General features: G+C 43.9%; 4 protein-coding genes across 27 annotated transcripts in view; 3 read left to right on the forward strand and 1 right to left on the reverse strand.

Annotated features, from left to right (window-relative positions):
* The window catches only part of LOC118286067 (G patch domain-containing protein 2-like), a 20,570-nt gene extending 2,509 nt beyond the window's left edge, over positions 1-18,061 (forward strand). For 2 of the 6 annotated variants that reach the window (XM_047327264.1, XM_047327265.1), the window contains exons 3-10: positions 5,009-5,070; positions 5,708-5,866; positions 6,288-6,367; positions 6,470-6,534; positions 6,635-6,674; positions 6,780-6,871; positions 11,320-11,408; positions 16,584-18,061. In XM_047327264.1, the coding sequence (XP_047183220.1) occupies positions 5,009-5,070; positions 5,708-5,866; positions 6,288-6,367; positions 6,470-6,534; positions 6,635-6,674; positions 6,780-6,871; positions 11,320-11,408; positions 16,584-16,693 (697 nt within the window). In that variant the 3' untranslated portion in view covers positions 16,694-18,061. Of the gene's footprint in view, positions 1-5,008; positions 5,071-5,707; positions 5,867-6,287; positions 6,368-6,469; positions 6,535-6,634; positions 6,675-6,779; positions 6,872-11,319; positions 11,409-14,083; positions 14,165-16,583 lie in introns of all 6 variants that reach the window. The other 4 variants (XM_035610179.2, XM_035610180.2, XR_007029778.1 and 1 more) reach the window with 4 other exon arrangements.
* A 29,583-nt stretch (positions 18,062-47,644) lies between these two features.
* esrrb (estrogen-related receptor beta) lies at positions 47,645-96,234 on the forward strand. Of its 15 annotated transcripts, none has more exons than XM_035610737.2 (8): positions 47,645-50,456; positions 57,982-58,050; positions 67,476-67,885; positions 73,533-73,658; positions 79,810-79,920; positions 80,441-80,602; positions 89,543-89,812; positions 93,033-96,234. In XM_035610737.2, exons 3-8 carry the CDS (start codon positions 67,489-67,491, stop codon positions 93,275-93,277), a joined length of 1,311 nt encoding a protein of 436 aa, XP_035466630.1. In that variant the 5' UTR covers positions 47,645-50,456; positions 57,982-58,050; positions 67,476-67,488; the 3' UTR covers positions 93,278-96,234. The 15 variants fall into 15 exon arrangements, with proteins under 15 accessions (XP_035466630.1, XP_035466631.1, XP_035466627.1 ...); XM_035610738.2 differs by having other exon boundaries at positions 47,645-50,451; XM_035610724.2 differs by lacking the exon at positions 47,645-50,456 and adding an exon at positions 51,746-52,663.
* Positions 96,235-130,880: 34,646 nt separating this feature from the next.
* Positions 130,881-141,579, reverse strand: prox2 (prospero homeobox 2). Of its 5 annotated transcripts, XM_035610247.2 has the most exons (7): positions 141,490-141,575; positions 139,976-140,021; positions 138,510-138,563; positions 136,959-138,408; positions 134,926-135,033; positions 133,340-133,534; positions 130,881-131,690 (listed from the first exon to the last, which is right to left on the reverse strand). In XM_035610247.2, the coding sequence occupies exons 4-7, from the start codon at positions 138,402-138,404 to the stop codon at positions 131,523-131,525; spliced, it is 1,917 nt and encodes a 638-aa protein (XP_035466140.1). In that variant the 5' UTR covers positions 138,405-138,408; positions 138,510-138,563; positions 139,976-140,021; positions 141,490-141,575; the 3' UTR covers positions 130,881-131,522. The 5 variants fall into 5 exon arrangements, with proteins under 5 accessions (XP_035466140.1, XP_035466135.1, XP_035466136.1 ...); XM_035610242.2 differs by having other exon boundaries at positions 136,959-138,563; positions 139,976-140,314; positions 141,490-141,579; XM_035610243.2 differs by having other exon boundaries at positions 136,959-138,563.
* A 38-nt stretch (positions 141,580-141,617) lies between these two features.
* The window catches only part of dlst (dihydrolipoamide S-succinyltransferase), a 6,825-nt gene continuing 4,263 nt past the window's right edge, over positions 141,618-144,179 (forward strand). The window contains exons 1-6 of the mRNA XM_035610248.2: positions 141,618-141,766; positions 142,786-142,819; positions 142,915-142,954; positions 143,303-143,364; positions 143,460-143,534; positions 143,662-143,717. Of these exons, the coding sequence (XP_035466141.2) occupies positions 141,704-141,766; positions 142,786-142,819; positions 142,915-142,954; positions 143,303-143,364; positions 143,460-143,534; positions 143,662-143,717 (330 nt within the window). The 5' untranslated portion in view covers positions 141,618-141,703. The remainder of the gene's footprint in view (positions 141,767-142,785; positions 142,820-142,914; positions 142,955-143,302; positions 143,365-143,459; positions 143,535-143,661; positions 143,718-144,179) is intronic.

A 144,179-nucleotide genomic window follows, 5' to 3' on the forward strand; every position in this document is an offset into this window, starting at 1 on the left:
TGGGCATAACTACTATCAGACAGAAGCAATTAAACAAGGCGACATTTAAGATGATCTACACTGCCTGTCTTCATCGAGCCAGTTGTCAATATTCAGCATGTCCTCAACTTAACCAAAAAAATGTATCGCAATCATGCCACTCCACTTTAAAGTATCGAGTTGACATTAAAAATGAATGATAGAGTCTCTTCATCCTCATCTCCTATAGCTGAAATGATCACCAGGGAGGGATCTTTGATAGTTATGCCTCCGGGCATCTGCCATCTCATTATTTCCTTTCGAGAAATATTGTCACAAATAAATAAGTGACTTGGCTAGGTATTGATTTGCTTTGAAATGAATTCCTGTCCTGGGCCGGCTAATTAAAGCTGTGCCTGTCCCAGTGTCCCAGAGTGCACCCTCCTGTGTCCATTTTATTTAGCTAAACTAAATGTGGCTGCAACTGGCAGCAGAGAGTGTATTATATTATTACAGTGAAGTGGAACGTTACAGTATGCTGTGGAATCAAAATAATTAAATTGTGATAATGAACTGCTGTCACCTCAGCACCCATATTCACTCGCTCACTACTTCCTATATAAAAAAAGACTCATTAATAGTAGTGTACAGAGATTTCAGAAACCTCCTCATTATTGGCCATCACTGACAAATCAAGTTTTCAATCTATAATAACCAACACATTGCATTGTGGGACAGAATATAGCAGTGGTGTAACATTACATCATGCATTTACTTGTGCTCAAAGTGTCAGTTTGTAGAATTCAGAGGCATCTAGCAGTGACGTTGCATATTGTAACCAACTGAAAACCGTGAAGCATGTAGGGGAACCTACGGTGGCCTTCATGTAATTCAGTTAAAAAAATGCAAAAGGCAAAATGTGTTTGGTTTGTATCTTCTGGACTACAGGAACATAGGGGTGCAACATGGCAGAACCTGTGAAAGATAACCTGCCCCTGAGATATGAAGGATACATTTCAGGGTAACGAAAACACAACTCGACGATATAATTATAAATATTATTTTCAATTTCTACTGATAGATCCCTCAAAATCCATGTGACATGTGGCCAGCCAGTAAGAATGATCTCAATGTTACTGAGTGTTACCTTAATGAGTAATTTCACTTTTGATACTTAAAGTACTCTTTGCTGCAAATGTCACAAAGTTATGAATGCAAGACTTGCAATGCAGCATTTTTACTTTTACATTTTGCTTCCACCGTGGGGATATTTTTAGGGCACTATTAGTTTAACGCTCAAAAGATATAACAGATATAATGCTCTTAAATAGGGACATAGATCCTTGATTTTGTGAGAGTCAGTTTCACCAAGAAGTTCCTCTGATGGGAAAAAGGGAGGAAGATTTTTTAATTATTTAGTTGCTCCCGCACAGCATATTTCCATGGAGATCTGATTATCAGTTGATCGTATAAAAAAATGTGAGAAGAAGATGTTTGAGGTAACCAGCAATGGGACAGACAGAGGGCTTTACATCTTCAGGTTTCATTTGTGCTGACCTCCCTAGCCCCTAAACGGTGCTTGTTTTCTTACTTTATGGAAAAATCAATAGCCGTTCTGACAGAAAACAGCTCCGGAGAAGAAATAAATGGGAACACCCCGGCATGCTGTCAATCATTTCTCACTTAAACAACGCCAACGCTCTTGATTGCTGCTCAGTAGACTGCCACACCGTACTCCGGGCTCAACAATCTAATGGCTGAGTCCTGGCGGAGGCAAAGGATATGAAGAAATGGCCGCAGTGATGAGGGGCTGACAGTAGTACAACAGCGATATTTATACTCACCGAGCGTACGGCCCATTTGATGTCAGACACACATGCCATTGTGGAAATGTATTTTGAAGCACTCTGATTTCTCTGGTCTCCATTCATTCCATTAACCTTTTTCACATGGAGAGTCTGCTCTCTTAAAACACGCCTCTCCTCAAGGTCACTCCTCTTATGTGCGTACCGAGCAGAGCTTCGCCTTCAGCCACTCAAGTGCAAGCAGAGCAGATGTTGGTCGCTCCAGTTGGGCTCCACATCCTTGATTAGACCTGGCCCAGCCTGCTGGCAGTGAGGCCACCTGGCACCCAGGCTGGCCCCGGCAAGCAGGCCTCACCTGTGGGTAGACGCTGTCCGGGCTCAGCCTCCGTCTCCAGCTGTGTGTTCGCCGCTGCTATCGGTGCTGTTGACTTCGACCCCACGCCACCAGGAAAAAAAAACAAAGCCACTGCGTGTGCGTTCACTTCGCTTTAATCACGCTGGAATTTATATTTTGAAAACTGTACGAGTAGTTTTTTGGGAAAGCAGTGCGGCATTTGCTCTAAGTTAATTTTCATAAATCTCTGAGACTAATCCAATTACTGCAGCTCAGGGAGGGTGGGATAACCTTATAATCAGGCGCCCATGGAAGAGAGCATGGATTTGGGTTGGGGGCGCTTGTTTGAAGAGCCCACAGATCAATTGTTATCAGAGCTTTGCTCCCCTTCGTCTCTGCCTCTTCTTTATTCCTCTGCGAAAGAGCCCAGGCTCAATAAATGGCAGCTAGCCTGTAATCTCTGTGCAAACTGGTCTGCCTCTCTCAGGAGCTGAGGATTATATCCTAATGATTAGTGCTCATCTGGATACTGTGTTTTGCTTCACCTCTTTTGCTTATGTAGAGACAATAGGGTCATGCGAGGAGTTAAGTTCAGCACTAAAACACAAGAATGCAGTTTTTTGTATTCGCCCTTGGTTTTGTTTCACCATGGAAATATAGTATTATTTCTATTATTAAGACTATTGGGACTTGGGTCTTGAGAAGTGATACTTCCGCTCTCATCAAAAACTGCAATGATCCGCAATCCTTTTGACTTCTATGTCCATATAAGACAAAGACCAAGTTAGCCCAAAATGTTTGTCCACTTCTTCTTATCAAAGGTCAATGTTGAAGAGAGGAGATGTGTTTCTTTTGGTCCCAAGAAAAATGGGGGGCCTCAATTATTCATGTCATTAATTAGGTGGTACTTAATGGAAACGCTTTCGCATCGGCCCGGTGCTGCTCCAAGCGACATCACATTACGTCTTTAATACAGATAAATACTTAATGGGCGTCTCTAATTAATTGTTTATACCTGTGATTCTTTTTCAAACTTTGCATCGGAGTCCCCTCAGTAAGAGGAAAACACATTTTTGTACTTAGAAAATGGCGGAAGACGGCATGCTGCCGGTCGTTAATCGTCACTGGTTCCTAATTTCAAAAGAATGGCTGTGGAATGAAGCAGGAAAACAAAATTGTATATCTTGTGGCTGTGTCCTCTACGGACGTCGGAGTGCTGTGCGCTCCAGATGCCAGCCAGTGTGTCCAGAGGTGGGACGCGGCAGAGGAGAGGCCTGGGGAATCAGTCTGGAGAGAGGGCCGAGAGGGCGGGACGGGGGGTGGAGGGGACAGTCCAGGATTTCTCGACTAGGCCAGACATCTTCCAGATTCCCCGGAGAGGCCTACTCCCTCTCACATCTGCTTCTCGTGGATGTGAGAGGGAGATGATGCAGGACCATCTGGCCAGGAAGATGCACAGGCTGGACGGACATTTCTCTGATCCTGTCATAACTGACAGGCTGCTGCAATATGGCAAAGCACATATCAGCGCATATCTGACCCTCCAGCCTTCTCCTATAAGCAAGGTCAGCAGTGATAAACAGGAAGCAAAATGCCTCCCTCTCTCAAAAAAGTAGTTTGAATAATGGTTAGCTTTATTTAAAGGATAGGAGTGTTCACATTGAGTATCTTTCCTATTGTCAACAAATGTCACAGACATACCAAAATCATCAACATTCCAGGATTACAACAATCCTCAACAGTTTTAAATATGTAAATTTAACATTATCTGACTGGCTGACACTTGCAGAAATTTGCATTTTCCTTAAAAAAAAATCTACATTTGAAAAAAGCTTCATACTAGTTTAGCAAATGTTAATCCAACAGGAATGCAGGGGACTATTTTTTGCTTGTGGATTAATGACAAGTCACATTTATGAAATTTGGTCCCGTCATTTGTTTATTGGGAGTCAAATGTATATATGCTATACAGCAACCTTAAACACTTCCAAAGGTGTATTAAAGCTAACTGGCATTTAGTGCTTTAGGAAACAGACAAAATATAATTTTTAGAAAGGAACCAGCTTGTTAATTTTCTTTGAAGTAAGCATTGTCAGCAGTCAGCAGAAATCCTTTTTCGAGCTTTTTTCCCTCTACTTTCATCACCCCCCCCCCCCGTCCGCCCTCTCTTTCTTTCTGTGACCTTGGAGTGTCTGGAGGATCCAGTCCAAGGTGGCCGAGGTGTGAGAACGGCAAAGAAACCCAGGGTGGCCTGGGTGAGTGGAGGGCGCACAGAGGCTGTGGAGGGGAGTGTAGCTGGGGTTGCCCTCGGGGTGTTGAGAGGAGCGGCGACGGGGCAGGCTCGGCAATAAGAGGTGGCAGCCCACGCAGCAGATGTTGGCCAGTTGTTGTGTGGAAGCGGCACGTCTGTGGGTCGCTCTGCGTGCAGGGCACACCCAGAGGGAGGGGCGGGCAGCGGAATGTGTTTCGCTCTCCTGTCATCCTCCACAACGCAGGACAGATTAGATTGGAGCTGACAGCGGAGGATATTCAATTAGATTGTGCATGTCACTCAGTGGCTTCGATCAGAGTCCCTCCTCGTGCCTTTGTGTTTGCTATCGCGACAAGGGAGAACACAGCATGCTCTGTCTTTTTGTGTCATTTCCATTTATGTCGACCTCTAGCTCCAGACTTCTTCATTATTTCCATTAGTGGATGCTACATGTTAAATATTGACATTACAGGGGCATGTAAATCCTTGATTTCCATTGTTCACTTTTCAGATGCTATAACATCGTCCGACTTATAGAAACCATCAGGTTTAAGAGGACATATCAAAAACAGACTTCTCGTCCTCAAATGTCATTGATATTGAAGGAAGAAGTCAGCTCCAGTCATTCACATGTGATGTTTTTCCTTTTTTTCTCTGCAGGGAAACCAGCAGCACGTGCAGCAGTGACCCTGGTCTTTTTACCAATGACGAAGGAAGACAAGGTATATATATAAAAGAAAAAAACTTATAACAAACAGTGAAGCAACTTCATCACTTATCATAATTAAAACTAGGAAGTAAAGAGCTGATTGAATTTTTGGTATTTGGAGCTGACAGACAAATATTTCTTCGTTGAGTAAAGAAAGATGAGAACATCTCAGATTTGGACAGTACCCTCCTCGACTCTGAGGGAATGCTGGGGCTAGAGAGGGAGGTTTTGATACAATGGGCTGGTTGCTGGGCGCCCAGGCGACTCTAATAAGACGTTGTCATGTCGTGTTAATGAGCGCTGAAGCCTTTGCTAATCTCATTAGCCGTGGCGGGGCCAGGCGGCCTCTGATTTAACAGTTGTCACTACACCTTGACTGTGAGAGGCACGGTTCCTGCGTGTGCTTTGCTGACTGACAGGTCTGAGGAGAGCTGGCTGTCCCCGAACAGTGATGTGGTTAAATGTGCAACCGCTGTTACAACATTTAAACAGCTTAGAGTGAGTTAGAGGGAGGGAGTACTACTATAACACAATTTAAAATTTGGAAATTCTGATATTGGAAATGTTCCACAATTATTGTGGATGGAAACATGCAAGTTGCCGCATTGACATGCACGCTCATGCAACATCTTGTCTGTCCCCGTGTGAAGGAGATGACGAGCAGAGCGACTGGTTCTTCGAAGGCGAGTGTGGAGCTGGGGCAGGTGTTACCAGCTTGTTGTCCAACTGGGACTCAGAGCACCAGCTTTCCCTGGAGGATAACCTCCCATCACCAACCTTTCTGCAACCTGCACGGCCCTCTCAGAGAGGTAACAGAGGATGAATTGTTTGCTTGTACATAAACCATTCAAATGCTCTGCTCCACACTTTACTGTGTATTATATATTGCTGAAAATTTAAAGAAAAAACTGACCTTAGGGACAGTGGCAAGACCAGTGCCAGTTGACCTGACCAGGTCGGGGTGGTTCATAGCATTTTATTTCAATATCAATTAAATAAATTAAGTTAGCCTTAATTGAAGAAGCCTCTTGATTGAGAGGTGAAATGTCTTCAAGAAACTACGACCAAGTCCAGTCACTCCTGATTCAACACTCTTGTGGATAACTTTGACCTGGATGAATGAGAATCTGCACAGACTTCTCTATTCTGCTCTTTTAAACATGAATGGTAATTTCTGATGATTTTTGCTACACAGGAACATAAATCCGTGCATTTTATTTACTGTTGCAGGGTATCGCTCCCGTCTTAAACAACTGCCTGGCTCTGCTGACTGCTGCATGAGGAGGGACAGGAGGAGGATTCCCAGCAAGGTTAAAGAAAACATGCAGTCTTTCACTCTACCAGATGTGCAACGTCTGAAACCATTTTTTATGTTTGTTTCTCACCGCGTGTGTTGCATATGTGTTGAACAGGGCCACAGAATGCCAGTTTTCGTGGACAGACTGAGACATTTCTCCCAAGATCCTTACCAGAGAGAGTAAGATTGGCTTTTTTAAAACTCTTAGTAAGTCCTGTGGTATTCAGATCATCTGTTTCCATCATTGTTCTTTGTCCATAACTATAACATTTCCTTTCAGCTTTTGGCGGCCTTCTGTTGGAAAACCTGACCGGAGCCAGGTATGTTACATTACACATTTTTTCCAAGCCTTGATTATCTTTCTGACCCAGTTTATTCAGACAAATTTCAAAAACCTAAATGATATTGATACTTTCAATTTCCAGTTGAACCCTTTGTGCCCATTACCCGTGTGTCCTATTGACATGATGTCAGAGAGCTCCCATCTCAGATGTTCCTCCTCAATCTGCAGAAACAGGTAGTTGATGCCATGTTAAATAAAGCAGCCTCTCTAGGGCCTATTGGAGACACAGGTCTTTTCCATCAAAGCTCAATATATTGATAGACAAGTGTGTGGCTCAGTCACTTAAATTAACAGAGCTCAGGTCACTGTTAACAAAAGTAATCTATCTTAAAATTGTGCCTCAGAGACTCATGGGCAGATGCATTCAGTGGGGTTGGTGGTGGACGGCTTCATAATCTTCTTCCTCCCAATCAAAATTAGAGTTGGCCCAAAAGAAGGAGAACACGCACGAACACATGCACACACACACGCGCACACACACACACACACACACACACTGTTTGAAGGACTTTATGGGAGCTAATTGTTAGTTTTCCATGCAAATTTGTGAATTCAAGGCTAAAATATTCATGTTGCAAATACACTAGGGGACGATTTAATCTTTTATTTACATATACTTGATGCATGTCCTTTGCAGTGCAAATGTCCACATTCAACCTAACCCGATTTGTTGACATTGGTTGTACTTCCTTTGTTTTGGGTCGCACACAACCCAATTGTTCATGTAAAAATAATTATGATAACAACATGTGCTGTGCAAAATGTTTTTTTTCCTTACCTGCCAAAAGCCATCCACAGCTAAATAATTGTGCAGTGTGTTATTTGACGTACTGACTTAGGTTTCTCCTGTTTGGCGTCACTTAGACACCTCAAGATTTTTCTATAAGAAACTGTTATAAAACTCCAATAAGAGAAATTTTGATAAACAAATAAACTAACAATAAAATAAAAATGTTGTACAGCACACAACTAAAACATCATTTGTACAGAAGCCCATAGGACCCATTGTTACTGTCAATGGCTCTAAGTCTTGGCTGAGGTGACAAACGACTGCTGCAGTTGGATGCAATATTATTTCGAGAAAATAGTTTTCAAGGTCATTGTTTCCAAATAGAGTAACACTGTGTTGACGGAGTCGTAATGCAGATTCCAATCCCCTCATTTCTGGGACTGCACAAAAACATTTAAGAAAGGATTTATCCAAAAGATATTTGTCAAAGCATCACATTGCTCCCAGTCATCCCTGGAACTGTTGGATCTGGATGGGGGACTATGGGGGACTATAGAGGAGCCTAGCAGCCCCCTTGGCCTCCAGACTGTGGGTCTCCTCATTGTATTGTTTCCACTCTGCCTATTTATGGTGCATTCTTAATTTTGTTTCACACACACACTCTTCTTCCTTCCCTCTCTCTGGGGTTATTTCACAGAGCGCTCCAGCACTCCTTGATGAGGGGCAAAAACACGACTGCTATGAAAAGCCCCCGACTTCTTAGGGCTTTCTTTTTCTAAACTGGCCCTTTCTTCTCCACCTGAAAGGTTCCTTCAGATTCCAGTTCGAGGCATTGTGAATACTAATTTCTCTCTATTAAAAAGCTCTCATATCCCTGCCATGCTCTCATTTGAATGGTGGACTCAGGGGAGACCTCTTAATTCCTTTATAGTGGGATTCAAGACCCTTCACTTCAAAAAGTATAAATCATACTCCCAAATGAATGAGGGAGAGAGGGGGGATTGACGAGGGGGGCTTCTGATGTGTCCCGTTGGAAGGCACAAGCTGAATCTATCTCCCAAAGCTGCTCAAATCCACTCTCCAGTGAGATGGCTGCTCTGTCCTTACGACCCAGCTCCACGCACGCCCCCCGTTTACCTCCTTTAACTTCCTCCAAATTACACACACACACACACAAACACAACAGCAGACAATTAGGAATTTCACTCTGCATGACAATGAGAACTGCTAGAGTTGCCCACGCTTGCCCTTATCAAACTTTCTAATGTCCACTCTTGATTTCACTTCACTACATTTTCATTTCTTTTGAACATATCACCCGTGTGATCGATTTCTAGCGCTGAGCTCCCATACATCTGACTTTTCTTTGTTTCCAAACACCCTTGAGAGTAAAGTGTTTTCTCTGTGGGCAGAGTGTAAACATTAATCTTGCACTGCGGCCAGGTTGAAATGATACTGTATTAATAAAAGCTGTCATCTCGCGTTTGGCGCGGGTTGACGGCGACAATCAGAGATTTGATGTTAAGTGATAAAGGCTGTATGGGGTTGCATGCTGTTTATCCTGGTATCGGCGTGTGAAATGGCGCAATGCTTTGTGGGATTTGGCTGTAATGCTCGGGGACGGTGGCCACGTTAAAATGCATAACTGCCTCCCACCTGAACCAGGCAGCGGCAGCTTTTATCTATTGACTTATTTATTTCTAAATCACACTTGTGCTGGGAGATAAATCATAGTCTTACGCCACTCCCTTCCCAGTTTTCATTTTAATTGTGAGATCTCGGTGTCAGCAGTAAGTATATTGGTGTGAGTGGCCTATTGATTATTGATTTGGAGCTATCGATTATGTTCCCTGGAGACCCTAATCCTTTCTGATTCATTTGAATACCTCTATTAATCTTGAGATCCTCCTCACACCTGAAGCACCATGTACCCTAATGAAAATAGATGGGCATTTTGTAACCGCAGCTCCTCACTCCTCTTTTGATTTATTATTTCTAATTGATATATTTGCTTTTGGATGTGGGTGCCAAAATTACAATTGACCCTGTGTCAGTGCTGTTTTACTTTGTACCCCTAAGGGACGGCACTGCATTTCAAAGTGTCTCATATGACCTGAAGAAAATCCATCTTGTGGGACTTTTTTCCTTTGTGTCCTTGTGTCTTTGTCAGAATTTAGTTGCTGTTTCGCACCATCTTCATTGCACATCACTTGTTTTTTCATTGCTCATGCCTCAGTCAGTCAGACTCTGTTTCCTCATCACAGTTTCTGTGAATTTAGGGACAAAACAACAGGCCAACATCTGTGAAGCTGTTAAACCTGATGAAGTAACAGATGTTAAATAATAAAAACAGGGTTGTGCATTTTTTTAACTGCTTCTCTCAGTTTTACACTGAGCCATGTAACATGCTTATAAAAAGCCTTTAGGTTCTGCTCTGAAATGAATGGTGGTGTTTTGTCTTGGATAATGATCCAGCTGAAGTTATTCTCATGTTTGATTAACATTGTGCTCTGCGTCTCCCATGGGCCCCTGGTGGCCCCGGAGCTCTCGGCGGCAGGGGAGGGCCCTCGTCTCCCTCCCGGCTGCCGGGGCCCCGGAGTAATGAGGGGAGAGATGGAGGGATGGACCTCCACACATTAAGACCAAATGCATCAGGGTATTACTTTTAATACCGCTGGCATGCCTTGTGAAATAATGCGACGTTTAAACGCAGATCGATTTTGGAATTAAAAAGTTAGTTTGCAAAGATTTACTGTGGGGAGTTCAATGCCTGAGCTTTTTATCAGGGGCGCAAATGGCTGGTTATGTGCTATCCGACAGAGGTACGATTGAGGGATCGATAGGCACGTGATTTACTAACTGGAGTACAGCTAATCAATAAGTATAAAAGTAAATGAAATATGCATTACTGGGATTTTATTAGAGAGAGGTAGCAGGGAGAGAATAACGGTCAGGCCATTTATTTTTATATCTATTGATTATACAACATAGAGACTTCGCTCAAAGCGTGGCCCGCACTCGACAGCTCTCGACACCCCGCGCCTGCACACCCGTCATGTGATTTATGGGTGTTGAGGTCATGGAACATGCTGCCTGTTAAAAGGCTGCCCTGACAGGGTCTTATTGTAGCATGTGCCGGTTAGGGTTGGTGAGCTTTATGTCGCGCAGAGAGAGAGACGAGCCATGCTGGTTAACAAGGAGCTTTCTTTCTGTGCAGTTGTTTTGTTGTTTTGCAATATGTCACAAATTTATTTGAACAGGTTTTGTTTGTTAGCTTTCTCAAAAAGCACGTGGTACTCTTCTTTAAATCCTCTCTGAGATGGTCTTTGTTGTTGCAGCATATGCCTGATTTCATCTTAAATCTTTTGTTCTCTCATTGTGTCTCATTGTAGCACGCACACACACACACACACACACACACACACACACACACACACACACACACACGGACCTTGACCTTAACTTTACATCTCTGAAGTCTGTCAGGGCTATTAAGCTGGTAGTGGTGGTGGTGGTGGGGGGGGGGGGCTTTTCCTATTTCAGGGCTCCTGACATATGACACAGGAGGCACAGAGCAGGTGTAATTTGTTTATGTGATCTCTGCAATGACTCAGCCACATGCACTCGGGCACCTCTCCTCATTAAACATTCTCTATGTTGAAAATGGGGATTAATGATGAAAAATTAAGATGTGGAGAAACAAAAGCCACTGTACAGAGGCTAAATGTAAAGATGCAGTGTTTGCATTTATTGACTTCTGTGAAATTACACATTTTTACATGTGTGTTTGTGTTTGTTGGGAGAGAGCTACTTCATCATATCTGTGTGTAATGTTTGCTGTGTGTGTGTGTGTGTGTGTGTGTGCGTCCGCCCGTCCGTCTGCCCACCCCAGGCAGACTAACCTCAGCCCAGGATTGTCACGCCCAGGAGACTTCGGGAGGAGTAGGGAAACGGCAGCATCTTTGCCCGTCGCAACATCAGGTGACACCCTCCACACATACTGATGAAACTTACAGATTTGAAATGTGACACATCTCAGAGAAAGAGCTGCAGGTTTCATTTTTGAAGTGTAAGAAACTTGCAGAATGGCTCTAAGGATATTGGTACACATCTTTGATTCAGGCTGAAAGATCTCAGCAATCTTTGGATGAATTTTTGTGCAGACTGTCAATGGCGTCCCGACATTGAATTTGATGATCCCCTCACTTTTTGTTCATTATTTCAAAAAAACTTTGCAAAACCTCCCATCGGCCTCAGCTGTACTTGGTGTTATTAAGTGCTATAAAAAAGGTTAAATAACATGGTGAACATGTAATCAGTATACCCGCTTAACATTAGCATGCTCGCATTGTTAATGAGCATGTTATCAGAGCTAGCACAGCTGTAGGCTCCCAGTCATGTCAAGTCATTAGCATTGTAATTCCACCAAAAAATAGCCAGTATGAAATATTTGGTCAGTGAACATCAGAGGGAAAATGAACAGTTAGATGGCAGATGTTGTGTTTGGAGCTTGTGTTGAAAGCAGAAGAAGAAATGCGTTGTGGAGTTCACCCGGTTGGTGGTGGCATCAAGCAGCAGCCGATGTGTTTGTTTGGACCAGTGGAGCTGCCTTATTTCATTAGACTGATGGCTCGGGGCCTTGTGTCTTTGCTCGATTGAAATCTGAATTGGTTTGTCCACCTTTTCTTCGGCGTCCCCTCTCCGCGCTTCACTCCTGCTGCTGCCGTTTGTCATTTAAATAACAAATGCTGGTGGTTCCCTGATTTAGTGAGGGGCGCAGGCCTCTGATGTATATTAATATTGCCGCACAGTGTGCCGTACCGGGGTCCATCATTCATTTGGATAAAAGAGGTGGAATTTAAAAACAGCCAATGCTTTACTTGGATACAGATTGCATCCATTTATTGCACTGAGTGATGGAACAGCCAGCAGTTCTGTCCTTCACCTCCCCAGCGCTGAACCACTTCCCATAAAAGTAAAAAAAGGATTCACCCCTGACCCCTGAGGACCCCTCATATTCAACATGCGGAACGAGGGGCATCCCTCAGTTTGTCGACAGTTAACAGATCCACTGTTGTAGAGGAAGGAAGGAAGGGATCTTTTTTAAATCCTAAACAAACAGATTGTTTTCCACAAATGAAATACATTTAACTTCAAGTACTACGCAGTGATAAATGTCCTATTACAAATATGTATATTCTAATCTTTATCAATTTGATACAGTTGAAAAAGGGTCCCCGATGGACCATTCCCCCCTCGGCCCTGCTCAGAGTGTTTTCCTGCTTCTTGAGTCTAGTGCCCCCTGTCCACCATGATTTATCATGCATTCCATGTCGTCCAATGTCAGTTTCTGCAGCTGCAACTGCTCTATATAAATCTTTACCTTGGCAGCCCGCTGCACCATGTCTCTCCTCAGTAATCTCACCGCCGCCAGGAGATGCACATTCACCCTGACAAGCTTTCACACTCACCGTGTACAAATTTTGGTTTGCTGCCATTCTGACTGTGAATGTTGCCACGCGTGACATAAATGAGACAAAATCAGATTCAATGGTTTGTCGAGGTGGAGTCGCTCTCTGGTAAACATCTTGTTTGCATGGTAAGATTGTTTGCTGCACTTAGTAAGAGAGAACGTCGCGACTCCTGGTGTTGCTCTTAGTGAACACGACAGCCGGGCCTTTGTTTGACTCGGCCAGAGGAAGTGGATTGTTGTATGTGTTAGTGGTTGATTTGAAACTCTGTAATCAGGAGTGAAAATGGTCTGCGTATCGAGGTGTCTTCCAGGGCTCCGGGGGGAATTACTCCACCGGTACCCAGCTGTTGCTCTGTCTTCTTTCTTTACCCTTTTAGCACTTCCACAGCAGTGCTGAAGCTGGTTGTGAAAAAAAATCCAACACACCACAACTTATCAAGCCAGGTTTCTGTTTGGATTAGACGACCACTCCATTCCTCAGCCTTAAATTGGCCATTTTCTACTTTTCTCAGCACTATCAATCCGGAAATCCAACTCAATCCAACAAATCCTTACTTGATATAGAACAAAGCATGTCAACTCTCTTTTTTATGTTGTTAATAATAGAAATTTATATTATTTATGTGTTTAATCACTTAAGGTGGATTTAGTTTGGCTTTGTCCATACCTTGCAGAATGTTAAAAAATACAGATTTTTACTATGGTTCATTATTGAATTATTAGTAATATCACACGATGCCCGGTGATTAAGAAGGAAAATGAATATATTCAGCGCACTTCACAATTTTGGGAGAATTATTTGTTAGGCAGAGATAAATCAGTAAGTGTAAAGATCCTGATGGATTTTAATAGCCTTGGCTGGTCTCACACACAGACTAATTAAATATTGCGATTTTCCCCCTCCCTCTCTGTCTCCTGCGATGCCCTTCATCTTTATCTCTATAGAGGGATGATGGTAATAAACCCAAACTTGAACTTACTCAGTGTTCTACATTTTCGGGAAGAGGTAAGAGTTTGGAGTAAATAAGTCGGGTTCAATTTAATTTGATTAATCATGTCCGACGTGCGTTATCTCTGTGTGATGCTAAGTGCCACATGAGGGTGCCCACGTGGAGGCCAGCCCGCCCCCCAGTCAGCCCTCTCCTCTCCCCTTTGTCTTCATGTGTCTCCTTGCCCGAGCAAGATGGCTGCGTGACAGATCACCTGCGTCGGAGGCCCGCCGTGTTCCTGCCCGGCGGTCCGGCCCCCTCTCATTAATGCCCAGGTTGGTGCGAGGGCCGTATGGCAGCACAAGACAAATAACACTACCAGTCAGCCATCACTTCTGCTGACAGAAATGCAGCCCACCGCACTATTTCGCCCTCTCCGGCTCCACTCCGCATCCTGCCCGCGTCCTTCAAAAAAAAAAAAAAAACCCCATCGCCTCCGTCTCCACCTGCACCTGCCTGCACTGGTCCACCAAACTTTCATGGTGTTTGCTGTTGCTGGAGGCTTAGCTTTGGTTGATGTAGTGTAACCACAAACCTGCTGCTTTTGTAACTCTCTGTAATTGTTTTCTGTTTGGTTTCTTCTGTGTGGAGACAGATTTGTTTTCAGCATCTCAGTCTGTCAGGTGCTCCTTAACTCACTTGTGTGCAAAACCTTCCCACCAGGAGGTCTGATTTGAATGTCGTGTGTGTGTGTGTGTGTGTGAGAGAGAGTGAGTGAAAAGGAGAGAGAGAGAGAGAGAGAAACACAAAGGCTAATCATTAAAGAGCTATTCAGCCCTGTTCATTTAAGTGTGGGAATCAGCAGGGCCATTACTGTCAATGTGTAATTAGCTGATTAATAAACAGGGGGAAGGGGGGCTGCTCCTGGAAGGCCTGTAATGATTGTTTTTAGAGAGCATCACATGAGAGCTTATTAAGATGGTAAGATGGTTCCATTCACCCTCCCATTATCACCCACAACAAACGCATGTACTGTAATTCTGCCATATTCTTCCCTTTTAATTTATCTTCATTATAATATATCTTTTCCTTATCCAAACAGTTTATTATTTGCATTCATCATTTTTATATTGTTATGCTCATATACAAGGATAAGGAAATTTGAATGAACTGTATGTGAATGCCATTATTTACCTACATACAATCAGTGGAGGACACTACACATGTCCTCCTGCACTGTACTTGTATGGAATTTATCCATTTTCTGCTATTGTATATTTTAATTCACTACATTTTCCTGGCAGTATATAGTTATTAGCAGCTTTTCAAATGTTGATCTTGTAAAATGGAATGTGTCGTTAATGATTAAACTCTTTAAGGCACATGACCCCTTTTTTCCCTTTGTGCCCTATTAATAATCTCACGGCCATTGGACTAAGCTGCCCAAATTTTTATAAAGTAGTTTGTGTTAGGTAATAGTAGGAGTACTAACAATCAAATAATGTCATGTGTAATACTATATCAGTCACAGCGGCCAGTTACAGCAGAAAAAAATACTTTAAATGTCAAACTGTGAAGTGGTTGATTATACGTCTTTTCTTTTATTAGAGTTGGATTTTAAATGCAGGACGTTACTTGTTATAGAATTTTTACATAGCTTTATTGGTGCTTTTATGTACAATCATAAGGCCACCAGCAGGAATAATGCTTTCTTCAGTCTTTCTTTCCTAAAATGAACATAAACATCTTATCCTGACTCTGACCTTAGCTCAGGATAGAGGCTGTGCCCCGTGCATGTTGACACACTCCCACACTAAATGTTCCCAGCCGTTTCTTTGTATCTGTCAAATATGAAAACCCCTGAGTTTTGATCAAGGCTTTTGACTATGTTTAACCTGAGTGTTTGGGTTGAACCTCAGCAACGGTTAGTCATCGTTCCCTCAAGAAATATTAATCAATTATCTTGCCCGCCGGATCAGTTTGGGGAAGAAGTCATCTGGAAAGAGGCACAAGCAGATATAATGGGAACGAGCAAAAGCACATGCCAGTGAATGCTGTAATGCGTAATCCTTTGAGACAGCCCAGAGCCACAATGTCACTTCTAGTTCCCTTGTCCTCTGCTCTGGGACTGCCTTGCAAATGTCTTGTGTGACCGCCACTAACTTTTTTGGGGGGATGGGGGGGTCAGACAAGATTTATTTATGAGCGTGGAGTAGGAAAAGCAGGAAAGCATGTTAGGGAGGGCAATTGTTTTAGAGTTCCTCATTGTTCTGCGAAAATTGGCCCGGTTTCTCTTTCAGATATTTCCCTTCACTTGTAGAGACGAAAAGCTTTGAAGGTGAGTGAGATCAAGAGAAAAGAGGATATTTAAAAAGGAAGTGGTCAGTGAGATGTGAACGCGTGATGAATGGAGTTAAAAAAACATACAGCTTCTTACACCATAACTGGGGGGGGGGGGGGTTAAGCCATAGGAGCAGCACAGATTGGCCTTTTAATAACCATGTCCACAAGTTATATGGGGCCAAATTGGATTTGGCTCACTTGACCAAAACCTCATTAATATCTAACCTATTAGAAGAGGATTGCTTTAAAGTTTTATTTCAGTATACCTAAAACAGGGAGAGATCCATGAGTCATGGACCAAATTACATTTTTGTGTCAGAGCGGCATTCCATTTCCTTATCTTTTTTTGTTTGTACTTTATGTCGCGTTTACATGTCCAGAATATGATTCCTGCTTTCTTTTTCTCGGCAGCTAGCAACCCATTTCATAAGGATCACCAGAGAGAAGGGACACCGGGAGCCAGTAACTCTTCTACCCTAGCAGCTGAGACTCTCCTGCAGGGGCAGCGTGAAGACACCTGATCGCTGCACAGAGGCGCCCGAGCGCGGAAGAACGTGACGTGAGGAAATCTGTCGTGACTGAGAATGACAAAGACTTCAACTCCTCTTGCCACACAAAGTGAATGACAAAGAAAGAAAATACCAAGTACGTCATTAGCCTTCAAATCAGCATTTTCCTGCGAGATCCATTTTGTTCCCTCTCTGACAAATGTTAATGCAATCAAGCCTTTTTAAGTCCTCCGTCACCTCCTCAAGCAAGACAGCAGCTTCGAGGGGGCTCCTTGACCCGAGACTCAGTGGCCGCTCCCGTTTCCAAAGCGCCGTCTGCAGGGCATCTGCCGCCACACAATCCAACCATCACGTCGGCTCTCGTAGCGCTGCGTTTCTCAGCAGGAACACTGGGAGCATGGTCAGGTGAGGTTGGGTGGCTGGGGGGGTGTTTAGTCTGCTCTACTTCATGGAAGCCAAAAATGGCTGTGCAGAAGCAGCAGCACGTAGGTAGCTCTGAGACTGGAGAGCATCAGAATGTTTAGTTACCACACGCTGCTACCGGGTTCAGAGAGGCGACCACCGGTAGAGAGCCGCACAAAGTACAGGCCTCCTATTAGCATCGATTTGAAAAGCTACAGTTTGTACAAAGGTGCTCATTAGCACAACACAGAGGGAGTGTAGTCGCGGTCCTCGGAGGGCCGCCTCTGTTCTCTCCAGCTTTACCTTCCATATTCAAATTTCCCCCCCCCCAAACGTATTTAAGTTCAAGGCCGGTTGCAAAGTCTGTTTGAACAGCCTGTTTTTTCAGCGGCGGTGGATACGCTGCTTTCGTGGCCTGTGCAGAGAGTGGATGAGAGAGCCAGCAGAGAGAGGGGTTGGAGGAGCTCGTGGAGACGGGAGAGGAGAGTTGTACACACTATTCTCCCGTACCCTTGGGGTATACATTACCCTGGCTCCTTTGGCATTAGATGCATTAAAAGATCAATGGCAGATCAAACGCAACAGTTCTCGCCAACCTGGTAAACAAGCAGTATTTTCAGAAAAATACATTTGGAGTCAAGTGATGCACATTCTGCATGACATGAACCATATGGGTGATGAATATTTCTAAAACACAAACAAAAAACTCCTGTGTACAACCGAGTCATTGTAGAGTCTTGAAAAGGTAGTTTACACTAAAATGTTAACTGGAAGAGAAACAGAAGATGGATCTTGGCTTGTTTCAACAAAAAAAAAAGAAGCATATTTAAAACCCTCCAGGAAGGGGTATATGCACTTTCTATAATGATTACAAGACATCTTTTTAGTGAAATGAACGGCATAATTTTCAGCCACGTATTGGATGTCTTTTCAGACATTTTAAAGCCGTATTTAAGTGAAGAATCGCATTTAGTAGAATGAGATTTGCCAATTAACGTGAGTTATATGTCTGCAATAATCCGTCTGTGAAGGCTTTATGTGATCATGTTGGCCAGGGATGACATTTATAAATGCTGTGTGTGCACACTCGTCTAAATGGATGCCTCACACAAGACATCCTGCCACAGGAATCAGTCAAAGTGTTGAGGCAGGCGAGCCCCCCCCCCCCCCCAGCTTGAACAGGGAGTCCAGCAGCACCATGCCCCCCCCCCCCCCCCCCCCCCCCCGCCCCCCCCCCCCCCCCAACACCAACAATAAAGACCTGATTAATTGGGATAGCACAGGTTGAGGTTCCCCATTAGAAAAAAAGAAAGAGATAAATATATGGATGGCTTTTTTTTTTCTTTTTTTTTCAAGACATCTGCCCCTGAACACGTTGACAAGTATATTGACTGTGTGGTGTTTTAAGGAGAGCATCTCGCAGTGGCCTTATCCGTCAATCTGTGTTTTGGTGCCAAGGCTTTGACAGGGGAGGTAGGCGCATCAGTTTAGATACATTTCCACTGGTGGCAAGGGGGAACCACCCCGCGTGCCTCACTCTGGTAATTAGCAGTCGCCATAATGACATCTCAGCCCAGACGGCATGGCCCCAAAATGAATTTCCAATGGCCAAGGAAGTGGTGGGAACGGCTTCCGTGCCGCCAGTCAATTGCCCTGTTACAGTTAAGGAATCCAGCAGGCCGGTACCACTCATATTTCATCCCAGGTAAAGATTACCTGTCAGGCCCATGGGAGATGTATTGATCTGTTTTCCTTTTTCCGCCAAGCAATCACCTGACAAAGGCACCTAGGAGGCGAGTGAATGAGTGATGCCGGGTCTGTCTGCTCCAGCATGGCGGCTTCCAGTGTCCACCGATGGGTGGAGAGGTGATGAGGAAGAGGCACAGAGATAATGCAGTCATAAACTCTGTTTGAACCTCCTCTTTATGCATGCAGGGCAGCCCCCCCTGTGCCCCGGGTCACAGGTCACTGGGGAGCGTGCTTTTCTTTTTTGGCCCCTTTCTTGTCAGCCGTGTTTGTTCTTGCTGCGTAGTGTGTAGCCGCGACAGAAAGACATGCAAAAGAGGCTCTCTGGTTCCTGCTGACAAATGCATGTTGCGAGTCACCGGAGTTCAACTCACTTTGGGTTTCAAAAGTGATACGGTTTGATCGGGGCGCTCTCCCTCGATGAGATCCAACCTCGTGCGGTCTTCGAGTTCCCCCGCGCCTGTCAACGTGGCATTGATCAATACATTTGACATTATCTCATGTTTTCGTGGCAGCTGAACGTATTTATAGATTTGCCTTGCGCAACAGAATGTTCGAGTTTATATATTATCCACCAACCCATGCATTTAAAGTGATTGCACTGTATAAAATGTCTAGTATTTATGGTGTGATGCATAATTATAGGTCCATTAATTGAGGATTTAGGTCTGAAGTCATTAAATTCATAAATTCATTTTCACGATAGATAGTACAGTAGATATATCGCAATTTTTTTTACTATCATATTTTTTTAAATTTCATTTACAAGGATTTAAATATATCTCCCTGATATCAGGGCTCTTAGGCAGCTATCCACATTTGATATGTGGTACAAATAGCATCTTATCTCATAGGCTGTTATCTTTATGTTTAATAGCATTGGAGGCATGCCTAATTGCTTTGCAAATGATCTAAAGAGGATTACTCCTCCCGTAGAAAGCACGGTATCACTAGATGAGACATTACAATTGTAAAATTCCGTCAAACCTGCAGTTCCGTGTTTCCCGTGGTAGTAACTCAGTGTAATGTCAAAATAATTGTCATTATGAGGTGGATACTCAAAAAAATGACTCTGGACTATTGTGGATAAGAAGATGTTTTATTAAGAAATTGCACTTCTATTTATGTCATTTATTGTGTATCTCTGTATGAAAGATAATGTAATGCCTTGCCTTCATGTCATTAACTAGGAAGTGTTAATAGCTCCTCTGTGTCATTAGTATGTTAAGAAAACTGCAGTATCTGTTTATTTCAAACATTGAATTTGTGTGCTATAAATGAACTTTGGTGATAATGTAATTGTAAAAATGTCTTTGTTTTTTTGGGGGGGGGGTGAAACAAGCTAACTGAGGATATCAATTTGGCCTTTAGGAACTTTTGTTGAGCATTTTTGTTATTTTATAGACTAAATAACTATTGGTAAATGAAGATAGTTGTTTGCTGCCTGCAGCCCGAGAGTACGTTTCGTGATGGACTAACTCAATCCCCACAGGATGATCCCCTTGAATTCAAATGTTAGTGTGGCTGACAGAGAAAAGACTGCCTCAGCCACTGGAGATTATCAGCAGATCCCTCGCTGTTAATCTTGTGGCTGAATGCCGAAGACGGCGGTATAGTCACTTCGCTACGTGTTGAGAGTCGGAGCAATTCTCCCCCGCTCACCGGTGGTCCACAGTCACAAATCACATCATCAGCTGTCTGAGCACCCACACGGCCACCTCCTCTCCACCAGACTGATGGCGGAAAGGGGGAAAAATCAATGGTTTCCTCTCGTCCGGAGAGAGCCAGCTCTGTTATGTTTGGGAGTTTGGTGTTACCCTCTCTCACACGCTTCCCTCCGCCAAGAGAAATTGAAAGCTGTGGGTTTGAACAAACTGACTGACGTGAACGGACTGGAGTCTCTCGAGTCGATATGACGGATTTCAATCTGCTGCTTTACTCGCGAGGTATCAGAGTTCTGCCTTTTAGAAGAGCTCTTCCAAGCCGCTGGAGAAGATCAAAGAAGCGATCAGGTTGAGTTTGGTCGAGTTTCTGGTAAATGATGGTTAGTCCTCAGACTGACTCCAGGGGCTTCTGTGTAGGTGACCCTGTGAGTTTTCTTACCCATTTCCCCCTCAGGAGCCCCCCTCCCCTCCATCACTCCATCCTTATCACAACGGTGACACACTGGAGCTGTGAAGCAAGGTTTCCATTCACTGCCTATGCTCTGAAATGAGCAAGCACCACTGAGGTTTTTCACTCCGACACATATCCCCCCCCCCCTCCCCTGCCTCTAATGGGAAATTCAAATATCACATATCAGCTGAAAGCAATATTCACTTAGCGAGAGATAACACTGTATGTCTCATGTATCCGGTTCAGAATGGGCAAGGCCAGATGTGACTGTGGTGCTCGGTGTATAAATTCTGTCTAAAGCAGCCTATGTGTGCAGCCTGTTCGTTCACTCTGTGCTTTATTGGTGCACGATGTGCCTCCTGTGTGTTTGAGGGAGAGCAGATTCCGGGGCATCTGTGCTCGTCCCATTGGCTCTCTCCCGGTGTCTCTACACCGGCATCATCCCTTTTCATTTCTGCTGGCATTCTAATCAGAGCATTACGAGCTCCAGCGGGTGAAGTACGCAGAAAGTTGTGTTTCCTGACAGCCAATAAAAACCTTATAATCTCCCTGATTCAAGTGGCCCCATTTAAAAAAAACAAAAAAAAACTAACTAGTGCTATCACTCAGGCCACCCCCATCCCCTTTTTCTTTAATGCCTTTTTTTTTATTTAATATATAGCCCATGAAAAATGAGAGACTCCTGCTTCACCGTGTAGATATTTTGTTGCTGATGATGCGAGACGAATTTCCATCACAGCTTTGTTTCCAGCGGGTGAGCGGATAATCTTTTACAGCGCGGGGAGGGGGAGGGCGCCACTCCCATCAATCTCCAGGGCTTATAGCCGCCGCATGGTTGCCTCACCTGGCCGGGGCCCCGCCTGCACAGCCTTGCACCGGTTGGCCCGCGCGGGGTTCAGAAGCCACCGTGGCCATACTGGAAGCTCACTTATGGAGCTGCCACCTCCCAAACCTTCGGAACACTGCTTCACTTTCTGTTCCATTATTCACGTCATCGTTATTATGTCATTTTTTCTAACAAGTCGGTCATGTCTGAGAGAACAGAATTGCTTTTCCCGCTGACAGCCCCGTGAAACTGTGTTCGCAGCGAGGGGCCTCAGCTGCTCCTTTTGTCGACGCAAAGGTGCTCCAGAGGTTTCGCCCCTCTGTGCACCTCAGCACATGTGCACTATGTATTGAAAAAAGCAAAAGGTTTCAGATTTAGGTGTGGCATCCTGCCCAGGCAACCTTTCGAGGAGGGGCCCCTGGTGGCCCCCCGTGCTGCCTGCTGCTCTTCCCACCCCGCCCGCCCTGGCAATCGCCTGCTGCACCGCTCCTCCCGCAGAGATGATGCCGCTCTGATTGACAAAAATGGGAAGTGGCAGAATCAATGGGAGACAAGAGAGGGCTGCGCGTGAAATTCTCCCGCAGCTTCCAGTCACAGGCCAGGAGCTCTGGCTCCACTCACCTGTCATCCCTCCCCAGCACTGGGATTAGGGGCCCGTGACAGCAGGAGCAGCCTAGAGGGAAAGATGTGGTGGTCATCATCACCGCTGAGGGCCTAGAAATGGTGACTCTCCTACACGCTTAGTCTACATATTCATGTATAAGACATATACGTCTTGTCTGCACCACGCTGCAGACAAGACTGGCTAATATACAGACAAGATAATGTTTTCTTCCCTGAAACCAAGACAAGATAAAGTTATTAAACACAAGAGCATTACATATTGAATAACCTGAAAGGAGTAGATAGCATGTCCTTAATGAGTCATTTCAGTGAGGACTTTTAAAACACATCCAATTTCTAGGATTAAAATCACCATTCACCTTGTCCTTTTGAATGGGATGTGTGTTTTTGTGTGTGTGTGTGTGTGTGTGTGTGTGTGTGTGTGTGTGTGCGTGCGTGTGCGTGCGTGCCGCATGCAGCGGCGGATGGAGGGCAGGTGTCGTGACAGAAGGGGCACTCCATTCTCTAATTGATCGGCAAAAGATGCACATGAAGAAGACGTTAGAGCAAAATGAAGTCATAACAGCGGATTGAGACATTTATTAAGTCAGACGCAGGGCCCTCAGAAACGTTGAGATTGTTTATTGATTTTTTGTGTTTTGGCTGGCTGCGCAGGAGTAATCGCTCGCGCTGCTGCCACGGAGGCTACAGGGCTCGTAGTGCAGGCGAGCGTTCGTGTGGCTTCCCTCCGAAAAAAAGGAGGCAACTTTAACCGGCAGAACACAGTCTTCATTACGACTCCAGTTGTTCCGTCATTTATACAGAGGTCCTGACCTGATATGCTGGCAGTCAGTTAGCTGAGAGTGCCAACTCTGTTGATTTGTAAAAAGCAGTGTATTCTTAGTGACTGATGGAGAGGCACAGTGTTCCTGCATGACATTGCTGTTGTATAGCCTACACAAACTCGTTGGAAATTATTTGTTCATGTGTATGTCTCTTTGTATGAGCATAGAAAATGAGCTGTGTGACTTCTAAATCCTGAAAAATGACATCACACTGGAGTAAATATTGTCTGTATTGGATTATAAATACTTACTGTATGGTAGAGTACCCCTTGGATCAAGGTGTTTAATGCAAAAACTACCTGAGAGGATTTGAAGTGTTTCCCAGATCTGCTCAAAAAAAGAAAATATATATATGTGTGTGTGTACATATATATATATCTATAAGCATAAGCAATTTACCTCTTCTAATAACTGTTAAAGTCATGTATCAAGAAAAAAAAGACAAATATTAGGATTTACATTTTCATGTATGAGAATTTCCTGCCTGTCACTGTTTTATACCACCCAATTTATGACATTTACTAGACTACACAGTTAATAAATTACTGTCAAATAATCTATTCAATAATTGACAGTGAAAATAGTCCTTGGTTGCAGCTCTATATTGTATGTTTAAGCATATTATTTACCGAAAAAACCAAATGCCTTTAATTTTTTCTCTGCCACACTCTCTCTCTCTCTACCTCTCTCTCTCTCTCTGTCTCTCTCTCTCTCTCTCTGTTTATGTGTGTGTGTGTCGGTGTGTGTGTGGGACACTGGTGAGTGTTAGGTAGAGTTCAACCATACTGGTGACATCAATCTGCCTGTTCTTTATTAGATGGAGCAGTGAGGTGTAACTGACTGCATTGTCCACAGATGGACTGGGGCCCATAGCACACGGGACCCTGGTCAGCCACCCTGACAATACAATCAATAACCACACACTCATTACAGGAGCCCTGCCTGCCGTCTCCTGCCTTCCCGCCCCGTGGAATCTCCCTCTGTATGCCTCACTCTGACTGTAACTCCTTTTTGTACTCTGTTTCATCCTATCCACTCAGTCTAGTCTTATACTTTTTCCTCCGTTTATCACTTTTGAGTTTGCGTGCCATGTTGTTTTCTCTCAGTGTTTATCAGCAGCCAACACAGGAAAGGGCGAGGGGATATTTAGCCGTCCCATCTCCTGCTACTCTCTGGATGCTGCGGTATTCGGCAGTCAGGCCGGACAGTGGCGGATGTCAGTGATCCAGCATGGAGCCTGGGGCCTATAAATGGTAATGCCCTCCACTTGCCTTCCTCATAAAGCATAATAAAAGGAGGTTATAAATCCTACCAATTAGCTGCGTCCATCAGTCGCCTTAATTGGAGTGTCGTGACTGGCTAGGGGATGACCTTGTGTGCCAGAGAGCCAAGACAGACGAGGGGGCCAGAGGGGGGAGATATAGGTGGATGTGGAGGACTTGGCTTCTTTTAAATCACCTGTATCTAACAGGCCGTACTGTAGTTAAGGGTTGAACCATGTGGTGGTAAAACGTTTATGCTGACTGGCCATGTTGATGTCATCAGTGCATATGTGCAGGGTTTTTAAATGTATATGAGGCCAATGGTTGGTAATTGCTGAAATTGCATGAAATTACTTTTTAAGTTTCCTTTTAAGCAGCACAATCCAACTGTCTCAGGTTCCACAAAGTCAACATTCAGCTAATTATAACCTATAAGACACATACTGATTTGAAAGACTCAGGTCTGCTGAACGGCACATTAGTATCACATCAACTCATCTGTTTTCTTCCAGTCACCGGTGAAGTGTTGGTCCGCAAGGTCACTGTCTGAGTAAGGTGATCATTTTGAAGATCGAACGACGCAAAAATTACAATGAAAACCATATGTTCAAGAATGAGTTCACTGACAGTGGCAACATGAAATGTCTCTACAACAGCAAACGAGGCCATTTTGAACAAAACTACCAAATAGGTTTACATCAATCAAGTCAAGGATCAAAAATCAATGAAGACAAAATCAGCTTTTTCAACTGTGATCTTTTATGTTTTATGTAAGTTAAGGGACTTATTTACACACTGAAGTTGTTGCCTCTCCCACAGTAATACTTTTTGCACATATAGGTAGGAGTGCTATGTCACTATGACTATGACTTTTAATTTTGTACTGTAATTGCCTTTACTTGAACTATAATGTACACTACTGAGCTCAGACTCTTGTCAGTGACAACAATATGGCTGATATAGTACTGTACACGCATAGACATTGCTTTTGATCAGTGAACACAGGTGCTCTGGCTTCAATAGGCTCCACACATCCTGTAAAGCAGTGCTTGTTCTGCCCCCTGAGCACCACACCTTCCCTCTCAACACCTCAGTCAAGCGCTCTCTGTGGCCACTCAAACCTGAGACCTCAGCTTCCGCTATCTCGTGACACTGCTCCCTCTCCGAGAGGAGACACTGAACCCGTTTGTCTGTGGAGAGCGTCGTCCCATCCCGCCACATTTGGGATTAGGCGGTAAAGGCCGGTTAACCAACCAGCTGTCGGGGAAGAGTTGCTCTCCGGCTGACCGAGAGCTGCCGACAGTCGTTTCCTCTCTCCCTTACCGTCCGGAGATAATTCAGTCAACAGGCTTTGAACTGCAGATAAGGGAGGAAGAGGATGATCCCAGGGAATGGACCAACTGTATATGGAGCAGGGGCAAACGAGTGGAAGGGCAGCACAGGCAGGGGGAAGCAGGGGGCAGGTGTATGGGAACTGGAGAGGGCCAAATAAGATAAGACCGATGTAACTCCCCAATTTACACTGCACTTTTATATGGTTGATATTTATGTGGCCTGTAATGATAACCTCATAACTTTTAGTCTTATTTACATATTACATTATGAACTATTATTAGTGTATGTGGTCTTTCTGACGCTGAACACAATGCATGATCACAATGAAAGCAACCTCTTCCAACCAATGTAAATTTTCAATTGCTCGATTTTGCAGTGTCGGTATAATGATCTGAATTTGAAATTAGGTTTTACATGTTTTTAATTAAATTCACAGCGAATCTTATAATTTCCTTGATGAAGTATTTGCACAGTTCTATGTCCTGTGACTTCCCCGAGATCATCCTGTTTTTTTCCATCCTGTGTTTTATGAATGCAAAAAGAAGGGGGAGAGGAAATTAATTTCCAACAAATGCTTGACAGAGTGGCTTTTGTTTTGGTTTTGCGGGCATGTGGTTTTGCATACCTGCCAGGTTGTGTGGCACGAACCCCCCCCCCCCCCCCATCCAGACCCGGTTGTTCTGTAGCAAGGTGCACGATGAAAGGCCTCGGGTTGCCCATCAAAGGGCCCATTGAGCTGCGGCCACGAGCAGGACAGAGGGCCACAGTGTGGACCGTGGAAATGTGACACCCTCTGACAGAAGCTCCACACAGCCCACTCAGGGCCACGCTGACAGGAGATCAGGCGCTCGCTCATTCACTTCTCGTGACTCACTACCTGCTGACCCCCGGGCCCAGAGGCGGCCTGAGGAAGAGATGTTTACAGTCAGAGGGAGACCGAGCTGCACAAAACATCTTTACATTGATCATCTTCATTCTTAAAATCTGACATAAAACAACTGATGATGCCTTGAATAGATTTTTGTGATGGAAAATCATGTGGTCGATTTTTGCAAATACTTTTTGCATTGCATTGACCTTGACATGCGACATTTCTCTTTTCTCCTTAAATTAATTCAACTTTGCATTGTTTGTGTCACATCAATGGTTTGCTCTTACAGGATGAAGTGATGGTCTGATGATTTATGAAAGATGTATGACTGTTGGTGTTGGTGCACAAGAGAAACGGTGGAACAAAAGTTACATACTGTTCCTTCAAAGTTCATCCCGGTGTCACTCAGTGTGCCAGACATCAGACACCCTTTCCCCTGCAGAACTAAATGTCCCTGATCGAAAATAACTTGCCCAAATTGAAAAGAGTATATCTCTGTAACTACAAGGTCTATATGAATAAATGGGAAAATGGTATCTATATAAAGGTAACGTGAGATTTTTTAAAATTAGTATAGATGTTACTAGGTCAGAGTAGATGAAGATGGAACACAACAGCCAATTGGTCAATCTGAATCTGAATGAAATATCACGACTGTCATATATGGACATACTGGACGTGTACAGTTATCGTGTTTATGCTATATGCTGATTTAATTGCTTGGTGTTTGAAGTGTGATTTGTTTAGGTGAAAATGGTTGATATAATAATGTTAATGAGCATAATTATACGTGGTTTGTTTAACAAAAACTGCCATAGAGGTGCTCTGTAGAAAAGTAAGGAAAATGTAGATTTGGTGTTTGTTTTTTACATTTGCCTAAAATGAATAAGCTTAGAAGTCTTTTCTCAACCCAAGGTTTTCCACCATCACGTGCTACACGCCCACTTGGAAGTTGAGGATCTTTCAGCAGAATGATCTTATTAACCAAGCACCTCCTGAATGTCATTCCTACACAGATAAAAAGAGAAGTGTGCTTTAATGAAGTGCAATATAATTTTAACTGTAAGTCTCTCAAATTAGCAGCGGCTGGGTCGTGACTGGGCAGCTGCTCTCATCGATGGCCTCAAATAAGCCTCACCTGTCGGGCATTAAAAGTGCACACAGGGCCTTCAATCACCAGCGAGCGAGCGAGCAGTGGACACGTCGCTGTTCCCCAGCCAACAACTAGGTTTATACTGCAGGTATATATATACACACACACACACACACACACACACATACATACATATATACATATATACAGTGTATACGGATAGATATATTATATATGTTGATCCATATCAGTTGAATAAAACAACGTTCACCAACCACACAACTCTCGTAAATAATTTGAACAACATTCAAACCCCCAACTTGATCCCAGCTCCCAGGCATTCAAGCTCATCACCTTTAAAAAGACACAGCCTTAAATAATGAGAGTTGTTCGCGTTGACACCCTGGCTGATGTTTGCAGCCCCGTAATATATTGCAGCGGCAGAGCGGCGCAGTTGTCAGTGCTCTGCACCTGCACCAGCCATTCAGTCTCGAGTCCATAAATCCCAGTGCGGGGAGGAATCTCTGTGCTGAAATGTTCCACGGACCTGCCCACTGGACCCTGGGGTTGCCCGTTCTGTCAACTCGCACAATGTGAACCCTCAGGTATGTGGTTTTTTTCTTGTTTGTTAATACCATGTCAGTGCACACTGGAACCTTTGCATGCGGCGGCACTTTGATTAGCTCCCCTTTGCCACGCGAATAAATACCACAAGAGATCTCCTCCCCACCTTTTTTTTCTCTGCCGCCCCCCAACACCCAGTGCCACGTGCCACCAGCCTGTGCATATACAAATCACTATGGCCTTGTTAGCATAGTTTAGTGAAGATGTCAGCTTTACGAGGGCCAGGATGCTTGCTATGCGTGTCAGGGACGGCAGGGGAGGGGTTGACTCACAAGGGGGAGTGCAGCGGGGAAAACAAGCGCTGCACTGTAAATTTAGGTCTGAGGTATGGGAGCTGTGAAATAACAGGCCCGGACCTTTGTGGAACAGTGAGAAGCCACGCCGCACTGTGTAATTTATCAGAGACACAGGCAGGAAGGAAACAGAGAGTGGGATTCTGATAAATCCTAAATTTGGATCATATAGGTCTTTAACTGAAGATGCCTTTTGCAGTGTTCACAATCAAACCACCATAACTGCAAATGTCATTTGTATTATATTGTTTTTAATATTCATGTGTGTTTGAATGTGTGTGTGTGTGTGTGTGTGAGATCGGGGGGGGGGGGGGGGGGGCTTCCATCATTAGATTGTTAATCTCATTTCCTTTCTGATGATTGAAAATGGAGAGATGCTCTGAGTTTATCAGGCAGATAAATGGACGGCCCATCCTCTGAGAAGATCTAATCTGTCATGCGTCAAGGCTGGGGTTCACCTGCCGCCGGATAATAACCATGTCGAAGGGCACCGATGATTTAGGAGAGCTCAGCTCTTTGTTTGCCTTCGCAAACACATGACGGTTCCATTAATTAACTGGCCACAATTAGCAGGCCCACGTCACGCCGGGTAGACTCCTCCAAGAGAAATATGAGATATTAAAAAGCAGGGAGGAACTCCATTAGAGCTGACCTTTTCTGTGAAATTACTGATATTTGAGGTTTAATTCAGAATTCAATGAAAACTTCATTTTTATTCTTACGACTGAGGCCCCTTCTGTCTTCAACCTGAAATGGGGTCTCCTGCAGCCCGCAGGTCGTTAATTATGATCTTTATAAATTAAATTAAGAGGATGTCACTGCTTGGAGTTTTTTTTATCTGCATGTCCTACAGGTTAAAGACTGAGATATTTATCACCTCTTGAAAGACAGGAAAAATATGGCCTCATGGGTATTAATTAAAACACACGCAAAATTCCAAACTTGCTCCGTTTTATCATACTTTTTGCATTAAATATCAGGTAAACACTTATTACCAGAATGCATAGTAAACAGTCTCACCTGGTGGTTGGGTAAAATTTTCAGAGCAGCCTGTGACGTGTGACAGATATAGGCACTGCGACAGAAAAGACAGTGTAATTCCGAATGTATCCGTCCTGATAAAAACGCCTTTAGCAGGATGAAGCGCAGGGTATTGTTACACAGAAACGTTTTAAGATGGGTAATACCGCGCATGATGTTATACTCGCTGAAGGGAGGCACTGTCCTTTCTCTCTATTCTCTGTTGATCAGCATCACAATGTTTTACTCTCTTTTCTCGCTCGGCCTTACTCTTACTTTCAAACACACACACACACACACACACACACACACACACACACACACACAAATACTTTAGCACAGACAACCACCACACTCATCTCTCTAAGTCTCCCATTACCGTCTCCTTCTTTGACTGAGGGCCACTGCAGATGCCTGCTCTCATCTCATCTTATCTCTTCTCTCTCTTTCTCTCTCTCTCTCTCACACACACACACACACATGCACACAAACACACACATCCGCTGCCACCCGCATGCATTTATTTATTCGTTATATTTCCTAATTCAGTTTGACGAATGAGTGACAGCTTGACACTTCATTCGGCAAGATTAATAGAACGACACAATATTTACGTGGCAGAGACAGCCAATTATCCCACCATCTATCATCCAGATTATCTTTCTGATTGAAAACTACTCGTCCATGTAATCGGAATTATTTGGAATTAGAAGAGAATTTATGGCTTCTTGTGTCACTTTTCCTGGACGGTGGTAAATTAGAAATATTAGATACATAAAGAGAGTATAGAAAGTGGGATAAATAGAGGCGGAGAATTGATGTCATACATTTCACATTTTATTCTCTGCTATTGCCCGCGCCGCCGAATGAAGTCTCACTTTGACTGACTATTTTCCATCTCATCTTCACATACAGTATTATGAACACACACTTTTTATATGTTTTTATATGATGATGCGGTTTAAGAGCCGTCGCAACGTTTCTGCTGCATTTGTTTTTGCCAGAGGATTTGATCCAACAAACAGTTGTTTTAATTAGAGACCAAAATTAAGTGTGTTCAACTTTGAAGACAGTAATGGAGAGATCTTATCTGCAGAGATAGCCTTGTGTGTATTGATCTCTGGCTATGTTTTTAAATGTCCATCTCACTCAAGGCAGAACCGACATTAGTTTACTCCTTCAACCTCTGTCCTTCAGCCTCTGTTGATTAATTCACCTGACTCTTTCTATCTCACCCCACAATACTTTGTATTCTGTTTTCATTCATCACCTTTTTGTACCATTCTCTTCCCATAACTTTCACCACTTGATTAATTTACCTAATCTCTCAGCTCTGCTTAATGTCTTTGAATATCTACTTTTCATAGCCAAACCACACTTTCACTCGACTTATAATGAACATCGAAAGAACAGAACAAACGGAGTGTATTCACAGACTGCACAGGTATGTGTGTGTGTGTGTGTGTGTGTGTGTGTGTGTGTGTGTGTGTGTGTGTGTGTGTGTGTGTGTGTCAGGCTGTTTTCAGATCAGCTGTGACGCCACAGATGGACAGGGCTGACAGTAAAGCTCCAGCACGTCTGCATCTCACTGCAGGGATCAATATGCTCCACTTCTGCAGAATTTGAAACTCGTTTTTTCACAGCTATATCGTAAATTAAAATAGACTTATAATGTAATCTGGTGCCAGAGTGGTCAATAGCTGAACCAAAAATAAACGTACCTAATATTTGTTATGGTACATGAATTGACTGAGCATTTTTCACCGTAGGTCTTTAGTAATGCAATTTGGAGAGTGACGTTTCATCCTTTTAGTAAATCCCGGCAGTCTAAAAGCCCAGCACTCAGTCATTCCTTGTTTTAGAAATGGTGAAAATTGCCACATATAACAATGTTGCTGGGGTTTGATTTTATTGGCCAGAGTGCGTTCAGACTTGTAAATGGGATTATGCCATCCCAATATAGTGCCTCAACAACTCGCTTGTTTATTTTTATCCTCTTATTAGGGGAGTTGAATCCTTAAAGGGTGCCAAAATTATCCCGCAAATCGCTGACGGGGAAAAATGAAAGGTCTCTAACGGTTATTATAAGCAATCTGTCTGCATTGAGGCACAATGTGACTGCTGCGCTTGCGATACAAACGAGGTGACCCCAGTGAGATGGGGAGAAGAGACACGTTGAAAGTCAGACACACCGTCTGGATGGGACCACCAGGACTACACACACTCCACGTTCACACCGCGCCCCCCCCCCCCCCCCCCCCCCCCCCCCAAAAGGACACTTGCCACGGACTGTAGTCCAAGTCCACATATGACTGTTTAAACGAATATGTCTGAATATTAAACTTGCGCATTTAACAACTGCAGGTGCAAACGTCCAATGTTTTATAGACAAGCATTACTACAAATATTTATGCAAATGAGGTCAGCATGTTTGTGCCGTATTTAATGATACTAAAATGATATAGTGAAGTAGAAGCAGTGCATGGTGGGAGATGTTTGGTAAAATGTAAAAATCTGATTAATATTGGAGCAATACACAAACAGAGTTCTATCATGCCAGCAAAAGGCTATCATAATTCACCTGAGCAACATTAAGATCAGATAACGCGATTCGTTGGATATACTTGTGGCAGTTAAAAAAGAAAAATACAGTACTGTAGATGATAATCATCAAGTAAAGAATCATCATAACCGAAAGACTGTGTTTTGCTATCGTTTTCACAGCCGTGTACCAGGAGAACCTTCTATTTTGTTGTGTAGAAGAAAATGATCAGTCACTCAATCTACCGTCAATGGAAATATGCTGTTCATGTTCCTGATAATATTTTTTTTATTTTTTTTATATCATTTATCTTGGCTTGTTTTTCTCCCAACATTGTTAGTGAATGAACAATAACAAACAAATTGGTTTATATAAGGATGGTTGGTTCCCCCCCCTACTTCCAAAAGCAATCATGATAGACAAAGTTTGAAACCACCACAATAATACATATTTCAAATTTATTTCAAATTTTAACACAATACATTCCTGTATTGCGTTATCACAAAGAGAAATGGTGTAGGTAATTGGCATCTCCCTCCGCAGTCTGATACAAGTCACAAAGTTGCTCTTTGTCAAACTTCTTTATCATAGATGTCTGCCGACTGCCGCAGGAGTTGGTATTTCGGACATATCTCATGAGTTGGTGGAGCCAGATCACTCTGCCGGTTGACTCGTTTAACCCCAGGGAGCAAATTAACTGTATGGAGCTCTTGGCTTCCCTGTAACCTTTCCCAATCCTGACTGACATTTTGTGTTTTTCTTTGCCTTGGGCCTGGGCGTATGGCTGGCTTGTGAGACGATGCACGGAGAGATGCCGCATATGTTCAACTGCCTGCTTGTGTCGGTGTGAGGGTTTTGTCTGTGTGTGATGTGAGAGTGTGTAAATGTCCCTGTATTGGTGTTTGTGTGTTAGCCAGTCCAGCTGTTGTGTGTGTGTGTGTGTGTGTGTTTGTGTGTGGGAGGAGGGGGCTTCCTCTGCTGTGAAACTGAAACTGTGTGCAGGAGGCTACTTCAGCAAAGGGGTCGCGACCCCAGAACATGGCATGGATTCACAACACTGCCTGGGACGTATGCAGTAGTGAACTGGAGCCTCTAAGGAGAGCGGGTATATTGTTCTTGAGCTGAGAAAACTTGTCACGGTCTTGTCACATTATCGTCACGCTGGTACAGTGCAGCTGATTCTGTGCATCTGGACGGTATGTGATGTCATTCTGAAGCCATCTGTCTTCTCGATTGGCCTTTCATACTGAGAAAGTTGTTTGTTTGAGAGGGATGCGCTCTGTGGTGTTTAATAGCTTGTGCACAATATGGTTGTATGTTTTTAATTCCCTTTAGTTCAATTTTGAGTATAGTTTTCTGCTATGGTGCTATACATGCAACATGGTATTAAATATGTATGTATACTAAAGTAAAGGGTATATAAAATAGTTAAAATTAGCATCACCTCGACCAACCACTACATTAAAATGCTTCTCATATGTTTGTGCATCAGCAAAGAAATCAAATTAAAAAAATAAGATCCCAGGGCAGACAGTGATAAATCATCTTTGTTATGATTTTGATATAGTGCACCATGCATTTAGTTCAATGTAGACATTAGTCAAGTTGCAATTATGATCTCACTCTTTTATTTTACATTTTATATTTCCATTTCTTATATTTGCATTGCTGTTAAATTGTGTAATTTAGACCCTCGTGTGAGAGAAAAAAAATCTTATATCTAAAACTCTTTCTGTAATGCTGTGACTGGATGATAAAGCTGCTCTGAAACAGGTGTAATTGAAGTTTTGCGGAATGAAGGGGACACAGTGGATTTGAGTTCCCACACCAGCTGAAGTGGTTTGGGAGAAGAGGGATGGAAACACAGTCGAGTACAGTATATGAACCTTACAGTGAAGCTGTCATGGTGCTAATGGAGGAAGTGGAGCAGAGGGTCAGAAGTCCTCAGCACCTGTATGGAAGATTAATGACCAGAGAGCCGCAGGAGGGAAAGACAGACAGAAAGACAGGCCGACAGACAGACTCTGAGACAGGTCCTAGCCTATCTGACTAATTCAAAGGTCAGAGCTACCTGACCTCTGCTAGGATTCTATCATACTTAAGTGGAATTAGACAAAGTTTTGGCTTAAACTGATCATTTTGATGTTAAAACGTATTACACAGTGTTGGGGCGATAGAGAAACCACACCATTTACACCTATATTGGGCTGTAAGCCCTGCTTTCACTATGTTATGGCCACCAGGACGCAGATTTCGCAAAAAAAAGAAATTACGCCCGATATATGGCACAAAGGAATTGCGTATCTAGCCCCACGATGGAAATGGCAGATAACGAGATAAAGACTGATGAAACCAGACTGAACCTCGGACGGGCCTTCACTCCGTGGAGAGAGCTCCGCGCTTTGAGAGGCTTCAAAAACGACATGCAGGTTCTTTCTACTAGATTGGTAAGTAACACAACCGGCCTATTTATTAACACTTTTGGAAATCAAACTTGAGGTAATTTGTTGTAATTGGTATTTTTACGTTTTTTTTTCTGCTTTGGACAGTTAGCCATGAAGCTTACGCTGCCGCTAGTTATTGCTAGGAGCCTGAAAATGAAGCAGCGGCTTCATTGTACATACTTCTGTCTTCTCCTCCGTTATCTCCAATGCGGTGTTGGCGACTTCTTCAGGAGCTCTGAGGAAAAGTACCTGCGTCCTTACTGGCGTCTTCACCACAGTGACCGAACAATAATACCACTTGGAACCACTAGGATCATGAGAGTTGTCTATTGCCTCTTTATTGGTGCGGCGTTACCCTTTGACAATTATGTAAACACAGAACATACTGTATATAGAAAATGCTTCGTATTCACCACAAGCCGTTGTCCCTGAACACCATAAAAGGTGCTCTCGGGCTGTGATGACGGTGGAGATCTCCAGGATTACCTCAGTAGCATGTAGGGCCACAGAAAAGAGATATCATCATTATCTCGACACAAAGGCGGCCCTCACATTGTTAAAACAATTTGCTGCCTGCTAATGTGGGCTGTCAGAGCGCCGCACAGGTCTAGTTCCAAGAGTTGAGTTGCAGGGGATTTTTTTCCCCGTTCCCTGCCTGCCTGCCTGGGGAATCACGGCGGGTACGAGGCTCATTTCCTCATCAAACACACGGCGAGTGATTTGGAATATTTATGAGGCTCCCAATTTAAGTTAAACATTTAACAAAAAAGCATCAGATTAAAATGAGACAGCAGAAAGGGTTAAAGTCCCCGTGGGCAGCCAAGGCTAAAAATTAAACATGGAATGCAGGAGATGAATTAAAGTAGCAGGTCTAAGACAGATTTCAGCTCAGTGGCATTACTGTACAGAAGCTGTGGTGATGTGGTATATGTTGAGACAAGCTTTTCATTGACTGTGACTAGAATTCTGATTAGGTATGAAGACATAATGCTTTGATAAAGTGACCGCAAGATAATCGTTGAATAATTTGCATGCTAATGTGAGAATTTCATATAAATGAGACATCTCATAAAATATAAGAAAATCAAATGCTTGAAAGTAAAATTATAAGTTTTTCAACCTGTGAAAAAATAGATCACCCCAGGATATTCATATATAATATTTCATTTTCTAAACAGAAATCAAAGCGTCAGATGATCCTCATGTGACACGGTCCAGTGGTAAGTTAGTTAATAATTCTCAATCACTACGATCAGAACATTACTGAATGGAATAAAACCTGATAAGCACTCGTCCTTTAATTGTTGAACATGGATACATTACGACTGTCTCCTACAATAGTCCCGTGGAATCCCGGCGTGCGGATATCACAGTGAGGATACCAGAGCTAGTAACCCTGCTTAGGTCAGAGGGCACGTGTAACACAATGCCATATTGACTTTATTGATAATCTATGGCTCCCTTTCATTCTTTCCCTCCTCCTCTCTTCCACTCTCTGTGGCAGCAGATCAGTGAGCGGCTGAGAAAAGCAGGGGTCAGCCGGCTCCTGGTCCGCTCGCTGACTCTCCCTACTTCCTGTTTAATCACCGATCCCTCAGGGATATTCTGCCATCTATCACACCCAGAAAAAGTCCAGGTGCTCTATGTCACTGAGAGAGGAAGGACTTAGGTCAGGTGTGTATATGTGCTCCATGTGCGTCTCTGCGGCGTGTGCTCCTACAGCGGTGTGCTGGTTTTACTTATGAATATGGGATTTGGAAAAACTGCTACTTTACTTTAAGTGTCAGATCATGTGAATGTATTATGTTCAGTCCATATGTATGAGTGTCTGTGTGTGCCATGGGATTTCACGACAGGATCCGGTGTAAAACACCCCCATGCGGTGTTACAGCCGTCATCCTGGGATATTCACCCCAGTAAGAAGCCACAGGGTATCAGCTCAGAGCTTCATGGAATAGTTCAACGTTGTGGGCAACATTCTCAGTTGAAACTACATTGGATACTAACTGCTCAGTAGCTTCATCTTATTGCTATAGTCGCCCCTTTATTATTGTAACCATTTTTCTTTTATTGAATAGTGTTTGTGGATGCTCCCTCTGCAGAGGAGACCATCCACAAAGACTAGCTGGCAGCCCTGAGGGAAGTGCCTGCTGCCTGAACCACAGAGTCACCGCCTCAGGCCATTGTATGTTGCCCTCCAAGGTTCCCCCATGCAATCTCCATCCATGTGTGTGTACAGTATACAGCATGTGTATCTATCCATCCATCCAGCCACCGACCGACTGATCCCATCTATCTATCTATCTGTTGGCTTAAAATCTCTACAATCTGCAGTCTCGCTGAGATGATTTACAGTCACAACCACAAAGCAAACAAAATGTAATTTTAGGATTAAGGGCTGTATTTTAGGTTACACTGTTATTTTAATAGTTTTAAGTTTGCATATATTATAAGTATTTGACAAGCTGCCCACATTCCTAGATTGTGTATCTCTGGAGCAGTTGAGATTTGCCGCAAATTTACATTTTTCATAAAAATAAAATAAAACACAGAACCTCTGTAGCCCCTGCCGAATGGCAATAACTGAGAGTCGATTCACACTTGTTAGTGCCGGCCATTAAGATAATTTATCACAGTGTCTGATTTATTATAATCTCCCCTTGGTTGATGCAAATGGTTTTCCGCTATTATCGTGTAGCCTGGAATGAAGGTCTTCCAAAGGCAGCCCCCCTATTGTGGTGGAGTGATCTCATTTTCTCAGCAGAGAGGCAAACCGCGAGCCTCCCTGTGATCCACCTGGCAGGAGGGCCGTTCGGACTGACACAGCCCGGTGACCTCTGGGAAAAAAGCTCCCATGGCGCTGGGCAGGCAGCCGGCGTGGGGCAGCACTGGGGCATGACTGACTGTAGCCATAGGGCTGTGATTAGCTGACACGGCGGCCAGGTTTTGCAAGCTGTCCTATTCTGGGGCGTGGGTGGGCAAAGGGGGCAGAGCAGCTAAAATTGGAATGAACGTATTGATCATACTAGCGTTATGAGAATGAGACCCACATCTATTTTTACAGGCGGGGCGACACTGCTGGCGAAGGCAGTCTGTGTGTGACGTAGATCAACTACTAAAAGGTAGATGGACCGCTATTTGGGTAGAATTGCTGCTGGTCTCCCCAGGATCTAAAAGTCTTTATTATCTTCTCTTAATACGTATAATAATATATTTTATATATCTGTTCATTGTTTCAAAGATAGTTCCACACACTTCAACATAGACACTCAAATCAAACTTTAAAATATTCGGCACATTTGTAAAATTATCAGATTCTGGTATTACGGATCGGTGCATCTCGAACCTCGATGTTCACCCGCACTTTCCACTTTCCAGTGAGACAGCACAGAGGCCACACTTACCTTTTCATTCTTCGTCCAATCGTTGCTCCTATCGGGCTATTTAAGGCGAACCTAGCTCATCATTTTGTGAGTTCATGTCCCCGCCAATGGGTTTTTTCATCCAGGGTTCTCAAGGAGTGTCCCACCGTCGAGTCCTGAGAATAAAATTCCTCTTTAAGTCAATGAAGGTGTATTTTTAAATCTTTATTGTTGGCTGCTGGTTGTAGCTTCATTTTTAATACATAATTATTTAGGTCTGAATTGAGTGTGGAGGGATCACCATTCAGTATGTGCATACTACCAATGAATCAATGTAATTATTTATAGTATACTTTATATATGATGACTGGACGGGCAATGTCACAACAAGGTCTTTGACACAGTGCTACAAAGCTGTCCTTTGCCGTCTCCCCTCCGTCCCCTCTGCCCTTTACTGCCCTGGGGAAGTGCGCCGTACCTATTGGATCGCTGCAGCCTGCCGACGGCCCAGGTTCAGAGGAGACTTATTCTCACTCACACCACTCACTGAACTCCTCCACTCTTTTTGCATAAAGTAATTGCTGTCAGGGAGTGTGCACTGCAGAGAGTTGCTTGGGCTCCACAAGCACAGAGGGCCAGATTAGGGAATAAAAGGGCCAAGTCAGTGCTACTTAGGCACTCGCAGATCCAGCATCTGTCATGGTTGCTGCCATGGATGAGGGTTGACAGTGATGAATATTGGCCAAAAGTTGGTATTCCACATGATGATTTTCCCTAATGAGAATTGATGAATGCGAGAGGGGGGGACTCGGGATTGTGCGATGAGAGGAGGGGCCGCTCATTAAAAGCCATTCATGCTAAGTTGAGCGGTTTTAAGGTGGGCGGGGCTGCTGGGCTGAGCTATGCCACTCCAGCAGTTCTTAGAAATATCAGCTGATATCGCTGATCAATACTGCCTCGCAAAGAAGAGTGTCAAATGAGGTATATCCATAAGGGGGGGGGGGAATCAATAAGGAAACCCCTCCCTGTGCACAAACAGCATTAAGCAATACTGTCCACGGAGCAGTGCGTTTATAAGTTGTGTGTCAGCTACTACGTATGTTATCAGAGATCTATAGCAATCTTAGTATCCATATGCATGAAGCTGTGGCAGCACCTGGGTGTGGGACAGTCACAGGCCTCTGCTGTCCCAGCTGCAGCCACGTCAGCCTGAGAAGAGGGACGGGGCCACTGGTCTAGCAGATGGCAGAGTGGGCTTTGAAAAACCATGGCCCTGAACGAGCCCCAGGCAGCCCCAGAGGCCAGCGCTCAGCCAAAGCTCCACATGAAGCAAGCCAGGAAGGACATTAAGTGGATAATAGTTAATAGTGAACCAGGTCATTTACCATCATGTGCGTACTTTATGGAGCACAACCACCACTCCTGTGTGCAGAGGGGGCTGTGGCTAAGCGCAGGTTTAACTTTTAGATGCAGATAAAACCTCTAAATGATCACGCAGAGCCATTTGCATACTGTCACACTCTTGGATAAACATTGTGCAAGACCGCAGGTGATTTAATGGCTTGTTGTTGGGTTGATGAGAGAGCACATTAGTGGATATGTTGTTCTTTCAGTCATATGACTGACCGCATGATATGGGCTCACTCATTTCAAAATTTTCCATTCTGGATGTTATTGCACCTCTCCTTTACAGGTCCCAGGGCCATGTGATGTGTCACTCCACCATGGTTAAGTATAGATGAAGAGATAGCCTCTTTAATATCCCGGAGCTCATTTCACAGTGGCTGGCAGGTCACAGCATGATGACAGCTAAACAAGCCGGCCTACAGGATGGAACATAAGTCACACAGAGCACAAGGACTGAGGCCTTCACTTTCCTGCAGTGCACACAGGATGCAAAACACTCAGGACAGATTGTTATTAAGCTACACTTAGTGGGGAAAACATACATGCGTTTGTGATTTTCTCTGGTATACATGTTGAAATGAAGATGCATTACATTGGTAAAAACAATAACATACAGGTTTGAAATGCAAATGGCCTTCACCATCCAATACATTTTGTTAAGGACACTCTGAATGCTTTGTCTTCCTCAGCCGCAGTGATAGACTTTGTCAGTGGCAGATGCAAAGCAGGGATATCTGAGGGTACATAATAGGATTCCCTTGTCTGCATTGTATATTCTCTCAAAAGTGAATTAGGATATCTCTTTTCGTCACAAAGTGAAATAATGCATCCGATAGATGCATTTAAAACCCTTAAACCACTTTGTGCTGTTCTCATAATTGGATTTTAACTGCAGGTTCCTTCAAACATCCAGCCATCACCATCTCCAATATTGGATTTTTCAAATACTCCTATTCATGAAGCCCTGTTTTTATTCCCTTGCCGTTGAAATGACATGGTTTTTAATCAGCCGATGCACAAAATGTCTGACTGCACTGGACTCATTAAATCTGCTTGCAACGACGCAGACACATGCACACATCCTACTGAGTAGCCTATTAGAGAGATTGAAGATTATGGCCTAAATGAAGCCATTAGTTACGCAAAACCTAATGATCATCTTATTTGTATGTATAATTCTGTTCCATTTCCCTTGCTCAAGGCAAATATTTTTCCCTTAAATGGTTTCGTAGGAACTGAGTAAAAACAACAGCGGCGTCAACAACAAAAACAACATCAGGCACTCAGGCGAATGCATCCATTACCCCTCTCCACTATATGGACCCCTTCATAGGGATTACCCCTGGTTCCAGGGAGGTTGATTATTAGATGCTCGCAAAGGTTTCGTTTGAATCGCCCCAGTTAAACGAGAAATTGCAGGCTGAGGAGAGAGGCTAATAACAGTTATTAACCCCGTGCGGGCGGCGGTGTAAAAGAGCGCCACAATAACGAGGTGCACCACCAAGGTTTGAGGCGCAGCGCAGCTAGCACACCCCCGAGGAGAAGCTAACTTATTAAAATAATGAATTAGCCGACCAGATTACTGCAGCCTGCGGCAAAGGCAATTATCCCCCTCCAAATCCCCGGACAGGGCTCCCTAGCGCCACCATAAAACAAGTGCTCAGAAAGCAGGAGCCCTCCGCTCCACACAAATGAATAGGCTGTTAATTAGGATCTCTCCCGCTGCGGGTAGCCTTCCCACTGCCATACCAGAAACCACTTCCACAACAGGGAGGAGGGGAGAAAGTGATGGTGGGATATACTAAATTAGTGTATGATTGCGAAAGATATACATCTGCGAAAAATGGGAAGGGTGAGAGTGAGTGAGAAAGAGTGAGACTGCAGATAGTTTGGATATTAGAAAATACCTAGAATGACAATGCAAACGCTGGACGGATTAGTACATACGCGGAGATGTGCGGGAATTGTTTGTGCGCTTCATGTGCGAGCTCTGTGTGAGGCCTCATTGGAAATGAGCAGGGACCATTCAAATCCCAGCACAGTGCTGCACTGCGGCTGCACGTGGTCAGGTCCTGTGAGCCGACGTGGTCGGAGGGTCAGTGCGTTCCTTCAGCAAATAAATCGGCTGCGTTCAGTAAGTTTCGAACTTTAAAAAATTCTAAAATCCTGGGGCCAAATTCAGTATTTCCAAATATTTTTAGTATTGACTAATCAGCCATAGAAGCAATGAATCCCCTTAAAGTAAGAGTTAAACTATCTTCCTCCTATAGGGGTTATCAGTCCCGGCATGAAGGAACAGTTGGTCAAGGATGGAAGTGAAGTAGGCCAATAGCCACCTTCATGACACATATACAGCCCTTACTGGTTATAAATACTCAAAGAAAAAAAATCACATGGTGGACATCATGAACCAAATATGGCCACCTTCTCCTATCACCTTCTAACTCCACATCAGTAGAAATTGCAGAAGTTTTGAAGGCTGGACTCACCTTGCCCTGCATAGCTATACTTACACAGTCAAAGTGGAAACTGTGCCAAAGGGATAACTGCTGCACATATTGTAGTTCAGCCACCCATTTAGTTTTACTCTATCCTGCACTTAAAGTCTGCGTGGAAGAGTCATTTATAGACTCAGGCTTGATCGGAAATCTGTTTTTTTCCCTTTGGATCCAGATTAACATACAGATACATGCAGTCTACATTTCAATGCACCTCCTAGTTCATTGCACTGATGATACTATAGACTCGCTATGGATTTTCTACTTGTTTTCATGTTGTTTAGCAAGAAATAAAATTGGGTTGTCATAGCAATATAATCTTCCATACTGTTAGTTATTCCTGGGCACAAATTTCAATTATAAAAGACTGCTGTATTTACATTACAGTGCAGTGAATTGTATCAGCAACATGTATGTACACAGTCGTTTGAGAAATGAAACATTATGTTTTACCAGTTTTGCAAAGCACACTCTTTAGAGTGTGACTTGCTCCCAAGAGGACGGTTTTATCATCACGCAGATATGCAGGGCACGAAACAAGACATTATGCCAGTGTACTGTATGAATATGCCTGCAAGCATCGACATGAATGCAATTTCATGTAATTTGAATGCCTTTCATGAGGCAAGGACTCTTTTGAACTGTCTTAAAAAGCTCATCCACCACGGTAGCTGCCAGTGGCCCTGGGTACAGAGGAGTCATGTCGACAGGCCCAATTAATGATGGGGCGTCTGAGAGTGAATGAATGAGGAGCTTTGAGAGGATTCCTCCACCTTAAATCCCCCTGTGCTGCTGCTCCCAGACTGCCTGTGAAGAACAATCAAACGGCAGCAACCCCCCTCCTATTTATCACTTTAAGACATTAGCCAGACATGGGCCTGAATATTAACCAGCTCCTTTTCCAGGAGAGTTCCACACCAAAGGCTGCGTGTGGCAACATACATTTTTAATCACAGGGGAAAACGAGGCCTCTCAATCGCTCTCATCTATTACTGTGTGCTTAACGCTCTGCTCTTTTTTTTCTCTGCTTCTTCTCCAGGGCTCTCAAAACAGGAAACAAGCCATCATCGTTGTTGGTCTTTCTTTGCAGTTTTTCCCCCACAAAATGTTTCACGTTTTATTTATTTATTTTTCAGCTGCACTGATCAGAATTGTACACTCTGTTTCATTTGGAGGTTTCTTGATGGATCGCAGTGCGCGCTTATCTACTTCAAATTGTTTGTAAAGCATAATCTGAGTCTGTCAGTGACTATCTCGACCATGTTGACGGTCTTCATCTCCCTGGGTTGACTGTGTGTCTTCCTGTGTAGGACAACTGGGCTGAGGCAGCGGAGCGTGAGCCGGGCCTCCACAGCTTAATTGGAGTCATGTTCTCCAGAGCCTGGAGCTGCTCCTCTCCCTGCACCGGCCTCTCTGGTGCCGGGCCTGTGGTGGGAGCAGGGAGGGGAGGGCACCGGTGCCAGGCATGCGGGGAGATGATCTGTTCACCCCATCCTCTCCCTCTGGGCGCCCCCCCACTGTGACACATGGCACCCTGGTGACAAGGTCACTCCACTGTTGTGGCACCACAGGGGTAGCTGGCCCTATTATCAGGAGATAAGACATTATTAAGAAGAATCTAAAGGAGAATCGGACCTCAAAATCACATTTATTCACACAAGACGACAAGGTTCTCTGTATCCAGGAGCTTTCTTTCTAAGTTTGTTAAGGGTAAAAATCTAGTTTAAGCACATTAGATATGCATATAGATTTTGATAAGAAGAGCTCAAAAAAATTGCAATGGATCATAAAACTATATATGTGTAAGAACAGTGTATTCAGAAAATATTTAGACCAATTATTCTTATTTTGTTATGTTGCAGCCTAATAATCAAATCATTTAAATTATGGTTTTCCCCCTCAACACTCAATACCCCATGACAAAACAAAAACAGAATGTTGGAAATATTCCGACCATGTACTCAGTTGAACCACCTTTGGCAGTAGTTGCAGCCTTGGGTCTTCTGGGGTGTGACGTGAGAAGCTTTGCACACCTGGATCTAGAGATTTTTCTGTCGTTCTTCTCTGCAGATCCTCTCAAGCTCTCTCCGGTTGAATGGGGACCGTCACTGGACAGACATCTTTAGGTCTCTTCAGAGATGTCCGATTGGGTTCAAGTCAGGGTTGTGGCTGGGTCACTTGAGGACATTCACAGATTTGTCCTCAATCAACTCTTGCACTGTCTTGGCTGTGTGCTCAGGGTGTTTGTCCAGTCGTGAGGTGAACCTTTGGCGCAGGCTGAGGTTCTTTGTCCCGTTCAGCTTCCCCTAGTGCTTCACGGTTGAGGTGGTTATGGGGCAGGTGATGAGCGGTGCCGGGCTTCCTCCAGACATGATGCTTACCACTGAGGCCAAACAGTTCAATTTTGGTTTCATCAGAACAGAGATGAGACCGGAGACTCTCTTTTCTCACAGTCTGAGAGTCCTTTAGGTGCGTCCATGTGTCGGTGGAGTGACAGTTGTCCTTCTGGAAGTTTGTCCCATCTCCACACAAGAACTCTGGAGCTCAGCCAGAGTGACCATCTGGTTCCTGGTCAGCTCACATATTGCACAATAATGTAATTTGGATTTTATATGTTTTATGGGGTTTTCCAGAACATCCCATCCTTGTTTAAAGTACCGATGTCTAATATGCTAATTGCTGTAGGACTCTCTTAAAAGCATGAATGCTTATTCTATAAGGGGTGTTTAATGGTTACAAGCCAAGTAATGCATTCACTTTGCCTTGTGGTTAAGAACTCAAAAAGCCTTATTAGCAAAAATTTATTCCATGGTCTATTTTTCATTTGTTTAGGTAACCATTTATTATCCACTGTTTAGTGAGGAAATTACAGGAATCAGTTAAATGAAGTACACCACGCATGGGCTAGCACTGCTCTGCCAGCATTTATCAATCTCAATCTCTCTCACAGTGTAAGAAAGTGAAAACTAAGAAAAGTAATTTTGTGCCCACTGAAAGTTTTCCTTCGGAAATTTTGCATTCCATTAAGAATCAAATTAAGCACTGGACCAGTGCTCTTCAAAATGCCCACCCCCTCGAAACACACACGCACACACACGTCTAATTTGTGATTTATTATGTTCCTGCTGTGGAAGGAACATTGGTGTGCTGTTGAGTGAGAAGTGGTTTATCCACTCCACAGTGGGTACAGTAGTGTGTGTGTGTGTGTGTGTGTGTGTGTGTGTGTGTGTGTATATATAATTTGCCACTGCATGTGTCACAGAGGGGGGGGGGTGAAGCAGCCCATTCAGCCATCATTCACTGCTGCGGGTCAGCCCTGACACGTGACAGCAGGTGACCAGTGTCAGACAGGAAAGGTCACAGTGCTGCAGACTGCACTCTCCTCCTAGTTTACAGTGTTGAAAGAAACCTGCAGACAACCAAGCAAAATTTGATTCTGCAAGAGAGATTATCTTCCTCTCATGCGGTTATGGAACTGCTGTGTGTCCTGTTTACTATATTTACCGTCTAGAGCAAAAGCAGCAAAAAGTGCAAGCTCACAAGGCTGGATGCCCTTTGTGCCTGTTGTGTTTTCACTGTCTCGCTATCCTCACTGTGTTTGACTTTCTTCACAGTCCCTTTTCCTCCAGAACGTAAGAGGCATGCCGCCTCGCGTGTCTGTGTGGACCCCGATGCCAGTGAAGACTGGAGGCAGCGGTTTTGAACATGTTTCACTCCGGCCACTCTCTGTGGGAGTCCTCTGACTTGAAGGTACCACCTTACTTGTCTAATGCGCGGGATGTCAATTTGACATTCACCTGTGAGAGTGTGTGTGTGTGTGTGTGTGTGTGTGTGTACCTTATTTTTGTGTTCACAGGCCCATTAGTTAACTAGATAAAATACACTGTTCCTTCTTCATCTCTTTTTCGCCTCAGGGGTGTTTTTTCCTTGATTGCATTACAATCACACTAAGCATTTCCTCATTAGTGATAACCCCCTTTTAACTTTCTTATTTTAGACTGGCAATTTCACACGTTCACATGCATACATATTTATTCCTTTGTGTGAATCAAATTGTTTTAGGTAAAAATGTTTTTATTTTTTAATGTGGGATAAAATCTGCCTGATGAAGTTTAGCTGTGAAGTTTAACGTGGGAAACCTTTGTACCAGCCCCTCCATTGTGGGGAAAAAAGGGCATTGATAGGAAGGCAGATAGGGCTGATCAATAAGGAGTGCAGTTTTCTCCCCAGGCCTTCTTTCATATCTCTCTCTTGTTTGTGTTTTGAAGGGGTCGGGGGTAGGGTCCGGTAAAGTGGTGGCGTGGGCGGGCTTTTGCCCCTTTATCAATCAGGATTTTAATTACACACGTCTAGGGCGACAGCTAGATTAGAAACCAATCGACGCTATCGGCCACAAAATCTAATTACTGTTTATTGACAGATAAGGGCAGGCCCCCTTCACTTTTCCAAATAAGATAAACCTCCCCCTCGTACACAATGAAGAGCAGCTCATACTGTCCATGAAAGACTCTATGATAAGTAAAACCCCGCCAGAGAATTCCTCCATACTTAGGGAGAGACATTACCTGCATGGACTTCTCTGTTGTCGATGACACAGGATCAGTGTGTGGGAGCCAAATTAGACCCCACTTTTTAAAACTGCATAAGCTCTGTAATAGAAGAAGCTTTCTCTCAATACACTACATCTGCCCTGAGGAATTTTTTGGTTTTTTTGGAGTTTATCTCTGTAACCTTTAACCTCATGTTTCATAAACTGTAGTTACACCCTTTTTGGTTAGTTACTCATAAATAAGCAGGGTTTTAATGATGAGTAATGAGTGACCCTTGACCCCGCAGAGCTCACACAGGTGAAACATCCCATCTCATGTTGACACGTCTCCCCAGAGGACAGTCCATCCTCGCCGTGCTCAATCTCTTTCTCTCTCTCTCAGGCTAAAAACTGCCCCTCCACGCGCGCGCCCTAACCCGCCATCAGCCGCTTGACAACCGCCGTCGCCGTGCAATGCACTTTGCCTTTAAAGCCGAGAATCTGCCTCAGGTAAATATGGAGAAAATGATTGGATTATTGTTCTTTCATTTGGCTGTGTAGTAATGGCTGGATTATAAACATTGCAGAGTATAGATTTCCTGTCAGATCCTATGAATCAGACATCCTTATCTCATTTCCAGACTGCCGCTCCACCCAGCGCTGCCTTCTCCCAGCCAGGGAGTCTGTCAGAGCCTGCGGAAGCCATGGACGTGCGTGTACGTGCACACACACACACACATGCACACGCGCGCACACACACGCACGCAGACATAAACATAAACAGACAGACAGACAACCAGACAAGCACACACAGTTACACACACACACACACACACACACACACACACACACACACACACACTCATAGCTGTAGAGAGAGAGAGAGAGAGAGAGAGGGAGAGACAGAGAGACTGTTGTCACCCAGCATAGCACAGGCACTCCAAAGTCCATTCGAAGATTTCAAAAACCACTTAGGCCCCCTGTCCATATTTGTTAAGCAAGTAAATCTAAGGGCTACGGTGCACTGAATTCAAAGAGAGGGGAGAGACAGCAATGTGGAGAGCATGAGAGAGAGAGGGGGGGGGGGGAGGAAGATGTCTCCTAAATGAAATTTGGGTGAGGGTGCGGTGGAGGGTGGCTGACAGCAGGTGGAGGGACAGGGGCTACAGAGCCTCTGATTTGGTTTGAATCGTGCAAAGAAAAATGTTTGGGTTTGAATTATGCAGCATTTCTGACCAGGACTGGAGATTGATGCCTGATTCCTCTGATGCCAGGACATCATATCAGTGTTTGAAATGTTTTACGTTTCTCTCTCTCTCTCTCTCTGCCTGCCTCTCTGCCTCTTCACTAAATTTCTTTTCACTGGATTACCAACACTGTAATTGGGTTAAGGAGCCGCGTGGACCAGCAACCCGCTGCACAAACATGATTTTGTGGGAATCCATCAGAACTCTCCGCACAAACTGTGGAAAGTCAAGAAAACAACACACGCTAAACTGGCATTACAAAATGACAGGGTGCATGTGTACCCTTATGTAATTTATTCTAAAGTTAAAAACACACACAATTGTGAGTCAGAGTGTGAGCTTTCGTTCTTTCTAAATGAAAAGTGCTTGAGCTTGATGGATCCAGTCCAGTGCACTTGTCATTTGGCCATCAAAGCAGTGGGCAAGAGAAATGTGCTCTTATAGGCCACAGTGATATCTGCCATTATCATAATTCATATGATGGTGACATTCAGAAAACCATAAGATAACCTTGTGAAATGACATTTGATAGGGATCATCAGTCGATTTCAATATTCAAATGTATGAATGTGTGTTTGTGGCTCAGGGACAAGTGAACGTGTCATACACCTGCATCATTTCAGGTCTGTTGGAACTAGAGATGCAACTAAGCAATGATTTTCAATAACAGTTAATCTGCCAACTATTTTCCCGACTAGCCGATTAATCGTTCAATCAATCAAGATGCCATAAAATGGTGAAAAATGTCTCTCAGTTTTCTCAAAACCCAATCTGGCATCTTGAGACTGCTTGTTTCGTCTGACCAACAGTCAGATACTTGGTTTACAATGATATGAAAATCCTAGCATTTGATAAACACAACTCAGGAATGTTCAACTAATTGAATGTTAAACTGATCATTTCAGGTCTAGTTTGAACCGAGTTAAGCAAAAAAAAGTGTAGAACCTGAAAAAAAGTTTCTACAAGTCCATAAAAACCCCTCTCCTGCTCATAAGCAATCATAGTTCCAGGCAATATCTCAGTGACATTACATGTTAGAGTCTCCCATCTCACGGCTCCTACGTTTACGAGAGGATTGTTTATGTTAGCCAATAAAAAAATTCACTGGTGAATTCTTAAACTGGGTGATATTCTCCTCCACGTCACAGTCTGGATAATCTCCCCTGGGCGCGGAGAGCAGCCGCCTCACTGGTAGTTAATACACCTAACAGAGGGAACTGAACAGGGCCGCTGTTGTCATTCCTGAGTGCAGAAGCACGGTGCCATTACATTTATAGATTTTCCCTTTGATGGGATAATTTGGTCTTTATATCTCTCACAAATGAAGTGATCCTCGGTGCTCCTTGCGCCGCTCAGTGTGCAGGTCCCATTTTCAAATACAGTTAATTGCATTCGAAAAGAATCAATGATACTTTCATGGTGACAATATCATTCTTTTAATGTCACTTAATTTCCTCAGCGAAATGATTACATCAATAGCCTGGAACCCATTTCTATCTTTCAGCATGAATTAATCTATTAAGGACAATAATTACACGTTTGTAATGGATAGGTTTTTGTGCTCACGAGCAAATGTAGCCGAGTCTCCATTGTGCGCCCCGGCTGTTGGCACTGTCCTGACTGTCATTCATTCACTTTATGAATTACACTATTGCCCTGGGAAAATAAACAGATAAATAAATAAATAAATAGAAGGTGCCTCTGCCTCGTTGTGAGATCGCCCTCCCTCTAGTGGAGATGATGGGACTGGTCGCTGCCGTCAGCTGGCTTCACGCTCTGCTCCCCAGCTGAGGCAGTCAAGTCAGTGATGGGACGTTTGAAATGTGGGGAGGAAAACCTCTCACGAGACAGGACAGATATGAATATAGAGTCACAAAATTATTTGAGGGGGAGGGGGCGGTCACAATTTCAACATGAGCCAGGCAGCACATGATTTAAGTGTCAGCTTTACTTCTGGGGAAATGTGTTTTTTAAAAATGATTTTCACATGTTGATGTGGATTTGTGACGTTTGGCCATAACACTGAGAGTGGATCAGGAAAAGAAAGGTCAGAATCATGTCCAGGGGTCACGAGGAGGGGAACCATGTGGTCCACAAACAAGTATTGAATCTCACTATTATTATTTCATTCATGCATTGTTTACTCTTAACGTGCATTCAAAAGTGTATTCACCGTGACGAGCAAATCAGATGGAAGTTTGAGAAGTTTGCAGTGAACACCTGGGTTACGTGATACAGTGACCTCAGACGCGACGCCGCTATTCTCCTCTTATTTTATTCATCAACAGTGGAAAAACCAGTGGCTTCCTCTTTCAGTTTGTGCAGCATCCTGAAATAAAAATGATAAAAGTCATAATATAAAAAAAAACAATATACAAAAAAAGGAAAATATAGGACAAACTTTTAAAAAAAAAATGATGCTCGTAACAGTTTTTCTTTTCTTCCTTTGAATGTCGCTTGACCCCGCTCACCCGGGTGCCGGCGGGGGGGCGTTTGGTTTAGGCACAGGGCGCGTGCCGGAGGAGGAGTTGACGGTGTGGCTGCGGTGTGTGACAGTTGAGCGGCGCGCTCAGACGCACAGAGCCACGACACCAGCACCTCCACCTCCAGCAGCAGCAGCAGCAGCAGCAGCAGCACCGGCACCACCTGGAGACACCGCGTCCACAGGGCGCTGTGCTCGGCCGGGGACGTGACATGACTTGTCCGAGTAAGGTACACGACACATTCGTCACCAGTTCATCTTCCCGTGACACACTCGTCCACACTTCTCGTCCTTTGTTTTCTTCCTGCTCCGTCTTCTCCTTCCTTTATTTTTTTTTTTTAATTTAAAGACATTTTTATTCTGTTTTTTTTAAAAAACAATTCGCTTCGACGCACCTGTAGCTGTGCTTCAAATTACCACCCACGCGCACGCGGATTAGCTCCAATCGAGGCGCAGGTGCGCGCGGAGCCGCGGCACAGTGCGCGCTCCTCGGGGAGCGGTGACTGAATTACCTTATCGATTTGACCACTGCTGAATGCATGAAAAGGTTAAATATAGCCTCAGGACTTTAAGGCCTATATGTTGTCTCGTTTATTGCGAGAGGAATTCTCGGGTAAAAAAAACCCTGTTGAACGCAGTTCCACTAAGCAGGCAGAGACTTTAAATATATAAAACAAGTACATGTAAGGATCTTGTGTGTGTGTGTATAAGGATCTGTCTCTCATCAGGCCCAAACTATATAGGACAGTCACATTTGGCATGAGGTGGACTCATCGGCCGATGGAAATAGTATAATCTTTATTAATATTATCTTTATTAAGCTGAGGCTTCATGCTGCCTCATGCAGTATTAGTTAAACCTCAGCCCTGTGTACAAGCTGCCAGGTGTCGGTGAAGTCGTTTTTATTTAATGACACTAACACGTGTTGTTTGACCAGTCTTACATGCAAACAATATTCAAATCTCTACAGGTGATAATCTATCATGGTATCTTTTCTGCTTGAACCACACATACATGACAAGTAAACACACACACACACAGACACACACACACACACACAGGCAGGAGTGTGCTGATTGGTGAATTCACGCAGATAAATGTGATGCCATGAAAACCAACAAGCAGAAATCTCAATCATTGAAGCCAAATTAAAGTAATTATCAGCCCGTTACAGCAGATGGATCAACGTGGACTTTTGCAGGCCATGTTGCAGTAACTTCATGTCATGCCACGCGTGATCGAGTGTTGGCCCGGCGCAGCTCTATTCTTTATTTGTATCAGATCACTTCCTGTCAAATCAGCTGTCAAACGCCGTGATTTTTTTTTCTTTCATAACTGGGCTGATAAGAAGCAACGATAAGCAGCAGCAGCAGCAGCAGAAAGGGTTTCATAGCTCAACTCTGTGTGACACAAGTCTTACATGGTGTCAGGTGAAAGCCTGGGGAGGCCAAAGGAAAATATGTAGAAATGTAATTTATCAAATGGAAGCAGTTATCAACGTGGGAAAGAAAGTACACAGGCGAGATACTGGGGGGAGATGCTGCAGTGTGTCACTAGACAGTGTTACCTCTGTGCGGTTGTAACCAAGTGTCTCAAACCATGTTGGATCAGCTGTTACTGCGACTGGGATGTGAGAGGACACGTTTCAATCAAAGCGAGGGATTATTTTGACAGTTTATTCAATTAAGCTATCCTTCTTGAAGTATTTTAAAATAATTTTACACCCCAGATGAGGGAATGTTTCCCACAGCTTGAAAAAATAGCTAAAGATTTGATTTTTTAATTATGTTGAAATTCGGTTTACTAGTGTCTGTAATAATGTACAATTTTACACTAAACTTTGTGTCTATATGTGTGATGCGTTATTTATTTAAATTTTTTTCCATGTTCTGGGGTGTTATTTTTTAAGTCTGCGGACCTCGTTTGATAGTTTGATTTAGTTCCTCTTTCAGGAATTAAACTGACAGGTGTTGGAGTCAGATTTTCATTTATTTAGGCATTTGTTTTTGTCACAAAGAGGGAGCAGATGCTGTGTGATCTGTGCCACAGTGTGGAGGCACCATTGCTGCACATCAATAGGCCTGTGATGATCAATAGGGATTGCGTGATGTTTTTGCATTGATTATAGAAACGTGAGCCGATGAATGGAACCGGATTCCTCTCCGGGGGTTATACAGTTCCTGTTCAGCAGAGAAAACGGGAGAGCAGCAGAGCGACCCCACAACACACCTATTTTTTTTTTGTTCTCGCTCGACTCTGCCGGTAGATCTCAAACTCCTCCTCACTCACTCACTTGTATTTTCACCGAAGTAGCTGAAGACGGTTGTCAGGCACCTCGTGTGTTTCTGAGAAGTGGACACGCTGCTGTTCCTCTCTGCTCGACTCAGCCAAGTGTCAGCCGCTGTCGGACCGCTCGTTTCTCCAATAAGATGCCATGGTAAGCTCCGTTCTTATAATGTGGGGATACAGTAACACGGAGACCCTCACCGACTGTGAAATGGTATCTGCATTCTCTGCATTCTTACTGGGCTTGATCAACAGCGAAACACAGGCGCTTCTAAAGCTGGGGTTAGAGAAGACAGAGCTGGATTTTCCGCCCGCTTTAGAAGCTGATGGGCTTCCAGAATATGAGTTATGGCTTGAGATCATCTCTCACAGGTGGTGAAAGGTTCACAATGGTCCCTCACATGTAACACCCGCAAATGGAGCTTGTGACACGGCTCAATAAATACATTTACTGTCCTCGTGGCTTGAAAGCTATTGGTCTTTGAAAGTGAAGTGCTGCAGATGCACTCGGCGTTTGCAGGAGCTTGTGTAGTGCGGCCGAGGCTGGTGTCAGATTTTACTTTGTGATGCGTTTTAGAACAGCACAGGCAACGCTATGATATCTTGAAATGCATATTGTCAAGTTTTCTTCCTCTTTTTCTTTTTTAAATCTTCGCGTTCACGTTCTGATATGTCAGTTGTTGGTGAAGTTGTGAAGTAATATCACTTTGGTATTCCTGATGCTTTGTTTGATATAAGTGAACGTAGAGTATATCAATGCTTCATGAAAGATATAGAAACTAAGATGGAGAGTGCATTTATTTCTAAAAATAAAAAAATGAAATGAATTAAGATGATTTGCTTTTAATATTAAATACACTGAATACTACATTTTCTACAAGTCGAAACAAAACAAAAATGATTCTACCTTTTTTTATCATCTCACAAATGCTGGCCGGCTCCTTTTAATATCTTCATTTTATTTTTCTTTGACTTTGAGGTTTTAGCATCCATAATCCTAAAGCTCATTTTAGTTCATTGAGATGGAAAACTTTGTGTGTTGACTGTTCTCCCTACAGTTGCGTCTCTGTTGTCCATGTGATGGGTTGTTTTGTCTGTGTGTGTGTGTGTGTGTGTGTGTGTGTGTGTGTGTGAGCCGTGTGTGTGTGTTGGTTTTTTGTTGTTGCATGGAGCGAGCGTTTGGATCCCTCCTCCCCGGTGCTCCGCCGGCCCCTCTGTCGCTTTAAGTCCTGCCCCTCGGAGCCAGCCAACAGCAGCTGTTCCATATTCATCAAGCCCTTGAGTCTTAAAGAGCCCTATCCCGGCCATGGAAAGAGTCATTCTTCTCGCCCGCGCTCTCATGCTCTCTCCATCGTAGCGCTCATCCTGCTGCTGCCTGCGCTCCTCTCTCTCTCTCTCTCTCTCTCTCTCTCTCTCACCCCCCTTTACCTCTCCGTCTCTGTCCCTCCCCCTCTTCACTCTCTCCCTCTGTCACACACACATTCACTTACATTCACTCAGACACACTTTTCTCTCTCTCTCTCTCTCGCTCTCTCACCCACACACATATATACATAAACACACACACACACAACACACATGCTTACGCACACACACGCGCCCACTCAATCCATCAGAGTCCAACATACCTGTGCAGGCTGGGGGGTGCGGTGCTGGAGGGGCTTTTTCGGCAGCGGCGTTGTTGTCTCTGAGGGTGCTCTGCCATCATTTGGGGAAGAAGCGGGTCTCAGTTGTTTCCTCTTTCCTCTTCCTCTCATTCCTGGAATGCTAAAACTGGACTGATGGACATTTCAGAACTTTGTCTTCCAGACCCTCTCAGCTATCATAACCAGTAGGTGCACCTCCTTTTCTTTCTTTCTTTCCTTCTGTCACTTCTCCTTTTTAACCTTTCTGTTGCAATGTTGTCTTATTTCTTCCTCGTTTCTTTGTTTTTTTTCTCTTCTTCTCTTTTTTAATCCTTATCTTCTCCTTTAACAGTTCCTGTTCTTGTTTTTAGTTCCTTGATCCCTCACAGTCTAGTAGGTGCTGAACGTTTTCCTGTTTTTATCAGTGTACTTTTTTTTCTGGTTTCTTCCTTCATTTACCCTCTCACACCTCACGCGCGCAAACTTTTTCTTGATCATTGTTTTACGGGCTTTTAAATGAGGTATGACTTTATTGTATAGAGCAACAGGGCAGGTGCAACTGTGTGTGTCTGTGTAGATTTATTTTATGATCACACCATGTATGCCAGTGTTGTCAAATCTTACTCAGAGCATGGCAGATTGATTTTTCTCCCCCCTCTGCAAAGTGTGTAATTTCTTTCCTAAATAATTTTGGGTACCTGTCCAGTTGGGTTAGGGGGCTTGTTTGCTGATGGCTTTGTTCCTGGAACTGGCCGCCCATGGAGGACAGGAATGATATTTTAAGGAGATGAGATCAATGGGAATCCGTGGAATTGGGAGTGGAAAAATTACACACTGTAATATGTGCAGCCAAGGAAAGACAAATAAAAGGAGCTCGTAGCCTCAGTGAGCTGATCTGTCCCAGGCAGCGGCACACGAGGCAAACTGCTGTCTCAACAGTCTGGGTTTACAACGTACTCGAACTTCCATTGATATCTTACATTTGATACAAAATAAATTCTAATCAGGTTGTGGGAAATATTAAATTTCAATTGGAAATATATTAATGTATTTACTACAACACGTCACTTATAGTGTATGAAAAAACAAGACTTAAACATTGGGGTTGTTTAAAAGAACATGTTGCGATTTACAGATAATTTTTGTATCAGTCTTTAATATTTTCAAAACATATTAAGTCTAAAGAACTGTAAATGCAGAAGTGGTGATTTGTGGAAATCAGATGTCTGTTGCCTCATTGTATTTAGATCATTTTATTTTAAGGGCTTGCAGACAAATGTCTAGAAATGTGTTCTTATATTTACACTCTGTATTCTTGATAATGTGCCACGTTGTATGTTCTTTCAATTGGTCTATTTATTTCATTTTTTATAATTAAATTTCACCACAATTAAGAGATTAATTTTTTTTTAGAAATATATTATAAATCTCTAACAGAAATGAATTCAGGATAAAGTCAGAGAGCTGAGTTCTGTTAGTGTTTATTGCTTTACTGCACCATTTGTTCACAGAACTTCTTTAGGTTGAGCTGCAAATCATTGTCTAAACATATCAATATCTTACATAGATGTAATAATCTCCTATGGCCTTTTTTTCTAACATGAATCATACAGGTGCACTTTTCTTTCAGGTGCGTGCTGATAGAAAATTAAACAAACAGCAATAACCATGTAAGTGGGGATTGCTGTAACATGTCAGGTCTTCTAAGTGTATTTATATCTTTTATTGTAATGTATTTCTGAATTTGACGACAAACCCATTATTTAGTTAATTTAGCAGTTCTTACACCACTCCACCATGGATGTAAAATAAACGTAATATGATATGATCATCATTAGGTTCAAGGAAATATTGAGCTTTTTAATTTTGTAGTTATTTTCCCCACAAATGTGATCATCAAATAGAGAATCACAATAATCACAAACAGGAGAAACATGATTTAACAATAAAATGTCTGACATTCTCATCTGTGTTGTAAACCATTTGTTAAAAACATGTTTTACTTTCAGTTGACGTTGTCTCCCTGCAGATAGTCTGACAAATGTTCAGACAAGTGATTTCTATATAATTCTACTCTTAAATGTTATAGACATGATTTTCAATTGTCAATTTATCAAATATGTGGTGTTAAATTCCTTAATTAGCATGTTCATTTCTTCACTTATATAATATAATATACCCTGTATTGCAATGGAAGTTAATATTTGGTTATTTGTCAGTTTTGACCACGGTTATAATATTACAATTGCAACACTATTATAAATTAATTGAGAATGTGCACTGGTTTTAATTCATCAAAGAAAATACAGATTAATATGTTGTATCCCACATTCATAACATTTTTATGTATACGGACAAAGATGTTTTTCTGTGTTTTTTGATAAAATGTTGATCTAACAATATTTCTTTCTTACTCCTAAACCAGAAGTTGTTGAAAAGATGTTAGTGGATCAATGTTTTCCTGTTTACCTGTTAACAACTAGTTATTTGTGGGATCCCTCCAGCATTGGCCTGAGTGTGATCCTCACTTTGGTCCAGCATGTGACTCTCCCCTGCTAATTGTACAGCAGAATTTGCAGACACTCAGTTTCTGGACGTTGCCGTGATGCCCATTTGAGAGGATTATGGAGATTGAATGTGCTCTGTGTAATTAGCTGTTGTGGAATCATTGCAGTATACACACTATAGATTGACCCGAGGGCGCCACGGCTGCCTGGGATTTATACCGAAACAGAGTTTTGTCCTCAGAATAGAGAGAAACACTCCCCTCGTCGCTTTGCGATATTTAGAAATGCGAGTGCATGGAAGTGATTACCACACAGCACAGGTTCTACTGAAACCGTATTTGTTCACATTTGGTATCTAACATTACCATTTGTATGTAATTCATTGCACTCAAGCTTTTATTTCCTTTTCTTTGTCTCGTTTAAATCTGAATGTCTTTTGGCTCATGTACTGAGACAAGTTATTTATTGTGTGAGCTTGACAAGCTGATCGTTCATCATGTAGCTGTTTGTGCCACCCGGACGTCAGCCAGTTCTGAGGATTGTCAGTTTAAATTCCTCTGTGCTTGCTTGAAAAGACACCCGCTCTCAGCGGCAGTGAATTGAGATGTGATTTGTTTTCTCCTTCTAAATGTTCCATCAACACCCTTTGCTTTCTTTAAGCCCTGGGCAGAGCCACTGCTCTATACTAACAAGGCTATCCCCTTTTTCTTTCATGAAATAAGACCTTTAATGTACTTTTTTTTACGGAAGCAGAAATAAGTTGGCACACATTGATGAATTAGATTTCAATTTATCTGACTTCATTCCCAGCTTGCTGCATTAGAGCCTGAAAACACCCGTCTAGCAGTTTGTCCGCTTGATTCTTATTAGGTTTGAGAAAACAAGGCGAGGGAATTGCATTAGTGTATCTTAAGTTAAAAGCTCTTTGCTCTTTGACCAAGTGTTTCATTGTTATTGGGTTAATCAGATTTTTGCTGTCTTCATGGAGATGCTATCGCAGGCTAGAGGCAGTGGTGGGTAACCAAAGCAGCCGTGCACAGACACGATCCAGATGGGATCAGCTTACGGTAATTTGGTTTCAGAATACATTACCAGAAGAGGCTCCTGGCCGAGAATGGCCACCCCGCTAGGAGCCAGGAGCTGGTGGCCTCAGTGGCTGCAGCGTCCAGCCCCAGCTGACCGGCCAAACCACCTGTCCCACTCCCACACTCATCTCCCAGAGCTTTTAGGAGGTGTCGGGATGTGTGTCTTTTGAAAAAAAACTATAAAAAAAGCCTAATGTTTTTTTTAATAATATTTGTCATCCAATTCTAAATACCTCTTCCTTATACCAACAGGGCTTTGTTGTCCAATTCATTAGAGAGATTCCTGAGTCCACTGGCCACGCTGGAGCCCTCTCATTTCTGGTATCTAGTATCATTACTTTCACTGTAAATATGTCACTCGGCTGAGGGGGGAGGGGTGGAGCATGTTGTCCCTCTCCAGGCCAAATGGGGATGCAGAGTATATTGACACTCTCTGGATGTTCACTATTCTGTAGCTCCAGAGGTATTGTGGTTCATGCTTGTTAGCACTGAGGCTGTCTTTTAGCTGAGCGGCCACATCAAAACCCCCACCCCTGGGTGATTTATAACCCAGGTAATTAATTGGGAAATTAGAGTAAGAAAAGCATGCAATTTCCATACTTGTTCTGTTTTAAAAACCTGACCGATTCTTTTTTTGCTTTTATTCATCTGGAATTCAGTCCTCCGTGTATAAAATCTGTGTTAAAATAGTCATACTGCAAGTTTTATTTTTATTTTCGTAACAACCAACGTGGCTTAAATCTAACTGCAGAGAGTATTCTATATTATTTTGTTTATTATCGATCAATTTTGCAAGATTTTACTGTCATTGTAACAACATTTGATATCTCTCAGTGATTAGCTACCACACCTATTTGGTTATCTCCCAACACCCACCTGCACAGAAACCACCAAACCATCACTGCACGCGTCTCCTCCTGATTTCTTGTCCATGGTAACCTTGGACACCTCCACCGCAGTGTGAGAATCTGTTTAAAAATAACCAGGTCCATTAGTCAAGAAGGATAATGCTATAGCCTACGTGGGCTCTCATGCCCTTGTGGCAGCAGAGTGCTATCACTGACACGGTGCGTCAGCACTTCTTCCTGTTGCTCCACATTGAAGGGCTCCTCTTCTTTTACAGTACACACACACACACACACACACATACCATAGAACACAGATGTTGAGAAAAATATCTGAGTCAAGAAAAGAGCTGTTAACACGGTGACGCTCTTGACAAAGTGCTTTAAACTGCAATACAGTGGTCAAGTAGTTACAAGAAGTCATCCAACTGAGAACTCTAAAAGTAAAGTTGGCTGTGTTTGATAAATTGATCCTGTTTCATACGGATGAGCCCGTTAGTATTTTTGTGACTCGCAACAACTAATTCTAGGTCCATTAATTCACACTTGGCACGAAAATGCGATGTAAGGTGGGTTAACTATATGGGTGTTTATCACTGAAGGCTATTGGTATCGAGCGGCCAGTTGTTTGAAGGTTATGTTTCGGAGCAGTAATTGAAATGCAAAATAACATTAGGATCGATGGTTAGCTTTGTTTATTTATGAAATCAATATTGGACCCTCCGTCACGGTGGCAGCTCTGATTCCCACTGACAGCTTCACCAAGTCTTCTCTGCTTGGCACTGGCGAGCCTTGCACTCATTACAGCTTTTAGACCAAGCACATAAAAAGTCACCATCACTCTTCTTGGAAAGCTGCAATCAAATGTTTCATGTTAAAACACAGTCTATAATTTGAAAGAAAGAGGTGAGGTATGGCATCAACAACTGTTTAAAAGTGTTACATTTAAATAAAACAAAACTGATGAAGAGTGATGTAAGGGAGGGAGGGAGGGAGGGAGAACCGCTACCCTTCCCTGATTTGCCCTAGGGAAGTAGATGTGACCAATAACCAGCCATTAACAACACTGTATCCAAAAAGCCATCATGGGCCTAGTTTCTCTTTGGTGAACAGCCTATTGACGTATTTGTTTCTCTTGATCCGTGTCAAATAGGCCTCGCTCATTTTACAGAAATGGAACAAAGAGATTCTCATTTGAAATTTTGCGTTGCACAAGTTATGTTCTTTGAAATCAATTAATAATTTGGATGGTTTTCAAAACTAAACATAATTGATACATATTTGGCCAATTTTTGCAAAGGCATTTGAATTTCCCCGCTAACTCACATTAACAATGCAAGAAGTGTTGTAACATTAAAACATTTTATTCTAACTTTAATATATTTTTCTTCTTTTTCTTTTATTTTTTTGCTTCATTAATAGATAGGCCGTTATCCCCCCCGTCAGTTTAAATCAGGATCATAATTTTCATGTGCCTGACTTATCCTGGTTCCAGATCTCTAAATCACTGCACTCTTTTCTACACTCCAAATATTTTATTATTTCATTTATGGAAGTTAAACTGAAATGAAAAGAAATAGTAAAGTTTTGACTCTCCATCACAAGAAATGTTGTTCATGAGAGACTAACTGCGTTCTTCTCATGTTAAGATGTATTTCTTAACAGCTTTAGTTTTGTAACAGTAGGTGTGTGTGTGTGTGTGTGTGTGTGTGTGTGTGTGTGTGTGTGTGTGTGTGTGTGTGTGTGTGTGTGTGTGTGTGTGTGTGTGTGTGTGTGTGTGTGTGTGTGTGTGTGTGTGTGTGTGTGTGTGTGTGTGTGTGTGTGTGTGTGTGTGTGTGTGTGTGTGTGTGTGCGCGCGTGCGCGCGTGCTCCTTATTGCTTGCCTGCCTTCAAATTATACGACCTACTGCTTATGTGTGTGTTTGCCTGTTGGTCACAAAACATACCCACATTAAAATGCCTCCTTATGAGACCTCCCCTGCAGCACTAAGTGAGATCGAATGGTCACATCGAGTGGCTGGTTGTTGAACCCGCCACCCGGAGACTCCCTCCCTTCCTCCCTGTGCGTCCAAGTGACACCAGATGCCATGAACACTGAAATGTGTGTTTGCAGTCCCCCCCCCCATGAAGTAGATGCATTTATTCCGGAAATATCCCCAAAGTTTAATTATTCCTGAATGGTGTGGTGGTGGATACTACCGTATAAATCAGTTAGGCCCACCCGCCTTTTTATTACCAGCACTATTTATGGCGAATGTGTGGCAGCTGGAAGAGATGAGCCTGTAAAAAGCTGGAGGCTGCAGCTATGACTATGTTAGACAGTGTCACAGCCGTCGTGTTTTGAGCGACATCAAATAATTTCGGCGCTGTGAGAAATCAAGTGAAATTTTTTAAACTTGACGATCATGTTGTATCATGCATGTTATTTTTAACTTAGCGATGTGCCGTGATTATACACCAACGTGAGCCCGTACAAATATTTACACGTGATTATGTTTAAATTATCCCGGACACCTGATAAACCTGCTTATTTTGGCCTGTTAATTCAGCCTTTTTAATATTTGTGTGTGTGTGTGTGTGTGTGTTTATATTTTGCTCTTTTTGTGATGAAGAGGATAATTTATGGAGCTCTTTGTTTTAAGCAGGTAGACTTCTCCCCCTAAGCAAGAACAGCCTATCAGAAGAAGATTAATGAAGTAATTTCATGCATGGCTCTATGTCTCCATCCCCCTGTACGCACAGCCACTGTGTCTAAACCTGTGATTTACACTGGACTGCGTTAAATAGCCTTAACCCTTTATAATAATATTTCTTTCTTGTTGTGATATACACACACGTGCATACACTGCAAAAAAGAAAATTCAACACAATCAGAAATGCCCTTGGATCTCTGACAGTATGCTCTTCAAATATCTAAGAAACACCTTATTTCTTTTGCTCAAGTTTCCATCATTCATATTTTATAATCCCCCCTTTTTGTTTTACATAAGGAATCCTACTGAGAGTACGTGACAGGTGTGCTGTGGTTGATATCTGATGTTTTTTTCACATAATTTATGGCAGCTAAACAAAATCTCGCCTTAGAAACATTAAACTGCTTTTGTGACACATAATTGACATTTTTTTCTTGACTTATTCCCACAGTTTTAGTCCAGAAAGGTCAGTTAGTATATAACGGGATAGTGCAGCTAAAGAGTGCAAACTGACTTTGACGATGAATGAAACTCATTCACTCATGTTTCATCATTCACATGTTGTAAAAGAGTAAAGAGTTGAACTGTCAGAAAGCACGAATCCACCACCTGAGCCTTGGGTTTCAAGAGAATGTATTGTGATATTGATGCCAGTGTATCAGTAATGTATCACACGACACCAGGTTGTGTCTGATGTCATCACACACCGGTTGTCTTGAGGTGCTTCGGGGGATCATTTTAAGACACAAAATGTCTACACTCAGAAGCAGTTTTTTTTTCCACTACTAGACTATAATTACCTTCTTTCTACTTTCTAGCTATCACCAGCCATTTTAAATTTATGTTGTTAAATTATACCATGGCCTCGCCACATAATGGATGTAATGGAAACTAATCTTTTCTAATGAAAAGGCAGAATTAGAAATTTGATCCCAAATGTGCCGCACGGCCGGCTGGACTTATCGCTGAAGCTCTTTTTTACATACAGTGTGATGAGCTGTCCAGCTCTGCAGGGAGCTTCCCCACCGGGTCTGCGTAGGAGATTGTTAACTCTTTGCACTCCGCAGTGGGAGACGAAGTTAAGACAGGGACAACTCTCTCACATCCCCCACTGACAGAGCCTCTGTCACTACCCATTTGTCTCTCCCAACATCCTGAACTCAGCCCCTTATAAGAACTAGATCTGCCCGGTGCAGCCCAGACAGTTTACGTCAGACAAACGGCAGCGCCTGTATCACAAGTGGCCCTCTCTTTCCTGCCAGCAGCATCTCTGGAACAGGAAGGAGCAGGAGGAGGGGGGATCAATAGATGCGATCTGCTCCTTGGCCAGCGCTATCTTGTGGTGCCGCTGGAGCATGGGCTCATGTTGTTGTAGTGGAGTGAGCTCATGGCTTTATAAAGACTTCAGTGACATCGCTGTGGAGCAGCTAAATATAATCCTCTTCTGGAGACTGAAAAACTTAATTGCCCCGGCCACAGAGCAGCGCGGTCCCCCCCAGTGGTAACCCTGTACCATCCCCGAGCCTGTGGACTATTGATCCGGGGCCCTCGCTCTCCATTTGTACCATAAACACGCTCGGTCTGTGTCTTCTCTCGCTCCCCCTCATGTATCGCTTACTTTCTCTTTTCCTGTTTTCCCGTCTCCTCAACTTCCCCTTTTGTTTGCCTCCATAGATCTGCACATCATAAATCTCTGTCAGCTTCTCCTGAGTGTCTGGCGTATCCGTTAATAACGAGGCCCCTCCCCTCCCTTCAGGTCCACCCCCTCCGCTCGCTCCTCTCTCCGCCAGAGCAGGACTAATGAATGAGAAACTCCAAAATTAGGGGCCTCTCCCTCATAGATTAGAATGGGTCCCTATGGAGTGCCGGGCTTGCCTCCAACCAAACCACAGCCTCCCCCCCCACCCCCCCCACAAACACACCACATTTTCATTTTTCATATTCTGTCTGCAACACAGTCTATGAGCGAATAAGCCCATGCAGTGAGGAAACAGACACACACACATGCACATAGCCCCAAGAGCCTTTTGGTCCCAAACTCCCCTGATGGTCATTAACCTGGAAACGGTTAGACACCGTGCCTTCCTCCATATTTCAGCTAAGTGTGTTTTGGAATCTCCATTCCCCCCCTTTCTCCCAAGGGTCAACCCCAACCCCTCCCTGAGACACGGTGCTTTTTACATTACCTTTATCCCGTGCGAGAACACAGAGCACCATTGGTGGCACACAAGCTTCCGTATGTATTTGCGTGACTTTAGTCTGGCAGTGCAGATTTTCAGCATGGTCTCTGCCTTCCCAAATATGAGTCCCCGGCTGCGTGTCGTAGCGGTAAGAGGTGGCAGTGGCCCCTGGAGGAGAGGTCAGCGTGGCAGCTGCCAGTGGGTTCTGGCGGTGGCGGGGAGGCTGAGCCGAGCTGAGAGGAGGTCTGTCAGGAGCTAATTGAGTTCGTCCTACCAGCGCTGACTCTGGGGCCAGTGGCTTATCAGGCCACATCGCCCGGGGCCATCCAGACAGATCTGCCCCCCCTACTGGGGCATCTGATATCACCCTGCCTGCAGATGTCAACCCCCCCTCCCACCACCCACCCTTTTGCCTTCCACTTACCCAGTCTGATCAGGTAGCAGGGATGTGACACTCGCGGATGGGGTTAGCAAATGTTATAAAATGATGTTTTTTGGCATCTGGTGGCCTTGAGAGTGAAAAGGGACATCAGGAATTTACTCAGTGTTTGAGTTGAGCCTCTAGCACCGGTTTGTGCCGCTCGTGAGATGCACATAAAAATGGGAGAGCTGTAGCCACAGAGAGAACAGCGGAGGATCCTCCTGAAGCAGGAAGCTCTCAGCGGGAATTCTTACAAATTGGCTCAATTAGATCCTGAATGTTCTGCATTCTTACGACAGCGTCGGCCCATGTTCAGGGTCTGGCTTGCAGCCGCGGGAAGTCTTGAGACATGAGGGAAAGCGTCCTCCTCAGTTCTCCTCCCAAAGTAGAGGAACAGCAACAGTGTGAGATGAGCTGCCAGATCATTAGGCCAGCTAATCCTGGTCACAGCAGCACCGGAGGAATGATATTAGGGATCTGAAATGCTGTTATACGGGCCAGTTGGAATCAGATTAAAACCAAACTGTGCGGTGTGCCTTTGTGGGCCCATAACCCACTACTCAGCATGAATTTTGATCGGTACAAAGGGAACAAAAGGAGGTGGAACAGAGAGAGGGAGTAAAAGAGGGAGATACTGTATCTTAGACGAGCGCTGCTCCTTTGGTCAGCCAGGCAGCAGAATTTGAAAAGCTCTTACCTTGAGGAAGGAAGTAAGACAGAACTATAGATTTTACAGCATCAAGTCTCAGCAGACCCTTTCCTGTCTTCTCTGTCTGTGTAGCACACAAGCTAATTAGCACCTGCCCCACATATTGAATTATTTATCAGCACTATTGCCGCTGTCATACTATTTAATGTTCGTAATTCATTTTCCCATACAATGGTATTTATAGATTTAAATTGGACCTGTCCCATTAGAGATTACGAATATTTATAGAAATATTTTACACTATTTGATTAATACGCCAGGTTCAAGTGGTTAGTATTCCCTCACTATCATTAATCAATATATGCAGGCTTGTTAAAAACATAAGCATAGCAGTGGTATGATGTGTCATAGCAGAATGAGTTAAGGGGATTCTGGCCAGCACATTTATTATAAATGACCACATTGAGCTGGAGGAGAAACAGTTAAGACACTTATGCAATTATGCTAAGTGTCACCCTGAAGATGGCCTTTGAACTGGGGTTAAGCTTACTCTGAATTTGTGAAATAAAAGCTAAATGGAGCCATCCTGTGCTCCTGCGTTTTAATATATAGCCTTTAATAAGCCAAGTGCAGGTGCCCTATCGCACAGGTGCACATATCCATCTGAAACAGAGAACATAAAGCAGATGAACACAGAGCCGTGCATTAATTTATGGGGATGCAATCTGCATTCATTATCAAGAGCGGCAAGTTCTATTTGAGAGAGGCATGAAATTGATTCACTTTTTCAATTTCCGTCTGCAAGGACGTTTAAGAGTACAAGTGGATAATTTTTAAAACAGCAAATCTGAATAAACTCCCACACTGTCATCGCTAATATTAACATATTTTACACTTTATTTAAATTTAGAGTAACTGAAGGATGAGTGCAATGGGCAGCAGAGTGGTAGTTGTGTATCAGTTTTATATATATATATAGTGGAGGCTTTATATTGCAAGAAGAATTCCAGGAGTACTCAGGCAAAGGGCTTATTCCACAAGGTCAACGGTTTTAACAGGGGGCATTTTTTTATTATTTATTTTAGCAGTTAACCTTTTTGTGAATTTCCAGAAGTGGTAGGCACCTGGAGCTCCGATGAATATACATGACAGCAGGGAAGGAAACCCGGGAATGAGATTTAATTTGACACGCTGACCCCCATCTCCACGGGCCTGGAAGCCAGGGTGAGAAAATAAGGTTGACCCACTGACCCCTGGGCCTGAACCCCTCCGTCACCCACCCTCACAATTAAATCAGCCTCAGAGAGCAAGAAGCAGCGCGGCCGACCAATAGGGGACATAGGCCTCCCATTCCCTGTTTCCTCTGAAGCACTGAGAGACAGACGGCTATCGTCCAGTCCGACAGATAGAGTCCAGTGGGGGACATCCTCCTCCCTCAGAGCTGACGGTAAACTGACATGTCAAATATGTAAACATTACCATTAGTTGGCAATATGCTAATGGAAACTAATGTGCTAAGGCATAACTTGGGCTGTCTAGCTGCCACTCACTAGGAGCCCCTGTGTCTTAATTTGCATAAGCCATGCGAGGCTCAATTTTGTTAATGCAGGCAAGTGCCGGCGACCTCTCACCCCTTCCCTGGTACCCAATGCAAAGGGGTGTGTGTGTATGTAAGTGTGTGACCTCGCCTTGACCCTAAGAGGTCACTGTGTCTACACGGCATCCCCAATACATCGAGTTATCCATCTTTTCTGCCGGGTCCACCTCTTAACTTCACTCTATTTACGGACAGAAAAACGAGTTGAACATGTCCAAGTTTTTTACCCTCCTCCCTGTTGTTCTCCCCCCGATGCAATTTCAAGTTAAAGGTTATAGAGAAAGAATGAAATAGATTTATACGGGCACGGAAGGCTTCAGAGTGCATTTTGTGGCCACAGCCAAACGGCTGCACTTTAGTCTGCACAGGTTACAGCATCGGATTGCATGTACTCCAAAATACAGTTATTAGGCAGACAGTGAAAAAGTCAATATCTTGCCATCATGATTCCTTTTGGTTGACTGCTGACTCAAGGAGACAAGCCAAGGTCCACTCTGCTCTCTAAACTATGGAGATGCCCCTGTCTTGATGTGCTCTTTGTGTCAGCACGTGTGTGTGTGTGTGTGTACTTGTGTGTGTGTGTTATTTGAGTGCTCTCTCTCTGTTCTCTCTATCCCTCTCTCCCATTTTCTTTCGCTATGCTTTCTCTTTGTCTGTGTGATTTTATCGTGTGCGACTGTGTGCGCTATAGTTGTGTGTGTATTTGTACACTGAAGCCCGTTTGCAGCTGCCATGGTGTGTGGCTAATGAGGCACTTGCAGTAGGATCCTCCTCCTGGTTCACTGGTTTATAGGGAAGGTTAGGAACAGAAAAATGGAAAGATATGCAATACGTTTAAAAATTGATTTGGCAAATAAAATATGACTTGGTTGATAACATGAAACCCACATAATGTCTTATCTCGCAACTTATCCTATTGGTAGCAATGACATGTTTATATTCAGAAACACATTTTTGTTTTCTCTGTTAACCATTTAAAAAAGATTTAAGCATAAAAAGCGATTGTCAGGTGTTTGAGATCTACCCTAGAAGATCAGTTGAAATGTGCAGTTGAATTTAGCACAAGGTTAAAAAACAATCTTATTATTAACTCTTAATTCATTAACTCTATAGAATTTTACACAATGTCTAGTTAAAGGAAAGGAGTAATTGTGTTGTAGTTGTTGTGAACAGCCATGTAATCATTATGCTTTGCACCTAATCAAGCTTTTTGCTGTTTAGACGTTTCCATCACTCAACTGGTTGATGAGATTCACTTGTACCCCTTGAAGACCTCTGCTAATCATCCCCCTCATCTCCTCCTCCCTTTCCCCTCTACCCTCAACCCTCCCCCTCCGTGTCTCACCCCTCTCCTCACCCAGGCTGCTGAATAGAATGGCTGCTGATGACCGGCACCTACCCTCCAGTTGTGGGTCCTACATCAAGACGGAGCCATCCAGTCCCTCCTCGGTCATTGACACGGTCAGCCACCACAGCCCCAGCGGCAACTCAGACGCCAGTGGTGGCTATGTCAGTGCTATGAATAGCCACTCCAACGGCCTGGACTCTCCACCTATGTTCACGCCCAGCGGGCTCGGGGCTGGCACCTGCCGCAAGCGCTATGACGACTGCTCCAGTACCATCATGGAGGACTCGTCCATAAAGTGCGAATACATGTTGAACTCCCTCCCCAAGAGGCTGTGCCTGGTCTGTGGAGATATCGCCTCGGGGTATCACTATGGGGTGGCCTCTTGTGAGGCCTGCAAAGCCTTTTTTAAAAGGACAATACAAGGTATTTCCCCCCCCCCCCCCCCCCATATTTTCCCATGTCGCCACATCAGCAGACACAAAAACAGCCTCCATACAAGCCACCTTTGGCCTCACAACAACACTGGGAAATACTCAGTCCAAACGATTCACTATGTAAAAAAAAAAAGAAATCATTGGCGTGTGGATGATGTTTCTTCTTCCTCCTGAGACCAGCAGACAATCAATGTATAAAATAGTCATGGAAGGAAGATTAGAAACACACAAAAATGTTGACTAATTATCAAATAACTGTGTATTTTTTAAAAATGAAAGGGAAGAAAAAAACAACAGAAACCAGAGGAACAATTTGACATGGGACAGACTACTAGTGAGATTATGATGACATCATCTGTCATGGTTGGTGGTGTATGGTTGACATGACTTCATCACTCAGGGGTCAGATTTTCTGGAGTGTAGGGACTGATTGGGAGGGGGGGCTCTGAGAATGTGCTTTATTATTCCTGTTCTCTGTGTGTGTGAGCGGGCGCACACGCCTGGGGACTAGGGTGCGATTGGCTATTTGCGAGGCATGATGTATCACAGCTTCTCATTAGAGAGGCAATGAAAGGCCCCCCCTCTGTGCAACTCTGCTCCAGATTAATCAGGAAGACGGAGATATTGTAGAGCCTGGAAAAAAAAGAATCTGCACAACAGGCAAAGCTGCCCAGGTCTAAGCTCTGTTGGCGTAGTACTGGAATACGAGGTGGAAAAAACTAGATAAAATAGGTAAGATGAGCCAAAGGGTTGGGTTACAGTAAAATTAGATGATTAAGAGTGGAAGAAAAATAGGAATTTGATATTTAAACTGATTGAGCGGAACATATTTCATCCATTGCTTTCAGTAAATTTTAATCAACAAATGACTGCCGGCATTTTATGGAGAGCAGGGCGCCTGTCTTGATGTGAGGTGTTGATTTTGGACCTTACAGCCATATCAGCTTTATTCAGTCTATGTACCTTTTGCAGGCAAACAAACGCATTAGGCCAAATCCTCCTGTTTACCCATGCTGCCATCATCAATCCTGTCTATTGACAAAAGATGAACATTTTCTCTCAAGTAACATAACTGGGCCTTTGTCCGCTAACTAAAAGTACACCGACGGCAACACAATGGAACAGAAAAAAGGCATCGGGGAAGAAAGAGGCGTCTTAAGTGGAGCAATGGCCCAAACAATTAAGAGGAAGGTACATGGAAAAAAAAATGAAAGCACCCCTTTTTCCCCCTCACTTTGCATTGTCGATTTGAAATCCCTCTCTTTCTCTTCTTGGAGGGCTGCCTGTAATGGAGCTAATCTGCCGTCGTTTGTCCGAGCCACAGGAGTTTTGTCAATAACAATCAGCGTTTGGAAAGTGTAATTAAGGCCGAGGCTTTTCATTAGGAAGAAGGGAGGGGGCCGTCTCCAGGGACAGGCATGCCAATTAGAAACTCAGGCACGCGTCGCCGGGTAATTTCAGGGAAAGGAGGGAAAAAAAAAACAGGACTTCTTTAGATTGGAGAGGGACCCTGCTGCTCTTTCAGAGGAGAGGAGGAGAAGGCTTAATGGCATAATAATCAGACAGGGGTCCCAGGCAGAGAAGGCAGGAGGACGCAGGGACTTTTTTTGGGGGGGGAGGTGAAAGCCTTTCCGAAATGATAAAAGAAACACATGCAGGATTGCTGCAGGAAAATAGAGGCAGTAAATGGCGGGATGTAGAGCCCTTGAAAGAACGAGAGGGTGCCGTTGATGAGAACTGATTAATTAAAGGAATAACGAGGCAGTCAAGGGTGGAGTGTGAGACGGCCCTCTCTAATGAGAAGAAAACAAAGGAGCTGTCTTTTCCAGCCCTTTATCACATTGTTATAGAGCACTTGGGGCACACTCAGCTAAGTTAATGTCAACCATGTACACGACAGTTCCCTTATCACCTTGTACTCACCTTGTGGAACTCTTTTTATATAAAGACACTAATTCTAAATAGGATTTTATTTTGTCTTTATTTTTTTTTTCTAATCTACAATATTTTGACTTGGTGTACAAATGTATGCCTTTATTCACTGAGTAATCATTGACTCTGCAACCCGCTTCACTTCCCCTTCTGGCCCCCACTTCCTCAGCTCATGCCTTTGCCTTTTTCAACAAAAGCGGATGGGAAATCCATCTTCTGTCACCTGTTCATCCAGTGAAAAGCCACCTTGAACTCTCACGTGGAAATAGTTACATTAGTCAAGGCCGGGTCCAAATTAATGTCAACCTGGATCTCCATCTGTCCCAGAAGAACCCCTCTTTCCCTCAGAGCTCCCTAATCACCCCACCGTCCCCGCTGCTCACGTGCCCCACCGATCAAAAACATAAATCTCTTATTGAACCGTGTTTTCTTCCCATTTTGAACCCAAGTGTAAAATTGCCCGAAAAGCCAACTGAACTCGGTGGCCCTCTTTTATATGAAGTAATAGACCTTGACAGTAAGCCTGTAAAAGTCAGTTTAGATTTTGATGAGAAATACCTGCCATTTTACTGTAATTTACTTACAAGACCTGACTTTCCCCTCTGTGCCCTGGCATGGGTCCTGAAAAGCCATAAAGTAGATTGAGACAGATACTTATCAAGAGAAGAAGGAGGGAAATCTTTTTCTTCTCCCTTCACTCTGTAATGTTATTGGTAACCATACCATAACCTCTCTAAAGATGGATAAACCTGAGAATGGCCCTCGGGTTAAAGGGGTTCACGCCAGTATGCTTCATTCCTGAAAGTGAAACACACAATACTGTTACTATACAAGCTGCTATTCCAGACATCATTTCTGAATAGCGAGATTGCTGTAAAATGAAAAGTTTCGATCAATTGTAACCAGAAGTTCCATTTTCAAATCAGTACTTATGCGTCTCTATCTATTTAGCCGCCATGCAAGGGCTGTCTCTGTGATTCTTATCCTGTTCAGAGTCACAAGGACACTTATTCACTTCATTTCTGTTCAGTTCAGTTCAGTCAGTTAGGTTTATTTTAGGGGAAAAAAACATTAAATACATAACTCTAAATAACTATAATTACATTTTTATTTAACAAGTACATTCAAGGGCTGATCAGCAATTAACCATATAAATTGCAGGCATCTTTAGCATGTAGTATAAATGGAGACTTTGACATATTGACGACTGAACATTAAGGAAATTATAGGCTTGTTACTGCTGCGGTTCCAAACATTACTTATGCAAACAAACATTTAAAAGCGTCAGATATTACACCAACTTAAATTTAGCTCTTCTGTTGTGTATTTAAGAAAAAAATCCTTGCATCAGTTTAGGCATCATAGCACATTTCTGGCTGTGGGGCTACACTTTTGTTTGAATTTGAATCACAGTATGTGCCTATAGTGTTAATGAGGATTTTACATATTTATTTTTTTTTATTTTCGCACTTTCTGGGTAATATCTTCATGGTTGAATGCACTTATTTTAAGTCGCTTTAGGCCAAAGTTGAAGAGGCATGAGGCATGTTGTAATGAAGTGAAACTTGCTGGATGGCAATACTGAAGCACTCCCTCTACTAAATATAAAACCAAATGCAGAGTTGAAAAATTATTTAATCCTCCCCTCACTCTGCATTGAGCTATGAGAAGCCCCCTCTGACAGAACATCACACGCACCGGGGGCTTGACGGGACAGGTGGACGCAGTAGCGCAGCTAGTGTGTGCGCGTGTGTGTGTTTGTTATTGTTTCTGGAGTGTGCGATAACAAAGGGCGAACCCTCTAGGTTCGTGCAAATGTACCCAGCACCTTAGCAAGAGGGAGGGGACGGGGAGAGAAACCCCCCCTTATAAACAAAATGTCCTCGGGGATGCACAGGGTCAACTGTGGTCAACCCCACAACATGGCATGCACGCGTGTCGGCAATTGGCTGGGTTTTTGAGACAATATCATGAAGTGAATAAAGTAAAAATAAAATTAGTCAAAAGTTGAAATCAAAGAAATCTCAAAAAAATTGCGTTTAGTACTTCACATCCCGGCAAATTGCTGATTGGTTAGTGAATAATGTGAACACACACAAAAAGGCCTCCATGAATTGATTCAAGCACAGGGCGGCACTGATTGCCTCCTCCCAGCATTATGGGGAAATGGGTTGGGATTATTATGGCCTGGTTCTGCTACGACAACAGAGAGGACCGACTGAGGGAAGACAATCACAGCTCATCAGCCGATTCCCTCACACCTTTATTTACCCCAATCCCGAAGAGATGAGGAGAATTAGCATAATGATTTCTAACCCAGATATAAGGAGGAATTTCTAATTATTTATAACATCTGGGGAGCCTCCGCTTGATCTGTCCAATAATGTTAACATAATTGCATAAGTTGTCAAAGGGTGTTGGAGGGCTAGTGGAGGAACGCCAGTGGAATATTACACAGCCCCATCGTTTCTCTGTACAGGAATACGGAGTGAGGGTCAGAGCTGTGGAGCAGTGGCAGGATGTTGGAATTCAGTCCTCGTGCTTGTGTGTGGATTTGTGTCTGTCAGATATTACACGTAAAAATGTAAATATACTTTATCTCTCAAGGGATATATGGCACGTGTTTTTAGAAAATATTACCACTGGCACATTGTTTATTGCATGTGTGTTAGTGGATGGGGAAAAAAAACTGTATTTTAGGAGTTATGGTGATTAAATTACATTTTACATCACCCGTTAACCAGTTTCTGCACTATACTGACAAAGAAGTAAACCTGGGGTTAGAAGAAAAGTTTAGAAAAACACCAATGTCAAAAGCTTTAAAGCTGAAAGCCCATTTAGAAAGGAGGAGGCTGAAGCAGTCATTACACTGAAACCCTTTATTGAAACCCCCCGAATACAGTTAAATGCAGGGAGTCGGACAGAAGCGGAGGCATTGCCTCACACATCCTGCCCTTTCTGTTGCTAATGCTAGAGTGCAGCAGAACCGACTCTTTTATTGTGTAGCAATGAAACTCTTTTTCATTGCGCCGTCCTGGAATCAGACGCTGCGGTTGAATAATGCATAAGGCCTCTTGCCTGTACACTATGTAAATAGTCAACAATGGCAACAGTGGTAACAACAGGTTTGGGCCTGCTGCAGTATTATGTAAAGTGGTCGGGGGCAGCGCGTGTGGCTCTCTAGCCTGCTATTGAGTCCGTGGCAGGCCCCTCTGAGCGCAGGGGGACGTGGCCTGCGCCCGGGGCCCGGAGGGGACATGCACAGAATTAATGAGGCCAATTTAGTGTTGGACCGGGATGGTGTCTTCTGATGGGTCCTGAAGGACTATTGTAGCTTTGTCCCCACCCCCACCCTTTTAACCTCTTGCCCCCAGCGTCTCCTGCTGCTGTGGACCCCGGGGTAGGTACTGTACTCGCTGGAGGACACTGGAGCCACCTTCACACTACAGAAATGGATTCTTTTGGAATCTGTGTGATTAACAAGTGGCCATGCTTGGTTAGCAAAAGATGATTCACTGTGAGCGATGTGACAGCACGGCGAGTACACACTGGTGTTTGTTTCACCAGCAGCTCTAAATTGTTTTTTTTCTTTAGTGACTGATGAAATGCCTCTACCTCATGTTATTTTAACAACATTTTACTTTCAATTGGTTTTGCTGGTTCTAACCTTGCTGTCTTCTCCTTACTCTTCTTTTTCTCCTCAGGTAACATAGAATACAGCTGTCCCGCCACAAATGAGTGTGAGATCACAAAACGAAGACGCAAATCATGTCAGGCTTGTCGCTTCATGAAATGCCTCAAAGTGGGGATGCTCAAAGAAGGTAAGAAGAGTAAGAGCATTTTTATTATTCCTGCATCCACAAGATACACATACAACACTGTACTGTATGTATTTATTTGGTATAAAAACACATTTATGCAAAAACAAAACCTCCATAGATCCGATCAGGGATCTGCCAGTGGAATACTGCAGCATCACACACTTGCTCTAATGATACTAAAAGTCCTGCTGTATTTTATTTCTAGCGTGAGAGATGCACATAACTGACTGGGAAAGACAGACATCCGCTCTCGGTCCCTCTTTCTTCTCCCTACCTACACAGCAGTAAATCATTTGCAGTTGAGCTGGGGACAAAAATATGCTGAATAGCTTGAGCCCGCCGTCTGAGTAATAGAAATGTAACCGTATTCCGCCTGGAAAGGCTCAGGCCGGGTCCCTGAGCACACACAGTCTCCGCTCTCCCCAGCATATTGATCCGCTAAATGTTTTCCGAACATCTCAGCTCTCTTCCTGTGGTCGGAGTTTTTTTTAAGTCACGCCAGTGGGGAATTCAGCGACTATTAAACATGCTTCCGATGGATTTGTCTGGCTGGGTTTCTCTCCCTCCTCCAAATTGCCACTGACTGAGCTCCCTGAGACCCGAGGCCTGGCCGCTCTTCTGGGGCAGGCACCTATCCCTTCTCTCTTATCCCATTGTATTAGTGAACTTGTTCTCACCCACCTGCCTCTACCTCTCTCCGTATCACCGTCTCACTTGTTTGTTGCTCCAAAAAGGCCAGACGAATGAATAATGAAAGATATGTGGCTTGGGGGTGAAGTGACAGTGTTATATTTATTCAAGCCTCCTCTGGGAGCAGCTTAGGGATCCTGTAAGGAAAGATGTTATTGTTTTTTTTTATCCTTTTGTTTCTCCTCTACTCAAGCGCTGATGAGTGTAGGTCAGGTATTGATTCTGTTGTGCGTGGTATGATTGTCTCTCATGGTTATACAGTATGAATACGACCAGATAGAGGATCTAATGACAAATGAAATTCTGTAAAACCTTACACTTTCAAATTCTCTTTCAAACTCGGCAGAGAATATATATTCCACCATTATTCCTCCCATTATTCATTGGAGAGCGGGATTTATAGATGCATATATATCCAGTTGCCACCTGAAGCCAGAGTCATAGCCCGTATGGATCTCCACACAGTAACAGAATCCCCTGGACTGCATGCAGCCAGATAAAGCCTCAGTGCCAGAAAGACAGAGTAATCGCATTACTATCTGATGAAAAATTTATGCCAATATATCATCTTGGAGAATAAGAGACTACAAAAATATGTAGCCGTGGCTATAAATGAATGACCAGTGTCAGGTCAGAGTAGAAAGAGTGTAAAACTCAAATATGCAGACTGCGGCTAAGCCTGAGGTTCTAATGCACACGTCTGTGTGTTCAGCACATTGCCAGAATAAGAATGACCCTCCTCTTTTACATAGTGACCGCCATCGCCAGCCACTGCAACTATTATCACAGACTGATTGAAGTCTTGTGCAGGTGTTGCAAGAGATCCTTCTAAAATAACCAGATTTCTCTCACGATCAAAATTATTGAACACGTTTGTAATGATTGAACAGAGCGTCGTGAAGTGCAGTTTTGCGTATGAGCTCTGCACTTTGCGAGGCCCAGCACTTTAAAGTGTCACCAGGATGAAATGGAAAGAGAGAGACATGTGGTCTGTGTCCACTGTAAGCTCTATGAAGCCGTCGGCTCAACGCCATGCTAAGGCGCCGGCTGTGGAGATGGTCACTGCTCATGTGACTGAGGTTGCAACTTACTTTCATTACTGCAGAAAGGTCAAATTGTATCTCAATGGAAAGTCACCTAATTATAACTCTGCTGCTCCAACAAAGTACAGCGCCACCCCTAATGAAACATTTATGTTTTTTATTTTTGTTTATTAGTTCAAATCTCTAAAGAAGTGTAAGGAAAATGGTCCCCGTAGATCCGCAGTCTAATTACAGGAGACCTGCCTAGACCGTGTGTTGAGTCGCTGTACTTTCCCTTGACTGTATAAAGGAGGAAGTGATCAATAGAAGAATCAAATGTCAGGGCCAACAGGTTTTTCCTCTGATCAATTGAACCGGATCAGAGCTCAGAGCAAGAGAGAAGACGAGATACTATTGAGAGATTGCATTGACATCGTTCAGTGGTAGTCGCTGTCTGCACCGACTTCCTTTCTCCCTAGCTCAGTCACACACAGATGCCTCCACATACATGAGAACACATAGTTTTTTTGTTAAATTCTTTTTTTAAGTTTTTCTTGCTATATTGGCCGACATATCGCACCTCTCTAGCATTTACATTTTTTTTTTTTAAGCATCTAGCAACAAATCCAGCATATTTTTGAATTAAACATTAGGTACTTTATCTCAAAGACAGCTGTGTTTGTAAGATGACGACATTATAAAATCAGGATGTTGGCAGTGTAGAGTTGCAGATTGGAAATGGTTTGGAATTGACTGCTGGTTAACATGCGGTGACATGTAACCGGCTGATATGAAATTTGTGAGCACATGGACTAGAAGAGAGGCAAACAGAAAACGGGTGTGTTAATGGTGATACACACCATATCATACACGGCCCAGCCATATATTAGATTTTGAACAAAAATGTACACATCTGAAGCTTTGACCAAAGACAATATATTTTTGTTTCATTGTCATCACAGTGTGACAGTGCTTTTTTCGGAAAATATCATTACTGAACAAAGAAGCAAAGTGTGTTTGTGCTGATATACAATACACCTCTCATTGTTCAGCAGACTGGCCTTTTCAAAGAAAAACATGTCCTGGAATAGCCCCATCATAGTCACATACACAACGAACAGAACACACACAACACACTCATATGTATAGTCCCTGAAATACTAGACATGACAATGTCCACGTGTGTCGCAGGCCGTCTATAACGGTTAACACAGCTTCCAAGATGTAACAATGGCAAAAGTAATGCAAGTATAAAATAAGATTTTGCTGAAGCAATCGTGACTAAAAACAATTAGCAGTATGAGAAGCAATGTCAGTTCAATGGGGGATAACCTGTAAAATGGAGTATGTGGTGAGTGTGTCACTATGGCAGCCCCTGAGGGTCAGCAGACAGGGAGGGGTGCGCAAAGGCCTGACAGTTTTTCCGCTACCCTCGCTCGTCACCACTCGTGATTGAAAATGCTGCAACACACTTACAAGCATGCAAAGCTGGCAACGGGGGACTTTGAAATAGTGCTGATGGCGGTTTAACAGGGCGGCTTCCTTGAAAGGCAAGGTTCACCATGCCTTGCCATGTGGCCTTCTGATTTTCCCAGCTAAAATAGGGTCTGCCTAAGCCCCCCTTGGCATTGCCAACCATCCCAGACATCCTGACACTTTCCCCAGGGAGAGACACCCAGAACAGGTGAGCGACTCAAAATAAGGGCCCCTACCACGGCCGGCCACACAAAGTGAGTGAAGACAGGCTCTTCTGTAGGAGTGCGCTTGGAGGGGGATTATTATTGTTTTTGGAGAGAAAGAAGAGCCCTAGGTCAGCTGGCCCCAGCCCCCACCCCGAGGCCTTGGCTAATCCGTGCACAAATGCCAGCCGCCTTGGCCAAAAGCCCTCTCCCCCAGCACCCTGCTTTGAAGAGATGATACCCGAGCTCACCCACTGCTACCATTGCTACACCGTGTAGAAGGCCATAAAACAGTGAGATGACTTTGGATGAAATGGTGCTCAACCCTCTTCACACATTTATAACACACCTACTGTTTACTCTGGAAGAAGAACAACAGACCGGTCACTTAAAGCTTCGGGTGTCACCAAAGGGACATATGAACCTCACAAAAGGTCCCTATAAAGACCTGGACTTAGTGGCTGACAGCATGAGTGAATGAATCCCTCTAGCTGCTCTTAATCACTCTCTCTTCCTCTCTGCCTGTGTCTGGCCCTGCTGGACAGTAAAATGAGACAGGTTAGTGCCAAGCTTTAATTCCTGTCAGCATCTGTTAATTATGGCCAGGACTGTTCTAATTAAAAGAGGCACCCATCTACCTTGATCGCTGGCTTTACGCTGGCTGACACAGCCACATGACTCAACCAGCGAAGAGGATCACGGAGAGCAGAAGCTCAGCCACCTGGCAGTGGCCGAGCTCATCGGGTGGGATCGGAGGAAAGTTTAGAAAGTGGTGACACAGGGTTTGACAGGGAAAGGAATGTTTCCACGCCCGCAGCTGTAACGGCACCATCTCCGCTGAAGTGAAAAGTTCCTCAGCGCTTAAACATGAGCAGCAAGTGCAGGGTGTCGAAGACTACACTTCGCAGGGGGAATAAAGTATTTCTGATGCGATACACATGAAGATTGTGTTTGAGTGTCGGGGGTGTGTGCAAAGTACGGGTTGTTGCCATCAGATGGTTCCCCAGTGCTTGCTGGGAAGGATGAGGCTCTGTTGGGAATTGGGGATAATTAGGTTAGTGGGTTGTCGGTGTCAGGAAATTGAAAGACAATCCTAATCAGATTTGTGTTTCTAGGGAATCAAATAATTTATATAAGTAGACAAAATCTCTATTCTTCAGTTACATGATATTAGAGTTTACTGAACGCCCCCCCCATGTACTTGCTTTGGGAGAGAGGGGCTGTTGACATAAAAAATATTTTTGCATAAATCTGCTTTTGAATCCGCTTTTTTCCACCGTTTTTCTAACCTACATCGTCTGATGTTCCTTTTGCCTCACTGAGCGACCTCCAACCACCATGCATGGGCCACATCCAAACTCATCCTCTCCAAGAGCACTTGCTGATGGGCAAATTGAATTAGGCTCATTTGCAGTGGCTATACAATGCCCAGGTTTGACACTGTCCTCCCTGTTATAAAGTGATGAAATCATCAAGGAAGTGCTCTGGCTGCGGGTGTTGTTTGCCCAGAGGACGTGGTAGGCTGACAAATTAACTCCACCGCCACCACAAGCATTTCATTGAACCTTTTCTCCTCCACCCTTGAGTATTAAATTTGTTTCGCAGGGTTACATTATGCATACAAGGTAAATTGAAGGGATTCTCCCTCTTGACAGGATTAAGATATCAGGGATATTTAGGCTGCACGGTAGGAAGCAGTGACACGCCGGCCCAGATACAGGGATGCAGGATATAAATGTTTGCATACAATTACATTAAATAACCCAATACCTTGCTCGGTGGTATCAAATAAATAGAACAGTGTAGATGAAATATTTTAACTATGTTGAAAATTAATAGAATAGAAAAGACATCCCAATGGAAACATCCTTATCAAATAATGACATAATAAATAACTTATGTTATGATGAGCCCGGTTTGACATTTACAGTATCAGTGTGGAACCTGGCCCCCTAGGTGTGGCTGGCGGTGATAAGGCCTCGGTGCTACTCCAGTGAAAGAGGGGTGAAATAAGGGTCTTTTATGGGAAAGCAATACCTAGTTATCTATCTGCTGTATGACAGTGGATGTTTTGTGTGGGTGGGACTGTCTTTTTGCTTGTAGGCTGGTTAAGTATCTTTTTCCAGATCCCGTAGAGCACACACCTGAGCCCTCTGTCTCTCTCTGTCTCTCTGACACACACACACATGCAAAGAAGAATGTAGCTGGCAGCTAATTAGTATGCGGTCTGCCTCAACCAAAAACCTAAATAATTAGAAGGCCAGTCTGTGAGATCATTGACCCTGCGTTAAATATTCATATGTTTAGACCTGCTCTGGGCTCAGCTGTGTCACAGTAGACCAGCCAGGCATGGACCACATATGGGAAGGCAGCAGCGCCTCTGACACATTCACACACACAAGACAGACACACACACTGGAGTGCATACTCTCTCACGGGCGCACAAACACTTATGCCCCTATGCAGTCCTTTTACATTGTTTACATACAAGCTAGAGAGGAGCGCCGTCACTCACACAGCAGCTTTTATGCGTGATCTAATACAGAATACAATAGGGTGCAATTTTTGATCAATGTGCTACATTTATATGGAGGATTTGTTTTGCATATATTTGTGTTTTTACTACTGTTAAATCTTATATCTAAAATTACCTTTCAATATTTTTGGACCTGGCACATTTTCATGTATTTGATGTCCCATAAAATCTAGCCTCCCCCCAAAAAAGGTACTCTCTTCATTTAGTGTCTCCTTTTGTCATATCCAACACAGGGGTTCGTCTGGACCGTGTGCGAGGGGGCAGACAGAAGTACAAGCGGAGGTTGGATGCAGAAAACAACCCCTACCTGGGCTTGACACTCCCCCCTCCCACCAAAAAGCCTCGTGAGTACTGCTCCGTCACTTGCCCATTGTCTCTCTCCTCCGTCGCCCCTCTCTTGCCAGGCCTTAACGCAGGTAAAACTCAGACAACTGAGACTGAATTTTAGGCTTTTCCTTTCTCTTCCCTGTGGACAGTACAGAGGTCATTGGTCTGTATATATATATATATATATACATGCCATGTATTGTTCCGGTCAGAGCTGAATTGAGCTGATGACCGATATTAAACAACGATTAACATGAGTGTCTCACATTTTCTTGCATACATTTTCTCCATGAATTCTGTAGGGAGAAGAGCTTTCACTCGTACTAATTAAAGTTCCATCCATTAGTATGCATAATGAGAGAGCAAGAAAGAAATGGTGAAAGTGAGGTCCACGCCATTGTGTAGGATATTTCACCAATGTACAATTTTTTATTTTTTTTTATCAGCGCATCTTTGTGCTTCACTGAGCTCTGCAGTGATTCAACCTTTGACCTCTGCTTGGCTTTGACGCCCCACCCCCCCCTCCTCTATCCTCAGTCACAAAGATAGTGTCTCACCTGTTGGTGGCGGAGCCAGAGAAGATCTATGCCATGCCTGACCCCACCATGCCCGAGAGCGACATCAAGGCTCTGACCACGCTGTGCGACCTGGCTGACCGCGAGCTGGTGGTCATCATCGGCTGGGCTAAACACATCCCAGGTATAAAGCAATTATTTTTCTAACCTCAGTCTTATTTTGAAGCTTTTTTATCCCATTTTTATTTTTCTCTACCTCCTGTCTCAAACACAAAAACACACTAACACACACACACACACACACACACACACACACACACACACACACACACACGGAAAGATAATTAATGACAGCAGCTCATACAGCCTCAGGGTGTGTGGCGGGTGGAGGGGGTGCGAAATGGACATAGCTGTGCAAGGAACAAATCAATAGAGTGCATCTAAAATCCCTGCATTGAGCGGATAGGTGGGGGGGAACACACCCAGTCCCAATGTATTCTGTAATCACCAGGGAGATTTAGAGCAAAGTTGGGGACCTAACCAATCAAACAAGACATCATATCACACACACACATGCACACTTGAACGCACGCAAGCGCACACACACCCTTGAATTATTGATGGGCATAATTGTGTTTCTTCCTTGCCCCATAGACGTTCTGATAAATGAGGGGTTAGGTTATGAGAGGCTGTTGAATTAAGGATACAGTGCCTCACGTCAGCAGAGATTTTGCTTCCTTCAAGAGTTTTCCTGATTTTGACAGAGAACACATTGTTCAGCCGCTGTTTTTCTTCTTCTTTTTTTTTTGCAACCGAGGCAGATTCTCCTTGATCTTGTGCTTGACCCCATAACTCTATAACATTACAGCGCTGCAGGCACGGAGGGGTAGCAAACTAAATAAATGTGTCCCTCGGCGTCACCTCCATAACCTCTTCTTCTCATCAGCATAACTTGGGCCAGGCAGACAGCTGTCAGCATACAGGAAATGTGCAATAGCACTGATACACACACGCACTCGCTGCCTTTGGCAAACACACAAACATTCACGTGTGTGCGTAATCCAGCACCACAACATATCATTTAGATGTTGGTCCCATTATTTTCAGTAGAGGTTTTCAGCCAAGTTGACTCCAGCTGACCTCAGACAGGTGCATTTTGTTCCGAAAAGGTATTAGAAGGAGGGGTACTTCTCAGAAGGAGGGGTATTAATCAGGTACAGATCTGATAGTAAGGAGATTAGAGATGGATATGCTCCCCGGCCCTGGCTTCAGCCTTGGCCCCTTACACATCTAAACGGTTTGGATCACTCCTCACAGGCCCTGCATGGTCAGCAGACTGAGAGTTAAAACCAAGGAGCTTACTAAGTGGATCACAACTGACCCCATAACACACTCTCATCGTTGTGACCCAAAAATTTCACTGTCGACGTGCACAACCCGCAACATTCCCATACTGGCTGCTGAGAATAGACTATGCTGGCACAACGGTATCACTCACTAACTCACTAACTCACACACACACACACACACACACACACACACACACACACACACGCGTACATGCATATACAATAGAAGTAACAATAAAATGTTAGGTTTTTTTATTTTATTTTACTAAAAAACATCTCACTGAGTGACCTGAATTTGTTTAAGTAAACATTTACCACATGTGAAAATATATGATTGTTCCCCCATGAATCATTCTCTTGACAAACCATTAAACGTACACCAGGTCTTAAAGTTTTTAACTTACATCCTCAATTGCATCATCATATTAATGTGTACACTAACTGGGCTTTATGTGTCATAGTGTTGAAGCACTGTTAATCAGATTATACTAACACGTATTGTACAGTGGATGGATCCACAATGTTAATGGGATTTGTCCCACAGATTGCAGCAGAGAGCCTGTCATTCCAAATGCGTCGATAATGATCGTATAACCCAAAACCCGAGGCAGTAAGCCTGTTCCACTTGTGAGTGAGTAGGTTACTATTGCGCAGCACCTGCAAGACGATGGGATGTAAGTAGATTATTCTGAACTGCCTTTGACTCATACTTAGGCTGCTGTTTTAAATTTTGGTCACTTTTTAAAACTTGTATACAACAATCACACACGTTCTTTTTAGATGGAAAGCACAGTGACAGAATAAAGACTTCCACTTCAGCGAGAGAGTGCTTGGTTTGTGCCGGTCCCTTTGGTGGTGTCTGTATTAGGACAGTGGGTGTCCTCTGGCCATGAAATGTCTGAATAATTGAGTTGTACATGGCTGAACCTGATCAGAGACGGTTCACTGGTTGAGCGAGACTCTGTGCACTAACACTCCATGCTCCGACGGTACCCCAGGGCAGCCTACCATGCTCCGTTCCTACCATATTTCTCGCTCAATCCGCTCCGGGACAAGAAAGGAATGGGGGTATAAAACTGCTGATTGCATTCTGATAGATTTTTGCAGCCTAAGGCGAAGGAATTAAAAAGATTAACAGTTCATTATGAAGTAGACCACATTGATTAGGCCATTGACAGATGGGCCGACGACTAAAGTCCAAACGTAACAATTTAAATGTCACGAAAATTGCCACTTACCTTCTCCGAATTGATATTTAAACTTCCTCTATTCTAAGCTTACATTTGAGAATGCGTTTCAAAGTGGCATAATATGGAGTCGAGTGGCCCTATTGAGTTTTAATTGGAGGGCAATGGGAGGACATCAAAGCTCTGTCATTAGTGTAGATGATATCTTTGCCTTACAGGGTCCAATGTCAGCTTCATCATCTCTGCCTCTTCAGCGTATCATGAAAGGTCAGTTTGCATACATGAAGTGCTTTTGGGGTTTTGCGGGATTTAAAAGAAAAATAAGTATTTTAAATGAAAAAAGAACACGGTTAATCGATCAGATTAGGTCCAACTTGGTTTAATGAGGTAGATATTGAAGGCTGGTGTCACACATCGAGGTCCGTTTCACAGGTTTGCCATTGCCAGACTGCAGTCTTGCCCTCATTCTGAATCTGCCTTTGATTAATTGATAATCACTGCGGAGCTTTTGGACATGAGTGTCACTGCTCCAAATAGCACCACGAAGCAGTCTAACACGGCTGTTGCCTGTGGGGCGGCAGGGTCATTAGGAGCAGTGGTAGGGGGATGCTGACAGATGGCTTGTTGCTCCTAAGGTGCTAACAACCTTTGACACACATAGCAGTGCACTGTCCACCCCTCTGGCCCCCTTCCATCCCATAAAGCTGCATTTCACTCTGTCCAGGAGGTTTAGTTTTAGAACTACGTGCACTGACAGCTTCTGCACACTCAAGCCTGTTTACCACCGTGACGCCGCTGCCTTCTTCAGGAGTGACAGAACACCAGCGTGACCCCTGTGGCCCTCTGCCACCCCACATCCCTTCCCACCCGCAGTGGGAATGTCATGTGTTCATATGTAAAAACTGCCATGCATGCTGTTATTCAAGACGTGCTTGTTGTTTGGTGTTTGCCAGCCTCCATCCCAGCTTCCCAGGCCCGAGCGTTCTCATCTGGGAATTCTCTGGAGGGTGAGGGGCCAAGCAAACATTGACACTGCTGCTCCTGCCGCTGCCGCTCCTACACAATGAAACATATTTTCGCTCTGGCATGTCACCACTAGAATCTAAAATATTTAAATAACATTTGAATTTATAGTCTGTCAGAACTTCATTTTATAATTTTAAGAAATTAGTTAACTACACAGCTGTAATTCCTACACCCTTCTCATGTGTTACTGCATTTTTTCGGCATTAGATTCAGACCAGATTCATCTAATGAAACAGGATTGGTTGCCATTGTTCTATTCATTACTGGTGTTTTGGGAATATTCATCATCTGTGCTTTATTGGATTCCAGCTCATCAGCTCCGCAGTTGACAGACAGCCGCCTGCCACGTTAGCTGTTAAAACGGCGGCAACGATGTTAAAGAGAGATCGCACCTCTTGTATGTTGTCGTGTTTGTGTCAGCTCAACCTTCCGCCATAATCACCCACCCTCCTCCAGCCCCCTCCGGGCTCCTGTTTTCTCTTTGCCATTAAATTGGGAAATCTACTTACTGTGTTGCCAGCCTGATCCCACTCAAGCTACGTAATCTCCTTGTAATAGAGTGTGAATACTGCCCAGCAATAAATCAGCACCTCATCAGCGCACTATATTAAATATAGACACCAACAGACAGCTCTTAGTATATTCAATTTACCCTCTGACGTAGGCTTCAACACAGGAGATAAAGATAGATTGAACAATCAGGTGGATGCTGAGGCCTGGACCCAGGCAGGAGAGTGGAAGGAAGGTGGAGAAGCCGCGGGGAGATTGAGATGGGGGCGTATCGGAGGCAGACAGGCAGTCGGGAGCATGCAGGGCCAGGAAGGGGACAATTGCCAGGCAGGGTGGGGAAGGTCTTTCTTTGGTTAGTGTGACACATACGCAAGTAAATACGGCATCACAAATATGTGTGTGTAGTGTTCATATTGTGAACAAATTGAAGCCGTAGAAAATGTGTAGAAATAATGACACTGTATCACCGTGTGTAGAATTTTATACAATATTTCATATAAGTTGTCCTGTAGAAAATCTTATATGCTGATGTGCCTTGAAGTGATCGTCAGCGGAGCACCATCCCTCATTAAGCAATGTTGCTTGATGGCAGCAGGAGATAAATTATGTGTAATTATGGCAATGATTAAAGCCTGATTCGTGCTGGCCTTTGCGGCTAAGCGGAGATATGTAACAGTCAGTGTTGGGCAGTGGGACCCTGGGGAGGGCTAAAGACTTCCCTGCTGGGGTCAGGAGGTCACAGGGTCCAGATTAAAACAAGGGGATTACTGTATTTGACGTTCTTCAACCTAATAACGTTCACAGTCTGCTGGTCAAATCACCCATTCCCCTGCTACTTACAATGGGATAATGGGGCGGTTATCATGTTGAAAGAAGGCAGATAGCTGACTCTCTTGAAAGTGAGCGCTGGAGCTGAAATTAAAAAAAAATTGTCAACCTCTTTTCTTTTCCGGAGTCTGTCTAGTTTCTATTAACATGATTTTGTCCAACATAAAAACAGCAGCTGTTAAGAAAGCTTGTGGCAAACTGAGCTGTTTGTGTTGTAAATGCGGCTGAACGACTTCAGGTCAAATTATTTATGTCAAGCACAGCAATTTATCACCAAGCAGCTATTGATTGGGTCCTCCTGATGCTGTCATGTAAATTCAAGAAGAATCATGGTCGGCAGCTGCAAGCTACACACACACACACACACACACACACACACACACACACACACACACCCCATTATGAAGCTGCTCCAAGTTGCCATTCATTCGTGTTCTGGTTATTCATCTTACACTGTGTCGCTCTGCCAGATCAGAGCGATCTATACAGTCAAAGGTGCATACACTTTTTCTTTTCTTTTTTTTTTAAAGCTCTGTCTAAAATAAAATAAAAGAAGCTTTGATATAGAATAAGCGCATGGCAGCCTGATCATTCAGTTCAGTTTAAGGTTAGGGGAAAAAAAAGAATAGACGCGCTGAACCTCTGGGGTCCTGTTAGGGGCAGTTTTACTCCAACTGGAGCCCGCAGAGCACTTGACTTGGCTGAGGTGAGATTGCCTCTGGGCAGAAGTCTTCGGGGCCTGCTTGTCCTTCTGATAGCTGGCCATGATAGATCAGCCCCGTCCAGGCAGCATTACTCTCTTTTCCTCTTTCCATCTCTCTCTTCCTTTTCCCCTTATTCCGCGGCCCCCTTTCGCTCTCTTTCTCTTTCTCTTATCTCCCTCCTCTCTCGCCCGTATCTTCTCTTCTCTTTTATCCCCCATTTCTCTCTCTCTCTCTCTCTCTCTGCCTCCTGCCATTTCCCCCCCCCCTCCACTCTCCCTCCCTCTGTCTGCTCTGTTGTCTGATTGAGGCTGAGTTACGAGGGGGCTGCAGCTGGAGGGGGCCACCGTGCCTCGTAATTACATCTCTTTTTATTACCCGTGCTAATGGCCCTCGGGGAGAGGGAAACAATAATAAATTAATAGAATATGAACTCCAGCTCAACAGAAATCTCCAGCATTTCATTTTGGACCGTCCTGTGCTCTGGCAGATGAAACGGCGCGCTGATTAATATCTACGAGGGGTTTGAAGCAGCCGTCTGTGGGTTTGGGCTGCCCCCTCCTGCCAGCAGCAGAGGGCTTTTGGGGAGATAAAGGAAGAGATGATAGTTCTGGCTTCTGTTGTCAGCCTTCAGCGGTCTTGTTTTCACCCTTTGAGCTGTGAATGATGGTGTGCTGACGCAGTTAGTGGTCAGCCGGGCTCTGGTCATCTCTGTTTATTTTTGTCCTTCTTCCTACATTGAACTGAATTTGCAGGATGAAACGTCTAGGAGTTATTTTAAAAATCCTTTTATGAAATCAAAGTAGTCAAAGTAAACAAAGAAAAACTCATTGTTATTATCTCCGTATTCTCGCCACAAAGACTTTTAGACAGATATCTGCCGGTGCACTCAGCAGCGGAGTGGAAAAATCCCTTCAAGTGCGCAGACAGGCCTGTCTGATTTGGTCAATATTGTGTCATGTTTGGTCAAACCCCGCCAAGGCAGTGGGCTGGAAATGAAGATGTAAATATTGATATTTCATTAGAGGAAATCACCCACTCCGACGGCACTTAACCGGGCCACCTTCAGAGTGTGGCGGCCAGAGCGCCGTGTGACCTGCGGAGTCGGGAAGTCACTTCATTACTCGATTAAATTGAGTGGAAAAAGGCGAGGCAACGACACGAGATCCCATTTGGAGCGATAATTTAGGCCCTGAAGAGAGGGGATGGAGCAGGGGAAAAACACTACCTCTCCATCTCACAACACTGGATTAAATTCAAGGACTTTTAGCGTCAAAGGTAATTGTAGGCTGCTGGGCGGCGTGTGTGCATATGGCTGAGAGGTGTCTGCTGTATCAGAACAACTCTAAAGCCTCTACAACAAGCCCTGAACAAGGCCTTCACACCGGCTGTCACATTGGGAGCAGCGCTTTAGTTCCGCTTCAGTCCTCCTTGGCATTAAAAGGCTAGACAAAGCCTTTGCCTGTGATTGTGATGCCAACCTGATGCGGCAATCAAGACCGCGTCCATGCTTGCATGACAATTTCCCCTCCGGCCAGTCCACATTCTGTCCAATTTAATGGCCACGTATGCAGACAAGGAAATAACACAACAAAAGATTTTAAGACGCAGCCTGGATACGTGTAATGGCACAGGACTTTGCAAAAATATGGCTTATTGCCTCCGCTGATGATGGTTAAGTGTTTTGAGTGCTTTCGGCAGTTTGCCGTGTTTGGTCTAATTTGGGCTCTTCAGACCTCTGACCGGTCCAGTCAGGCACCGGCACCTTTGTGTTCGCACTCTATTCTACTGACTATTGATTCCCCTTCAGAATGTGAAGGCCCTCACATTCTGATCACAATCTGTTAATTAATGTATCCTCCGGCTCTTCCCCCGCAGTGGTCATCACCACGATAAGGGTAATTGAACACTCAGGTACCACTCTCGCTGGCTCCTCTTTTCTCTCTGCCTTTCTCTCTCTCTCTCTTTCTCCCCATCCTGCTTCTTCTTAACTTTCTCTCACACTTCCTCATCATGTCTCTCATTCTCTTCAGCCTGCGTGCGCGTGTGTGCGTGTGCGTGTGTGTGTGTGTGTGTTTGTTTTCATGGCGTCCTGGCAGCAGGAGATACACATCGGGCTGGTGGCTGCACAAGCATGAGATCATTTATATTTAAGAGAAAACGTGGGGCGCTTGTGTGGCGAGCGTCTCGGTCAATACTATAATCTTTCGCCTCTTAATCACGCAATGGCAACACCAAACTTATGAAAGCAATCATATTGATCAGGGGCGTAGCTGAGGAGCCTAATATGCTGTCAGAAAGGGCCGCCTGCAGGCACACGGAGCAGGGGGAGGGGAGGTGGGAAATGAATGGGGGGGAAGTAGAAGCTGTGTGAGGGAAGGTTCATGCAGTTTATTGACAGCTGAGAGATAGAACAAAGCAAAAAAAATAGGTATGAGATAGCTATCTGGCTATCTGCCCCTTACTCTCTCTTCTTTTCTCTTTTTGCCTTAACCATCTTTAATTTGTTTGACTTCCTCAGCTCATCTTCTGGGGGATCTAGCGATTTGTTTTATTTGATGTTCTATTCTGAGCATGTGTAGAGGTGTTGAAGAGGAAATGACAGAGGTCTGATGCGCCGGAGCCAATTTCAGCTCATCCAGCTGCTGCTGGAGAATGAGACCCTGGGTTTAAGCGGGTCTTCAGGCTGGGCTTGAACCAAGTGAACCCAGCACCCGTGTGTGTGTGTGTGTGTGTGTGTGTGTGTGTGTGTGTGTGTGTGTGTGTGTGTGTGTGTGTGTGTGTGTGTGTGTGTGTGTGTGTGTGTGTGTGTGTGTGTGTGTGTGTGTGTGTGTGTGTGTGTGTGTGTGTGTGTGTGTGTGTGTGTGTGTGTGTGTGTGTGTGTGTTCTTTTATGTGTATGGATTTATGTGCATACATTTAGGTGTCATGATCCACATGTGTGTTTGTTTTCCTGGTTGACACGCTTGTGTATCTGAGCAGGTGTGTGTGTGTGTGTGTGTGTGTGTGTGTGTGTGTGTGTGTGCGTGCACGTCCCCTCATCACCTCCTCCCGCTACACAGTGCATGTCATGTCCTCAACCCCTCCAATGAGAATGTGTCTCGGTGCTAATCCCCCCTCACACCAATAGAAGTGTGACAGGATACAAGGGGTAACCACATGGCTTTGTGTATCCCGGACCTTTGCACCGATTTACTGTCCTCACTTACAGTAAAGCCCACTCGAGTGCTCTGACACGGGCTTCAAAGAGAACCTTCCACTGTGCATTTAAAATTAAACACCTCTCGCAAACATGTACTCCATGCTACTTTGGTACCGCTGAGCTTCTTTTTTTTTGGTTCACTAATCAACTCAAAGTGCTGTTTGTGTTATTTCTTAACAACAAAGGAAGATGAAGGGAATATAGAAGAGGCACATATACGCTTTTTTTTTCCCTTTTTGGTGCAAGCAGAAATGCATTAACACAAACCAGCCTCATTTATTTTAAGGTCTTCATGGAGTCGTTTCCCCTTCTGTCCTTCCAGGCTTTTCTACTCTGTCGCTGGGAGACCAGATGAGTCTACTGCAGAGCGCCTGGATGGAGATCCTCATCCTCAGCATTGTGTTCCGCTCGCTGCCGTACGAGGATGAGCTGGTGTACGCCGAGGACTACATCATGGACGAGGAGCACTCGCGGCTGACGGGCCTGCTCGACCTCTACGTGTCCATCCTGCAGCTGGTCCGCAAATACAAGAAGCTCAAAGTGGAGAAGGAGGAGTTTGTCACACTCAAGGCCATCGCTCTCGCCAACTCAGGTGGGAATGTGTTCAGCACACTGACGCAACACAAGTGACTTTCACGTGTCATGATTCTTAATTGAAGTAAATGTTATGTGTTTTGATGAATTATAAGCATTAGAAAACAAAATTAATTTCAAGTGAGTAGATTGTGATGACAAAAAGAGTCGTATTTTATTATTTCAGTATTGCCTAGTAACATAAAAATCGTGCTACAGTATAATAAAAATGCTATAACCTAATAAATGAATGATTTATTTGAAGGAACTTAATCACTATTAGAGGCACACATTCATAATTTCTTTGGTCCACTATATTTTTCTAAATTATAAATCCATAGATATATATATATATATATATATATATATATATATATAGAACACATATATAGCTTACAATAGTATCATATAACATAAGACAGATCTAAAATATTTTGTAAATATTTTCACAATAAATTCCAGACCAAAAAAAAAATGTACTTTTGACCTCAAATATACCAACAAGGAGGAAGTAAAAAGAAAAATTAATGAATTATATTGTATACTGTAACAACAAATGAATATAATAAATTACTGGATAATCAGCAAAGTTACGTGGAAATGTAACTTTGTCAAAAGAAAAGTCCGCACCGTAGAAAACAATGTTGCTGAGACAAACTTCAGGTTTATTATTCTCTCTGAATATTTCACTTTTTCCCGACTCGACCTCTGAGTGATGCACGCTGCCCAGTGTAATATCCAGAAACAGCAGGGTGTTGTCTGACACAGTTTCAGAAATGACATTTCTTAGTTTTTCAGGAGTTTCTCAGTGTAACCTTTAGTTTGGAAGCATGGGATGGAGAGATGGAGAGACGATAAGGGCAGTGTGTGAGAAAGAGGGATGGAGGAGTGAGCTCTTTGTAATTGAACACCGTCCATGTTGTGGTATTTCTCCAGCGCTCCCTCTCCCCTCTCTTTCACTATCTCCATAAGAGTAGCTTGAGGCCACAGCAGCCACGGGAGATAAATTTAGCATTTCATTAGGAGCACAGGGGCTGTCAATAAAATGTGTTAAGTCGAATGGAATGAGTATCAGCGAGTGATAGGCCTCGTTTGTTCCAATGCGGAGGTGGCACGCTGCTATTGACGGGTCTTCTTTTGAGGAGGCACAACCTGTCCCGCTCTGATCAATGCACGCCCGGGTCACAGGGCCGCTTTCCCTTGTTTTGTCCGAGGCTGAAAAATGATAATGCTGATGGTGGGGCTTTGCTTTCAGCCAACAGGGCTTTGGTAGGGAGGTGGGGCTGTGGCAGAGAGGAGGGATGGGGGTCGAGGGAAGAGGAGGGGGATGAGGAGGAGGAGGTGGTGGCGGCGGGTGTCCGGAACGTTAGAACAAGGTCTCTGGGAGATCACTCTCCCGGGAGCCCCTCTGTCTGACAGCTGTGAAAATTCATAGCGATTGATTTTGTAATTAGCAGTTTATCAATCGGATCGACGTGGGCTCACTGATGGATTGCGAGGAAATTGTTTCTTCAGAGTTGTTTTTTTAAGTCCACCCCTCCTCCAAGGGCTGTGAGCAGTGTGCCCGCTGTCTCCAGCTCTCTTCCCTCCCATCTTTTGATATGTCTCTATTCCCCCATCACTGAAAACATTTCATTATAGCAGAGTCCAAATCAGGTTTAATGCTTGTGTGTGTGTGTGTGTGTGTGTGTGTGTGTGTGTGTGTGTGTGTGTGTGTGTGTGTGTGTGTGTGTGTGTGTGTGTGTGTGTGTGTGTGTGTGTGTGTGTGTGTGTGTGTGTGTGTGTGTGTGTGTGTGTGTGTTGTTTGATAAACAGAATAAAATATTGGTTTGATTTTTAAAAACGCAGGTGCTTCACTTGTGAATTCAGTCTCCATGAAAAGAACAAGAGATAATTATGTCACACCACATCCTTATCTGAGAGGGGTTTTTTTCCAATTTTTTTTTGCCTTTTGTTCTTTCTATCCTCCCCCTCACACATCCCTCCTTCCCATTTTCACTTTACAAAACGACCTACTTCATTTTACCACTGTGGATTTGAAAACCGTCAGGGTGAGAAATGTCTCAAGGTCTTGGGAATACAGTTGTTCCAGTCAATGAATTTGGGGCGAAGTCTGAAATCTGTTTTGCCTTTTATTGTCCCGTGTGGTAAAATATTCACCGCCAAGGTGAGACGAGTCAGGCAGCCAATGACATGCTACCTCTGGAGTGCCAGACACCAGTTAACCAGTGTGAGAAAGCGCAACCGCAGACCAGTCCCTGAGAGAGACCGGGGGGAAAGCGGGAGAGAAAACAGAGGCAGGGAAATGAGAGAGAGGAGAGCTGTAACGCGATGTACGGAAGGATCAGTGAAAATGTGGTCGCGCTGTAGCGAAACGTCATGGAAGTCAGACTGAAATTGTAGACTGCTCTAAAACCGGAGAGGAGAAATAGATTTGGGCAGACGGACGCTGAGAGAGAGTCACCGTCTTTTTTATTGTTCACTGTATAAAAAAGGAAGCAAGAGCTTCTTTTTTTATGTATATTTGATGTATAGAGAGAAATTCTCAGGGATATTAACGTTTTCCATTCTTTACTCCTACATTTCCTGGATTTGTTGTCGAATCAGTTTGTAAAATAAAACCCATTAGTGTTTGTTTTCTCCTTGTCTGTGATGGTCAGAAATTCCTTTGAGGGAGTAAGGAAGAAATTAATTGAAAGGAAGTTTTGCATTCATCTCAGGCTTGTTTACAGCGTCCAATTCCCTAATGGAGCCCCCTTTTTCCCCCTCTTTGTTTTTTTTGTTCAAAAACGACGTGTCCTCTGGAACAGAGAGGTGTTTAATGTGTACTTACTCAGCAGAGATTGGGTGCTATTCATGCCATTGTTACTGGAGGATAACATTGATTTCCAGTCCCTCTGGTCAAGGGCCATATGAATATCCTGCCCAGTCCACCAAAGAATAAATATATAAATAAATAAAGTAAAGCAGATGTTCCTTTTTTTATGATCTATTCTTTATCTTGTCAGGGTCTGAGTTATATTTATAATGTGTTCCATACCTTGCCGCAACTGACAGAGCAGTAAAGATCAATCATGAGATTTAATTTTGTTGTAGAAAAATCCATTTCCCATCACTCCTGTTATATTACCACTGTCTCAAAGTGCAAACTACATTTCTTACAAGTTACTCAATTCTTTTTTTCTTTTCAAATTTGAAAACCCATCAATCCTCATGCTCCTTTCTGTGCTCCCGTCCAGACTCCATGCACATAGAGGACATGGAGGCGGTCCAGAAGCTTCAGGACGCCCTCCACGAGGCCCTGCAGGACTACGAGAGCAGCCAGCACCAGGAGGACCCACGGCGGGCGGGCAAGCTGCTCATGACCCTGCCCCTGCTGAGGCAGACGGCCACCAAGGCTGTGCAGCACTTTTACAGCATCAAAGTGCAGGGCAAGGTTCCCATGCACAAACTCTTCCTGGAGATGCTGGAGGCCAAGGTCTGATCGGAGGGTGGCTGTTTGGCCATGCAACAGAGGAGGGCTGCATTAGAGATACAGAAAGTGACTTGAACCAAGGCTGAGGGTCCTCCGGACAGGAAGACCCCCACTGACTGTACTAGGCAGGACAGAGTCTGTCCTGTCTCACTGCCCCTCCTGGAACCCTGGGGCTCTAAATAAAAAAGAACAAATGCAAAACGTGGTTATTAGTATAAATATAAAAATGATGCAGATTAATTTAAAATATATAAGAAATACTATGTACAGTAATAATTTTGTTTTTGTTTTTTTGTTAATTGTAAGTGGTCATGCTGTATATGAAGAAGGACCCCTCTGCCCCTCAGCATCTAAAGAATAAGTAGTTGCCAGTTCTTGATAGACAAGATAAGATTTTTTTTTCTTAAAACAAAAAAGTTCTTTAAAATTTGACAGCAACGTTGTCAACAAACCATAAACAGACTCACTTGTCTCACAGTTGTGTTTTTTCGCCTGGACTCGACCAGGACATGTATATATTTATTATTGGAAGACTGAGTGTACAGATCAAAGTCTGGTGAACTTGGTGGCCATTTTCTCTTGTTCTCCACCTGGGGGAAAAAAAAAATTGTTACCTAAATGTGAACTCTTATCAGTTTAAATGTCCTTGGATATACCTCTCCAGAGCAGTAAGCCGTGTGGTCTCTCTCTCAGACTGGAAGACTTGCTGGTCCCATGTTTTACTAAACTAGCATAGGCAGGCACAATATTCAGTCGTCTAATTCTGTAGTAACTCAGCAATAAAGGGGGCAGTGGGAAAGCTGGGCTTTGACCTCCAATCTTTCATGTGCTTTTCAATGCCGCTGTTGCTAAAAGACCATGCCTGTATATCTCAGTCCCACCAGTGGGACACACCACTGACCACTGTTGCACACTAGTGTTCCTCCTCTGCTGGAGTGGTTTGTGTCAGCGCTGTCCATGCAGCAGCCCATTGAACCCCAAATTTGGTCATTGCATCTTGGCATGCCAACAGATGACCTGATTGGGGTTAGGTGAAAGATGATCAGCGGGTTTGGTGCGGCGGTATCAAAGGATTTACGCCGAGTGGCAGGAGTCCAGGAGATTCCATGTTCAAACAATCATAGGGCCATATGTCAACCCCTCTATTTTGGGCTCTTTTAAGCCTGTGGCAGACTCATCCTGCACACAGGGAGCAAGGTGCCCAGCATCTGCTCGCACCATTTTGGACACCTCCCATCTTTTAATAGCTGTGCCTGCATTTATAGAGCTTCAACCAAACGGAGGTAAATGGCAGGTGCAGGGCCGGAGTGGTGGCACTTCACACTGGGTTTATTTTTACCCAGCAGGAGGTTGTTGTCTGCGCGGGCCTCCCTTACAGGAGTACAGTAGACACGTGGAACACTTCTTCCTGACCTCATGTTGACACAGTGGCCGGTGCAGGGTAACACCTTCCCCCACTGGCCCGGAGGGCGGGCCGGCATCTGCGAGGAGAGCTCGGGATGCCCAAGCATGCACATGCGAATAGCTATGCAAGAAACAAAGTGTCAGCATGCTCCAGAGGGTAACGGCTAACCCAACAGTGTGTCAGTACAAGGTGTGATCTCTGGTGGGAGAAAGGGATCGCGTGCTCCCTCCTCCCTGTGTTTAGCGACATGTCCATTACGCCGGGTGTGAGTAAAACTTTAAATCAGTCCAGCAGAGCTGCCGCTCATCTCCGTGTGAGAGAGGACGTGTCGGAGGTGTTTGCTTATACTACTGACGGATTTTCTGTGATCGTTATAAATTGTGGTGCTGTCGCAACAATATGATACTGTGATCAAAGAAATCCCTAGCATTGCGGTAGGGTTGCCGCCATGCTTGAGATATCATGCTGACTACCCACTCCGGCACCCAATCATCCCAACTTGAACTAGCTGCTGTCCAGCTAGCAAGCTCCACTGTAGACGGTGACGGTATAACTTGAGTTATTTTACTGTAGTGCAATACAACAGGGACCAATTCTGACTGAAACCATGCTGCAAAGCATGCTTTTACTTAGATTTGGGAGAATTTGTACGCTATCAACTAACACACAGTATTCTAAAGCCCTCTGATTTGAAACATGTATCCCGTATGTCGGAAGACGAACTGTATTTGATTTGCTTAACTGACGAAAAAAAAGAATTTTGTGCTCGTTTCAATAAAAGTGCAGTATAAATTAAAACTTTTTGCAGAAAATCTTTACAACTAGTATTTTATAGTGTCCCTAAGGATCATCTGTAAGAATCATACTAATGGGAGTCTCTCATCTACCCGTTTATTTTTGCCTAGAAATGTGGCACTGTGTTAAGTAAAAGATACGGATATGTCTTACATTACAAACTGTGTCTCAGCGTGTAAATGTATCAGCGTCAATACAGTAGGTTGCCGAAAATACCATTGAAAATAAAGTATGCAGCGCCCTGCTGACTACTACCTCATTATCATGTTGTCAATATTTCTCTGACTTGACACTTACTGCTCTTTATCATCTCCACATGTCTGTGACATACAGTACCTGAGCCATCCATGTTTTTATCAAAAACCCTCTCCCTCAGTGCTCCTGCCAAAATATTTGTAATTGTAGTTTCTGATCTTCTCTTCCCGTTTGTTCCTCATAGACCTGTTTGTAAAGGTAAAGCATGCTTCACGTTGACCACATGACTTGGCCATCAGTGGGTGTGACCCCAACTTTGGTCCCTAAGCGGGTATGTATTTTTATGAACATCAGTGTGTCAGAATTGGTCCCTTGATGATAAATTGCCGACAGGGGCAGGTGACTGATTTCCTGCTTCTGTGCTACGAGTATTTATAGTGTGAAATATATCATTTGGCAATGGTGTACATTGATATCTCTGATCGTTGAATCACCACTATCTGTGTATCTTTTATGTTTTGATTTTCAAAAAGGTAAAGGATCAATGAATTAAATACTCCCTGAACTCCGAGTCTTCTGTGTTATGACTAAATGTGCTGTAAAATTGTAAAATGTTATGTCACATTCAACCAATACTAATTTTAAATAGCTTTTCAAGACTGAAGGAGCTATAGTTGCGGCCGCATTGTAGGAGATCGCAACGTGATTGGTTGTACACTCTTTGTCGTTCTCAATGGCGGTTGGCAACCAGCGTAATAGGTGCATTATCGCGACCTTCTGCTCAGGAGTTTTCCCTTTCCTCCGACAGTGGCAGATATTAAAATGTGGCGGAAAAGCAAAATGAGAGAGTTAGATGTAGTGATTATTTGTTTTAAAAAACAACTAAAAAACAACAACTTTGCACCGTCAGGGGACACAATGGTGGCGCACCGCTAATTCCATTTCCGGTTCAACGTGAATGCGACGTATGTCGGACCGTTTTCTGCAACCATATTTAATGCTGCGTTCTGTTATACCTCGGAACTCGGAACTCGGGGTGGTGATTTTTTTTCTGACCTCCCGAGTCCCAGTGGAGCCGGAACGCAGCACAACACGACGTAGCAAACATGGCGACTGACACAGAGGTCGGGTCCCCCTAAAGTTACTATATATAACTCATTCAAAGTTGAAAAACATTGGTTCTTTGTTGCAGGTGATTGTACATATATGAACACAATTAAATAAATAAATAAATACATTTTATTTAGAGTGCCCTTTTCATCAAAAGATCTCAAAGGGCTAAAGGTTGGGGACAATATAATTCTGGACAATATATTCAATTTCTATGAATACGTTCTTCTAAATATTACACACTGTAGCTTTAAAATACCAAATGCTGCTTAAGTAAAACCGAGGATCTCCAAAAATTAATCTTCTGGGAATTATGCACGTGTGTACACAGTATCCTGAAAATCCATCCTACAGTTGCTGTGATATATTTAAGCCTGTACCGCAGTGGTGGACTGACAAACCGATGCCATCCACAGAGCCATGCTGCTTACAAGGATAAAAACTAAGCCTAATAATTGTAAAAGCTATTAAAAGGCCTTTGGCCCAGTAGAGTGACTCTTACCCTAACCCTGCCCTCTGCTTGGCGTATTTACCCAGACTACCATGACTGTAGTCACACTCGCACATACAGTACACTGACTGGGAGTTCAGCGACGGGACAGAACAAAGAGCAGGTCAGAGCTCCCAGCAGACCAGAGATGAAGGCAGTAGGTGAGGCAAGCCAGTCAAGCCAGAGATCCTCGCAGACCACCCAACCACCCAGCCAACAACCGCTGCCACTGCAGGGCCAGAAACTGTTGAAAATGGATCCGTCACAGGAAACAGGCACACAGACACGCTAACGCTGATGGAGGTGGGGGAAGTGAGGGGCTGTGGCTCCATTATTTCAGGAAGCTGATATTCTGGGGAGTTAAAGTATTCCCCTCTCTATATAATTATAAGAGCCAATTTCCCTTTTTGAAATAATGTCTTGGCAACCAATTAATTGTAATAATCCTCTGCGTGGAGACAATGGCATCGCAAGGCAAGAGAAAGGGGGACTTGAGGATGAAAGGCAAGAAAAAGGAGATGTGGGGGCCCACACAAATAAAACGTGGCGCACAGTTGCCAGGTGCTGTCTTTTTTAAAAGCAATGTGCTCCTCGTTTGTCATGCAAATCACCGGGTTGGACCAGGTATTGCCATCAATACGTTCCTCACAGATACAGTAGCGAGGCAATCATTTACCTCCATTGACAGGTCAAAACACCTTTCATTAGAGTTATGAGGCATCTCATCAAGATGCGGCCCCACTTGCAGCTGTACGACTGCTGCGTATTGCTTAAGTGTGTTTCTTTATTCCCAAAGCAACGTTCATGATGGCGAGGGAAAGGATTACACGTCAGGGTGAGTGATTGGGTTTGAACAGAGCTGCTGCATACACTTTGTATCAACCCAGGGCTCAAATTACACTTAGGTTGAAAACGGAGCACGCAAATGCCCAGGAGAGCTTGTGGCACAGAAATGAAGAGTGGGCCACCATCTCTCTCTCTCTCTCTCTCTCTCTCTCTCTCTCTCTCTCTCTCTCTCTCTCTCTGTACACTCACACACACACACACACACACACAGGCACACACTCTCTCTCACACACACACACACACACACACACACACGCACACACACACACACACACACTTTTCATCTCTTGCCTTTGTCAAATTTTCTTTTGACCCCACCCCGCCTCTTTCTCTTTCTCTCTCCCTCAGCCTGCCCACACTCACCTCCTTGTTTTTGAGGCACAACCATCCTTTATGGGTACTCTTATTGTGCCACTGATTCTGTTATGTGTATTTATTGCTCCATTTGTGAAATTGGAGGCACCGGCTCGACAAGCCTATTACTATTCAATAACAAGGCCTGGGACATTTTCACAACCAGCAAATGTCAATGTCCCAGACAGAAACATTACGTCACATCAATTTCAAATAACAGACATGTCGTATGTATACTGTTGTCGTGTAGGATGCAGGAGGAGAAAATTCCCCCAGCCAGTTCGAGTGGCAGCAGTCGGCAACACATCTGATCTTCAACCAAAGGGCGATGTAATTGTCTCAGGAGTTGGTATATTCCTAATAGATCACTGCTGTCCTGTACAGTACCTGTCCCGGTGGCAGCATCCGAGCCACGCATCCCCACACCTCTGACCCTGCTCAAGACTCTCTTTGGCTGATCAATAGGCTGTCAAAGTGCCTCGCAGGCACAGCAACTGGGCCATCTGAGATTTCGCCCCCTCATTGTCCATCCTCACTGTTTTAAGTGCATTTATCAGGTTACACGCCTGCTCTCTTCATCACTTAATGCATGGCTGAGCTGCTGTCCTAAAAAACCTAATGGCCATCAGCAGACCTTTGTCCCAGTTTGGCAAATTACTCTGGTTACTTTTTTTTTCAGACAGACCATTATGCAATCATACAGTGAAAGGCGAGACTTAAAGCTCACAGTTTAAATGCCCCGTTTGATCTGATATCAGTCAGATGTAAGTGACTGCCTGACATCGGGAACAAACAATGGAAATTAAATATTATATTGAAGTCTTATCACTAAGTGACACTAGTATGTTTCTGGGACAAACTGTGGCTCCTCGAGAAGGAGCATCACTATTTCTACTCATAAGCACTATAGATATTAAGTGGACCCACAAAATCCCCTGAGAACAAGCAGCCTATACCGAAACGCAGAGCGAGAAGTGCCGCCACACGGGACGCCTGTGAGGATGAGACCACACTGACCCTCCAGCGCTGCAGAGAAAAATACTGCCTTTGAGCCCAAATCAGGGCACTTGTGTTCTGCAACACTTGAACGTTGTAGAAACACGAGCACTGTGAGAGAGCGAGAAGGTAATAAACTGTATACACACACACACACACACCGCACTACCACACACACACACATGCACAAGATAACTGCATGTGAAGGGTTTGTTCCTTCATTTGAGATTTATTTCCCCAACTGTATCTTTATCTGTGGTGCTCACTGATATGAAGCTGTGGGGGGAGCAGAAATATTTCCAACTATCTGCCAAATGTATCTCCCTCCACCCAAGAAAACACTGCTGTGGGATGTGTGTGTGTGTGTGTGTGTGTGTGTGTTTGGGGGGTTTCTCTCCTCCCTACTGTTTTATTGCCTCTGCCATGTATTCACATGTCCTTATGGGCTTTTCCAATTTAACCACTGGTTTGGAAATAATGAAGGGAGATAAGGAAAATTGATAAGCATGGATACGTCCATCAAATGGAGAAAAACTCGCACGGGATGGTTTGTGTGCTTACTTCAGAGGCGTTTAACACAATTACTGTGAATTACTGGGTTATTACTGTGGATCGGGCCTGCGCTTTAAATCACAGTAAGACATTTTATTATCTGAAAGTGTAGTTGTGTTTTTATATATGTATTTTATGTGTTCCATATGAAAAAAAAGACTTTGATTTTCAAAAACTGAAATCAGATATTTGACTTACTTATATACGTTTCTAAATCTGTATTTTATTTCAGGCTTTTATTCATTTTCCTATTTATTCTCTGCCAAATATACATAATATTTTTTTGTGTCCTAATTGATAATCCATTTGCAACCAAGCAGTCAAAATGGCCTATGGTATGAGCAGAAAAAAACAAATTTTGTCATATGCCATTTGCTGACAGTGTCGGCTACAGTGTGCTTGTTGATACCATGGATCTCAGGATTTCCTGGGGTGCAAAGGAGCAGGGAGCAAATGGTCTGGCTCAACTCCGGAGGGAAGCCACAGATGGGCCTGACCTTTTCGGCATGTCAAGCAAAGGTTAGAAATCTCCACTGGCCTTAAAGCAAATGCACTTGTTTGCCATAATGGAGAAAACCCCTGTCTTTTTTTTCAGCTGGAGACCAGGTCTGGTCCCAAGAGAGTTCCCTATGATGGAATTCTGTCTGCACAAACGCACAGACACACACACACACACACACATGCACACGCACACACACACATACGCACGCACATACACACATGGTCTCCATTGCTATAGGCTGATAAAGCTAAGGTAAGTGTCAAGCTTTTGAAACATTTTTTAAGTATTTTTGTTTTTATTTTAGGTGATCATCCGTGTTCCCTTTTTCATGTCATTTCAGAAGTCAGTCAACAGCAAGATGAAACTGCACGCCGTGTGAGAAACAGAGAGAAACAGATGTGTGTTCAACCACCTAAGACCCCAGGAAGGAAGTCACTCATCCCTTATCCTCTCATGAGATACAGTATACTATAGAAATCTCATAAATATTGGCAAGACGCTCCGTCTGAGGCCCGTAGACATTTTGTACCTCATATAACACACACGTCCGCTCATAATTCACACATTTATATTCATAAACGTGATTTTGTGTTTAAAATATGACTCATAAAGCTTGATATATGGAAATTGACAGATCATATGTGATTCCTGAATTAAATATCATATAGATCAGATGTTTTATGTCCTTTTTCTCCCCCTCGCTCCTCGCCTGGGAGAGGAGCCTTGTCCACGCGGTGTGCAGGTAATTTACAGTGTTATGGGATGAGTGCAAAACATGCTGTAAATAAATAAGAGTAAACCTATTTCATTTTAGGATGGGGGAGGTTAGTCCCCCCCCCCATATATACAGTATATATACTCCACCCCGTTGCCCCTTTAGGATGCTGATGTCCCCTTCACTGGGTGAATCTGTATATCACTCAGAGGAGAGGGGGGCCACAAATGGGGCAGCAAGCGACACTATGAAGTCCATTTGCTAATTTCAATATGGTGTCCGTCCGTGTGGGTATGGCCTTGGGCACAGTAGCAACCCCCTTCTTAGCTCGCCGCCGCTCCCTCCCGTCTCTCCCACGTGTCCCTTTGACCTTGCACTCAATCACAAACAGACTTGATGCACACACATAGATGCATATTGACTTTATGAAAAACAAATTATACACAAATCATGTCCGCTTTTCAGTACTTGCTTGTTTTAACCCCACCCCCCCCCCCCCCCCACACACACACACACACACACTCTCTCTCTCTCTCTCTCGCTCAGATAAATTATATCACACGCAATCATACAAGTTCATTCACTCATTTGTTCAGTAGTTTCATTTGTTCAGTCCACATTAAACACAACGGTTGCCTCTGCACGACAGGCATCAATTCGATACCCTCGGCCGACAGCTGCAGGACTCTTCGTGTTGTCTTTCTGCAGTGAAAAGAACTCACTTATAGGCAAACGTTTTAGGACACTTTACTGGGGGATTAATGCCGTCAATGAGCACGGTGAGAGAATGGATTATCTGAGGAGACGTGTGTGGGCGTGTGTGTGTGTGTGTGTGTGTGTGTGTGCGTGTGTGTGTGTGTGTGTGTGTGTGTGTGTGTGTGTTTTCTTGGCCCCAGCAGCACTGACATACACTGCATATGGCCGCACATGAATTGCCACGATGTGCTCAATAACTCTCCACAGTGATATTGCTATGATCATTGCCCAGCTGTACAATGCAAATCAAATGAGCAAATTAAGTGTGCTTTGGTTTTAATACCGTTCCGGTGTGTCACCTGCCCACCTTCAACTAAAGTGATTTCTCTTTCACATCCTCCCTCTCATGAACTTTGAGACCGTATGGAAAAAAAATAAAACGATAATAATTGGATAAAACAAAGACAAGATTATATATTTTGTCCCTGCCTAAGTGCCTCAGTCTTTGACCATATAGTTGTCATTGTTGTGTCCTCCCCGCCCTGCTGATCAGGCCGACTGACTCTCTAAAGGTTTACGTGCCCATGAATCGTGATTAAAACAGGTTTTACGGTTGTTTCACTTGGTGCCTACCTACAACCGCTGAGCACATCCGTGTGTCTGTGCGTCTTCCCTCACCCTCCCTCCCATGATTTGTGAGGGATAGGTGTTAGAGCTGAAGCTGAGGGAATATTACACAATCCTCTGTGCATCATTGTAATTAGATTTCCCAGGATAGCTCAATTAAGTCACACTGCTCCGGGGACCCGGTGGTTTGTGGTTTGACACTCGCTCACAAGGGGTCCGGTGTGTTAAGTAAAGCAGAGTAACACACAGCTGTTAAAATGGTCAATGTGGCAATATGTCTGTTTTCCTGCAACTTTTCTCCCTCTGCGCACACAGAGGGCAGGTAAAGGTGGAGCCCGCGCTGCAGCTCAGCCCCTCGGACGCAGTCGAGGAGTGAAGGACGGGCGGCGCACAGTTATCCGAGGACAGCTTGGTAATGTAATGTAATGTAATGTATATTCTAATGAGAAGAGCTCCATCTATGGCCCACCTGTTGAACTGCATTCATGAAGAAATCCCTCAAATCCGGCTGAGACAGAAGCTTGATACTCCGGTGTGTTAGAAAGAGGAAATGCTTGTGGGTGGTAAATAATCTCAAAGCTCTAGTTTTAGTAGCCACGGGATAAATCTGACGGACACTCAGCGTTGCTGTAGAGGTCATCTGTAAAGGGCTGTCCGGGGCTTTCTGTGATTATTTATTTGTATGAATGGCAACAAACGTGAATATGTTTGGAGAAATTGCATGTCATGTGTGGTGACAAAGGGAGATTCAGCACTTTTGATGATATGTGGTTACATTACTGGTCTCAAGGCTGCCGCTGAGTTTAAATGCTCCAGTAACATTTCCTTTTATTTATATCCGCAGACCTTGGCTGAAATAAATGAGTTGAGACAAGTGTGAGGGGCCGATGTTACGAACAATTTCTTCCCTGACATCGGGAAACGAGTATGCGCAAGACATTCAACTCTTTCACTGCCAGTGGCTGACAGGCCGTCCCGGCTCGGCAGCAGGAGGCCTCTTAAAAAGATTCAATGTCGGCATCAACGTGAAAGTCGTTGTGTCATTATCTTAAATCTTAACTATCCAGCAGGATGAAAGTGTGAGAGACAACCATATCTGTCAGGGGTCGGCGGGAGATGTTTTATTCTCTGTGTACAGTGAGTGCCCCTCTCACACACTGAGATTAGCAGTCCCAACCGAGGAAGTCACTCTGCAAGGGTCATTCTGCAGCCTGCCTTCAATTTACTGCCACTTTTAATATTCTGTCATAGTTAAAAATTTTATTGCCCTCTTTTATGACCATATCCTTATGTCCCGTGCTTATGAACTTTTCTATGCAAATCACTCACTTGTATCAAAAATGGAGTCCTGTGCTCTTTGCTGTCAGGCAGCTGAGGCGTCAGGAAAATCAGCTGCCTGCTTCTGACTTCATGCTCATCAGCTCCATTTCTCTTCTGCCGCTTTCTTTTTTTTGTTACTGCAAATCCCACGTTCATGAGAGGGTGTGTGGTCCGGTGGACGGAGGGGAACAGCTGTCCTGCCAAAACAACTGAAGAAGCGGCCTCAGGTTTTTGGAATTCAAAATGATGTCAGCACATCCACTGTTTTGTTCCGAATATTCAGGACCGAGCGACGTGGCCTACTGCGCGAACCAACAGGAAATCCCAGGCTGAATGTAATGATTCTCTCTCACGTTTCTTTTCTCTCTGACACCGTGCGTGGACTCACAGGGGACTAGTTTCTCTGAGCTGAACATTTGTACTTGCTTCACCTCGCTATACTTTCACACTCTCCTTCCCCGCTGACGACTGCCCCGTTCGTGTTTTCTCTTCCTCTGAGGCTTGACAGGCCGGCGGGCGTCGGCAGAGGGAATAAAAAAAAGAGTCGAGGAGGATGCGCAGGAGATTTACGAGTGTACCGATCTTCCGCTTTGAGGACGAAGTTCATGAATACGTTTAGATTTCGTCCTCTGACGCTGTTGTCCTCTACATGTAGGTTACATGCCTTTACCCAAAGACGCAGAGAGCCTTGCCTTGTAATCTGCTGCACTGTGGATCGTCCAGCGTGCCCAGTGGGGGAGGAGGGAGACTGGGAGACTGACCAGTGGCCAGCAGGCCTGGACTATTGTCCTGGTGCCATGGTGACTGGGACCAATCAATATTACATTAGTATGATCGCACTCTATAGATACTCGGTGGCCACCTCTCTTGCTTTCCATCTCTCTGGCACGCATACACACCCTCACACGCACATGGGCTTTCAATGATAGTTATTTGATTGGGGAAGGTGCGTCGAGGAGGGGGCAGAGCGGACCGGGGTGATGTGTGGATGTGCAGGGGTCCTCTAAGTGCTCATGAATGGCCCTAATGAGGGTGGCAAATGGAGACATAAAGAGCGAATGGGTACACTTTTCACTTTTGTCTGACATACCGTTGCTGCCCCCTGAAGCCCTTGAGGGGGCATTTGGAGAGGGTGCGACCATGCTTCAAATCGTCCTCCTCTTCGGACTAATTGTTGAGGATATTGACCTTGGGAAGGAGGAGAGAACGATGGAGGGAGGGGAAATTGGGTGAAGGGTTGAGGTGGCTCACAGTTCACGCCGGTTGTTTGACCTACAGAGAATGTATTCCTTCCTCAAAGCAGCCCACACACTCAGTTCACATGCCGCACTGTGTGTGTGGCCATTTCGGAGGCGAGAAGGAGGAGAGTCGGTTCAAATCAAAAGGCATCAATGAACGCCGCATCATAACTGCGGGAATCAATCACTTCAATTTCAGGCCTCATTTTCCCCCCATGTCATTGATTTGGAGCACACACAGCACTATTGGATCCACGCAGGAGAATGTGGTGGTCTCACACACAAACAACCCCCGTCCCCTGTCCTTTGCCCTGACCCTGATCTGCGTTGGACAAGTTCACCATCCCGTTCTTCCTCAAGTCCCAGTCAATGGGTGTCAATACGTCGGATTGGCCGGGCGACAGCGGCTCGAAGGGGAGTCGATGAGGGGCTGATAAGCAGCGAGAGGCTGCTTTGTTTTAGTAATGATGGCTTAAACAAACGCCCATCGGCCCTTCCGTTAACCCGCGGCGTCACCTCAAACAACAAGCCTCTATCAATAATGGGACAGTAAAGGGACGGACACAAACTATGGGCTGTCGCTCTGCACATAAGCCGCAGCACTTAGCTGCAGGAAGTCTGCATCTTGAAAATGTTTATGGCATGTTGTTTTTTGAATATTTGCCTCCTCAGATATGTATTTGTGTACGCACTACAAAAAATATTTGCTACAACTTCATAGGATCCCTGTTCACATTAAAAGCTTCCAATCCGTGCGGTCAGATTTGTGAAGAAATTAGAAATCTGTAGGTTTTGGAGCAGTAAAATCCTTCCTCTTATTTTTCAAGCTGATTAATTGCCGGCTTAATGGCATTTTATAATGTTACATTAACACATTAACGATTTAATGCTCTTTGTTCTGCATTGTAATGTCCAAAGTTCATTAGAAGTAAATCTTATCTCATTACTGATGGTTCTGTGGTTATTGAAATTGTAATTCAGATTTATATCACGCCGAGATATGAAGTAGAATGAGGGATGCACCAAATATCAGAGGTGACTGAGGGTGCACATACATCCACTTCCTGTACTTGACATGCACGCACACACACACACACACACACACACACACACACACACAAACACACACACACACACACACACGTAAAAGTTATAGATTACACACGAAAAAGCATGGGGAAAAACCAAAATGTGAATATATGTTTCCGATTCGGTCTCGGTTCTTGTGTTGTTGTATGTTAAACTGAACGAGTCCACTTCTCACTGCTCTGTATTCTTTCTTGTTTTTAACCAGATCAAGAAAGGCCCTTTTTTTCTTCACGGCAGTTTTCTTCCCCCCTACCTGAAAGTTTACTTGCCCTCGAATATGACACGAATACGATAGGACATGAATTTGACAATGTCATTTCACTCCTGTAATTGACTCACATACTCCTGCTCACAGTGTTAATTTTACAATAGGTAGACAAGGTTGACAGACAAAACAAAACACTAAGATAATGTAAATCACTACAGTATAAAATAGCATCGCTGTGATATATTTATTGCATTAATATGTGAGCTAGTAGAGAATAAAAGAGACATGTTTTCAAAGGATCATTGCCCCTGTTAACATTGTGCATAGAGGCTGTTCCTTCATTGCTTTGACCACTTGCTGTACTGTATGACTGCAAACAATAGCCTTTTACTATAAAGCCCTCCTCCTCTCCTATGACAGGCTTTTATGGTGCGACAGTTGCACTATACCTCTGCAATTACTTTTCAATTAGCACGATGAACATTTCCAACACTGCGGCGCAATTATTTTATAGCCCAGTGTCTTAGCCCATTAATGGTGCTACCAACAGCACGGGAAGTGATAAACCATCTGGCCGGGCTCCCAAAGAGATAGAGCACACTTAATGGAGTGAAAAAGTAAAAGCAATTAATGTCACATTAATATAATGATAATAATGCTTTCCCGTACAGCTCTGGCAGGCAGAGCAGGGGACTGGGACGGGGGCTTTCACGAGCGCTGCTAAGCCGAGGAGAGGAACTCTGCTGGGAGTGTGCACAGCCCCTGAAACAGCCTGCGGAAGGGGGAAAACAAGCTCGCTGCTCCTGCAGCTGTGAATGGAAACATTACTCCGGCCAGGGACAAAAGGCCTTAATGGAGAAAGAATCAGTACGTGACGCTGTCACACAATTATCGTGTGTGAAATTTAAAAGGGGGGCGGTGGGTTCAAAAACCTATTCACATATCATGTCTGTCTTAATATTTCTACCGTCAATTTCATCGTTGATGTCTATCAAAGTTGACATTGCCTTGTAATGTGACAGCACTTCAAATTTTGCCATGTAGCTTGAATCAATTTGTTGTCTGTTGTCATGTGTGTGTGTGTATGAGGTGTGTCCGCATGGGCACATGCTACTAACATGTGTGCTTGCTTTTTTTTGCACCTGTGTGTGTGTGTGTGTGTGTGTGTGTGTGTGTGTGTGTGTGTGTGTGTGTGTGGCAGCGCCTGTCTCAGGAGTAGCTCCCCTGTCCTATCTCCTGACCCCTCTGTGTTCCCGCCGCCCTGCTCTGTTTGTGTTAATTCCTCTACATCTCCAGGGTGGCTTACATTAGAATATCTTAACCACTGGGCCGCATTAGCATAGTGTGATGGATGCTGCTGAATCTCCATGCCAGATAATGTCCACATTTTGCATTTTAAACTAAGCTACGCTATGGACGTGCTATCCATTTTCACTGGGGGAAATTAGGTCCTGGTGGGAGAGCGCCTGGCACTCTGTCATCCCAAGCAAAGCTCCCTGCCCAGGTTTTATGACACCTCTGGGGCACCATACAGAGACAGGTTGAGGGTCATTGTCTTGCAATGGTCAGCTGTGATGTCACATAAACACTTAGTAAACTTCGGTGTCAGTTTACCCCACTTGTTTTTTAAAAGTTGGGGACGGAGCGCCTGTGCAGTTTCCTCCTGCAATATTCATGTTTCTGTTGCGTCCACCTGTCCACCCGTCTCTCTGCAGTACACGTTGTATTTCTCCTCGTGGAGTTACTTTCAAGTGAAGCGTGATAAATCATGCATAATTTCCATTTTAATCCGTATAGTCCGGCAGACGACTTGTGTGCATATGTCTCAGTGCAGCCAGACTGCATCGGCTGGAAGGGAGTGTTGATTTCCGTTACAGGGCTGTCGCGGCCCCCGGCAGTTGATCAATAGGAATAAATCAGTGGGCTCCTTTATGTGACATGAGATAGTTGTACATTTATAAGCCTCTTTATGAGATAAGATCTCAACACTTGAGCTCTCGTCATACACTCTGACACACAGTCACATGCTGAGCCGGGTCCGAGATGCTTATTAGGCAGATGAATTACAGCGTGTCTGTATACTTATGCCTGAGGTGGGATATTCTTCAATAAATATCCGCACACAGGTTATTATGTTTTATCCTTATTGACAGTGGTAACTGTGCTCAGATGGGATATTACCATGTGCCAACTTTTAAATGTGATTGTGTCGTAAAGAAGTAAATGGAGAATAACAGCGCCATTGTAAATCTAAGCAGTGTATTGTGTTACAGTCAAAGAACGGGTGTGTTCGCCATACATAAGCACTATCCATATCAGTAGAATGATAGGCTCATTGATTAGTCGTCTCCTTGCTTTCTCTTCACACAAGCATGAAAGGCATTGCTGTGCAGCCTGGTGATTCTGTAATGTTCTGCTAATTACGTTTGACTAATTATGATTCTTTTATGTGGCAATATAAGCTGGGAGTTTCCCCCCTTATTACAATATAGGTCCTCGCTCTGCTTCATTGATCATGATTGGATACCAAGGCCTCCGTTTTCTGTTTATTTTCTAATTAAATATTAGCTTTAACCACTGTCGGGGTGGGGGTGGGGGGTAGATAATTAAACTATTACACCCCCCCCCCCCCCCCCCCCCCCCACCACCACCACCCATTGACCGCTCCAGAATGTGATCAAGTGAGACTCAAGCTTTAATTAGATGCTTGGACATTAGTGTTCCTTTTTTTTCTCCAGGTTAGGAAAACCAGACAGGATGCTTTCGACACCAAGCACATTGACCGAGCTCAAATTACATCCGCCTTTAAGTAGTGGATTGATTGGGGAAGGGGAGGCTGTCTTTACGAGCTAAGTGTTTCTGAATAGAGCTGCAGCACATACCTCCTCTTCTGTCTTTCCACATGCCCCATAAAGAGAGCTCCACTGGAATGGAGTGCGGAGTATGTGAAAAACAGGAAGGATAATTTAACAACACACGTGCAGAGAAAAGGGAGGGGGCCCGGTGGCGTTGTGGCAAAGAAAGGATGTCTCAGTGGAGACAAGGAGAGAGCAGTGTGCACGGAAAGGTGAGGTGCGCGCGTGTGTGTGCGTGTGTGTGTGTGTGTGTGTGTGTGAGAGTGTGTGTGCGTGTGTGTGTGTGTGTGTGTGTGTGAGAGTGTGTGTGTGTGTGTGTGTGTGTGTGTGTGTGTGTGTGTGTTGGGGGGGGGGGAGTAAAGTGCCACTGCGCTCTCTTTCTCTTTCTCCACAGATGATGGATAGCAACAGTGGGGAGAACAAAACCAAGCATTCCTCATGCTGTCAGCACAATGAAACGGGGACATAACAGGATTTGGTCACAATGCGAGCGGAGCACTTCAGAGAGATGCCAGGCCATCATGCCACTTCTACTGGAAGTCAAAGACTCCATCCATCACCTATAACGTCCCCTTAGCATTTGACTGGGGCTGGCGTTGCTGTCTTCCCTGGGACTTCCCAGGGAAGACAGCAACTAACGCAAGAGTCTGCGTGATGAATTTATTGCACTGGCCATTGTTTTGCTGTTGTTATTCCAATGAAGAGAGGGGGTGTAGATCATTTCATATAATGAACTGTACGTATTGAGAGAGAAAGGTTGTATTGTTGTTTTCCTAGTGATGTTTAAGGGAATAGTTTAACATTCTGGCAGAGCAATAGGTGACAAGACCAATATGACTTTTTGTCATATTTGTTTCCATCGCCATATGTAGATGAAGCTTGGTTTCAGTCAGGAACACTCTGGTCATAGATTTAACCATTTATTGCAACAAATGGAAATACAGTTAGACTTGGCGCTGATGGCTCCATTCTCAATAATGCTCCCTGTATCTAGCCAGCAGCATGCTAGGCCAAGACAGGGAGTGCAATGCAGATATTCCCCCATGGGTATACAAGAGTGGGCCCAAGCAACACATTGATTGCCATTTTTAATATCTGAGACATGTTAGGACTAAAGTAGAAAGGTGGAGGCTGGGGTAGAGGAGGCAAGCTTTGCCAGCAGCAGCGGTGTGTGAGAGCATTGGTGTGCAGAGATCAGTGCAGAGGGAGTCATATTTAAATGAACCGACTTGAGTGAGGATGGCTGTGATTGGTGTGTGACTTGTGACAATTGTTCAATCAGCGGTCTGTCAGCCGGTTATGACTACCGTGTCCTGCATGAACTAACACGAAGCCTCATTTAGACTAAAGACTGAAAACAAGTAAAGTCAAGACAGGTTCATTTAAAAATCACATTTAAAACAACCAGACTTGGGCAAATATTCTACTTTACAATAAAATAACTAAAAGAGAACTAAAATAGCATAACATGGTAAGAGCCCAAAAGCAACAAAAGAAAAACAGATGAAAGGAAATAGCTGAAATGTCCAAAGCTAACAAAGGTCAAAAAAAGTCAGCTAGCATCTCTGAAGATCAATATTAACCCACAATACTGACTAGAAGAAGTAGGGTTAATTTGCTGGCGGATTTCTTTTCTTTTTTTTCACTTTGGTTGTTGTGTCTCTATCCCAGATTGAAAACCAAATGATCATTTTAAGTGAAGGTTGAAAAGCAATTGATAATCTAAAGTGTAATTTAGGTTGAAAAACAAATAATTATCTAACCAATCACAAGCTGCTCCCAACGTCATTATTTCCGGGTCATGAAGGTCACTTCCTCTTTCTCTCACTTCACCTCATGTGTGTGCTGTGTTGATTCCCTTGTGCTCACTCGGCAGTTGGCAGTGAGTAAAATCCATTGTATTGTGTTTTATGTTAAAGTTTGTTGAGGGCTCTTGATTTTAGCCCTAAACGTAATGTGGTTTAATCCATTTGATCAACAGATCAACAGATCAGACAAATTGTTGTGTATCGTTGACCAAAGGCTGTATATGATGTGAACAGTGATGTAATGTTGTGCGACAAAAAAATAATTTTGACATTTGAAATGCAAATTATTCTTCATGACCTTTCAAAGGTCAGGTTTTTGTGTGATTAGGTGATGATGATGCCGCCTGGACATGGTTGTAGTGTGATGGTGAGCTTGAACTAACCCCTCTAATGTGTGGTAGGATTGACAAATGAACTGAATCCTGAGAAAATTTACTTTTTTTTTGTCCTTTCTATGGGAAACAGACTGGACACTGAACTGAAAAAAACTTAAAGGGCCTAATTGTTGTGTTTTGTATTTTCTTTTTTGTCATCGGAAGTGTTGAAATAAGTATCAACAATACTATAATACAATACTTTATTTAAAACCCCTGTGTTTGTCAATGGTATTTCATGATACTCATTTCTCTGATACATAAACATCTAGTTCTTCCACTTGTTACATGTGTAATTTTATTTTTATTGTAGAGGTGCCCGCCATTGATCAGAGAAATGTGGACCCCCCTGTTACCCCCGTTTCCATTCTTTATGTAATGCTAAGCTAAGCTAACAGACAGCCCAGGGTAGCTTTTAATAGACAAAAAGTGAATACATTAATCTATTCCTTCAAAGCAGACTACAGATATCAAGAGCAAATTTGATGTGCTTTAAAATTTTAAATTGCATATTTTACAGTGTATTCTTTGACACACCTGAGAAATGCATCCACTCCATTCAAATATTTAAGTACATCTCATTTCATTATTTCCATGCCTTCAGTCTTCTCTATGGATGGGTCCAGTCTACATCCAGTGAGCCCAGGGCTAGCAGGTGTTTCCCCCCGTGTCCACAGCTAAGAGATCAGCTCCATCTGCAGTGGTGGGCTGTGCTCCTGTCTGTAACGTGAAGCCCCCCGTCACACTGCACACTGCGCTTACAATGAGGCCCCTTGAAATGCCTAGCACCTGGATGATAAACATGATTGTGTAATGCTCGTGTATGTGATAATGTGAATATTGTGCTGTGAAGAGCGGTGGGAGCCGTGTGGTGGTTGGGGGGGGGGGGGGGGGGCTAGGAAATGAAGGATTGGAGGAGGGGAGCACTGAAAGGGGAGTTGCATTCTCAAAATTAAAAGTTGTGGCCTATTAGTCTGTTTTTGGTAGCTGAGCACGCGCCCATGCCTAGCACAGCCGCTAATAGGAAAAGATGTGTGGAAGTGTATGATTTATGGTTGCACGCAGGCGGGGGTGGAATAATTTGGTGCAGAACGGGTACTTACTGAACGGCAACAACTCGGCTACTTATCCGTACTTTCTGGTGATAAATTAGCTCTTGTTTAAAGTAGCAGGAGACCCATTTTTCATTTTGATTACTACACTTGATATCTCTTTCTTTCTTACTCGCTCTTTGTCAGCAGTGTTTCTTAGCCTTTTTTTGTGTATGGTTTATTGTGTGGTATGTGTGTTTGTGTGTATTCAGCCCAGCCACTGGTCCTTAACCCTTCCATGACTGGGCACCGTCCCGTGTAACAACGAGGTATCGTTGTCAATTGTGAGGAGACCCAATATGGCCTGAGTGACATGGCTTTTCTCATTGACCGCGAGCTGTCCGGCTGCCAGCTGGATGCAGGGCTACTGTCAATCAGTGGCCGACCCGTGCTGGGACCTTCCCCTTCTCAGACAAGGTTCCCATTGATCCCCTCGTCGCCCCTCTGACAGGAAGCAGCCTCAGTGGGGGGAAATAACCAGGTGAAATATTAAGTTATAAGTCAGCTTCCAATCAATAAAAAAAAAGCCAGGAACAGGGAGGGGCAGGGCCAAGTCCCCACGGCGAGAGCCCCACTAGCCGGGGGGTAATGTGATTGAGCTCTGTGGATCATACCTGCAGGCAAAGCCGAAACCATCTCTCCGCTCCCAGAGTGTGGCCATCACACCAAGTCCTCTGCCAAGTCGTGCAGCGCAAGCTGGCACTCGCTCTTATTGTCCTCTCTTTGGCTCTGCCAGCCATGCCAGTGCCTGGACAGAGCTGGACACGCTACAGACGGCATAAATAAAACATATGAGAGCTGTAATGAGAAAGGAGCCGCAGGGCCAACAGAGCCACAGACCAGCATCCGTTCATATACACAGACCGAGGGGTCGAAAAGAGTCCAGCACACTTACATTTGTAAAGCTGCAGAGCCAAACGCTCCACCTTTAGTGCTCACCGAGAGCTGCAGTGTGGTATTGATCACACATCTGCATGTGTCTCAAGTCCATTGTCCTGACAAGTTTGTTTGAATCGGTGAGTCTCTGGCCCTGGGGTTGGATTGCTTGGCAGGTGTCAGCAGTTATCTTGGCCTGTCTTCTGTGTACAGGACAACTGAGGGGGTAGTGCCGAGCCCCTGTCAGCCCCCTCGCTGTTAGGCCTGGAGGGGGCAGGGGTGTGAGGGCAGCAGGGCAGCTCAGAGAGAAGGCCCTTTTCCTTGCAGGGCTACACCTCCAGGGCCGGCTCCTCCAGCCCCCTCTCCACTCCCCTCCACGGTCATGCTGCTGACTGACAGCTATCTTATAGCTGCGGGACATGCACCCCAGCAACCCACCGCTGATAAAATGTTAATGTAATTAACAGATAATGGCTGTTGTTTTTAGCTGTCAATACTCAAACTGGGAAGGGATAAAGGATTGGAGCTGCACAAAGTCACATTCAGATATCTGCCAGCTATTGTAGAATTCAATTATTTCGGCAACACTACCCCCACCTGTCTTCATCGGCTAACCTCCACACCACCATCACAGGCCCCCTCCACTCCACCCACCTTCATTGCAATCACATCTGATCGTCTTCTTGTGATATTGACAGCGTTTCCGCGAGCCTGCTGTTTGAGCCGTCTGTGGAAGGTTAGGGGGGCTGGAAGGCAGGCCCGCTCTCGGGCCAGCCATGGTAAACTTTTTCCTATTCAGCCACGTCTTCCTGCTCGCTGCTTTTGGATCATAAATCATGTGACGGCGGCAGGCAGCCACAGAGCTCCTCTCACCTCGGACAGCGAGTCTGACACAGACGCACCCAGCCAGCCCGCCACAAGACAAATGTATTTATATTTGTTACCAAAAACACAACGCCTATCAGGACATGGCCAGCGCTGCTTTGGACATCGGCTGCCTGACTATTCTGGTATTTTAATAAGTATCAAGCCCAAACAAGATTAGGCGCTTCCAGTTTACGAAATGTCAGTGCAGGCAGCGCTATCACTCATAATAAATGGGCCTATGCAAACAGTAAGGTTTTGTCATGCATAAGAGCTTGTTTGGTGTGCACCATGGTGATGCTGTATGCTGATATGCAATTATTCTAAAGAGTATCAAAGTTCAGGTGTGAGTCTACCATCTTGCTGTTGCAGTGGGGGGAATGCTCTGAGCAGCTACAGATTACCATAGGAATATTGCATGAATAAAGAGGGAAAAAAACTTGGGACGATAAGGGGAAGCCTGAGAGTATGATAAAAAACCATTCCATAATGGATGGGTCTCTGTGTATTCATATTTTTGTTTTTGGTCCGGCTCTAGCTGATATGAGTGATAATTCTGCAGCCCTACCCTTCGCGGGAATTTACTCCTAACAACATCAGACTGGAACTTTGATCAGTCCATCTCAAGTGTTTGTGCTCCTGCTCCCTAATTAACCCAGTTTGTATGTGCTAATGACACCTAATTATCATTTGTGTAACAAGATTGCTCTCATTGCCATAATGAGAAAAACTCCTTCAAATGTTGCACCGCTTGCAAGCGGGTTTCTGCGGTTATTAGCGGAGTGTTTATGCAATCACATCTAATTGAAGTGTTAATTAAATCAGGAATAGCATTTTGCTGAACAAAGACGTTAAGTAGTGGGAGTAGCGCTAAAAGCCTAAACAACGCCTTCCCCAGCATTCAACCCCCCCACCCCACACACCCTACACACCCTCTCGCCCATCGCCCGTCGCCCCCCCCCAGCAGCATTCACACCACTGGAGAGACAGCCAATCAGAGTTGATTGGAACTTTGACTGGCTAGTGAAATCCGGCCCCTCCCCTCCCACTGCTTGAACATTAATTACCATGTACAATAAGGTGGAAGGGCGGCTGGCTCTTGACCTTGTCCACCCATCAATATCCACACAACTCTGGACCAAGGCAATCTCAGGTGACCAGACGCACCCTGCACCGAAGGGAAATATCAGAGGTCAGCAGTCAGATAGATGAAACGCATTATAAGACATGTAGAAGATGTGCATTTAGTTTGACGAGTGTGAATTTGGATAATAATTCTACTGTTTAACTGTAACCTAATAGACCAGTTAGTGCCCAGCAAACTTGATTCTCAGACTATTTTCAATGTGGGATCTTCACATGAGAACACACTGGTGTCTGCTTCCTTTAAATAATCGCTGAAGTAAGACAAAGGCAGATTATAGGTTATGAATTTATATTATATATTATCATATTAAAAATGTTATGAGTCATCATAAGGGCTCTTTCTCACTAAACTAGCGGCTGAGGATAAAAAAAATCTGTGTTTTTGGAAAACTGACTGATGGATTTGCAACGCACTCACACACTATAATCTTTTTACATTACAGTATATACATTGCAAAATTTGCAATAGTATTTCCAGTTCATGAAGAGTGTGCCTGAATAAAATTAACCAATTTAAAACTGAACTGTTATGCTTAATAGACAAAACTGATAAAACGTAGAATACAAAGGAAATTGGAGAAACACAAAAATGATTGCTAGGTTATTCCAGATGTTTTCTTAAAACAGTACAAATTTATTGATTCCTATTTCACACTTAATATGCAGAATATGGAACTCTTCATTCCTTCTCTTATCTTTTAATGCTTTAAAATTAAAATCTGATCATGCTCTCTTTACATTTATCTGGATATTTACATGTGGTGCGCCAACATTATTACTACTGTTCTTATGGCTGAAAACAAAGCGCATCTTGGTGAAATGAAAAAAAAGAGAGGTAATATGTTGCTTATAACAAATTATGTGCTCGGACAATCATTTCAAAGAGAATGAACAGAGTAATTCAGTGAATGTTGGAGCAACATCCGTCGCCCAGCTTGCATATGCATTCACAGCTCTCCTCTCACCTTTCTCTGCCTCGCAAGGATGATCCATTTCTCTCCTCTGTCTTTACGTTCCTTTCCTCCTCCTCTCGGTCTCATTTCATACCCCGGTCATTATGTTTCTCCCCCTTCTCCCATCCTGCTCCTGAACAGGACCCATTGGCCCTGATTAATCTGCTGCATTTGACTTAATGAGAGGTCATTCACATATCTGATCACAATGGCTACGGGAATCAATGATAGATGGCCACTTGGCAGAAATACTGAGGTGCTGGGGGGTGGGGGCAATCCCCCAAATGAATCTGTTAAGACTTTATTAGATAGCCCCCCACTGCTCTGTGCACCTGAGTGTGTTGTATTACTGAGAGTAAAATATCTCTCTTCAACCTTTAAAAGGCTCTGAGATTGTGTCTTTCCACGTCTGTGCTATCAAAGTCAGTGCCTGTAAGTTAAGTGACTCAACTGTGCTACTTGGATTATCAGTGCAACACTGGAGGGGGATAAGGTGAGTGTTGTGACTGAAATGTGTGTTTGTATGCGTTAGGTAGAGATACGCGATAGGTCATTCAATATTATAGCATCGTGATACACATATCTAGAAAGAGAGAGATATAGCTGATATTGGCCCGCGCGCGCGCTCTCACAGAAAAACCTTCAGTTAGGAGATTATGAATTGATTTCTTCCGCCCTATAAAGCCCATGTCTTCCTCACTGAATCCAGTAATGTGGCCACTTGACCTTTTCTCGGTGGGCTCCTTTCTGCCGAATTGACTCCAAAGTGTTTGTTCCCTGGCCTTTTCAGCACCACGCGTGTCCTGTATCTGTGGTGTGGCCTGGCCGGCAGACATCAGCAGCCTGTCAGCACATCACGTCCGGGCCGTACAAATGCAAACACACTCTCTCTCTCTCTCATACACAAACACGAGTCCACTGGGCTGCTGAGGCATGACAGAGAAGGCCTCAGTGCAGAACGGTGTCTCCATCTAAGGCCGTAACAACGCATGCAAGCTGCATTTCGTTCAGACTTGCTGTGTAGGCAGATGGAAAATAAGACGTTGCATGACGTTTAGTTGACCTGTAGCATGTATGTAGCCCATTCCACTGCGCCGTAGATATAGTTCTACACCGCATACTAGGCTGTCAGTGATCCATTTGCACTACATTATGCAGAGTGAGACATGTGTACGGAGTATTTGCTGCCAATGAATTTCCTGGTCTTTGTCCAAGTGCCATCTCCGGTCTGTGGAGCGTGGTGGCAATGAGACTGGTCAGTGACACCGAGGTCCCGGGCATCTGAACTAGCATCTGTTGTGGACGGGAGCAGCACAGCGGCCGCCCTGTCCTCGCTGTTGGCCCGACAGCGTCCCGCACTATCCACTGTCTGTCACACCCGGCGCCATGCAAAGTTAATTGTGAACTGGAGTGGCGCGTTGGGGCCCTCTCGCTAAGCACCCCCTAATGACAGGCAGAGAGACAGCTACACATGTTCCCTGGCTCTCCCTCTGGAGGAGGCTACAGACAGCGCTCCGGCACAGACACTGACCTGTCACAGAGCTGTCAGCAGCCAGCCTGTCAGCCACGCAGCCCCGCGCGCAGCCCGGCTATCCCAGGTGCTCGGCTGACAATCTCCGCACCCTGTTCTGTCGGCTGCTCTGCCAAGCCTGCTGCTGCTAAGATTCATTAAGGCTTTATTTAAAGCGGCCTTGGCCACTTCATTATCAACACACCTAAGAGTGTGTGGGACACAAGTAAACAGCACTTTTCATGCTTTGAATTGCTGTCTAGAGTCCCGGTCCAGAATCGATGTTGTTCAGTCATCTTGTTAAATTCCCAGAAAGCTCTCGCTCCCCTGTTCCACTCGGTCTCCCTCGTTAAGATGACTCCTGAAGTGTGAGTTTTGTGTTTATGAAGAATTCTCCTGGTGGCATAATGGAGCTCAGCACAGACGTATGGAACACATGTGCTAATATCTCCTCATAGGAGCCCAAATGAGCCATTACAGGAGCTAATCTGACAGGCACACTGCATTCAGCTCCCCATCTGCCAGCCGTGGTGCTGGGAGCCACAGTGTGTAGCCTCCTGAGCGCAGAGCTGGGACGGATGGGCCAGATGGAAAACACCCTGCGTTAGAAGCGAGCCACTGACCATGGATGCAGAGAGATGCAGGGAGGAAGAGGATGACTGAGGGCATGTTCACATCACGGATGAATCAGTCGGTGAGGGCATGAAGTTTAGGAGAATCAACATCCAATTCAGTGCTCTGGCTGTTATGTGAAATCCGTGATCAGAAGGCCACGGTGCCATATCCACTTGGGTTCGATGGCCCTCCACCTCTTCTCTTCCATATAGCTTCCCATTTTTTGTCCCACTCTCTTAACCCATGGAGAGCGAGAGCAGAAAACGTGGAGGGAACAAAGGGGCAATATAGCCTGCCGTCTGCCTCTTGGGGAAGAAGACATATAACATTAATGGTATCCGTTAACATCTCCTTAACCCCAGTCCCCCTTGCTTGCCGAGCACCTCCCATCCCCTTCTCTCCCCCTGCAGCCAACCACAACCCTCTCACAACCCCACCACGGTCCCTTCTACCTCCACCCCCCTCAGGCTCTGCTCCCTGGGGGCCTGTTTGTTTCCCTGCCAGGGGCACAGGCGGCGGAACACTGATGAGGTGCTCAGGCCACCGTGAAATGCGCCATAACCTGCCAGCGCAAGGGCCTGGTGAGATTGCCGTATTTACTTTTTAATCTGGCCGCCTTAATACATGCGATAAAAACTTTGTCACATTAGATGGTGACAGATGGGCCCGGAGATGTTATTACTGGTCGGGGGAGGCGGGGGGGGGGCAAGGGTGTTGGGAGGCGCGGGCGTGGGCTGGGGAGCACAGGGCAGCGAGGGGCGAGTGGGGGTGGAGTGGGGGGGAGAGAGAGAGAGAGAGGCAATGCCCCCAATCACGATAATTTTTCATCACCCCAATTACATTGTTGAGTGCGTCTCGGCGGTGGCATGTGCACACCCAGTCCTGCTGCTGGGAAAAAGAGCGAGGCAGAGAGACATAAATAAAGATAAAATGAGGTGCCCTAGGTCTTCTATCCTGCTGACTATTCCTCTGCCATCTCTCCAAACTGATGGAGGCCCCTTTTAAATGAAGGCTAAATCTTATTTAGATAAGAGAACTGAACTGCTGCCTGGGACGAGAGCATCATTGTTTGTTACTGATGGCTGGAGAAGTGGAGAGGAGGAGGGGGGCTCCGGGGGGAAAGAGGCTGGTCTTTGCATGTTCTTATGCCATAAGAGAGATTGAATGTTGTTTGTGGGAGTGAAGGGGAAGAGACCACATGCAGAGAAAATCTGTCACTGCACATATAGACAGGTATGGTTTTTGTTTTCTAAGTGTGCATTTGTGAACTGGATCCCCTGGTAATAAAATTTCCTTGTTGTATATCCATCCTAATGTCATTTCCTATCTGGGAGCTCTTTGGCTGTATAATGCCTAGAATACACTATCAAAATATAGCCGTTGTTTATAGCGTCTCTTTATGGCTGAACATCAAAATGTGTGTTGTCGAGTGTGCATTCGTTGCACAAACAGTTTTGTCTCAGTCCCACTGAGCTCACGGCTCTCAGCTGCCTCGAGCAGCACAAGTTCAGCAACTGTTTTCCTTTTTAATTGTTTGCGGAAATTAAATAAGAGTGTTTGTGACATGAATGTTGTAGGTAATGAGAGCCTGAGAGCAGCTGGGAGGCTACGGGGCCTGCGTGCGCGTCATTAGGAGCTCCGAGGCTCCCGGGCTCCACGCTAGCGTAAGCCACTAATGAAAAGAATGTAGTCACAGATCTCATTTTTCAGGCAATTCTTGTGTAAACTGGAGATTTTCCAGTGTATGCACAGTGGAACAGGGGCCCCACATAAATCACGCCGGCCGGCTGCCTCCAGTGAAAGAGAGAGGGGGTTTCGAGCACATGCTAACCCCACAGACATATGCTGCAGGAGACTGGAAATTTGCAGCAGCACAGCCAGACTGAGAGAGCCCCTCGCAGCACCTACACCTGTCCACCAACCCCCCCCCCCCCCCCCGTCTCCACTAGCTCTCTATCCATCTCCACCGTGCTGTCCAACGGCCCATCCTCCATCCTCCCACCTCACACCCCCCTTCTCCTAACCGCAGGCAAAGCAACCGGCAACGCATGCGTGCAAGCCATTGAAATGGGTCATTTTTTAATTAAATACAATATTAATTACTGCGAGCATCATTACCGATATGTGAGATTTGACTAATTAGTGTAATAGTTTTGGTGTCACGCTCATTAAATATGAAAATTACAGCAGTAGAAAGGATTGGTTCCGTGATCAATCTTGTATGGACAGAGAGGAAATGATTTAGAGAATAGCTTTTATTGTACAATTAACTCCATTACAACCTGCCAGACAAGAATAAAGAGAGCAGGGAATTTGGTCGGCGTTGCGAGTTTTGCACAAGTGCTGCCTTCGGCTGCCGGCTCTCCCTCACGTTCAAATGCAATCTCTTGCCTGTAACTAGATGAGACACTTGCCAAAGCATACTACACCCTCCAGAGAAGCCTCAGCCTCGTCACCCACTCAATTTGGACAGCTGCTAAATGGAAGACTTGTTGATCTCTTCTATTTGACACCCTCAGAGTTCATTGTACTCTTAGTTTGGCGGCTTTGCACTCGAGCTGAAACAAAAAATATCAGGGCATTGTCAGTTGACAGGTGGGAGCTGTTCTCGTGAACAGTGGTTCATGTTGTCTTTTTCCGAGCTCGTTGCATTGGGTTCAGAAAAGACAAAAAAAGGAAGAATAGCCGAAAATGAAAGTAGGCAAACAGACATTGTTGTACGCAATGAACAATCCCAATGCTAGAAATAGAGGATGGATGGCCTCCAAGGTGGCGGCCGGGCACTGGGCGCCACTGTTGTTTGCGTGCATCCGAGTCTCTCTCCACTGCTCTGGTAAACACATTGCATAGGATCACAGCCAGTGCATAAGAGCTGAACAGAGCTGCTCTATGTCCTCACCGTGTGTACCGCTAAACGCTGAGCAACAGACATTGGCCCTTTTGCTGGAGTGCGTTTTGTGTGTTTAGCATATCAAAGCTGTGAAAATAACCATGTTTGCGTTGCCTCGTCCATTTCCAGGTGGTCTATCATATCTGGGCCCTCAGACCGGATGGCACGGGCTCTGTGTGTTGATCGCTGGGTAAGGGGAACACCCCTGGCTGGCACCGTTCGTTTCAATACAAGTGATGGTGGCCACGGCCAAACAAACAAGGCACGGCACCTCATTCAAATTAGGCTTCTTTTTGTTCAAATGCGAAAAGTGATTTGCACAAATGCCAACATGTAAAGTGTGGAGCAAAGACGTCCTTGTGTTCATTAATTTATAAACTATACATTTAGTAATTGACTCGGCAGATTAGTGTTTCTATGAATTATTAAATTATTATTTTTCACTGGCAACATATTAATTGTAAGAATTGGATTGTCATTCATAATCACTCTTTAGAGGGATTTGATTATGATTTTTTTTTAAAAGTTTAAAAAAAAAATTCCACCTCAGTTCGGATTAAATTATAATATCCCTCCTGCAGTGAAATTCTCCATTGCTTATGACCTTGTACTGTGAATGTCTTTGTGAACCTCTACTTGTATATGTATGTACTATAAACATTTTCCCTCTTTGAATATATGCAATAATCCTATCTCCAGCCACATGAATACTGGAACCTCCATATTATTGTAATGCTAACCTCCAGACTGCATGCCTGATAGCCAATACTTTATCACAGCGTTGCCTTTTTTATGGGTCTAGTGTCTCTTTAAAATGATTGCCCCTGTTTTGATCTGATTAATTTTGTGTGAGCACAAACAATTACTTTTCATCTTTATCTGCTCAGGGAATCACCCCCTTTTATGGGTATCATTTATTACAGGTGGACAGCTACTTGTTTATTAGAATTTCAAGCAGCCGATCGCAGCCGAGATCTCCCGCGGTCTATATTTACATTTCAACTTCAGCTAAACAGGCATGACAAACACACATAGCAAAGGGCCGGCCATGGCCGCACTTCATTTTCATACACTGCCTTGTCGCAGACCAGACGGACCGGTATTAATGCAAAAGTTCCTGACATGGTGGCAGAAGGTGCTGAGCAGGAGAGAGAAGAGAAGCGGAGGGAGGCAGAGAAACTGAATGAGCTCGAAACCAAGAGAGAGGTGGGGGGGGGGGGGGGGGGGATTGGCGAGAGCAGGTTGACTGAGTATGTATTTGAGCTTTCAGGTGAGTGTCCATCATTCAGGGAAAGAGGATGAGTTCATGGCCTCTGAAATCCATCCATGGCAATGGGGTCTTCACAGTGAATATAAATATATGTGTGTGCCACGGCCAGGGCCACTCTTGACAAGCCAACAGCTGTTAATTATGAATTGGCCTGCAGAGAGGGAGACAGGCTGGTGAATATGCAGAGCTGAAGGAGCGCGCAGAGCCTGTGCAACACAAGTGTCAGACCCCCACGGCACCTGGAGTGGCACGGTTTGACCTGGGTGTCAATCACAGGCAACAGAACGGGGATTGTTTGGAATGGACCCAAAACACTGTACTTGGACTCACATGGAAATTTACTTTTTTTTAGCACAAAAAAAATTAAGTATCATCTCAACTATTAAAATGTTGAAAATAAAAGTCTGTCACAAGTCAAAATAGGAACAACTAAATCCCCTGTCCGGAATATAGTTTTCTAATTTTCCATAGTTAGGTAATGTGGCAACTCACCAGATTAGCAGGTTAAACACACTCTGAATCCCTGGTACAACTCAAAACAAAAGTATGAATCATGAATGAATCCTATTTGGAAAGAAAAAAGTAGAAGAGAGTTTGTGCATTAAATAACAATGGAGCAGACATTCTTCACGTTAAAACCCACAATTTAAGTTCACCAGTGCTTTAAGATAAATGGTGATAATAATAATAATAATAAATTTCATTTATAGAGCACTTTTCATCGCTAAAAGCAATCTCAAAGTCAACGTGCTCGCAGTAAGCAAAGTAAAATGGATTCTGATCTGTATGGGATTCATTTAGTAGGTTTCTGGTCATATGTGCGTGTGGACAAATGGACATTTTTGACCTGGAGGAAAACTTAACAACCCTGTTGAAAGATAAATTTCATGGGAATCAATCTAATGATTTTAGAGGTGTTCAGTTAGGAGTGCCATGACACTAGCATGGCTATAAATGCATACAACTAAACAAGGCCAGTATAAACAGGAAGGTCTTGAGCTGCTACTCAGATGAGCCCATATTGTCCTTGGATCTTAAAAGTAAAGGAGACACGTACCAAAATGTTGCCTTTTTTTTTCAAACCTGGAGCAAGAAACAACCATCAAGCACTGATGTGAAAGTGTTATGATATTGGGCTATAGTGACTATACCCGGGTGCCAGGTTGAGCTCCAAAAGATCACCAAAAATCTTGAACTGTATTCTGAATTTGATGGAAATCTAGTGTAAAGATGGCAGGTAAGGGGAAAAACCTGAACAAATACAAAAAAGGTTCTATCGCTGAACCCCTAATAACCCCCGTTAGGGCTTCTTAAATCGTATTTGACATATCTAAAAACCCACATATCTCCTTCCAGTCACTGTGGAGAGCCCCTGTGTGTGTACACACGAGCCAGTCACAGTAGGACCCGAGTTAACAGGGCCTATGCCTTTAATGACAGGAATATCTCCAGGAATTTTAATTAATTTTCCACTCTTAGCAGCTGAATCTGCGTTAATTTCCCCCTCAAGGACTTTTATAAATTTCATCATTAATAAAATCAGACATTCAATTAGTCCCAAAATCCAGATTGCCGACTGTTTCATAACAGTCCTGCTCTGATTTTCTTTCCTATATTTTGTTCTTTATTAGGTTGGGGGGGGAGTTGAAACTAATTTCATTAATCTAATTGTCATAACTTTCAACCATCTCTTAATTAGTTCAAATTAATATGATTAATCACAATAATGACAAAAACTCATTCGATTACAGGTTTTCAATGGCAAGTGGATGTGTTGGGGGTGATAGGGGCATAAAGGATGAGGGTGGGAAGTAGAGCTGGCTGTGAGGGACGGGATTGGTCGTGATTATTCCGATGACTGACAGGTTATCAATCATGCCACACGTTTAATAAAAGGGTGCTGGAACTTCAGTGGAGGGCCTGGCTCAGTTGTCTTCTTTCTTGTTTCATTTCTTCAAAATCCTTTGGAACTCTCCTTATTCCTCCGTGAAATATGATCCGTCTTTGAATGACTCGAGCTGCACATTTTAATGAAGAGAGTGGTGTGCATAAAAACAAAAATGGACTCATCCATATGTAAATAAAATGATGGCAGTGCATATGCTCAACTCCGCTACCCCATTATTGCAGAAAATTGCATACGTTTATGCTCCGGAATGATTTCACTTTATTTTCATTTGTCTGAGTGTTCACTAAATCTGCAGATGAGTCTGCTCCCTCTCATCCCTTTCTCCCCGTCTCTCTGCAGACATATGGATCTGAGGGATGCCTGCTGCTTTGCTTTCAATCAGGGCCACCGATCTAACAAAGCAGGGGAGCAGAAGCATGTCACCATTTGTCACATGCCACTGGGGCACAAGCTGAGCAGCAGGTACACCCTCGGGTATGTTAGGCCAAGAGGGAGTGCTGCAGCTGCCAGTCTCAGGCAGGTTCTCTCTTGTCCCAATGCTGTCCCCCATGGGACCAGCCACCCAAATGTCCCCAGTCAGTTGTCTGGGACGATGTGACCTGTGATCCACCCATCTGGAGAGAAGGCAGCACTGACACGGCTGCTTAGCTTCCATCACCCTGAGGAAGCAGTCTGATGATCGGGAGGCCCATCTGGGGATAGAGATCTCCCCTGAAGAGTCCAAACCCTGGAGTCCTAAAGACACCCCCTTCGCTTTTCCTCTCTTGGCTATTTATTCTCTGCACTATACTTCAGACGGTTCTGCATTGATCGTCTCACTCCTGAGCTTTGGCACAGAGCAGGGGAATTCACCTGCCACCCCGGGTAAAGTCGACCAAAGCCTGCTGGAGCGTTAAGCAAAGCATAGCATAGATACATATGTCTCTGTGACAGTGCTTATCATGCAGCTCAAGGGCTCCCATTCTTTACCCAATGGTTATATCTCACACAGCACTGGATCCATGTCCGATGCATATCTTGGCTGACAGCGTCGTTGAAAGCCTGGAGCATGATAGACATGTAAAAGTATACATTGCATACCCGAGTGTGCCGAGCGTTGCATGCTGCAGCCTTTACGTTCCTGTACTCTGCCGTGGCAGGTGTTTACCAGCAGCACCGTTTGTCGACCCTGATGATTAGAGGCTACTGGAAGTGATGCAGAACCAGACAGCGAGCCGTGCCATACTTTGACGATGCTCTGACCACATGGGGCATCATATGGAGCTATTTACTCTTCTCTGTCTCTCTCCGGGACTTTTTAGACATGTCAGTTGGGCCTTAATCATGCATTTTTCTGCATGAGTTGATAACGGGTGTGTCTGTCCCAAGTTGGCTTCTGTGCCCTGTGGTTCTCCACCAAGGCAGTCAATCGATAGTGCCCAGCATCACTATCTGCATGACACACTTGCATGGAAACACACACACACACACATGTAGACACAAGTACAGATGCACACAAAGAGTTTTACCTCAGAAGCCTCTGCTTATTCTGTCCATTATTCAGGCCAACATGCTTTAGACCATTTCCTTATTGTCGTCATGCTTTTTAATTAGAGGAGAGTGGGGATCTGCTTGATGGGGGACTATACCTCAATAGTTCAGCCTTCCAGAGACTCAGGGACAAAAGGGGCATTTGTCAAGGTCTAAACCCACCCTCCCCTCATATGCACTGCCATCTCCAAGTCCCCAGCCACCCTTGAGAGGAAAGCTCAGCCTTCCATGTGCATAAAGTTGAAATAAACTGCAGTCTGTATTTTCATTGGGGAAAGTGAACCCAATTTACACGCTGCTCCATTGGAGATGAGCACTCTAGCGTACCCTAGCTGGTAATCTTGCCCAGATTCCCCCTTTGTGTCCTGCATTATTGTTGAAATAAATAACCTTTCACTGCAATCATTGTGGGAATCTTCACTTAAATTATCGCCCCACAGATAGCTCACTCATGATCTGCTTCTATATCCATTAACTATCCCGGAAAGTGATTTATTGGTGAAGGGTAGGGAAAAGGGAATGAGGAGGAAAGCAAAGGAGTCTGTTTGGTTAGACAATAGTGCCCTCTACTGTTTGCAAAGTGAATTGCTGTCAGAGTGGGGGCCACGGCAAACTGGCACTGATGATGGCATTGTCAACACTAATGTGCTGATGAGTTTTTGGAAAAGGGCTCTGTATTCAGTTTAATCTGGACAATCAACTACGGGAGGGAAAAGTCAATAATTAATAAACCATCAGAAAGGTCAATAAATTCAATTCACTTCTGCAAAAGCTTCTAAAAACACTGAGCATAGACACATTTCTGATGGAAGGATGGGCATGGACATTATGCCCTCTCTCAGCAGCAATTGAAGCCAGGGCTTCAGTACCTAACACCCCCTCCATCCCTCCATCCCCTCCTCTGCAGTCCCTCCTTCCCCACACTCCTGTGATGTGTCGTTACACGCTCGGCTGGCTCCTCTTCCATGACAGACTGTTACTTCCTGGAGCGGAAACGCATTTGATTGTTAACATCTGGGCCATTACAATTGCAAACTAGGGCTCTGTACATCAATCAGGAAGTGATTTCAAAACAAAGAGACCGTCCTCCAATCAATCTATTGGGAAGCGGGGGCATTACATGCTCCTGTAATCCCGGCTAATTAGCGGGATAATGGGAATGAGATTTATGAATCTGCTGAGGAGAGTGGAGGTGCGAGGGCACACTCAAATTAGCAGGGATGCACGCCAGCCAGGGCTGCAATAAGGAGGATGTGCTGTTGGTTTTTATCAACTTCTTGCTGCCTCGCCACCTTTGGCTCAGTGTCACTGTGAGGGGAGCACCACAGGCTCTTGTAGAGGCAGCGTTCGGGGCACCGTTTAAAAAAAGGAGCTGAACTTTATGTCCACCAGAGGAGCATCTTTAGTTTGTAGGTGCCTTTAATAAACATTTAAGGTTTTTTTGGAAGATATGCAGCATACATGAAACAAGTGAAATTCTATACACCTATGCACAATCATGAGGTGAAAAGAAGTCCGCAGTGTTATACTGTCTACATTTGCATTTATATATAGAACTTTTTGACACAGACAGTTGTTTCCTTGACTTGTATTTTACGTATGCCAGGAAACAGAGAATTACGTTTGGCAGAGCAATAACCACTCATGCTTATGTCACTGTTGGTGAATTGGAACATGATATCACCAACAACTAGTCCAACTCTACAATATTAAGAAACTCTCATAGTGGCGTTGGCTCGTCCTTCCACTTTGGCAATCACAGCTATAGAGGTTTCCTGCAGCGCAATCTGTGTGAATTAAACATTCTGGGACTCTGAGCTGAGGGTTTACATCATCTTCATCTCTTCTCTCCAGTATGGACTACGTAAAGTCCATGTAAACGTTAAATAAATCAACAGCATGAAGAAAAGCAACCACACAATGTGATACCTCAACTTCTGTGCTGTACTCACTCGTCAAATCTTTGCGTTTTCCTTTTCAACTAAAACATCACAATGTGATTTACATCACAACTGGAACATAAGAGGTTCTGAAAAAATTCCACACTTCTCCATTTATCCTTTTTTCCCTCAATGATATGATGTATATGACTGAATGAGAGAGACAGTGTGTGTGTGTGTGTGTGTGTGTGTGTGTGTGTGTGTGTGTGTGTGTGTGTGTGTGTGTGTGTGTGTGTGTGTGTGTGTGTGTGTGTGTGTGTGTGTGTGTGTGTGTGTGTGTGTGTGTGTGTGTGTGTGTGTGTGTGTGTGTGTGTGTGTGTGTGTGTGTGTGTGTGTGTGTGTGTGTGTGTGTGTGTGTGTGTGTGTGTGTGTGTGTGTGGCAGCGTATCCCTGGAGGTGGCTGCCTTGGTGCCACCCTGAAGCCTCTTCCTCCCCAGCGGCCCCTGACCTTGCCCGCTGGTGGGGGACATCTCCCATTAAAGCAGTGCATTGTGATAAGGCCATTTCTTTTCCTTCAGCATCCCTTTAATGTCATCCCTGAAATATGAAGTCATTAAGCGATATTAAAACAGTGCTGACAAACTAATTAACAGAAGACATTATACGGGATGGGCTCGATTAATCCGCTTTAATTGCTCTTTTAAATGGGGGCTCCAATTAAAATTAATAAAGATTTACTGGTGATCACACCAAACTACACCAAGAAGTGGTTGTCTGAAGGGCAGCCTAAAGTCAGCGGCCTCCATTCTCAAGTTGCACTCCCTCTTGCTCCTGGCGCCCTCCAAGAATAAGCCTGTATCTACGGGCATGAGATTAAACAGAGCGACTGTCCCAGTGCCCCCAGTGCCCCCAGTCCCACAGCTCCTTTCGTCTCCGGCTCAGGGGGTTTCGATCCTGCCTTTGTCTTTCCAGGACCCTGCTAAGACAACCGGTTCAATTTTTTTCATTATACCACACATTGACACAGTGCTTTTCCTAACTCACAAATGTAAAAACTAAAATAATACCAAACATTATCATAATGAGATTTCCCAGTGTCCACTTCCCTGGAGTATTCGCTGTGAGGCAAAACTGAGCAGTTTTGAAGAATCTCCAAACAGCAGTTCAGCAAACAGTGTACAAGTGCCCCCCTGTGTGGAGATTTTTGTTGTCAACAGAAACTGACACTGCATTTCTAATGGCCCAAAAAGCTTTGTAGTGCGGATTTAATTTCAAAAGAAGGGAAGTGATTGACTAAAATGTAAAAAGAAAAGAAAAAATGTATACACCAAGGAATGTCATCCTGGCGCTGTCAGAGAGGAACCAGTTGACTTTGAGGGAAGCTGGGCTGTGTGTGTTACATCAGAGATTCACTAGATGATGCTGTTACTCTTCGCTGTGATCGGGGCGGCTCGTCCATCTCCAGAAAATATCACCCATGGGCTCTGGTGCAAATGTATTTGTCTCTTTCTGTTAGATTGATAAAACAACGCCTTCATCAACATCAGTACATGTATAAAAGAATAATTTCCAGTGGTTGAGCATCTGATCAAACTCCGTTTTTGTTGTTGTTGTTTTTTCAATTTAATCACGTCCTGAAGCCTTTTACTTTTCATTTGATATTCATTACAAAACATGCTTTGTTTTATCGGAGACTCCGAACATACAGAACATAATTTCACGTTGCACTGTTTAAGTCTGAGCCGTGTCAGCCAGAGGCAGTTGAACAACTGAAGGTATTTTTCTTTGTTTTCTTTCATTATATCAGAGGTGACCAAGTCTTGTTCAGAAAATGTCACAACAAATGAATTTGAGCAAAGCACTTTGGTTCAACCAGAGGCATTTTAATTGAGTCGAGAATGTAAATCAATTTACTGAAGGAGACTGATCTAATTGAAAAGAAATGTCTATTAAAAGATTATTGAGGTTTATTGTCTCCAGTCTTTGTCATCAGCCAATCCAACTAATGTTTTAATTTCCTTAATGTTATCATTTCTGATGTAATTGGTGCTTGGGTGCCTAACAGGTTTTCCAATTAAATGTTTGGTTTTGGGCACTGACAATCTCATCTCGCACGGTGACACAGAACAGTATATTTATAAAAGTGGCCTAGACTGTTGTGCACAGTGCATTCATACTGTTTGTCTTTATTTTTATTGCACATTGCATAAAGTTCTAGGGATAAAATAACCTGTAAATACACAATAATACTGAAAATATGATATATATAATATATAAAATATGTGATAGTGGACTTGATTCATCACATTTAATTCCCTGCTTTGATTGTCTGGTTTACTGTATTTTAAGCTCATCACAAGTATCTCATCTGTTTTTTTTCTTTTTCTGACATTACCAACCTCACGTGTGTATGTGTGCGCGCGCGTGTGTGTGCGCGTATGTGTGTGTGTGTGTGTGTGTGTGTGTTGGGGATCAGTGTGCTTTGAGTGGGTGCCTGGAAGAAAGAGCCAATGGGTTTGTGGAATTTTGCTTTGGTGGCACAACTGCGATATGAGGTCACCTCGGGCATTAGTCATGAGGAGGGAATGCATTGTGGCTGTTTTTAAGACATGGCAGTTGTCCGCATCCGCAACAGCCACACAATGAATGCAGGCCTTAGAAATTTGACTTGAATTGGCTTCGGTGAACAATGAGAACAGCATAGTTTGGGGGACATTTAACAGCTCGCTGCTGGACATGGATTAGAGGCACCTTAGGGGCTCAGCTCTCGGACGCAGTATTTTCACGGGAGAGTCAAACATTTACAACCAGAGAGAAAGCATCAACCTGGGGTGTATTGTTTCTTAAAATATCAATTATTGGTTAGTGCCAAGGAAAACCACAACACACTATATATTCCGTACTATAATTTAGTGCATCTTTAATTTCAGTAATCATCGAGTACAATGTTTATGACTGAAATATCTGAAAATTATTGTTCTTTACACGACTTTTATACATGATAGTAAAACTCATGACAGTCACTTGCATTATTTTAACATGCACATTCAGTCAAGCTCAGTTTACAACAAATGTATAGAACATTATGCAACATACAACAGCAGTGCTTGTACACCAACACAACACACAAACAGCTATGGGAAGAAGAAAAAAAAGTTAAAAATCTAACTAACACTGACGATAACTGCCAAGAAAAACAACCCTTTTCCAGTTCAACTAATTAAGGCTATACTACAAATGATTACAACTTTGTTAACATTTTTACACACTCACAAAATCAGTAACTCTCTAACCGCGTTGAGGCAGATAATATAATGAAATACTAAACAATAGTATAAAGCTTTAATTTTAATCAGTAGCTGCTTTTAATAAAAGCAGAACACAACGTTTAAAATGGTGTTTTTTGTTTGTTTTTTACAAAAATCATTGTTTAGCCAACATCTACATTTCACCTCACTAAAATGCACTACAACAAATGATGAAATAATACTGTCAAGGGACGATCTTCAAAAATCTCCAATTCCTGCACCTGTACATTTCTCCACCTATAAATAGGAAGATGACTTGAACTCTTCGGGGACATCGCTGTCCAGTTTACAGATCACCTTGTATATGGCCTTTTTCCAGGAGGGGTCTGAATCTTTGGCTGCGGAAATGGCATTGTAAAACTCATGCAAGGTGATTTCAGCAACCTCCAGGAATCTGTCTGGAACCTGGAGTAAACAGAGTGAAGTCAATCTAGTTAGAACCTAATTCTATTAGAAGAAAGAGAGAAACACTTGATATGTCACAAAACATACAGAGGCCCTCTATCTTCGGCTTTCTCAAAGACAAAATTAAATGATATGAAGACCTGTAGCACAATTCTTCAAACACTCAGACTGATGAAAGGGAGCTCATCTCTTTGTTCTCTGCACACATAAAATAAATGCAATGCTGCAGTCATTAATTTTCAATTATAGGCCTCTTTGATTAGCTACTGTAGTCTTGTTTTCCTCAACTCCGACGAACTACTGGTGGGCTTTTTTCCCAGGGATTCTATCCAACACTGTCAGGGATTGTCAACAAAAGAACCGATCAAGGATCGACCAGGAATATGGTAAGAAAACTCAAACCTGGACATAATTGCGGTTTAAAAAGGGTCTCTTTGGTTAAAGTCAGGGTAAGAATCTGGGAGTTGGCCATAATAGACAGTAGGTTTCGTAAAAACACGCCAGCGAATGAATAGATGCAAGGGATGCTGGGTGAAAACCGCCCTGCAGCCCTTGTTTCCCATCCACTACAGTTGTTGGCATAAGTTATTTTTCTTTCCCCTCATCTCCTGACACAAAAGCGTCCCTGGGAAAGGAATGTCTTGGTCCCAAGGTAAAGAAAACGGTCTCGTCCCTTTCCCACCAAACGGCCTTCTCCCTCGGAATCCACAGCGTCTTTCTCAGCATTCCGCATCAGTAGCAATCTCAGCCTCGCTCAGGCGTACTGGTCCTCTAATCCTGAGTTGTTTTAGTGGGATTTTGCGGCTTCCTCTTCCCACAGTTTGCTAAAGCATCACTCTGGAGTTTAGATAATGGCCGTAAAGGCTGGCCAGCCACAGGTGCAGAGTGACACACAGGTCAGCACATGGACGTACATGACCGCAGCACATGCTGACAAAAGGTCTGACATACTTGAACGGTTTAGTAACCACTGTGGTGAATGTGCGAACGCCATTGCTTTGAAATGAATAGTTTGACATTTCGGGAAGTATGCTTTTTTGCTTTTATTTGTGTCCATCCAATAGATATTAGGCTACAGTCAGAAGCCAATCAGCTTAGCTCAGCATAAAGACTGGAAACACCTAGCCAGGCCTTTTTACAGGAGGTTTAAGTGTCAAACTATTTCTTGGTCACCACTGGTTATGTGGCAACTGCTCGGGACCAAGACATAGTCCAGTGCATAAATGCCTTCAAACAGAAATTTTACTTTAAATTGTTTTGTAAGGACTGGATATGAAATGGTAAACAGTGAGCTGTTAGTGAGGCAGACAGATTTTGTTGCCTTTTGGACGGACCCTTCTTTCCAGACTCTGTGCAAAGCCAGGGCGCTGCCTTCTGACTATACTGTACAGACAGACATGATGGTGATATCACTCTTCTCATCTCGACTTCATTTTCCTAAAATGCTAAATATTTCCTTTAAAACATGAGTGGATTATTACCCCATGGAGTGGGGACAGAGAGTAGAACTGATATTATATTCCTCTCGTTTGAACAAACCTGGTTTATCTGTTGAGAGCAGTAGCCCGTGTAACAAAAGCTCATTTGAAAAAGGATCAAACAATACAAAGTGAAACATAAAAGAGGAGTGACTAATAAGTGACACTTACGTGGAAGTCATTGGCTTTGTTGTAGTGCATGTTCAGCGCCCGGAACAGCTCAGAGTCCCTGCTAACTGTCATGTCTTTGACTTCGCTGATGCCGTCAACAATGGCCTGGCGGGCAAACTTCTCCATCTGGATGTAGTAGAACTCCCTGAAGTTGCTGAACCACTTGATCAGCTGAGAGGTGATGCAGCGGTTGAACTGGAGATGGAGAGAAAATATTACTAGACTTTACACCGTCAACGGTGAAGCACTGAAAAAGTATCCGTGCAGCCAAAGTCGCCTTAGGCGTTGCTAGCGTCTGACCTTTGACCTCTCGGTGAGGAAGGCCAAAACAAGGAAGAACTCAAGTGATGATTGAAAAATGCAATTTCAGAATTCAATGTGAGACATGAACGAGTAAATTAAAAATATGTATCATTATGCCGTTCTATTGAAAAATCAAAAGACCTTCTGGTGCTTTGTGATTAGAAACGCTTTCCATAATTGACTGAAAACCTGTATTTAGTACCTGTGAGGCAAAATGCCACAACAGTCTGTCACTCCATGCAACATTAATTGCTCTGATCTTTTCCCACCAATGTCCAGGGTGAAAAAACATCTGTCAGGCCTCTGTGTTTCTAAACTCAGTCTTGACATTAGTCCTGTTATTCTATCTCATCATCCAGAAAGATGGAAAAAAAATGCCTAAGGGCTGGGCAGGCATCAAAGACGCTTCTTCTCTCTGGTGTGGTGGGTGAGAAAGCGGCGGCATAAGGATAGAAGGAAGCTTCCCTCTCATTGACTCGGGCTGATAGGATGGAATCAGACACTGGGATTAGGCACTCTTTTGTCCAGTGCCACTTCCCACCACAGGATTGTAAGCAAGGAGGAGACGTTCGCAGGGCTGCAGCAGCAGCATCCTCCCCCCTGACCTCGGGGGTCAGAGCAGATTGAGAGGCAGGGGCCCCCCCGAACCTGCTCAGGGATCCAGGACACAAGATAGGACAGGCAAGGGAAGAGAGAGTCGAGAGGTGTTTTATAGAAAATTGGAGGGGAGGCAGGAGAGGTGAGTGGGAGCTTGTGCTACAAATAGGACGGTAGAAGAAAAAGAAAGAGGGGATAAATAGGATGAATGAGGAGGGCTAACAATAGGATGCAGATAAGGAGACAAGAGAGAAGACAAAAAAGGGAGACAGAAGAGGAGGCACGACACGAGACCAAGGCCAAAACACACAGGATGTTGTGTTTAGGGTCAGCTCACCGCCGCCTGGCTGCAGCCGCACAAGTCTCTAATACCAACTCTCTGTTGACACTCAATAGCAATGCCTTTCCTACAGAGTCCTTTGTCACTCCATTTGCTGACTGGAGTGGCTTTTTTTAAAGAGAGAATGCCCCTGTATCTCCCTCTGCCCCCAGGACATACTAGCAGCTCAGTGGCTTTGTTATTTAAACCCTCTGCTTTTTTGTTTCTCTCCTCCGACGCGCTGCTGGTTTTTCTGTCCCAAACACACACTGACAAGTCGATACCCGGGAGTTGAACGCAGCACAAACAAATTGGCCAGTTGTTTTATATGTTAAATAAAAAAGTAAATCTTTTTTTTTATTATTACCTTGACATCAGGGAAGAAAGTTTTCAGCACATTGGAGCTGGGGTAGCGGGTGTAGAAGAACATGAGCTTTGCCTTCTTCAGATGACTCGGGGTGAGGCCCTCCTGGATGTTCACATTTACGTTAAGGCCAACGATGAAAAAACCCAACCTCCAGACATTTAAATGTGACACACAGCATACAGTTCTGTGCAAAGTGATAGTAGACCAGAGTATTGTGTTGCCTCAATCTTCAAGCTAAATTGAATTTCGCTAAAGAACAGCTCGGCATTAACCAGGGAGTCAATAATGACCCTAACATGTGCTTATTGGCAAAACAGAATTACGAATTAGATTAGGGATTTTTAATTAGAGAGCAGACCACTTCATGCCTGGAGGTTAAGACAGCTTGTTTGAAATGCTTTGGGAAAGGGAGTTGATTTTCTGATATAACTAAGTTAAATTTTTCAAGACAATATCTGTCGCTGTATATTTTTTCCTCGAAAAAAAACCCTGTAAAATGTGAAATTCAGTTTAGCACGTGTAGGGATGTATGTATTTTTGTGTATGTGTGTGTGTGTTTGTGTGTATATATATATATATATATATATATATATATATATATATATATATATATATATATATATATATATATATAAACAACATATTTCATATATTGTAAATATTAATAATTTATACTCTTTCTCAAGTTTTCCCCCTATGGCAATGCAGATGCTCAGGAGCATTTCGTCTGTAGTCCACCACTACCGCCTTAGGTCATAAAATTTCCTTATCAGGTCACCACACCATACATTTATTAGGGAACACTACCTTTGAAATAAAGAAGTTGGACTGAAAGATTTATGTGGCATTGTTCAAAGAGAGGCAGAGCTCTTTGCACTGTAAAGAGAGAGCAAATCCTGAGAGGCGGCATGTTATATTATTCCTCTGTAATTCCTCGCAACGAGAGGATATACAAAACTAAAATCAATATTAGGACCTTTTTTTTTTAGGTTTGCTTACTTCATAATGAGTGAAGATTAGAACATTTTTTATTTTGATGAATGATGAATATGATAATATTTTTCTGATCATATTGATTGTGAATACCAGCAACTACAGAATATATATATTTTTTTAAAGGTTTAACTTTCCAGACAATGGCCAATTTTTCTTTACCTTAACCAAACAACTTGTGATATGCGGGATTTTCTTTGAGTTCCAATGAGGTAAAAATGCGGTTATCTTGCACTCTATTTTAATCATGTACATTCTGACAAGGGTATCCAACAACAAATGCTCAAGACAAGAGCTGAAGTGTTATGGTTGGGAGGCACTTGTGTTTTCCACCAGCACTCAGATGTGACCTTTTAGATGCACCCCTATCACTCTGATGATGGAGAAATAGATCCTGCACCTTTTCAAGTCTGAAAAAACGACGCTTCCTGAAACAGAGACCAATGCTTTCTCTGCCTTTGAAAAATTGGCTTTTGTTCCTGGCAATTCTTATCAAAGCCTTGTATTCCTTTTTACTTGTCTTTTTCTAGACTTAAAGTCATTACTCTGCTCAGATTAAAGAAGATGCTGTAATTTTCGATGGGGTTACCGAGATCAAAGAAAAAATTCTCCTTGAAGTTTGTTACTGGAACTGCCCGTGCCGCAATGAACCTCGACCAGCCATTGTTCAAATGGAAGAGCAGAAATACAGGGAGTTTGGATAAAATAAAATGTAAATACAGTAAATTATCAATTTTTATTGTGATGTTTTGAATTAGTTTTTTTTCATGCATCATTTATGGATGTTGCCTTGGTTAAGTCTGGGGTAAAATAATAAATCAAAATGTAATCATTAATTATTAGCTATTTTATATTTTTATGGTTAAGTCATAGGATATCAGCATTTTCAGCCTAATTATGTAGGAATTATCATCAAAGGTGTTTTAACAACAATAAATTATCAATTTCTTGATTTTTAACCACAACAGCAACAACATGTGTTCATCATTTTTGAAAAAAAGGCAAAAGGCTCAAACTACTTCACTCAAGTGAAAGGATATGTTGAGAGACATGTAGGGGTTTCGTTCAGCCATGCTCTGCAGGTCACCACACTCGAGTTTGACGTGAGGGAGACACATATTGTCGACCGTCACTGACCCCAGGGCGGAGGCACGGGGGTGGTGGCCGAGGTGGCTGGACGTCACCTTGGACCTCATGGCGATGGTGTCCCACGGCAGGTCCACTGAGTCTGGGGAGGTCCTGTCCATCGACGGGGGCATGCAGGGCAGCCCGCCAAAGTTGGAGTGGGGCCCGTACTTGAGAAGGTGCTCGAGGATCTGGCTGTCGTGCAGAGGGGTGCTGTAATTGAACTGAAACGGTGTCTGGTGAACGGCATAGGGCCTCTTCACAGTCGGCGTGACTGAGCTCAGGGGGGTCACTGCCGGCTTGCGGACCACCAGTGACAGTGCCTCCGTCTGGTCCTGTGGGCTCTGAGCCGCCGAGCTTTCGTAGTACTCCAGAGAGCGCGGTTTGACTGCAGCCTCCTCACACTGGGGCTGGTCCTGGGTGGAGCTGGCCTGCTGGCCCTTCCTGTCTGCACCCGCACTCGTCTGAATCTCTGGAGACGAGCACATGCACGGCTGGGGGGGCAGGTCCAGCCCTGGGGAGGACACCTTCTTGAACACCCTGTCCACACACTCACTAACGGCCTGGGAGAGCTCCTGCTTCAGGGTTTCCTGCAGGTTCGGACTTTCTCTCTGTTGTGCCAAATAACCGACTACTTTCATTCGGTCCTGACACCCCGCAGTCATTCTGCCGTTCTTCCTCTCAAAATCATCTTCAGCGCTTACATAGCATGACTCTGTGCTTTCTGCCAGGGCGTCGTGCTCAACCGCGATTTCTGCCTCATCTCTGTCGTCATGTTCAGCATCGTCCTGGTTGTAAACTTGAAGGAACTTTTCCTGCAGCTGACGCAGGAGCCTCTGCATGCTGTGGAGCTGCTCTTTCAACTTGTGACACTCCTCATCCTTGGTGTTACAGTTGTCACCATTGCTGCTTCCAGGTCGTCTGCTCGCGGGTCCTCCAACACTGTGCTCCTGATGCTGAGGCAGCCTCTGTTTGCGTTTGTTCTCCCTGTAGGCCTCCCTGGTGTCTCTGGCTTCAGTGTCCGACCTCTCACTGTCTCCGTGCTGCCTGCTGTTGGGGGAGCCAGCCATGACCCTGATGATGTTTTCCACTCTGGCCCTCTTGGCCTGCAGGTGGTCAGTCATGGGGTGCTCGCCATCCAGGCTGATTCCAGTAGAGATGTGGCCACTGGGGGAGGTGGCTTCCAGCGTGCTGTCCTTTGAGGAGACACTGCTCCGGTCCTCCTGGCCGGAGTCAGCGACAGTGGAGCTGGAAAGGTAAAAGTGGCTCTCGTCTAGTGCCCTCTTGTTGTGGATTGTCTTGCGGAGGAGCTGAGAGATGATGGACCCGTTGGAGTATGAGGCCAGAGGCTCGTCATACATGTTTCTGCGGAAGCAAGGCAGCATGACATCAGGTTTGTCGTCCTCTATGCAGCCTTCACTCGAGTTGTGCATGTTCTGGTCAGGAAGACTAAGGTTCATGCTCACTAGGGCTTCAGCGACGCACGTTGATGAGTCTGTGTTAGAGGAAATGGAAAGAACCTGAAACCACAAACAGATTTACCACAGTTAAGGTACCTAAATAATGACAAAGACACATTTTTAAAAAAGAGACAACAAATTATAGACCTTATTTTTTATAAATCATGCATATGTCATTATATTCTGTAGTACTTTGAGAGAAAAAAGACATCTTAAGTTTTTTTTTGTGTCTTTGCCTGTTGTACAGTCATTCAAATAAACAGGTGTGCCAAAAGCATGTCATGTCTCTTTATGCTTTGGATGGAGAGAAAAGATTTTTAAAATGATCACATTAATTTAATGGATGAAACCTTCACAGGTAATTCTGTCATTTTGTTCATAAAATTTTGATTTAAACTTAATTTTAAATTAATACATAAACAACCAAACATGGTATTACTGTTACATATGATAGGATATCAAAGAAATGTGGGTTCATTTCAAGATCCTCACTTCTGTGAAAAATAAAATAAAAAATTCAACATTGATCTTATGCAATAAGAGAGTGTATTATTTTGTGTTATTTCCTATTGGGGTTACATTATAATAACGGTTAATTCTAAGGATTAAAAGGAACAATTGTGATGCGATACCTATGAAATGTAAATTTCAGCTCATGAAAGCCAGACTCCTCGTACGAGGAACGGCTCTGTGAAGTGGTTTTCATCTTCTGGAATAATACAGAGCAAACGCTCAAATGTGTGATTTTGTGGTCACTCCCTTCTTCACTACAAAATTTGTATTTAGAAATATTTTTTCCCCAATAACACAATTTAATAAATTTAATTAGAAATATATCTGCACACACACACGCACACGGTCTACTTATTACTATATTACTATATATTTCTGCATTAGTTGATTCTTGTGTTTCTATTTCTTACATTTGATATTAATAACTATTCTAACAGAAAGACCAAACTGCTTTTGAAGCACACTTTAACACAAGTAGATTCACTTATCTCACAAAACAAAGTGTAAGATCATTTAAAGCTGTATTTTGTGGACCGGTAGGCGTTATTTGTTTTCCTTTTCTCTTTAAAAATGTCCTTCAATGTAATTGTCTGTACACCAACTGCCTGAAGAAGTACATAACATTTACAGATCAACTTTATTTCTAATATTTGAAACAAATTAAGTGGAATGTTCTGAATGTGTACTTTTATACTTAAAAAAATAATCTATAAGTAATCCTGATAAGCAGACCGAGTAGTTTTTGAATTATAGAAGCTGAAATATTCATCAAACAGTGTAAAAAAAAAAAAAAAATTAAATTCAAAATAAGAAAACCACTTGCCAACTCTCTTTTTAAAGTCCCCTAACAGGTCAGCCTCGTTCTAAGAGCACGCGTGAGAGGGTCCACGGCGCCCACGTGCCACTGTCCCGCGGGGCTCCACGGAGACCGAGGGCAGGCGGCGGTGACGGGACCTTACCTGTTGCGCTGCAGGGTGGTGCTGCCGAGCGGATGGCCTGCGCACACTGACGAGACGGACGGTCGGAGCGCGGCAGAGAGACAGACAGAGACAGACAGAGAGAGAGACAGAGAGAGAGAGAGAGAGAGAGACGCTGTGTATCACACCGAGCCGGGGCGTGGCCACGTGGAAACACCGCGGGCATCGTGGGGCTCGTCGGCCGTGCGATGTCAGGAAAGTACATCTGCAAGGTGCGCACTTAGTCGTAATGCTCTCGGAGCGGATGGATGTGAAGCCCCGGGAGAGATGACACGATGTGTTCGTGTCCCCTGTGATTCGGCTCTGATTATTAATGTACAACTTGGGGGGGAAACAACAACAACAACAACAACAACAACTCGGTTAATATATCACAATGATCCGTCGATCACTTCTGTTAGTTCCCAAAGGGCAAGTGATTGATCAGCTGTCCACAGACACAACGCGTTAACATGAAGAATAAAAAAGTGAAAACAATCTGAACAAGTTGAATTATGAACTTTTAGAAAATATGTAAAAACACAAAATCTCCAATTCTCTGTTCTCCTTACAGCATCACTGAGGTTAACAAAGATAACCTTTGTGAGATTATTTCTATATACAGTATATCTTATCTGATTTTTATCTCTGTTCTATTCTATTCCAGTCTATGTTTTTACAGTTACATGCATCTTATTTTTATTCTATTCTATTCTATACATACATGTTAACATTATCTTTAATCTATTCTAACTCTATTCTGTTCTAACCTTATTAAATGTTTTATTCACATGCAAACACTATATCTTATCTATATTCTATTCCATTTTCTCATATAGTTACATATAAACATGATCTTATCTGATTTATCTTCAATTAAATTCTATTCTATCATGTTCTATATCTCATATAGTTATGTTTCTATTCTATTCCTATCCATTCGATGTTTTTATTCAGTTACATGTAAACATTATCCTCACTTTATTCTACTCTATTTTATTCTCAATGTTTTATATTGTTGCATGTAAACATTATCTTTACTGTATTATATTCTATTCTAGTCTATATGTTTTATATAGTTGCATGTTAACATTATCTTTACTTTATTCTATTATATTCTGTTTTATATAGGTGTACGTAAACATTAGCTTTACTTTATTCTTTCCTATGCTATATGTTTTATATAGTTGCATGTAAACATTATATTTACTTTATTCTATTCTATGTTTTATATAGTTGCATGTAAACATTATTTTTACTTTATTCTACTCCATTATATTCTATATGTATTATATAGTTTCATGTAAACATTATCTTTACTTTATTCTACTCCATTATATTCTATATGTATTATATAGTTTCATGTAAACATTATTTTTACTTTATTCTACTCCATTGTATTCTATATGTCTTACATACTTGCATGTAAACATTATCTTATCTGATTTGAATTATGTTACATTCTATTTTACAATGTAAGCTGTCTGTATGTGTGGCTGAAGGTGTTTAATATTTACTCTTGATTTGTCCAGTCTCAGTGGGACAGTAGTGTAGTAGTGGAGGAGGAGCGGGGTCAGAGGGGACCACAGTGAGGACACCCCCCCCCCCCCCCCCCCCCACTCGGAGCACTTGGTTTATCCCACGTCACTTCCTCGGTACTCCCTTGCTTGTCGGCGGTGTGTGACCCCGGAGTTTTCCTTCCGCGGATAGGTCTGCTGTCATACAGCCACCATGTTATCTCATTCGCGGTGTCTCTCCAGGAACTTCGGCCGCTCCCTCTCCGCTATCCGCCAGGTAGGCAACGGGCAGATACAAACCGATTCACGCCGCCGGACTCCTCGCTGTCTGCGGGTGAAGGCTCGGCTCGATTCGGCTCTGTCAGTGCTAGCATTAGCATTAGCGTTAGCGTTAGCGCTAGCCCGCTCGCTGCTGTAGGCCGCGGACAGGCCGTAGCACTGTGAGCCAAGGACAGTAGGACACTTCCGAACTGTCTGTGTTAATGTTAGAACCACCGTCCTCTGTCTGCAGCCGGTGTCACGTTGTGACGCGAACGTTAAAGCTTTGACCTAAAACAGAGGGGACCCCCCCCGGGGACCCCCCCCCCGGTTCGTGTTCATTTAAGTTAACGCTAAGTTATCCTCTAACATTTAGGCAGCTAGCAAGAACATGCTAGCCACACTAAGCTAGATGAAGTGGTGGCTAAGCCAGCTGCCTTTAGCTGTCATGCTGAGGTCATATTGTGGTGTGTGTGTGTGTGTGTGTGAGAGAGAGAGAGAGAGAGAGAGAGAGAGAGAGAGAGAGAGAGAGAGAGAGAGAGAGAGAAAATCACACCCAGTTAGGCTAATTTAATGGAAGTCAATTCAAATGTCATTAAAATTCTAGTTGCACAGTGTCAAATAGACAACAGGATTGCAAGTACAAGTTAAATGCTGTTTTTCAAGTTAGGTGCACAAATATATGAGATATGCAATTGCTGGGGTAGTTGTCATGTGAACCCACACTAGCTAGTAGCTAGTAGCTGCCTGTGTGACAGATCATTTTATTGATCATGCCAAAGGTCATCGTCCAGCACATGTGACCTTTGACCGACAGCACTGATTTATTTCCCTATTGATGACTCCACTGCCACTTATGTGCAGTCTCAGCTGTTAAATATTGTGGCTGTTAGCCATGTCATTGTTATGTCGATGTCGCTTGTTCACCAACATCTGCTTGACTTTGAAAAATACACATATTTTTCAAACTTGAAATGACTGCGACACCCTTTAAAATGTATGGTTTTTAAGTGAACTTTTGACTATTTCTCTTCACAGGGTAATAATGCATTAGCTCGTCGGGTCACGGCAGGTATGTGTGCTCACTATTCAAGCATGAAGTCTCAAGTTCCTGTCTTTGCTTGTTTTGCGAGACGTTACAGGTTACTCTTGTCCTTCCCTCAACAGTTGTATCAGCTAGCCCTTCAATCGCGCTCAACAACAATGTGTAAGTACACAGAAACATCAAGCCTTTTCTTAGACACGGGGAACCTTACCGTTGAAATCTAAGCACATCGTTCACACCACCGGTGAGATGACTGAGTTGTAGTTTTTAGTTTGCCAGTTGTCGTCCCGTCTGACGCTGTCATAACTTTGCCATTCATACATTTTCATAAAAGTGTATTTCCCAATTATCACTATCTCTTGTCTGTTAGCCAGTGATTGTCATCACTTTAAATGATACATCACAAATTCAAATGTAAAGCTACTGATTTTGAGTGTAATTGACTAATTGAGTAACTTTTCTTGTGTTCCGATTTCTTGTCTGATTAAATTTTTTGGTTGTTATTTTCAGAAAATCTGATCCGCGCTCCAGTATCTTCCAAATCCAGTACTTCAGGACGTCTGTGGCGTACAGTATGTTTTACCCAGCATGCCTCATGTTATATATGTGTGATTATCGCTCACAGAATCCAATTTGTGGTGTGTAATACGTTTCCTTTGTTTTCCAGGAGATGAAGTCGTCACAGTAAAGACCCCTGCGTTTGCAGAATCTGTCACAGAAGGGGATGTAAGGTGGGAGAAAGGTAACTCAAATTTTATTTTTGAAAATTAACATCCATGAGTTGCTTCAGATACAGACACAGGTCACAACATAAACAAACTCAAAAGAAGGTTGTACGGAGATGCTAAAACAAACTTGTGTGTCCACAGCTGTTGGAGACACGGTCGCAGAGGATGAGGTGGTGTGCGAAATTGAGACCGATAAGGTAAAACATCATAAATGTTATACACACTAACCGTCTGTCCATGGGTCCCTGAAATCTTTGAAAGTTTGTGCATTTTAGGGGGAAAAAAATCAGTTGAAAAGTTGAAAGTATTTGACTACAGATATACGGTCGCCTTCAGAACCAGTGGAGCAGCAAGACCAGTCCATTTGTTTTGCAAAAGATGAATATGAGGCAAGAGTTCAGAATTTCAGCTTTTATTTCCTGGTATACATACTACATGTTAGTTTTTCTTTGTTGGACTTTAAAAATACCTTTTGTGTACTGAGAATAACAGCCGTCTAACATATTGTTATGTCTAACATTTTTTAACCGGGTTTAATTACGCAAATCCTATTGTGATGTGTTGTAAGGCTATTCAATTTATTTTACTTGGTTGTTTGACCTTTGACCATCTTCGAGGATGGGGACCCTTTGTTCAGATTCTATGTTTTGTCATTGCAG

Source organism: Scophthalmus maximus, chromosome 15 (genome assembly GCF_022379125.1).
Source record: "Scophthalmus maximus strain ysfricsl-2021 chromosome 15, ASM2237912v1, whole genome shotgun sequence".
In the NCBI taxonomy this organism is placed as follows: domain Eukaryota; kingdom Metazoa; phylum Chordata; class Actinopteri; order Pleuronectiformes; family Scophthalmidae; genus Scophthalmus; species Scophthalmus maximus.

Excerpts from the sequence above, each read along its gene's own strand:
- prox2 (XM_035610242.2), bottom strand. The coding sequence starts at position 138,503 with ATGAACCTTAGTCTTCCTGACCAGAACATGCACAACTCGAGTGAAGGC. Across the intron at positions 133,535-134,925 it reads CTTTCTTCCCTGATGTCAAG|TTCAACCGCTGCATCACCTC; the intron begins GTAATAATAAAA and ends CTCCATCTCCAG. Across the intron at positions 131,691-133,339 it reads ACAAAGCCAATGACTTCCAC|GTTCCAGACAGATTCCTGGA; the intron begins GTAAGTGTCACT and ends TGTTTACTCCAG.
- esrrb (XM_035610724.2), top strand. The coding sequence starts at position 52,371 with ATGGAACCGGATTCCTCTCCGGGGGTTATACAGTTCCTGTTCAGCAGA. Across the intron at positions 58,051-67,475 it reads CTGGAGCCCTCTCATTTCTG|GCTGCTGAATAGAATGGCTG; the intron begins GTATCTAGTATC and ends CTCCTCACCCAG. Across the intron at positions 67,886-73,532 it reads TTTTAAAAGGACAATACAAG|GTAACATAGAATACAGCTGT; the intron begins GTATTTCCCCCC and ends TTTTCTCCTCAG.